Here is a 136,611-nt window from a genome sequence, read left to right as displayed (position 1 = left end):
ACTGTTCCAATTTCTCTTGATTTGGATGATGTTAGAACCTTAGTTTTTCCTTTGAATAGCCTGACATCAACCATATTTTGATCCCCTAGGAAAGGATTATCATCAACTTTCATCTTTTGAGGCATATCAAACTTGAGCCTCCCTTGGTGAATAGCTCTCTGTATATGTTGCCTAAAGATTCTGCATTCATTAGTGGAATGAGAAGTAGCGTTATGGAATTTGTAGAACTTCTTGTTCTTCAACTGATCAGGGGGCAACATGACATGACCATTGGGCAACTTGATCTACCCCTTCTCAAGCAAGAAATCGAAGAGCTTGTCCGATTTGATGACATCAAAGTCATAACTCTCCTCAACTCCTCTTCCCTAAGGATTTGGCACCATCACTGTCTTCTTGCCCTAATTCCATTCAGCTACAGCAACCTCTTATTCTTTATCTTCATAGCCATCATCGACTGAATATGGATCGTAAGCTTCGGCCACTGAAGTACTCTTCTAGAATCGGGTATCTCTGCGTATGCTCTGGAATTAGCTATTAAGTGCTATCACTCGTTGAGCCAGTTGACCCAAGTTATCAAATTCCTGTCCCAGCAGTTTCTCTTTCCACATCAGCAGCATTCCTTAGATGGCCAAAGCAGCTAACTAATCATCAACCAAGCTCAACAAGAAACACAGGTTCTTAGTCTCTCGAAATCTCTGAAGAAACTCAGTGCTCGATTTATTAGTCCTCTGTCTCATGGTTATCAAATCGGTTATCTTCTTTTCTCCAGTTCTAGTGTAAAAATATGTATGAAACTTCTTCTCCAGGTCAGCCCAATTGGCAATGGAGTTGACTAGTAGTGACGAGAACCAAGTAAAGGTTAGCCCTGACAAGGATATGGAGAAGAAACGAACTCGATGAGCATCCTCAACCGATGCTTTGCCCAATTGTGTAAGATACCGACTGACATGTTCTATTGTGCTTGTACCATCTTGACTAGTGAACTTGGCGAATTCTAGGAGCCTGTAATTTGTAGGAAGAGCGATCAAATCATACCACTCTGGATATGGGTGTTTGTACAAAAAGGTCAGCCCTTTTGGCTTTAGGCCAAACTGATTCTTCATCATCTCGGTCACCTTCAGCAGCAACTAGTCTGCTTGCGGATTTGGATTTCTCGGTACTTGCTGACCCATCTATGGATTAAAATCCCTCATGCCCTAATATCCTGGATTTTACATCATGTGGAGAGTGTTATAATCTATGCCATAGTGATATCCTTGTGGAATCTCAATCTGCTGGGTCTTCTACTGGCTTGCTGCTTGAAGTCTCTGATTATAGACATAAGGATCTATATCTCTACGGATCCTTTGAATCGATGGTGCTATTTTTTGAGCCAATGATGGTATGTGGCCTAATGTGCCAAAATTGATCATCTGGTTTTGACTTTTCCACGCCGGCTATTGCACATGTTGTATTAACGGTCTAGGGTTGTACTGTATTTGATTCATAGTAGTACTTGGAGTTTGTTCGGATGAACCTTGAAGTGCCTGGACTTCACCATTACCAGCTAGTGTTGCTTCTTGATGGCTGGTGCTGACTTGATTAGTCTCTTGGGTCAACGGATCTAGAATGTTGTAACAAGTCGATCCAACCTGACTAACTGGAATTCCATGAATTGCCTCTTTCATGGCGTTGTGAAATGCGTTAACGAAAGCTTCATTGCGGCTTGATAGGGCATCATGAACATATTTGTCTATGGCTTCCACAAAGAAATGCCTGTCTTCAGCTTCAACTATATCTGTCTATCCGTGTAGTAGAACTCTTGGTAGTGGAAATTTTTGAATAACTGTGCTGTCACGTGTTTTGGTGTAGGACAACAAACACTTCTTCTAAAATTCTTCCATAGCTTTGTTGATTGTATCCCTATCTTCATCAGGTAGGTCTTCATAATATACCATAAGGATGTTGTTGTTGTTGTGAACCGCCATGATGATTGTGGTGTCCCACCGAGCATGCTAGAAACATGTGTTGACATAGAATTTCATCCCATGCCGAGGACACACGTAGCAAGTCGGAAGGGTCCCCTCGATGGAGCAGATTCACCTAGCTTCAGTGCAGGAGTGGTCGATCCTGCGAAATCCTCCCGAGACATGCCAATCAATTTGACCCTGCAATTGATAAGGAGAGAAAGTTCATCAGTAATTAAGGGCAGAACTTGCCGGTGTTGCCAGACAGTTATGAAAGTATGGCTGTGAGAGCCGATATGGAAGGAAATTGGCTAAATAGCCGATCCTAGTATACTCATGAGAATAAGTCAGTTAGAGCTCATGGGGTCGTATGAAGAGAATCAGTTATCATTTAGAATAAACATCATTTAAGCAAACATCAATCCATGGCAATAAGATATCGATGATGGTCGGTTTACACTGAGCTAATGATTACAAGTAACCGAACTCCTATTTATGTAAAGAAACAATTCAACACCACTCAACCATCTAATAAAGATAAATTTAATGAACATGTTAGATCTCATCTATCACCATGACCAGTGGGGCATGAGGTAGAATCATGCAGGCCGTAGAAACAACAATAGACTCAATGACCCTAACTCATTACTAATATCAATGGGGCATGAGGCAGAATCATGCAGGCCATAATACAATAATAAGATCATGGGGCTAACACATCTTTTGACTTATCTCTACTTCAACGATCTCATGATATGAGCTATTCGTGAAAGCGCTCGATATCAGCTAAACAGCCGATTCAGGCATAGCGCATAGTTAAGGTCATGCCTTCTCAGGAATGGATCTATCAACTAACGATCCCCGCTCCACGGTGCTAATAGTAGGGTGAGAGGCAGAATCCCACAGGCTGTGATAACGGGCCATGAAATGGTTCTCGCTAACCGATAGATCTACTCAAGATCAAACATGCCTTAACCACATGCTATGCACGATTAAGATTGATATAAAACAGTCAATAAAAACATAACTCATCATTTAAGATGTAGATTAGATCAATTTAAGATTAGCGAACGATGGGTTAAATAAGATATAAGGCCGATCCAGATCAATCTCAATTGGGCAGAGTGATATTGCTATAATTAGATAAACAATAAAAGCAATAAGCAATATCGGTAACTTAATGAATCTACCAAAGACTGCCATTCAAAGGTAGAGCCAATAACTTGACCTTGATCTAGTTTAAGCAGTGGGGTGTGAGGCAGAATAACACATGCCATACTTGAACTAGGCAAGAGTCGATAACTAGCCTATACTAGAGTCATAGTGGGGGTCGATCGGATCGATGCAGCCATACAAACAGAGGTATAAACTATGACGGTACTTACAGACAAGCAGTGGAGGTCAATCGAATCGATGCAGCCGTACTCGCTGAAGAACTCACCGAGATCTACTCTACTCCTACTCCTAAGGGGTGGCCGGGGCCAAAAAAGTAAATTGACTTGTATTTGATTGATTCGTTGTTCTCTTACAATAGCCAGGGTTTGGTATTTATACCTGGAGCCTAAACATGAATCATACTCGAGCACAATTTGTTTACAGACTTTGGCATAAAAATGAAAACATTCCTAATTTAAGATAACTTAGACTCTAATCTTTTCCCTTTTTGTAGAGTCCAACACGTTTTCATCCTAGCGTCGAGCATAGCCTCTGTCATTATCTGCTGGCGCTGTCCGAAGAAAGCCGATTCCTAGATTTTGTATCTGAATCAGTTGTTTTTGATCCACCTGCAACCACTGTTCACCTAAATGGTCGTTTAGCCCATTTACACACCGTGTAAATGCTACACAGTGGTGCGTCGTTTCTGTTTAATCACCCATTTACTCTGTTTAATTGGCCATTTAGCCCGTTTAATGGGACATTTTGCCCGAATAATGGCTAAACGGTAGGTGATCGACTATTTATTATTTAGCGTTTAGGAAAACATTGCCTCCAACTGATCCCTTGATGATATGATCCTGGAAGCTTCTGGGTCTCTATGATTTTCCAAATTTTGGTGTAAACAGTTTTTGTAGAATATGTTCTTTGTTAAAAAGAAACGACAACTTGTAGTTACTTATTTCCTATGGCTTTGTACTAGCTTCTATTGTGCCATGGAGGACGGCGCGTCATGGCTGATGCGCCATGGGCTATGGTGTGGCAAGGCCGACACGCCACGACAGGCGGTGTGGCTAGTTGACGTGCCATTAGGCATGGTGCGGCATCACCTAGATGCCTTTTTGAGTAGAACCTGCCCGAGTAGCAACCTTGAACCGCTTTGTCGATACATAGTTGACGCAGTTGCGCCTGGCTCGACACTGTTTAAATAGATTTGGACTTGAGGCAACTTAGTGGACCAAGTTCATCGATGAATACATAAAGTCAATGGATTTGCACATGATAAGCTTCGTTTGACATAAGTTCGACATGATTCGTTCAACATGATTTGCATACATAAGTTCATCGATATATTAAGTTAACGACTTAATTAAGGTTACAAGTTGGTCCAAAGGTCTTGAACCACAAGTGCAACTAGTACATAATTTGGATTACTCCAAAATAAGGCAAAGTCATGAAGGATGAACGTCTTGCTGACATGATCCTTCAAGATCTTGAGCATCTGAAGGCCTTGTTGATGGTATACCTACATTATCATCACAAGGTTAAGTAAGGAGACAAGACAATAAGTTTTGCAATTCAGGAAACTTATAAAAAACATGGACTATGCTAACCTAGACCCTACGTCCTAGGAGTGAATGGCTACCTCAGACACCTCGGTCTCTTTGGATTTATAAGCAACACATTAGGAGTGTACCCAACATCCATGCGGCCGCATTGGCGGGGCTGTCGGTGGAACTATTGCGCGTCACTGGGACCTGCAAGTATAAGACAGGCAAGATTAGTTACAATGTTTAGCATTATTAGTTCATACACGCTAGGTATTAAAAAAATGTAGCTTTGTTAGTACCTGCTCGTCCCCTTGGGTACCAAGCGGGGCACCACCTAGCTAAGACATGCCAATCTCATCCGCGTGCAAAGGGTCCCACTGGTGGTGGTGTACGTGGAAGCCCGAGGCATAGTTGTCATCTTCATCATCATCTTATGCAGGGCCCTTCCCAGCACTATGGTGGGGTGGTGTATGCATAGTGGAAGTCGCACCTGTCATCGACTCAGAAGAACTAGCTGGTGTCCTCAGAGAAGCCAAAGCTGTGCCACCCGACCACACCAAGTAGTGGGGTTCCTCCATGGATTATCCATGCAGCTCAACTTTTAAGCTAACTTCCTATAGCTCTTCTTCACTTTCTACATCAACATAGGTTAGAGAAAAATTATTCACCAAGTGCGTAGAGATTAAATGAACATTTTCATAATGGACAACTTTCTGTGTACCTCCACAAAAGCCTATAGAACACCTAGCCCCTACCCTCTAGACTCGTGAAGTCAAAACGCTGCTTCGTTGGACAACCATGACAATTGTGTGGCCTGGGTACAGAAATGAGGTTGGACTGTTTTAGTACACTTAGTAAATGCCAAATGGATAACAATTTGTAGCATTTGAGTATCTTACCACGTATCTCTATAGCAGGACTCTCTATGGTTGTGTCTCCTCCCTAGTGGCAATGTCATACACATCTTCAATGACATCTTCCTCCGAGTCATCATCAATTTTATCCTCAGTGTAGGGGGGCTTGATATGTGTCCTCATAGACCTATGAAGCCACTAGAGGTACTCATCGAAGGTGTGCTGGTCGTGTGCCAGATCTGCATGGACTGGTATCCGCTGTCTGGTCTCCCACAGTTGGATGAACTCGTAGTGCTTCACGCGCCAATCCTTGTCCTTGTACCTCTTCCTACGGTCATACCTTCAACAAAATGATGGTTAGTTCTACCACACACATGGCTTGATATTGTAGCTATGTTATGAATCGATAATGCACCCGTGCAATTTTTGGTTGGTGTAGTAAAGAGGTGGTGGGTAGCCTGTAATTCTTCTAAACTACCTATAAACCCTAATGGGCAAGTGGATCTTGACCACATGGAAGAAATTATGAGGGATGTTGCAGCGATACTCATCGGACTCTTCCCTAGTGATAGGACTCAGGTACTGCTGGAGCTCCGGAGCATCCCAAGGACACTAAGTCACTTGAACATTTCATAATTGAGCTAGCTTCTGACAGAGTGCACATCCATAAAGACACATGTATTTTACCAAAGAGAGCATAACCTGGTGCTGTGTCAGAACATTGAGGCAGTCCATGTACTCCCTGTACTTGCGCCATGGATTCCCTCAAACTAACTCTGCTTCCTTCTAGATATACAAAGCAGTAGGTAGTGTATCCTAGCTGTTCCAATGCTGTATTGAACACGATAATGAATTAGCCAATCATAAATTCATGGTATGTAAGAACTTTGAATTAACTAGTGAATCAAAGTACTTATAGGTAAACCATTAAGAAGGGACCTCCCAACGGGCCATCTTTCCCAACACCAAACCTGGAGTAGGTAGGAGCAACCACCAAGGCTCACAAACCCTGAGGTGCGACGGTAGGCAATGCATAGCTGTCGATATGTCCATGCTAGGACCACACTGCCCCAGCTATACATCGCTATGTTCTCCCACGGCTGGCATAGTTTGTCAAGGAAAATCTAGCTGATGGTGTTGCTCGACTCGTCGGGGAATGGGAAAGCGCCAAGGAAGTGCCAGAGCCACAACCTCATTAGCTTGTGGGTGCAAGTTCTTGAAGCGCTCTGTGATCCACGATGATGAAACAATGGAAGTTTTTCAAAAATTCACCAAAGACAATGAGACGTGATGGATTCAGGAAAGCAACACAAGTACGAAATAGGGTTGAATTGCTTACTTATTTTTTTTTGAATCCTCATCGTTTGGTGGAAGAAAGCCACAGAACTGAGCCACCAGCTCTCTCCAATGATCGTTGTCAACTATACTTGTCACTAGAAGTCCCCCCAATTGAAGGCCAAAGATAGCCTTCACATCTTGCATGGTGATGGTCATCTCACCGCAAGGTAGGTGGAACATGTGGGTCTTAGGCCTCCACCTATGAGGTTGCATTATGAAAATAGAACGACTGTTAGTTACCTCAAATCCTCAATTTTGTTATAAGAATGTTTACGAAGAATGAAGGGACTCGCACCTATCTATAGTTGTAGTGAGAAGTGTAGGGTCAAGGGCCAAAAGACCATAGTTGACAACGTGGACAAGCTCAAGGAAGCCGGCACACCATATGTACAGCGTGTAACACTTGTCCCACTAGTGTGCCTTGTTGTGCGTGCATGGCCTCAACGAAGGCAAGGACACCTCTACGTCGGTGTCGGTCAAGATGTGAGCTCGGTGCTCATCATCGTACTCCACCTCAAAAAGGGGGTACAGCAGATGCTGCGTGGGATGGGCCATCCTGGTTGAAAATTGACAAACAAAGGGTTAGAACAAACATTATGAATAATACATTAAGTTCCATTACAAAATTTCAACTACATGCTATGCAACATGGAAAAAAATATGAAAGAAGATGTACATATGGAAAGTAACATTAACAAACATATGAATCAACTTTACTAGGGAAAAACAAGTTCTATGTATGCACCTACTGCCCTCATCTTCTATGCCTGCTAGCCTTGTGACCAGGTTCTTTGCAAACAGAGCAAAGATTCCTGCCATGAGTCTCATTGAAGTCTCCCCCTCCATACATGTCCTCATCGTATCCTCTCATAATGTCCATGTCCCCCTTGAGTCACTTCTTCTTCCTCCTTCCCTTCCCTACCTTCATTAGATCCAGATTTGGCACATACTCATAATCATGATAAGGTGTCCACTGTGTCAGGTCAAGGTACGGCTCGAAGCTCCTCTCCCAAATACTAAGGGTGTTCAAATAGAGGTACAAGGGTGACATATATGGCAGACCCTCGAAGTCATATCCACAAACCCTGCAGGCCATGATCATGCGACAGCAAGGGGCATGCATGATCTGAGGGACGTTGCAACCGCACTCTACTTTGTCAAGATCAACTTGGTAGTTCCGTCACAGCCCAAGCTTGTACCACCCTTCCCCCATACACTAAAGACATGCCGGCGAGGTCCATACGGCTTGGCGATATGCTGCTTGGCCAATTCCTCAGCCTCCTTTAAATGTTCTATTCTAGCCTTTCCAAATCGCCCATGCTCAGCTATATTCCTCTAGGCAAGTTCCCACCTCTTGACAAAATATTTGTTGCACTTGTGAAACGAGAACTGAACAATTCTAGACATAGGCAATGATCGAACTCCTCTGAATACATGGTTGAAAGACTCTAATGAGTTGGTGGTCATGATGCCATACATGAAATCACCCTCATCATATGCTAATGCCCACTTAGCCTTCTATTCCATCTGGGCCTCTAACCAGGCCTTGCCTGCTTCGTTGACCATCTTGTCTAGTTCTCTCTTTGTCTCCTTGAACTGGTGCTCTATACGTACACAACATAGAGCCTTTACCTTGTCACAAACCTCCTTCTTCCTCTGACGCCACCAGAAATTAGTGGCAAAGTATCGCATGTACCATCTATGCACTAGAGGCGGAACCCATCGATATGTTCATCTGCAGCATTAAGAATCCCTACGTGACGGTCCTAGATCAAACATATAGTGCGAGATGGGCCAAGTACTTATACACGTAGAAGCCGCATGATCCATGACCATGATTCATTGTTCTCTCCCTCTACCAAAGCAAAAGCCATGGGTACTATCTAGTCCTCCGGATCAACAGCAGCAGCCATCGTCAAGGTGCCCCTATACTTTCTAGTTAGGAAAGTGCCATCAACAAGTATGACTGGCTGACAAAACTAGAATGCATGTTGTGTCTGTGTGAATGACCAGAACACACAATGTTGGACATGCCTCAACGGGTCCTCGAAATACATCCCTCTGATGTCTACAAACCATTTCAAGCCAGGGTTGTAGTAATGCATTGCACATAATATTTGGGGTACCCTATTGTACGCTTCCTCCCAGCTACCCCAATGAATCGCTAGGGCAATTTTCTTAGCATGCCAAGCCTTTTTGTACTTCACATCATAATTAACGAATCTAGATATGGACTATTGTAATGAAGACACCAAAATGTCATTATTGTTATCAATGAGCCCCAATATACAACAGGCATGGTAACGTGCATTGAGCTACTAATGATTTTCCTTCCCCTTATTTGATAGGCAAATGTGGGGTTGGACCACTTTACTTATCCTCCACTTGCCATCACTTTGTCTCTTTTGTGCATTTAACCTCCTCATAAAACCATTTTTGCATATCACATGGTACCTCAACTCCTAGTCCGAATGAGTGATGGTGTACGACCTATGGTGATACACATCATAGTCCTGAAGGAACAGCTTCATCTCTGACATTATATTGAATATCATCCCCTTGCTAATGATTTCATTCTCATGGTCATACAATGATTTTCTACACATCTATAGACCAATGTTACAAACTACCATATCCATCATGCTAACATCCCTATAGTTCAGAATGCCATGGAAAGGTATATTCATCGACCTCAATTGCATAAGCTCTGTCATTGTGTAAGGTGGTGGTGGAACGTACTATTGTGCTTCGCTAATTCTACCCCATGAATCATAGGGGGTACCATCCTCTAGCAAATCTATGACTAGTCTACCCTGAGCTGGCATAGCATGAAGTACCTCAGTTGGTACTGGTAATGGCATAGTATGAACTGGTGCTGGCATGGCATGAACCAGTGTTGGCATAGCATCTGTACCTCCTTCGTCATTATCAGAATCATCTGAATTATTGCTAACTACATCACCAATCCTATCCTCCTCCTGCTCCTCCTCTTCTCATTTGAACTCGTTCACATCGAAGTCATTGCTTATACAGCCTAGTAGAGTTGAATAAAACTGCTCCTGTGTCCACTGACCGTCCAAATCTATGTTACCCAGAGTTACTTCCCCTTCAACCCCCAATTCTTATTCATTGCCTCCAACACCGTCAATAGATGACCTATTCTAGACACCCTGCATCCTGTACCCATTCTCCACCACCGCCTCAGTCATGGGCACATTATAACCTTGGAGCACCCTATTATAGCGGGATCAGTGAGTAGGGTCGTGCAAGGGCATCAGGACATAGTGTGCCCTAATCTTCCTAGTATCAAACCTCCCCTTCAGTGTGAAATCACCGCCAAACTTTGCATTCAAATGGACACAAAGGTCATTGAAGCTAGGAGGTTCATCAAACCATTCCAATTCTTCTTTCACATCCTCAAACATACCATCTTCTCTCATAACAATTTCTCCATAAAAAATTCTAACACAACAATCCATCTACAAAAGCATTTCAAGAAACTTACATCAAATCGTCGAAATCATCGTACGTACTGTCTATAGTAATATTAATACCTATACTAACTATAACTATACTAATTGATCTAATATTAACACCTATACAAGACTAACTACAATAACTAATTATACTAAATACAATAACTAACTAGACTCACTAACTGTACTAACTAAACTAACTAACTTTACTGACTATACTAACTTACTATACTACCTATACTAACTAAACTAACTAACTTTACTAACTATACTAACTATACTTTAATAACTATACTAACTATACTAACTATACTAACTTACTATACTAACTAATCATTCATACTAATTTTGCATCTTCACCCTAAGTAACAACAATTTTGATTCAATTAACAAATACACAAGGGGGGTACCTTGACAACGAGGGGAAGATTGGGGCTTAGCCAAATCCACCAATGGCGACGAGGTGGCCACCATTGGCCGGATTCTTTTGGGAGTAGGAGAGAGAAGGAGTAGGGTGCGGCACACTGCCGGTTGGGCAAGGAAGGGATAGGGGGCGCAAGTGAAGGAGACGATGGGGAGAGAGGCTGACCAACGGTGGGGAAGGGGCCGCTACGCCGACAATGAGCATGGCTCCTAGAGCGGCCTAGAGAGGGAGGAATGGGGAGAGAGGGAGGCGGGTGGTCATGGCGGGAAGGCATGCATGGTGGTCACGGTGGCACCGACGACGGCAGTGGGTGGATGTGGGCGATGGCGGATGCATCTCCCCCTCAATTCGTTTCACTGGAGTGAAAGAGAGACAGTGGGGAGAGTGAGGCCGGTCGTTTCACCGCTCTGTGGGCTATGGCGCGGTAGCGCCTGCCACGTCAGCGGCCAGGGCCTAGGGAAGTGCCATGTCATCGCCGCTGCCGCGCCGCCATGCATGGCACGGCTGCGTTGTTTGGCCATGCCGTGGCAATAGGTGCGGCCAAAAGTGTTAGATTGGAAAATAAAAAAAATCAATGTCAGATTTGGAAATAGTTTACAAAAAGTGTTAAAAATAAAAAAAAATACCTCACTTTCATGTGTGTTGGAGTAGATTGATGTGGAATTTAAACTAAATTCCATCCTAACCCACTCCAACACATATGGATTGAAGTTAATATATTTACCTCCAAACAAGCCCTTAGGGTTCTAGTGAGGCAATTACTCACCGAATCTAGGATGGTGACATCCACGCTGTCGAGCTACACCACGTCGTGTCGTGTGAGAGCAGATCTCTTTTGAAGGGCCATTTGAGTCTGTCAGAAAAGGAGGCGAGCTATGATTTTTTTCTATGTGGTGTATGCACATAACAGTAGCATCGCTGGAAAGAAATGAAGATGGACCAAGAGATTGCAATTATACAAACCCCTATATTCTAAATTGTAATAGTAGCATCGTTGGAATGAAATGAAGATGACCGAGACACTGTGATTACATAATCCCTTTGTTTTAAATTGTAAGTTATTTTGATTTTGTTAGACATATTTATTATATATCTAAACATAGTATATATCTATATATTATGCATATAAAAAATATAAAATAAAATAACTTATAATTTGGAATGAATGGAGTTGCATGTTAATCGACGTGTGTGAACATCATCATCCATAATTTTATATTGTTCTAGTTAATTACGACATGAAATAGAGGACAAATCTATAGGAAATTTTAGGCAAATCACCGCATATTTTGAATCTAGAGACGTATATTTGTGATAATTATGTGCATGTGTGATCTATTCACAATCATAAACATGACCATGCTAACCATCATATATGGACAAAGTAAAGAATAAGAGTATGGGGGTGTTTGGGACTAATCCACAAACTCTGTTCCACAAACTCAAACGTGGAGCAGCTCCACAAAAAACAAGAGTTTGTAGAGTACCTCTTTAGGTGCTCTCACAACTCCACCATTTTTCCTAGAACAGAGTGTGTGGAGTTGAAACCGTTTGGCTAGAAAACATGAAGCGGAGCTAAAAAACGTGGAGCGGAGGAGTCCCAAACACCCCCTCAAGAAGTGTGGGGCACTGGAAGATCGTTGGAGTGTTGTTGTTTAGCCACACAGGACCTTGTGCACATAGGATTTTGTGGTGCACTCAAACCGGGTGAAAGGTCCTAATGGCTAGAGGGGGTGAATAACCTATTGAAAATTTCTACAACAACACTTAGCAAATATGTTAGACAATTAAACAACGAAGCGAGTGTTTTTCTAGTCTACTAAAAGAGCAAGCCACCTACCACAATTTTAGTGACTATAATCACTAAGCACACAATTTGCTAAGTCACTACACTAAGTTAGTGAGCTCTCAAAGGCTAACTAAATAGCCTCAGTAACCACTAGACCCAACACAAGCTAGCTCTCAAAACTAATTACACTAAAGGGCTTAGCTACACTAAGAATGTAATACAAGAGAGGTGATGATATTTATACCGCCATGTCGAGGATAGAGACAATCATAATATGATGGAGCCAATCAATCACAATCAAATAAGAAATCCTCGGGACAAGATGACACAAGATTTTCACCGAGATTCACTTGCTTACCGGCAAGCTAGTCTTCGTTGTGGCGATTCACTCACTTGGATGTTCACTCACTAATTGGCATCACACGCCAAACCCTTAATAGGGTGCCACACAACCAACACAAGATGAGGATCACACAAGCCATGAGCAATCCACTAGAGTACCTTTTGGCTCTCTACCGGAGAAAGGTCAAGAACCCCTCACAATCACCACGATCGGAGTCGGAGACAAGCAACTTCCTCCGCTCAATGATCCTCGCTGCTCCAAGCGGTCTAGGTGGCGGCAACCACCAAGAGTAACATGTGAATCCCACAGCGAAATATGAACACCAAGTGCCTCTAGATACAAACACTCAAGCATTGCACTTGGATTCTCTCCCAATCTCACAAAGATGATGAATCAATGATGAAGATGAGTGGGAGGACTTTGGCTAAGCTCACAAAGTTGCTATGTCAATGCAAATGACCAAGAGAGTGAGCTTGAGCCAGCCATGGGGCTTAAATAGAGAGCCCCCACGAATAGAGCCATTGGGCTCCTCACTACATTGGTTTTGGGGTGACTAGACATGTGGCACCCCAGCGTCTAGTCGTGGATCAACGTCCATGTGTCCCCATTCAAACCATGGCTGCCCAATCTCCAACGGTCAAGAACTCTCATGCGATCACTTAAGTGGTGACCGGATGCACCAGAAGGGTGATTGGACGCACCACCACAGTGTCAGATCAACACATGCCCGCACGCCACCAAAGAACAACCGGACGCACCGATCAGAACTGCCTCTGTGTGTTAGTTCGACTCTAGAGAGCTTCCCGAGCGCCAAAACCAAGACCGAACACGTCAGGTGCACGCGACCGGACGCACCACTGTGTCAGGTCTCCACCATGCTCACTCAGCCGCTTACGTCACTGTACGTCATCATTGTCCGGACACACAAGCATCGCATCAGGTGATCACTTGTGGTAGCATCTGGTCAGAGACCAACAACGTGCCTCCTCAGCCTAACACTGATCGGACTCATAGGCCTACGTCTGGTCACACCGGGAGCAACGTTCGGTCACTGATTTTCAGTGAAAATCACCTCCTTCACTTCACCAACTTCTCCACCCTTGCTCAAATGTTCCAACCACCAAGTGTATCACCTTGTGCACGTGTGTTAGCATATTTTCACAAACATTTTTAAGGGTGTTAGTTCTCCACTAGATCTAAATGTATATGCAATGAGTTAGAGCATCTAGTGGCACTTTGATAACCGCATTTCGATACGAGTTTCACCTATCTTAATAGTATGGCTATCGATCCTAAATGTGATCACACTTGCTAAGTGTCTCGATCGATATCACCTTTGCCTTGAGCTTTTTTGTTTTTCTCTTTCTTCTTTTCCAAGTCCATGCACTTGATCATCACCATGGTCACACCATCATCATGATCATCACCATTTGCTTCACCACTTGGAATGTGCCACCTATCTCATAATCACTTAGATAAACTAGGTTAGCACTTAGGGTTTCATCAATTCACCAAAACCAAACTAGAGCCTTTAGTCTCCCCCTTTTTAGTAATTGATGACAACTCATTCACAAATATATGAATTTAAATTCATTTGAATGCATGTTGCTTGCCCAAGCATATTTACCTTGTGTAAAAGGATATGGACAAGTTTTATAAACCCCAAATGGTAGCATTAGCTCCCCCTACATATGTGCTAAGAGTTTGGATTGAAGCTTGCACATATGCATGAATTGAGAATGTGGGAGGACAATGTCTACCAATTGATGCTAATGTATAAGAGATGGACCTTTGAAGCGTGATACCAATCGGAGTGCACCATTATACCATCCTTAGCACCATTAGTAACTAGACATTCACAAAAATTAGAATACCCTGTGAGATCAACATTAGAAGCAAGGATCTAGTTTTCACAATATAAACACAAGTCTAGTTACTCAACCTATGCATGCTAGTTTTTCATTTCATCATTCAAACCTACAACTAGGATCCACCACACAAGCATGGAATTTTAATTTAAAACTTGTGCCATGCAAGCAAACATATGAAGTGCACATTCAAATGCATCAATCTAGTTTATGAGTTTGATCCCCCTATTTGTGTGCTCAAAATTTTAATTGATCCCCTTACTTTGTCATATTTCTCCCCCTATGTCAAAATTCTCCCCTTTGATATCTCTTCACTATCTTTGTGCACTATTTCTCCCCCTTTGTCATCAATGACCACAAAGGTTTAATTTTAGATAGGTTAAGATTATCAATGTCAATCAATGGGGTGAGGATTTTTCCCAATTTTGGTTCAATCTAGATCACTTGCCTAAGACATTTAACTTGGTTTGATCCAAAGACAAGCTTCTTCACACCTCCAAATAAGGGTTATCTTGTACCATGTTGAGTTAAACACGTATACTAGATCAAACACTAGGTTCATAAGCCCACAAACATGTCATATACTACCACTAGATCAAGTCAAGCATAGAAACAATAGTGGTACCATACAAGCATCAAATTTATTTAATTTTCATAAATAAGCCTATAAGACATAAGGAATGCCTAGATGCACTAAACAAGTCCTTAGCAAAGGATGTATGCATGCCAATCAACTTTTACCTTAGATTGCTCGAAGGATAGACATGTCATATTAGTGGAGGGTGCATCAACACATATTTAAGAAATCCAATATGTTCAACTCATTGCTTAGCTTGCAAAACCTTTTCTCATCCATTGGCTTGGTGAATATGTTGGCAAATTGATCTTCGGTGCCCACACTCTCAATGCAAATATCTCCTTTTTGTTGGCGATCTCTAATGAAATGGTGGCAGACATTAATGTGATTTGTTCTTGCATGTTGAACCAGATTATTGGTTAGCTTGATTGCACTCTTATTGTCACATAACAATGGTACTTTCTTGAACTTGATTCCAAAGTCATTCAAGGTGGCCTTCATCTAAAGAATTTGTGCACAACAACTACCGATGGATATGTATTTGGCTTCGGCGGTTGATAATACAATACTATTTTGCTTCTTTGATGACAATGAAACAAGTGATCTTCCTAATAGTTGGCATGTGTCCAAGGTGCTCTTCCTTTCAACCTTGCATCCCGTATAATCCGAGTCAAAGTAACCAACTAGCTCAAACTTTGCTCCTTTGGGATACCACAAACCAACATTTTGTGTATGCTTTAAGTACCTTAATATTCTCTTTGTAGCCTTCAAATGACTTTCTCTTGGTGAGGCTTAAAATCTTGCACACACGCACACACTAAACATGACATCTGGCCTTGATGCGGTCACATAGAGTAGGCTTCCAATCATAGACCGATACAACTTTTAATCCACCATGATGCCACTTACATCACTATCCAAATTACCATTTGTTCCCATTGGTGTACTTATGGCCTTTGCTTCACTCATGCCAAACTTCTAGAGCATGTCTTTGATGTACTTGCCTTGACTCATAAATGTACCATTCTTCAATTGCTTGATTTGAAGACCAAGGAAGTAACTCAACTCTCCAACAATGGACATCTCAAACTCATTAGCCATCATCTTTCTGAACTCTTTACAAAAGTTTTGATTGGTTGATCCAAATATGATGTTATCAACATAGATTTGCAACACAAACACATCCTTGCCAATCTTCTTGGTGAAAAGAGTGGTGTCAACCTTGACCATCATGAACCCTTTAGAGAGTAGGAAATCCCTCAACCTCTCATACCATGCTCTAGGTGCTTGCTTCATTCCATACAATGCCTTTGTCAACTCGTATACATGGTCAGGCTTCTTGTCATCTTTAGAACCGAGAGGTTTGCTCAACATATACTTCTTCATTGTTGTAGCTATTTAGAAATGCACTCTTGACATCCATTTGATAGAGCTTAATGTTGTGGGCACAAGCATAGGCTAGCAAGATTCTAATTGCTTCCAATCTAGCAACCGAGGCATATGTTTCTCCAAAGTCAAGACCTTCCACTTGAGTGTATCCTTGTGCTACCAATCTTGCTTTGTTACTTATTACTATCCCATCTTGATCTTGCTTGTTTCTATAGACCCATTGGTGCCAATCACATTGTGTCCCTTTGGTCTTTCCACTAACTCCCATACTTGATTTCTTGTGAAGTTGTTCAATTCTTCATGCATTGCATTCACCCAATCAATATCCTTCAATACTTCATCTATCTTATTTGGTTCAATGGATGACACAATAAGAAATGCTCATAAAATGAAGCTAATCTTGATCTTGTTTATACACCTCTAGAAATATCTCTAATTATAGTGTCCAATGGATGATCTCTTGCAATATTGGTTGGTTGGAGTATTGGAACTTGATTGCTTGCACTTGCATGATTATTTGATTGAGATGATGTACTAGCCACTTGTTGATCTTGCACATTGTCATGAGAGCCACTTGTACTTGCATGATTAGTGTCATCTTGCATATTTGAATTAGAGAGCACTTTCACTTGATCATCTTCATCATCAGTCACTTGTCTAGGCCTCAATTCACCAACATCCATGTTCTTTATGGCATTTGAAAGTTGAATGACTCTAACATCTTTCAAGTTCTCATTCTCATCTTGGGAACCCTTGGTTTCATCAAATTCCACATCATGAACTTCCTCAAGAGTACCGCTTGTCAAATTCCAAACTCTATATGCTTTGCTTGTAGTGGAGTATCCAAGTAAGAATCATTCATCACACTTCTTCTCAAACTTGCCCAATCTAGTGCCTTTCTTCAAGATATAGCATTTGCAACCAAATACCCAAAAATATGCAATGTTAGGCTTTCTACCATTCAAGAGCTCATATGGTGTCTTCTATTTCAATGGGTAACAATATAGGCAGTTGCTACAACTGCAAGCTGTGTTGATTGCTTTGGCCCAAAAGGATTGACTCACATTGTACTCATTAAGCATAGACCTTGCCATATCAATGAGTGTTCTATTCTTCCTCTCAACAAGGCCATTTGATTGTGGAGTGTACTTGGCCGAGAATTGATGTCTAATTCCAAATTCATCACACAACTCATTAATTCTAGTATTCTTGAACTCACTACCATTGTCACTTTTAACTCTCTTGATGGTTGTTTCAAACTCATTGTGTATGCCCTTGACAAATGATTTGAAAATTGCAAACACATAACTCTTGTCCATAAGAAAGAATACCCAAGTGTATCTTGTATAGTCATCCGCTATCACAAATCCATATTTGTTTCCATCGATGCTAGTGTATTGTGTTGGCCTAAACAAATCCATGTGCAACAACTCAAATGCTTTACTAGTGCTCATCATGCTTTTCTTAGGATGGGTGTTCCCAATTTGTTTGTTGGCTTGACAAGAGCTACAAAGCTTATCCTTCTCAAACACAACATCTTTCAGGCCTCTAACCAAGTCATGCTTAACTAATCTATTCAATTGTTTTATTTCAACATGACCAAGCCTTCTATGCCATAACCAACCCATACTAGACTTAGTGAACAAGCATGTTGACAATTGAGCTTCACTAGCATTGAAATCAACCAAGTATAGATTCTCATATCTAAAGCCTTTGAAGATCAAGTTAGAGCCATCTACACTTATGATCTCTACATCATCTACCCCAAATATGCATTTAAATCCAAGATCACACAATTGAACCACATATAGCAAATTGAATTTCAAGCTCTCTACTAGTAACGCATTGGATATGCTTGTTGGTATTTATTAACATGTCACTTATTTGAGTACTTAGCCACCTATTGCAAACCTATACCTCCTAACTTTACTAATTTGTCATCCCTAGTGATGAAGTAAGAGATATGTGTTGGTACTACATAGCATTACTACTAGATATAACACTAAGCAGTTCTTTATTAATTATGTGACTAGAGAGAATATATATAAATCTATAAATGAAAAGTCTCCGCAAGCGCACAGATAATATACCATTATAGAATTTTACTCGAGAGTATTCTATGTATCATTATTTATATTTTTACCACTAGGAAGGTCTAGCATAGACAAGTATTGATAACTTATACCATTGATGTAGAAATAAACCATAACAAATATTCTACTCATAACAGGGGTAAGTCATAGGTTAAGAGATATGAAAAGTATTGATCAATGATGATGATAAATCACTCAGAGTACTCCTTTCTATGGCATTAGCATAGTTAGGTAGAATATTAGAGAAATAAGTCCTAGGTCATTCTTAATTACAAGTCAAAGCATACATTTGATTAGTGCAATTACACCTAGTAATCATGGCTAAGATCATCATCATATATACACATAAGGGATATTACTAAGGAAGATTAAGGGCAGAGCTCGTTCTACCTTCGTAATTGGACCCTACGTGCACCTATATTTGGGGAGTGGACTTCAAAGGACTCAACTGGAGTGTCACATCCACGATCTACCACATGACCCGGAATATAGGGTGTGTCCACAAGTAAACAATGTATAAGCACCACACTTACACAATGTTGACCACCCACCCTATGTACTTTGGAGCGAGCGCTTTGTAAACTTATGCATAAACATAATGATAAACTAGCTATACTAAGTATATAATCAAAGTAGACTATGAACATCATAATGAAGAACATGAATAAGATGAACATTGAGATTGTCATAACAATTGTAACTAGCATATAAAAATAATGGAGAAATAAGACAGAGGGGTACAAAGTTTATACCGAACCACGCTCTTGTTAAGATCAGGAATCCAAGTGAAGTTCTACTTGCCTCCCTCTAGATCTATCCTAACTAGCTATGCTATGGAGGAGGAGCTCTAAGGAGATTAGGGTTTCTGTCTTCTCAAATGACTTGATGACTTCTCATTCCTGGGGGAGGCAGGGGCTGGATTATATAGTCCCGAGGGTCCAACATGAGCCCTTGGATCAAACTAACTTAAGCAATGGCCTAGATGCATCCTCAAAGGCGGTGGGAGACTGGCATACAAACCTAGCTGATAGGTGGGCCTAGGAGGGTCTAGGCGGCCCCACCTGTTAGGGGGTGGCCCTCCGCTTCGATGATGTGGCTTTTGGACCTTTTAGAGTCTTTCCACGTAGGTACCATGGCAGAACTCCATATTTTCCTTTGACGATTAGGTCCTCCTTAGCAGTTTTCTGATTAAACCCTGCTAGAAACACAGATTCACCAAAACTCATGGAATTTATTAGTTTAAACCCCTAAACATTCATTGGTGGTTATATTTATGCCCTTATACATGTTTAATTGATGGTTTATAATCGTTGTTAACTATCATCAACAAGCTCCGCCAAGCTTAACCTTTGGTAGTCCCTTAGCAAAATTAAACTTAGCAAAAATTGGATTAGGAGTTGCTTCAATGCTTTCACTCCTCAAAAGTACACATGTTAAAATAAGAATTGTCCTCCAAATTAGAATAAACTGATCTGACTTTCAAACTCACCCATATTACCTTCAACCATGGGGCTTCTTAGCCTTCACTTAGGTCTTGAGCAATTGAAAGACAGAACGATTAAGTCAAGCACTATATCTCAAGTTCTTTGTTCAATCGATATGTTAGAGTTTTTGTAAGTTTTCAAAATAAAACTCAGAGCTTCCATTGTATGATACTCTCAAGTCTCTCAATATATATTGTATTTGTGGATCCTTTCCAAGGCAATAGTGATGTTATGACTTTCTCTTCCTACAACTAGGCTTATGTGGAGCTCATAGGAGTGGAGAAAATATAAAGAGCATACTTGCAATACATATATTGTAAAGTCAAACCTCGGATCCAAAGAGAGTTAAGTCATACAATCAAATCAAGATGTGCATGTGTGTGGATGTGTGGTGGATATATATGGTGGCTAACCTAATTCTACTATGCTCCTTGAAAACATATCTCTCATTTGAAACTTGGAAACAACTTTGCAAGAAAACAGGGGCTATCTTATTTATCTTCTTTTTCTTCTTCTCAGGCGGGCATCTGAGTACCCATTGTTTTAGTAATTCAGACACTTGTCCATTTTTTTCTTATCTCTTTCTTTTTTTATGAATAACTTTTGCATAGCCACATGTTTCTTCTCTACAATAAAACTTTTGAGAGATAGCAACAAGAACTTAGAGCATTTATTTGATGGATATCCTATATTACATATTTTGGTGTTCACTCCCAGTATAGGAGCAAAACATTTTTGGATGGATCTAGATGCAATGGTTTGTTTTTGTGCCTACCCCCAGTGTAGGAGTAGTGCATATTTGGGTGGTGTGTACGTGATCTTGATTTCAAGAGCATGACAAACCTCTTATAAGGCATCAACAATGCTTGACTAAACTCAATGCAAAACAAGCAGCATATATGAGTGGAAGTTTTCCAAATCTAAATATCATATATGGCTCTGGTAGGAATTCAACCTTTGTCATACAAGAGCTCATCATGTAAGATTTTTATGTTTTTCAAAAGATAAATCTCCAGAACTTTAGTATCACTAGGAATAAGATAAACAGCAGCTCAGACCTTCTCATATCATATCCATCAATTATCTAGACTTAGATCAAGCATATGCTACCCTTGAGTTTCAAGTTCAGAGTAAATTCTTATATCAGAACAGTCGTGTCCAAAACTCGAGAGAATTCAAGGCTAAAAACTAGGTACTTGAAAGGAATTACGACAGAGCAGCTATTCAACATTTCCATTGCAAAAGATTATCCTCAAAGTTCTTTTATTTAACTCCTAAAAACTAAACTGGACACATACTTTTATTTTGTTTTCATTTTTAAGATCACACCCTACTATATATATATATAGCTAACATAAATTTTTATTTTGTTTTAACTTGTTATGCATCTTTTTATGACTCTAGCAAATATATAGAAAACTCAAAGATAGTAAAACTAAAAAAAGGAAAAGAAATACTTAGCTAGTGTTGGTGCAAAAACGTGTCGATGCACTGAGGCACACAGCAAGCTGGAAGGATCTGCTTAGGATGAGCCTGAAGATCCGCTTGGCTTCAACGCAGGGTTAACTGATCCTGCGAATTCCTTTCGAAGCATGCCAGTTAATTTGACCTGCAATTGATAAGGAGAGAAAATTTATCAGTAATTTAAGGTGGAACCTGCCGGTCTTTGCCTAGACAGTTCCAAGTGTGCCGCTTCGGTAGGAGCCAGACAGGAAAATCGACTAAATAGCCGATACACGAAGAAATCGGCTATTACGGACAGTGAAGCTCGTGGGTCGTGATTGATTTTATATTGATAGGTACAATGCACATGGATGTAAGCAAAATCATCAGCTAGGTGGATATTCCCAGTATAGATCATTGAGCCGATGAATCTTAACGAAAAAGGATATAGCATGCGAATAAATCGACTGTCTAGTACGAATGGATCTACAAAACGCTCTAAATCTAATCTGTTACCATCAACGAATAACAAACTAAAATCTTAGAATCCGTAAAACCATCTATACATCAATAGGCTTTCCAAAAGACACGCTATATGTGTGAAAACTCGAGAGAATCGGCTGAAATAGCCGATTCGGGCAAAAAGGGAGTACAACATGTGAACAATCGACTATTTAACATGGACAAACCTATGAACTCATCAGACTTAACCTGCTATCTCTAACAGTGGGGTTTGACTGGATCAATGCATCCATGATAAAGAAAACACATCAAACCTTTAAAGTAAACAGATCTATTCATGTTTAATAGAATCATGGAGACACACTGTAGGAGTTAGAGCATAGGCGATTGGCTATTTAGCCGATGTAGGCATAGCAAACAGTTAAGATCACATCTAATCGAGAACAAATTTACTAACTAGCATCCTCCAATCTATAGGGCCATCAGTGGGGTCGACCAGATCGATGCAGCCATGATAGTGAGCTATAGAACATATTCAACTAGCTAGTAAACCTCCTCAAGATCAGATATGCCCTGACCGCGTACTATGCATGATCAAGATCAAAGTAGAACATCCGATAAAATGTAACCCATCATCTAAAGTAAGGACCATTGCAATGTAACAAGATAAATGAGGGGTTAAAAGGATATGAGGCCGATCTAGATCAATCTCGACCGGGTAGATTGATGTTGCTGTAGACTAATGGCAATAAGAACATTAGCAAGATCGGTAACTTAATGAATCTACCCAAAGGATGCCATCCTTACATAGAGCCGATAACTTGACCTTAATCTAATTTGAGCAGTGGAGGTTGACCAGATCGATGCAACCGTACTTGAACTAGATAAGAATCGATAACTAGCTTATACTAGAGTTCGCAGTGGAGGTCAAACTTAACCGATGCAGCCGTACAAGCAGAAGTATAAGCCATGACGGTACTTACAGACAAGCTAGAGGTCGGCCGGACCGATGCAGCCTTGCTTGTTGAAGAACTCACCGGAATCTACTCTACTCCTACTCCTAAGGGTTGGCACGAAGCCAAAAAAAGTAACTTATATTGATTGATTGGATCTCTTTTATAATAGTCGGGGCCCAATATTTATATCCGGAACCTAAGCATGAATTCTACTTAAGTATGACTCATTACAATCTTTCTCATAAGAGAAAACATTCCTAATTTAAGATAACTTGGACCCTAATCTTTTCCTTTTGTAGAGTCCAACATGTTTTTCCTAACGCCAACCGTAGCTTTTTATCGTTATCTGCTGGCGTCATCTGAAGAGAGCTGATTCCAGTGTTGCATTTGAATCGGCTGATATCGACCTTTATGCAATCGGTTCCTTGATGACATGATCTTAGGAGCTTCGAGTTCCCACATTCTTCTTCCCAAATTTTGGTGTAAACACATGCCCCCCAATTTTAGGATAAAAGTAATTTTATTCCAAAATTACCACGCCTATGCCTTCGATAGGTCCGTAGTCACGGGTAGAGAATCTTGATCTATGGTCTACTATCTATCACTGTTTTTGCCAGCTTATGAGCCCATGCTTCAAAGCTTTACGAGAGCATCATTGCTTCATGGACGCTTGGATCCATCTTTCCAGACCGACTATAAATGTCTATCCGACTCCAGCGTGAGCAACTCAACAACTCAGTTATGTTTCTCTTCTGCTTGCTTCCTCAAGTGCCCTTGGCTCTACTAGACCCTCCATGGTCTAATTCCTTGCTATGAGGATCTTGAGTGGTTAGAAGAATTATTGTGCATAGGGTGATTGTGTCGCTCATTTCAGCGCCTTGTCGAGCAAGAGGATTAGCTACTGTGGTTAGAAGAATTCTTGTGACATCACCTGAGTTTTCTCACCATGATCGCAGAGCTGTTCTAGTGTTTGTAAGGGCTAAAATGTGTGGACACCTTCCCCTTGTTTGCTTCATCAAATGCCCATCGGGGAAACCATAGACTTCTTTCCCATGATTTCCCAGCCACCAAAAAATGGGCATCTTTTAGTAGGCGGCTTTCTTTCCCATTGTTTCCTGGTCACCGAGAAATCAGTTGGGTATATGGGCATCTTTTAAGTAGGCGGCCTTTCCTCTTCCCTTGATGCAATTTTATCAGCGGGCTGATATGACCTGGTCCATGATGACCTTCGGCCTTGTGGGGATCCAGACTCTCTTCAATCCAAAGAAGTCTTAGTGGGTTGATCGCCAGTTAATATAAACATTTTGTATCAAATCCATAATATTTTGTAATTATGGGAAGCAATAAGTCTAAATCTATTGTCTCTTCATGATCTGTCCCCTGAATTTCTAGAGTGTCGATCTGTTTCCATATCTGACTTTAGTTCCACAACCTCGGCGAAGCCTATCTTCTCACCTCCCAGGTTATTGAAGGGTCAAGATGACGACTAAAGGGGGTGAATAGTCGTTACTAAAACTTAATCGCGTCGGCTAACCGAAACAAGTGCGGAATTAAAACTATCGGTCTAGCCAAGACTATACCCCTTTATCTATGTTCTCTAGCACCTTGCAAAGATCCTAATTAAGCAACAAAGGTGCCGGGCTAACTAGAGCTCACCTAACCAATTCTAGGAGCAAAGTCACACAAACATATGCCACTAGTATTTCAAGCAATAAGGGAGCTCCTACACATGCTAGTAAGCAAAAGCACAAGGCCAACTAAGCTCACTAGCAATGCTCAATAACAAGGCAACCAATGCCAAATTAGAGAGCTCAAATACTTAGCTACACAACCTAAGCAAAGTGACTAACAAGGTTACACAAACCAAATTAGCCACGCAAGAGAGCTACTTCTATGCTACCCAAGCAAGAAGGTAACTAGTGAGCTACACAAGCTAACTAATCACAAGAGCAACTACACAAGCACAATGTATATAAAAGTAATCACAAGCTTGTGTAAGGGGATTGCAAACCAACGGGAAGAACAAGGTTGACATGGTGATTTTCTCCCGAGGTTCACGTGCTTGCCAACACGCTACGTCCCCGTTGTGTCGACCGCTCACTTGGTGGTTCGGTGGCTAATTGGCATCACCTGCCAAGCCCGCACGTCGAGCACCGTAAGAACCTACCCCGAAAGTGAGGGTAGCTCAATAACACGCTCAACTAGAGTTGCTCTTTGTGGCTCCCGCGGGGTGAGCACAATGCCCCTTACAAAGCTCTTCTCCGGAGCACCGCACAAGCTTCTTGTGGGCTTCGACGAAGACCACCACCAAGCCATCTAGGAGGTGGCAACCTCCAAGAGTAACAAGCACCACCGGCTTGCAACTTGATCATCTAGTGCCACTCGATGTAATCTCACAATGCAACGCACTAGAATCACACTTACTCGCAATCGATTCACACTCTTGCAAGCACAAGTGAGTTAGAGGGCATCCAAGCACTACTACACAAGCCACATAGGCGTGAGGGTGCTCAGCAACCAGCCCAAGGCTGGCCACACACTCCTTTTATAGCCCCAAGGGCTAAAATAGCTGTTACCCCTTCACTGGGCAAAGCGCGTACTGACCGGACGCGTAGGTCATAACGACCGGATGCTGAAACCCAGCATCCGATCACTTCAGAGAGATTCCAGCGACGTTTTTCAGCGACCGGATGCGTCCGGTCATCACTGACCAGACTCTCCCAGCATCCGGTCGCTTCTGGACATGCTAAAAACATTGATCGAATACTGTGACCAGATTCGCAGGTGCTGACCGGACGTTGGACCCTAGCGTCCGGTCGTTTTTCACGCCAGCGTCCGGTCACAAACCTTTTAACGCTAAAACGGCTATAACTCTTAGCTCCGCACTCCGATTTTGATGATCTTGGATATTTTGGAAAGCTTACTCAGAGGGCTACATATCCCACATGTATACTTGATCCAAATCACAATGGATCAAAACAGTATTTTAATCCAAGGACCATCCTATAGTTTAGAGTACACTGAAAAACCTTTTTTCTCTTCTCTAAGTTGATTCACGACAACTCTAACTTCTCCTTCGCAAATGTGCCAACACCACCAAGTGTGCACCACCATGTGTATGTGTGTTGGCTTTTCACAAACATTTTCCAAAGGATTAGCCACTCAACTTGCCATGCCACTCGATCCTAGCGATGATACAAAGTTAGATCACTCGAGTGGCACTAGATGACCGATATGCAAACAAGTTTGCCCCTCTTGATAGTATGGCCATCTATCCTAAACCCGGTCATCAACTTCTCTACACACCTATGACCGGTGAAATAAAATGCCCTAGGTTATACCTTTGCCTTACGCATTTCATTCCATCTCCTCCAATGTCGATGCAACACATGCACCAACATGATCAACAATGATATGGTCCACTTCATATCATCACATGATCATATTGGTTCATCGATCTTGACTTCACTTGCTTTTCACCGTTGCCTTCGTCCATCGACGCCAAGTCTTGCTCAAGCTTCACCGCCACACGGTCCTTTGCTCCAAAGCCTCTGACTTGCCCTTCACGCTTGCAACCAGTCCATCAAGCCAAGTCTTGTCTTGATCTTCTCCACCTTGATCACATAACTCAATGTCATGTCTCATGTGCAATAAGCTCCTTCATCATCACATGTGTGAGCTTTGCAACATCTCCAAACCATTTTCACCTTCACGGCATATGTTGCTCACACACATGTACTTGTGGACTAATCATCTGTGTATCTCACATAAACACAATTAGTCCACCTAGGGTTGTCACTCGATTACCAAAACCACACAAGGACCTTTCAATCTTCCCCTTTTTGGTAATTGATGACAACTCTACAAAGATATGGAAATTAAGCTCTTTTGGATTCATGTTGCTTGCCCAAGCAATTTTACCATGTGTAAATAATTTTGGACAAGTACCACAAACCCAAAATGGTAGTATTAGCTCCCCCTACAGATGTGCTAGAGTGTTTGTTTTGAAGCTCGTACATATGCATAGATTGAAATTGTGGGAGAGTAATTACTACTAAATGATGCTAAGGTGTATAGAGTAAACCTTTGAAGCATGATACCAATAGGAGTTGCACCTTTAAGTTCATCCTTAGCACCATGGTTAGCTAGATATCACTTGGAAATAAAATCATTAGATACCTCGTGAGATCAACATTAAAACCAAGGTACTAGCATTACTTGAAAAGCATACCAAGTGTCTAGCTATCATCCTATGCATGCTAGTTTTCATTTCATCAATCAAATTCTACAACTAGCATACTTCACACAAGCATGCATATTGAATTTAAGAACTTATGCAATGCAAGCAAGCACATGAATATGCACATATCAAATGCAATCAATCAAAGTTCATGAGCTTGCTCCCCCTATTTGTGTGCTTCTCTTGTCCAAGAATTTTGATCCATCTCTTTTCTTAAATGTTGCTCCCTCTTTGTCCATGTCCATGGCCAACCTCTACTTCTTTGTTTCAATTTCTCCCAAAGCTTTCATATCTACAATCTCAATCTTAAAGCTTTCATATCTTTGTACAATCTCTCCCCCTTTGTCATCAATTTCCATAAAAGGTGTGCTTCTCATTGATGCAAAGGTATGCATTTAGGGTAGATGGTTGAGGCTTGAATCTTGCATTTTTTATGGACATCACTTGATTGTTGGAATGACACCACTTGAAGATACCACTTTTAACTTGTACCACTTGTATCTTGTGTAGGGCTTCTTGAGATACCACACATAGGATATCACTTGTGAGTTGATCTAGACATCACTTGTAGATTCTTGATGAAATACTTGAGTCTAGATACCACTTGTAACAAACAAACTAGATATCCATTTGCATTGTTGTCTTGTGCTTGTACTCTTATCACTATCATGAGCTTCTATGGTTGACTTGAACTGAATTGATTTGCTTAAGCTTCCAAGTTTGGTTTGAACCAATGACAAGCTTCTTCACACCTCTTGCAAGGGTTATTTTGCCAATGTTGTACTTGTCACTTGTTAGCAATCCAAATTAAGTCAAGTAATTAGTTTTACTAGCTCATGAACAAATTCATATACTAACTACTAGATCAATTTATCATTCAGACAATAGTGATAGGCTATGAATTTAAACATTTCATTTGTTATGCAAGATCCTATGAAGCATGTACTATATACACTAACTGCATACTAGTAAGGGATGAAATGATCATGCATATTACAATGATACCTTTGCTATGTTGGAGTAGAGGATAGTCATATAGATTCTAATTCATTACTCCAATAGCAATGTGAAGTCCAATTATAAGCTTGGTGAAGACCAATAGACACCATCTTGAATTTCACTCTTCACCTATATGAAATGAATACCACTTATGATCAAGTGCATTTTCTTGTTGTGGTTGGCTTACTTCTTCTTTTCATCTTTACTTGCGTGAGAGCATCAACTTGAGAATACTACTTGAAATATCATGACTAACTCTCTTTTGGGTGTTACTTGCTTTTCTTGATCAACCCTTTTGATTGCTTCAACTAAGCATCTCAAATGTTCCTTGGATCACCACTTCCATGTTAGCCTTCCAAGTACCACACTTGGTTCACCTACACATAGGCGGCAAGCCCCTACACTAGGGAGAAGTGACCTCTCTCCAAGAACCATTCTTGACACTCACTTGAAATAACTTGATTGATTCATCCAAGTGATGGACTTAACTTGATGAGTAACCTTGATTCCTTCTTTAAGTCCTTTTCTTTCTACTTGTTTAAGTCCTTTTCTTTCTACCAAATGATCTCCAATCATCACTTGAACTTAAACTTTATCTTCAACTCGAGTTTGATCTTGATTTTTGTCTTGAGTACCAAAAGTGTGCAAAGTACAACCTGCTTTGTCCCAAACCTTTCGTATCTTTGGTGTGATTCTGCTTTCCCATAGGTTTGAAGGCATGGAGAATGGCAAGATGTCTGCTAAGGAGGCCTTCAACGGGTCTGTATCACCACGCCGATGTCTTCGTCATCAGAAGGGTGCAACCTGGGATGCTCCCATCGTCCCAGAGCATAGGGCCGACTCCGCTCAACTTCCAGGGTCGTCTTCATCAACAATTCACCGCCAGCTCCCCTACTACTCAAGGAAGTGGATAGACAACAATGACTTGATCGCCTCCATCGATTGGGCTAGCTAGAAGCTCGCTGACTGCATCTCCATCGTGGAATTGGCTCTAGCCATGGCTCAGCGCTGATCACCCTCTGAGTCCAACTAGGTGGAGGAGAGGTTGGCCAAGGCTAAAGCTAAAATCATGGGTGAGATGCCTACCACAATTTTCTATCTCTTCTTAATTTTTGTCTCCAAGATCTTGATCATCCCTTCCTCTAATCTTTTAAGATCTATCGGCTTAGCTAGAAAGCCTTCGATCAGCTACAGAGTACGTGGTAGGATTTGTCAACGCCAAGGGTGCCATGTTAGTGGTTCGCTTGCACGACATCCCAAACCATGTTAGAGAGGTTGCTCTTCATGGTGTTCGTCATGGTGTTGCCATGGCACTGGCTACTGTGCAAGCTCGCTCTGGCCATGAGCTTCGACTTCTTCCCCATGGTTTTCTAGCCACCAAACTCCCTAGGGATCACAAGCACATGGTTGAGGATTTCTTCGACGCCACCAACTCCATAGCCCTTGCTTCCCAAGCTGATGACATAGTGAACAAAGTGTCCCCCGGCCTTTAGCTTATAACAGGAGAAGCTAGCAAACAATTTCTTCATTTTAATTGGTTTCTTGTACTCATATTCCATGCACCAATTTGTGTTTGTTCTTGCTCTATAGGCGATACATATCGTACTGGCTTTTACCTCTTCGGGTTTATTTTTGAACTAGAGGCGATACCCTTCTGGTATCGGCTATTAGAGCCGATGACCGAACAAATCAGTTATCAAGTATTAATCCAAATGCTAGGATAATATTTCTTTAAATATTTTCCATTAATTGCTCTATCAAACTCTTCTTCTCCTCCTAGTGTTTCCAAAATATAAGCATTGCTAGGCGCACAATGTTTAATCTAATAAGGTCCTTCCCAATTAGGTGACCATTTGTCGAATTTGTTGTCCTTTGACCCGATCAATAATTTCACTTTCCAGACTAAGTCTCCTTCAGAAAATTGTTTGCTCTTGACCTTTTTATTATAATACTTTGCAATCCTCAGTTTATTGGCCTCAATATTCTCAAGAGCACGCAGCTGATGGCAACTCAAGTCCTCTAGGTCATCTATCATAAGATTCTTATAGACTTCGGCTGACAAATCATTTTGTAATGTGACACGCCTCGATCCAATTTGAATCTCCTAAGGAAGGACTGCATTATGACCATACACAAGCTCATAAGGTGATGTTTTAATCGATCCATGAAGGGCCATCCTATATGCCCATAGTGCCTCATTAAGCGTTGAATGCCACTTCCTTGGTTGCTCTTCAATCTTTTTCTTGATCAGCTTAATCATAATCTGATTGGAAGCCTCTGCCTGGCCATTATCCTGAGCATAGTAAGGAGAAGAATTTAACAACTTAATTCCCATATTGGCAGCAAAATCTCCAAAATCTTCTGATGTGAACATTGTCCCGTGATCGGTGGTGATAGTTTGAGGAATCCCAAAATGATACACGATATGCTCCTTGACAAAATCAACCATGTTCTTTTAGGTTACCATTTTCAAAGGAATTGCCTCAACCCACTTAGTGAAGTAATCCGTTGCTACCAATATGAACTTATGTCCGTTACTTGAAGGCAGAAAAATATGGCCAATTAAATCAATTCCCCAGCCTCAAAACGACCATGGTTTGATTATTAGATTCATTGTCGATGCGGGCGATTTCTGAATATTACCAAAACATTGACAATTTTGACACCTCTTATAATATTCAAAACAATCTTCTAGTATTGTTGGCCAAAAATATCCAGTCCTACGAATAATCCATTTCATCTTATAAGCTGATTGATGAGCTCCACATATCTCTTCATGCACTTCACCCATTAACACCTTAGCTTCTTGATTTAAGCATTTAAGCAACACCCCATCAATTGTTTTGTAATATAACTGATCATCCAGCAAAACATACTTAGTCGATTTATACCTTAGCCTCCTGGTAACCTTCTGTGATGGATTCTTAAGGTAATCGGCTATCTTAACTCTCCAATCACTATTCAAGGTCTTGCTACTTAAGATCTCTTGAAACACTCGATAACCTGACACATTTTGAGCTAAACGATTAGCCTCTTGATTCTGTGCTCTCAGAATGTGTTGAAGAGAGACATGAGGAAATTCCTTGAGCAACCTTTGGCACTCATCATAATATCCCCTCAGAGTATCTTCTTTGCACTCATATAGGCCGATCAACTGATTAATAATTAACTATGAATCTCCAAATACTTCAATTGCTTCGGCCTTTACTTCATGAAGAAGTTGAAGCCCCTTAAGAATTGCTTCATATTCTGCTTGGTTGTTGGTAATCAATGGCTCAGTTGGAAAAGCAAACTCAAAACTTGCCCCCCTGAGGTCAGATAATAATAGTACCAACGCCACCACCTTGCTTGCATGATGACCCATCAAAGAATAATGCCCAAGGTACTAGCTCTATGTAGCCAATACTTGGCTTATGATGCTGGGTGACAAAATCGGCTATTATTTGCCTTTTGACTGATTTAGCCGATTCGTATCTCAAGTCAAATTCCAACAATGCAAGAATCCACTTTCCTATTCTTCCATTTAATATTGGCATTGATAGCATGTGCTTGATCACATCAGCCTTGGAAATAACTGTACACTCAGCCGATAACAAGTAATGTCGCAACTTAGTGCAAGAGAAATATAAGCACAAGCATAATTTTTCGATGGGAGAATATCTTGTTTCTAGATCCAAAAGTCTTCTACTTAGATAGAAAACAACTCATTCTTTTCCTTCAAACTCTTGCATCAAGGCTGATCCAATTGTTTGGTCATCGGCCGATATGTACAACTTAAAAGGCCTACCTTGCTGAGGAGGGACCAGCATATGTGGACATTTCATATATTCTTTTATTTCCTCAAACGCCTTTTGTTGTACGTCACCCCACTTAAATTCTTGATCATTTTCAACTTCAACAAGGGAGAAAATGGTAGAATTCTTTTTGACAAATTTGAAATAAACCTCCTAATAAAATTAATCTTACCAAGCAAAGATTGTAACTCTGTTTTAGTAGTCGGGGGCACTGCCTTATCAATCGCTTTCATACTTTTTTGACCAATTTTGATTCCTCTCTCATGGACCATGAAACCCAAAAAATGTCTAGCTGATACTCTAAAGGCACACTTATTAGGATTCATCTTTAGACCATGTTTTCTTGTGCACTCCAAAGTCTCCCACAAATTAGCTAGATGTTCCTTGTACCCCTTAGATTTTATCATCACATTGTCAATGTAGATTTCAACAATCCTACCGATCAACTTATGAAAAATATAATTCATTGCCCTCTGATAAGTTGCATCGGCATTCTTCAAACCAAAGGTCATTACAACCCATTCAAATAAACCGATTGTGTCAGGGCATCTGAAAGCTGCTTTTGCTATGTCTTCCTCAGCCATAAAAATCTAGTTATATCCTGCATTGCCGTCCATGAAACTAATAACCTTGTGCTCAGCTGCTGCATCTACCAACATATCAGCTATCGGCATCGGATAACCATCCATGGGCATAGCTTTGTTTAGATCCCTGAAATCGATGCAAACTCTTAACTTCCCATTTTTCTTATACACAGGAACAACATTCGATATCCATTCTGCATATCGGCATGGTTAGATAAATTTTGCTTCTAGGAACCTTTCAGTCTCCTTTTTTATATCATCAAGTACGTTTGGGTTGAACCTCCTCAGAGTTTGTTTAAATGGCCAATATCTAGGTTTGATCGGCAACCAATGTTCAACAATCGATCGGTCTAGACTAGGCATCTCATAGTATTCCCAAGTAAAATAATCTTTAAATTCCTTTAATAAATCCACTAATTCTTGCTTATATTTAGGATCCAACTTGGCACTTACATACATCGGCCTAGGCCTATCTCCAGGACCAATATCTATCTCTTCTAATTCATCAGCCGACGTAAAACCATGTCCTAGTTTACCATCTGTACCATCTATTGGATTATCCATTAAAACAAATTCTCAAAGCCGACTGCTTGGATCAGCTATTGGCTTTCATCATTGACTTTAATGAAGCCTCCTTACCATAGCTTGCTAGAAAAACACTCGAAGTCTTCTAGCTCCCAATATACTAGATTAGCTATTGTGATACTCATAGATTCATTAGCGCGAACAAGCTCAACATCATCTCCATGACACTAAATCAAACATTGATGCATGGTTGATGGCACACAACAATTTGCATGAATCTAGTCATGACCAAGGAGTAGACTGTATGAACCTTTTTCATCAATGACGAAGAATGTGGTGAGCAAAGTCTTACTTCTGATTGTTAATTCGATGTTCATTACCCCCTAGTCTTAGATGCATTACCCCCCAAAATCCTTAAGCATCATGTCGGTCTTAATCAAATCTCCTGGTCCCTTGCCAAGTTTACAAAAAGTGGTATAAGGCATAAGATGGACAGAAGCACCTCCGTCCACCAACATCTTGCTCATCGGCTTCCCATCAACAAAACCTTTTACATATAAAGCCTTTAAGTGCCGATGCTTGACTGGCTTATCGAATATAGCCTGCTATATAATTGTCAACTTGGTAACTATTTCCTCATACTATGATTCATCAAAATCTAAATAGACCTCTTGATCTACTGGAGCCTTGAATTCTGATGGCAACAGAAAAGCCATTTGAATATTAGCCGATGGTTGCCCCCTATCGGTTGTTTGTTTAGCATGCCACACCTGAGGTTTACCAGATGTCTGAGCTTGTTCTCTATTCCTTAGGCATTGTACTCTTCTTTTCTGGCTTCTTGTCAGACCTCCTGGACACCATTGGCCTTCCTGCCAAATATATTCTTCCTCATTACTTTCTTCTTCAAAATCAACCCAGTTTTGATCAACAACTCGCTTTCCAAGCTGATCATGAACACTTCTATTTTTTAAGCGCTGATCCATGTTATTATGATGATACTCATCTTGAGCATAGATAGACCGGCGGTTGGCTTGAGATTGCCTAAACTCCCAATATTGCTCGCTGCACTCCAGATAGTTATTTCTGGTAGACAATTTCAAACCATAGTTCTAGCAATGTCTAAAGAAAGGACAATTCCAATGTGGTTCAACTTGCTTTCTTTTATGCCTCTCTTTTTCCTATTAACACTGGTATTCTTGCTCTTCTAACCAATGCTGATAATCATTTTCCTTCTATCGCTGCCATTTATTCAACAAAATTTGAGATGTAACATGTGGCCTTGTCGCCTATCGATGCGAGACCCACGGGATACACCACAAGGAAGAGAGGAGATATAGTTTGATTAGGATTCCTCCCATGTAATCCTAGTAGTAATACTACCCTATAATCCTACTAGGACTCTACATTGTAAACCGACTAGGACTCTAGCCTCTTGACTATATAAAGGAGGGCAAGGCTCCTTAGATAAGATCAAACCAAGGAGAAAAAGATAACGCAACACTTTACAATCAATCCAACACAAAGGCTAACACCGACTGGACATAGGGCTATTAATCGATCATGGTCGAGGGCCCGAACTAGGATAAATCGACTGTCTCTTGCGTTTACCGTCGAGTTCTACATACGCTGAAGCCCGAACAAACTGCCCCGGGTACCCCCATGGTAGGCTATCGGTGATGAAACATCGATAGCTAGCATGCTAGGTAGGGGCTTTTGGTGAAACTGCATCCGAGAGCTCGATGGACCTCGACAACATGATCTTCTCGACAAGATCAACCTTCATCTTCGGTTCATGGATCTGTGAGGCAGGCGATGATGGCAAGCTCCAAAGCCGTCTCCTCAAAGATTCGGATCACCATGAAGACCTTTCTATTTCAGTTACTACGACAGATCAACTCGCCAGAAGATTCGCGCAGCTCGTGATGTCCGATCCAACTCAGATTTCGCGGCTTTGCGCATCCAACTCAAACTCAAGCTCTGCATCCGAGATGGAGTCTTACCTGAGTTTTTTTGAGAAACCAAGTTCTTTCCTGGAAGGGTTCTAGAACGAGGCTTTGGCCTATCAAGTATACAACTTGGAGTACACTCAGAATCCTTTCAAGAAGTTGGGTCCTTTTCCGTTCGGACTCTAGAACATGGCAAAATCTTATCAGGCATGGCCCGAAGCATCCCTCGATCCGATGCTTAGAATGCCACTAAAGGGAGCTCAGGAAGGTCTCGTATTAACTATAACATCTCAAGACTGCATCGTCCACTGGCCAAGTTCTGCTCCTGAGGATAGCAAAACCCGACTAGTCGACACGATGACGATAGCAATTCTACCCTACCAAGGAGACTCGATCTATGACCTTGAAGCCTCTACAAAAGTTATCAATGACTCCAACAGCATGGAAACCAACGCCGATAACAGAACAATTCACGCACGAGAAGTATTCATGGTTCGCCGTCCTCGATCACCATTGGTCCCCCTAGAAGCACCTAACATCAAGTCATCGGATGAATCTGAGTCCAACATATCACCTTTTATCTAGGGACACGATGGTGAGACCGAGAATCAAAAGCAAGCCAGAGAAAGAAAAAACAAATTGAAACAAGGACACCAACACCGTGCTAGGCAGCGCAAGAAAGCTTGGATCAAATATGAGTCAGATCTGGCCGAGTACAATAGAAGAAAATCAGAACAAGAGGTTGAAGAAAGACGTGCGGCGAATACACCCTACAACAGGATCTAAGAAGCACAAGAAGAACTCAGAGCAACTTCACTTCCCGGTGAAAAGCGGGAACAGCTCTAGGACCTTCTCCGGTCAATAGCCCTAAGGGTGCACGATGGAGAGACCCACTCAAGACTACTTACCAGGTCAACGTCTCAAAGACAGGAAGATCAAAATCAAAGGAAGTATGCTTTCAAGAGACTCGGACCAAGTGGAAGTCACAACAGAGAAAGTAGAAGGGACCATAGTCAAAACTACCGAGTCAAACAACCAAGAAAGACCAAAAGCAAAGCACCAATTCAAATAGTCCCACAGAACTACTCTCACCAAGACAATAGTTGGCTAGAAGGAGGTGCTGAATCAGAATACACAGAAGCCAGAACACACGATAGATTCCCCTATTTTGCGAACAGACTTGCTTCAATACGACTACCTCACAAGTTCAAGCCATCCAACCACTCTAAATATGATGGCAAGACTGAACCAAGGTAGTGGCTCAGGATTTACTTGTAGTCGATTGAACTAGCTAGAGGAGACGATGATATCAAGACCTTATTTTTTCCCATGGCACTGGAAACCATGCCCCTCTAATGGTTCGACAAATTAAATCCAGGGTCAATCAGAAATTGGGAGGACTTGCAAAGAGTCTTCTATGAAAACTTTGCGGGTATCATTATGCACCCCATTACTCATGCAGAATTAAAAGGACTCAAGCAGAAAGAAGGCAAAACTCTCAGAAATTACTATCAATGATTTAGTGAACTACGTGCTCAAGTACATGACATCACCGAACAAGAAGTAATCAAAGCTTTCTCTCATGGAATTATGGCTAGGTGGCAATTTTAGGACTTCTACAAAGAAAACCTGAGAAACAATGAAGAATTTAGATGCACAGTAGAAAAGATGATTACTACAGAGGAGAAGACATGAGAAAGGTTTCCGGATAGAAACAACCAAGACAACCTAGACAGGTGAAATCATCAAAACATCAGACATCAGGAAAGAAAACATGGACCAGATAACACCGTAGCGGTGGCTGATAAATCAAGAAAGTTTTCCAAACCCAGAGGGTATGACAACATTGAAAATATGCATTGCATCTTGCATCCTACAGGAAATCACACCACTAGAAATTGCTACACCTTCAATGAGCGATACACAAGAAAAGATAATAAGGTAAACAATACAGAAGACAATCAGAAAAAAGATGAAGACAACCGTGAAGACAAGGGATTCCAAAAATCCAGAGGGACAGTAGTAGTGATCTTTGCTGGGGCCTTAGATTCTAGAAGCAAACATCAAGAAAAGCTAGCTCTATGAACTATCATGGCAGCGGAGCCGGCTACTCCAAGATATCTCAATTGGTCACAGTATTCAATCCAGTTTTCAAGAGAAGACCAATGGACTAGCATAGGAAACGTAGGCCATTACCCACTGGTTCTAGATCCAACTATCGCCGGTATGACTGTCACAAAAGTACTAATCGATGGAGGAGCCAGACTCAACATCATTTTTTTAGAAACGCTAAGGAAGATGGGACTACAACTCACCGGGATGATTACACCAACGAGCACCCCTTTCTATGGGATAGTACCTGACAAGACAGCCATGCCACTTGGACAAATCACTCTACCAGTTACTTTTGGAACTCCCTCAAACTACCGAAATAGAATTCATCAAGTTTGAAGTTGCAGACTTTGATTCATCATACCACGTAATCCTTGGGCGCCCAGCACTAGCAAAATTCATGGTGATACCGCATTACCATACCTATTGCTTAAGATGCCAGGGCCTAATGGAGTCCTTTCCCTTCGAAATGATTTGAAGCGCACTTTTGACTATGATGTTCAGGCAATTCAAATTGTAGCAAAAGCACAAACCAACAATGGTAGAAAAGAAATAGCCACTATTGCCGCAGAAATGAGCCCAGAAGAACTAGAGATACCGGCTAAAAAGTCAAGCATCCTCGCACCACCAAAAGAAGCCGACGTCAAGCAAATCGACCTGGGCACCAGGGATCCTTCCAAGACAGCAACCATCAGCGCCCACCTCTCGACAAAATAGGAACTCACGCTCACCAGCTTTCTTTGGGACAACAAAGATATCTTCGCTTAGAAGCCTACCGACATGCCAGGTGTCCCAAGAAAGTTGGCTGAGCACAGAATTGATATCAATGAAGGCTCCAAGCCTATGAAGCAACGGCTATGATGATTCTCACCTGACAAGAAGGCAGTAATTAAAAAAGAAATCACAAAGTTAATGGCAGCCGAATTCATCAGAGAAATCCTTCATCCAGATTGGCTAGCAAATCTAGTTCTAGTATAAAAAAAAGAATACGGACGAGTGGCGCATGTGCGTCGACTACACAGATCTCAATAAACACTACCCAAAAGATCCGTTTGGGCTACCACACATTGATCAAATAGTTGATTCAACAGCAAGATCTGCCCTATTATCCTTTCTTGATTGCTATTTAGGATATCACCAGATCGCATTAAAGGAACAAGACCAGATCAAGACATCTTTCATCACTCCGTTCGACGCCTATTGCTACAAGACCATGTTGTTTGGACTCAAGAATGCTGGAGCCACATACCAAAGAGCTATCCAAACGTGCCTTGGTGATTAGATCAACAAAAATGTAGAGGCATACATGGATGATGTAGTAGTAAAAACAAAGAACTCGGACACACTAATTGAAGACTTAAAGCAAACCTTCAAAAACTTGAAAAGGTGGAGGTAGAAATTGAACCCAAATAAGTGCGTATTCGGAGTTCCTTCAGGACAACTACTCAGATTCTTGGTCAGTCATCGTGGAATCCAAGCCAGCGCCAAGCAAATTCGAGCCATAACAGAAATGGGCCCTCCTCGAAGTATCAAAGATGTATAGAAACTAACAGGCTGCATGGTGGCCCTCAATCATTTCATATCAAGACTCGATGAAAAATGGTTACCTTTCTTTAAACTACTAAAGAAGACAGACAAGTTCGAGTGGACAGAAGAAGCCAATGAAGCTTTCAAAAGACTTAAGGCATACCTCACCTCCTCGCTCATTCTCACACCTCCAAAGAAAAATAAAGACATGATGCTGTACATTGCGGCAACTTCTACTATGATTAGCACAACAATAGTCATAGAAAGAGAAGAAGAAGGGCGCGTATATAAAGTACAATGCCCTATATACTACATCAGCGAAGTACTGTCAGAATAAAAAATCCAGTACCCGCATGTGCAAAAACTACTCTACGCCCTCCTGATCACTTCATGCAAGCTTCGCCACTATTTTGAAAGCCACAAGATTACCGTGGTGATACATTTCCCACTCGAAGATATCCTACACAATAGAGATGCAATAGGGCGCATATCTAAGTGGGCAGTTGAACTTGGTGCTCTCAATATCGATTTCACCCCACGGAAGGCAATGAAATCTCAAGCCCTTACCGATTTTGTTGCCAAGTGGATAGAAATTCAACAACCTATGTCAAATATCATCCTTGACCATTGGAAGATGTACTTTGATGGATCACTCAAGTTAGGCGGAGCCGGTGCAGGCGTTCTCTTCATCTCTCTAGACGGAAAGAAACTCAAGTATGTCCTTCAGATATTATGGCAAGCTACAAACAATGAAGTAGAATACGAAGCCCTCATCCACGGACTTCAAGTGGTAATTACCCTTGGAATCAAGCGATTGCTCGTATATGGCGATTCGGCGGTAGTCGTCAACCAAGTCAACAAAGATTGGGACTGCACCAAAGAAAACATGGGCGCTTACTGTGCTGAAATACGAAAACTCAAAAAACATTTTCAAGGATTGGAAATTCTACATGTCATGCGCGACTCTAATATTGCGGCAGACGTCCTCGCCAAGCTCAGGTCGGACAGGGTGAAGGTACCACCCGACGAATTCATAGAAGAGTTATCAGCTCCCTCCATTAAACAACCTGGTGAGATAACCCCTGAACTCCCAGATAAAGGCACCCAGATTTTGGCAATCACCACCTCATGGACCCAGGTTTTTATCGATTACATCAAAGAGAACAAGTTGCCAGCAGATAAAGTGGAGGCTACCAGAGTTGTTCGCAGAAGCAAGAACTATGTCCTAGTAGGGGACAAGCTGTACAAAAGAGCCACATCATCAGGAGTACTCCTAAAATGTGTCTCATTTGAAAAAGACAAAGGGATCTTAGACGAAATACACTCAGGTTGTTGTGGAAATCATGCCGCTTCAAGAACACTAGTTGGCAAAGCATTCCGCATCGGATTCACTGGCCAACCGCTTTAAAAGACATAGAAGAACTCATCAGAAAATGCAAAGGTTGTCAAATGTTCACAAGACAAGCTCATATACCAGCTCACAATCTCATCTGCATCCCTCCTGCTTGGCCTTTCTCCTGCTGGGGGCTGGATCAAGTAGGACCTCTCAAGAAAGCAAAGGGCGGTTTTGAGTACATCTTTGTAGCAATTGACAAGTTCACCAAGTGGATTGAATACAAACCACTCATAAAATACAGCGCAGCCAAAGCAGTCGAGTTCATCCAAGACATTATGCACCGCTTTGGCATGCCCAATCGAATCATCATAGATTTGGGTTCCCCCTTCACAGCTATAGAATTCCAAAGTTGGGCATAGGATTGTGGCTTCGGCATAGATTATGCATCAGTCGCACATCCAGAAGCCAACGGACAGGTAGAAAGGGCTAATGACTCATACTAGCTAGATTAAAACCAAGATTGTATGAAGAACTAGTTGACTATGGATCCAAATGGATTGAAGAATTACCCAAAGTAGTATGGGGGCTACGAACTCAAATAAGCAGAGCCATCGGATACTCACCTTTCTTCCTAGTTAAGGATCAGAAGCCGTACTACCTGCCGACTTGATCTGGACGTCAACAAGGATAGAACAATATGATGAAGGAGAAGCAGAACACACCAGAAGATTAGAACTCGACAGTACAGAAGAAGTCAGAGTAAACGCTACCCTTCAATCAGCCAAATACCTCCAAGGTTTAAGACGCCGCTACAACAAGAATACCCAGCCTCGATCACTCCAAATCAAAGACGTAGTACTAAGAAGAATACAAAAAACTAATGGACGCCATAAACTACTTAGTCCATAGGAAGGTTCTTTTATTGTCACAAAAGTCACCGGACCAGACACGTTCATGATCAATAAAGATGGTGTTCCTCGACAACATATGTCTTATTATGGCTTTCCTCTAGTTGTTTTCACTGAGCATACCGGCCAAGAGCAAAAGAGCTGAAAAGATGCTTGAGCTCGCCGATGAGGGTAGCTAATAAGCTAACACCCGAACCAAAAAGCAAAATGGCTGAAATTATGCCTGAGCATACCGGCCGAGAGCAAAAGAGCTGAAAAGATGCTTCAGCCCGCTGATGAGGGTAGCTAATAAGCTAACACCCAAACCAAAAAGCAAAATGGCTGAAATTATGCCTAAGCATACTGGCCGAGAGCAAAAGAGCTGAAAAGATGCTTGAGCCCGCCGATGAGGGTAGCTAATAAGCTAACACCCGAACCAAAAAGCAAAATGGTTGAAATTATGCCTGAGCCTACCGACCGAGAGCAAAAACACTGAAAAGATGCTTGAGCCCGCCAATGAGGGTAGCTGATAAGCTAACACCCGAACCAAAGAGCAAAATGGCTAAAATTATACCTGAGCCTACCGGCCAAGAGCAAAAAAGCTAAAAAGATGCTTGAGCCCGCCGATAAGGGTAGCTGATAAGCTAACACCCGAACTGATCATGAGTTGTTTTCACAACCAGGGAAAGAGCCAGATGCTAGCCACAACCCGAGTTAAGCAAAAAGCTAAAAACATGCTTGAGCTCACCGGACAAAAGCAAAGAAACTAAAGATGCTTGAGATCGCCGGTTCTAAGTCTTTTCAATAGTGACAAGAACAAAAAGGCAAAGATCTACATACCTCGAGTTGTTTACATGGCGCAGATGAAAGCCAGACAAGCACTCGACAAATCAAGAAACTTTGTCAAGCCAACGATCTACATACCCCGAGTTGTTTACATGGCACAGATGAAAGCCAGACAAACACTCGACAAATCAAGGGACTCTGACAATACAACAATCTACATACCCCAAGTTGTTTACACGGCACAGATAAAAGCCAAATAAGCACTCGACAAGTCAAGGCTCAGATAAAAGTCATACAAATGCTCGACCTATCAAGGAATTATCCAACAACGGATGAAAGAACACGACCACTCTAAACTACGGATGCACACCACACCCAAGAAACGACTACTCAAAAAAATTTTGATCACTTGGACAACTCATTTGAAGAATAAACAAGGCGAAGACATCCATGCAAAGAAGACATCAACGAAAAATAAAGAATCTTCATTCAAAAAGGAGTATAATATCCTATTATAGAGGCTGGCGTACAAAGGTCAATTACATCAAGCATCGTCATCAGGAGAAGAAATATCAATATTAAGATTATCCACAATCCTCCTGGCTAAATCTTCAACCTCAGGCTCCACCTTTTCAATGGCATCCAGGTATTCTTGACTCTTGGCTTCCTCCGCAATCTTGGACAAAGGGACCTCCGGAGCAAGAACCTAGACCTAGGCAAGAACATTTCTGGTACATTCAAGATATACAAGAACTACAAAATACGCCTTGGGGCTGCTCTACTTCAGAAACTATCATATTCACGACTACGGAGATTTCAGACCACATAACAAAATGCTCGATGAATCAAAACAACACACCAGGAGGGTATTTATAGACCAAAGAAGTGGTGCACATACCAGGAGGGTATTTATAGACCAAATAAGTGGTGTACATGGACTAGGAGCACCAATGGAATAAACCTAACAAAGGACACAGTGAAAAGACATAATTCAATGAAAGAGGACTCAAGCGTGAAGGAACAGTACTCAAGAACAAGCATATTTGGAAGAATATACCAACATTGTACAACTCGTGAACAAACAGCGTTTACACTCAACCACCACCATACAACCACATCTAACAACAGCGGACTACCAGAGAATATGCCAAGATCCAGTTCTTTTTGAATAAAAGAACCCAAATATATGCTCGGGGGCTGCAACAGGAGAGGTTTTTAGTTCTTCAAAAAACATAAGATTCAAGACCCTCCAACTTTTTGTTCCAAATAGCAAGAGGCTCGGGGGCTACACTCAGTGAGTGCACTTTTTTCTTTGAAAAAGCACACGTCACCAAGAAGACTTCTTCAAGACAAACCACTTCAAGGCCTCAAGACAAAAAGAACCTGGACCGATCTATATCCGAGTTCTTTTTGACAAAGAACCCGAGTATATGCTCGGGAGCCCTTCGACGAGGAATCAGAGCAATTTCAAGACAAGACCCTCCAGCTCCTTGTTCCAAATAGCAAGAGGCTCAGGGGCTACACCAAGATGGGAGTACTTTTTTCTGCTGATGTCCTGGTTGTTTGTGAGATTCCTAAGTTCTTTCTATAAGAACCAAGTTCTTGTGTTCCTTGTGAGGCAACCCTTCGTTGCTTCATTGTTGATGAGTTCTTTTCATAGCAATATGTTAACTCTGCCTTGGTACTAGATGGATAAGTCTGAAATCTGCCCGTTGAACTGTACCATTGTGTAGAAGTGTGTCGTTTGTCATTTCAGCTTCGTCAGTTGTGTTGGGAAACGAACCATTGCGTTCTCATGAAGCACACACCACTTGATGATCCCAAGAAGTGCTACATGGTTTCACTCAAGAAAGCATTCAGGCGACGCTTGTTCCTGCTCGGCAAGACCTAGAGGAACAAGACAAGGCTTCTAGAGTTCAACCATGAAGTGCTCAGGGGCTTGTCGATGCGGGACTCATGGGATACACCGTAAGGAAGAGAGGAGATTTAGTTTGATTAGGATTCCTCCCATGTAATCCTAGTAGTAATACTACTCTGTAATCCTACTAAGACTCTACATTGTAAACCGACTAGGACTCTGGTCTCCTCACTATATAAAGGAGGGTAGGGCTCCTTAGATAAGGTCGAACCAAGGAGAAAAAGATAATGCAACACTTTACAATCAATCCAACGCAAAGGCTAACACCGACTGGACGTAGGGCTATTACTCAATCACGGTTGAGGGCCCAAACCATGATAAATCGACTGTCTCTTGCATTTACCATCGAGTTCTGCATACGCTGAAGCCCGAACAAACTACCCTGGGTACCCCCATGGCAGGCTATCAGTGGTGAAACATCGACATCACCCCATCCTTCGATGTCTCTCCCTGCCCATATTGGCTCTTTTGTTGGTCATGATGCCTTCTAACATCTCTATATTCATCAGACGATATTTGCATCTCGGGATCGACTGTTCTAGTTTCTTTTGATCTAATTGATGTTAGGATTTTAGTCTTCCCTTTGAGCAGCCTAGCATCAACCATGTTCTGATCTCTTGGGAAAGAATTATCATCAACTTTCATCTTTCGAGGCATATCAAATTTGAGCCTTCCTTGCTGAATAGCCCTCTGTATATATTGCCAGAAAACTCTGCACTCATTAGTAGAATGAGAAGTGGCATTGTGAAATTTGTAGAACTTCTTATTCTTCAATTGATTAGGAGGCAACATAACATGATTATCAGGCAACTTGATCTGTCCTTTTTCAAGCAAGAAATCAAAGAGCTTGTCTAATTTTGTGACATCGAAGTCATAGCTCTCTTTGACTCCTCTTCCCCAAGGATTTGGCACCATTACTGTCTTCTTACCCCAATTCCATTTAGCCATGGCAACCTCTTCTTCTTCATCATCTTCATAGCCATCATCAACCGAATATGAATTATAGGTTTTGGCAATTGCGGCATTCTTCTAGAATCAGGTATCTTTGCGCATGTTCTAAAATTGGCTATTGAGCGCTGCCACTCATTGAGCCAACTGACCTAAATTGTCAAACTCTTGTCCCAGCAGCTTCTCTCTCCATGTTGGCAACATTCCTTGAACGGCCAAAGCAGCAAGCTGATCATCGGTTAAGTTCAATGAGAAGCACAAATTCCTGGTCTCTCGGAACCTCTGAAGAAACTCGGTGCCCGATTCATTAGTTCTCTGCCTTATAGTTATCAAATTGGCAATTTTCTTTTATCCTGTCCTAGTGTAAAAATATGTATGAAACTTCTTTTCTAGGTCAGCCCAATTGGCAATGGAGTTAACTGGTAGCGATGAAAACCATGTAAAGGCTGGCCCTGATAGAGACAAGGAGAAAAAACGAACTCGATGGGCCTCTTTAATGGATGCTTCACCCAACTGTATAAGATACTGACTGACATGTTCTATTGTGCTTGTGCTATCTTGGCCAGTGAATTTAGCAAACTCTGGGAGCCTATAATTTGTAGGAAGAGCGACCAAGTCATACCATTCTGGATATGGGTGTTTGTATGAGAAGGTCTACCCTTTCGGTTTCAAACCAAACTAATTCTTCATCATCACGGTCACTCTAAGCAACAACTCATCAGCATTTGAATTTGAATTTCTCTACAATTGCTGACCCATCTGTGGATTAAAATTTCAGGTACCTTGATATCCCAGATTTGGAATCATGTGAAGGGTGTTGTAATTTGTGCCATAATGATACCCATATGGAATCTCTATCTACTAGGTCCTTTGCTAGTTGGCTGCTTGAAGTCTCTAGTTATAGATATTAGGATCAATATCTCTACGAATCCTTTGAACTGATGGTGCTATTTTTTTGGCCGATGAGGGTATTTGGCCTGATGTGCCAAAATTAACCATCTGGTTCTGACCTTGCCCCATCGGCTATTGCACATACTGCACTGATGATTCAGGATTATACTATATCTGATTGGTGGGGGTACCTTGAATCTGCTTAGATGAACTCTGAACTACCTGGACATCATCATTACCAGCTGGTGTTGCTTCTTGATGGCTAGTACCGGCTTGATTAGTCCCCTGAGTCAAGGATGTGGAATGTTGTAATAAGTCAGTCCAACCTGATCAATTGGATATCTATGAACCACCTCTTTCATTGTGTTGTGGAACATGTTCAAGAAAACTTCATTATGGTTCAATATGGCATCATGAACATATTTGTTTATAGCCTCTATGAAGAAACACCTATCTTCAGCTTCATCTGCATCTATCTGCCCATGCAACAGAACTCTTGGAAGTGGATATTTCTGAACAACTTTATTATCGCTTGTCTTGGTGTAGGACAACAAACATTTATTCTAAAATTCTTCTATAGCTTTGCTGACGATATCTTTATCTTCATTAGGTAGGTCTTCATAAGGCACCATAAGGATGTCATTGTTGTTGTAAGTCACCATGAGATTGTGGTATCCCACCGAGCATGCCACATCGTGTGTCAGCGCAAAAATATGTCAATGCGCCAAGGCACACAGCAAGCCAGAAGGATGTGTTTAGGATGAGCCTGGAGATCCGCTTGGCTTCAATGTAGGGTTAACCGATCCTATGAATTCCTCCCTAAGCATGCCAGTCAATTTGACCTGCAATTGACAAGAAGAAAAGTTTATCAGTAATTTAAGGTGGAACCTGACGGTCTTTGCCTAGACAGTTCCAAGTGTGCCGCTTCGATAGCAGCTAGATGGGAAAATCGACTAAATAGCCGATACGTGAAGAAATCGGCTATTATGGATAGTGAAGCTCATGGGTCGCGATTAATTTTATGTTGATAGGTATAATGTGCGTGGATGTAAGCAAAATCATCAGCTAGGTGGATATTATTAGTGTGGATCATTGAGCCGATGAATCTTAATGAGAAAGGATATAGCATGTGAACAAATCGACTGTATAGTACGAATGGATCTACAAAATGCTCTGAATCTAATCTATTACCATCAACAGTAAGGTTGGACTGGATCGATGGCAGCTATGATGATAATAACAAAATAAAATCTTAGAATCCGTAAAACCATCTATACATCGATAGGCTTTCCGAAAGACACGCTATATGTGTGAAAACTAGAGCGAACCGGCTAAAATAGCCGATTCGGGCGAAAAGAGACTACAACATGTGAACAATCGACTATTTAACATGGACAAACCTATGAACTCATCAGACTTAACCTGCTATCTCTAATAGTGGGGTTCGACCGGATCGATGCAACCGTGATAAAGAAAACACATCAAACCTTTAAAGTAAACAGATCTATTCACGTTTCATAGAATCATGGAGACACACTGTAGGCGTTAGAGCATAGGCAATCGGCTATTTAGCCAATGCAGGCATAGCAAATAGTTAAGGTCATGTCTAATCGAGAACAAATCTACTAACTAGCATCCTTCAATCTATAGGACCATTAGTGGGGGTCGACCGGATCGATGCAACCATGATAGTGAGCTATAGACCAGATTCAACTAGCTAGTAAATCTCCTCAAGATCAAATATGCCCTGACCGTGTACTATGCACGATCAAGATTGAAGTAGAACAGCCGATAGAACATAACCTATCGTCTAAAGTAAGGACCATTGCAATGTAACAAGATAAATGAGAGATTAAAAGGATATGAGGCCGATCTAGATCGATCTCGACAGGGCAGATTGATGTTGTTGTAGACTAATAGCAATAAGAACATCAGCAAGATCGATAACTTAATGAATCTACCCAAAGGACGCCATCCTTAGATAGAGCCGATAACTTGACCTTAATCTAATTCGAGCAGTGGAGGTCGACCGGATCGATGTAGCCGTACTTGAACTAGATAAGAATCGATAACTAGCTTATACTAGAGTTCGCAGTGGAGGTCAAACTTAACCGATGCAGCCATACAAACAGAAGTATAAGCCATGACGGTACTTATAGACAAGCCGAAGGTCGGCTGGACCGATGCAGCCCTGCTTGTTGAAGAACTCGCCGGATCTACTCTACTCCTAAGGGTTAGCACGGAGCCAAAAAAAGTAACTTGTATTGATTAATTAGATCTCTTTTATAATAGCTGGGGTCCAATATTTATACCCAGAACCTAAGCATGAATCCTATTTAAGTACGACTCATTACAATCTTTGGCATAAGAGAAAACATTCCTAATTTAAGATAACTTGGACCCTAATCTTTCCCTTTTGTAGAATCCGACATGTTTTTCCTGACGCCAACCGTAGCTTTTTGTCATTATCTGCTGGCATCATCTGAAGAGAGCTGATTCTAGTGTTGCATTTGAATTAGTTGATATCAACCTTTATACAATCGATTCCTTGATGACACAATCTTGGGAGCTTCGAGTTTCTAAATTCTTCTTCCCAAATTTTGGTGTAAATAGCTAGATATATGGGGGATGCTCCTCCTCCTAGCTAGATGTTGTCGTGGTCTTTCTTAAAATCTCTCTCATCCTTTTAGAAGTTGTTTTCCTCATGTAGCAGGTGTAGCAATGGCTCAGGAATATGTTCTTCGGATGGATGGCTTTACTCTTGATCATCCTGCAAAATATTCCAACAAGAACACAAAAACTCGTGGCACAGATTAAGATAAGGGGTTAGCGGTCAGCCATTTAGAGATTTGTTATCCTTTGGGGGTTTAGATAGATTTTCTAATTGCCAAAGTTCTAGCAAGATATCTAATTAAAATATTTTTGGATTTTCTTATTTATATAATGCGGAAAGGAAATATGATGCATGTTTATTTTTATTTTTATGCCATCGTGGTAAATATTCCTACAGGCTTTTACACACTGTAGATTTATTCACATGGGCTTTAGGCTTTATGATGCAATGATATAATGCAATAATGAAACTTTTTATTTTTTTTCCTTTTCTAAATGCAAAGCTAATGCAGAAAAGTAAATATGCTAAAGTGAAAAATAATTCATGCAATGCTAAAAGTAAATATGGATAACTACCGATGTTACCTCATGGCCATGGTTTGGATTTTTAAGTCCTCCGAATAGGACTTGGCTGGACAAGAGCCCTTTACTTTTCGGGTGCATCTTCTGGTCCCGAGGATGGAGACTCTGATGATTGCGCCTCTTGTAACTCTGGTAATGATGTTACCTTTTCCTTCTACGCCTACTTGGTCTGTGGACTTGACTTTAGCGGAGTGGGTTCATCTTTTACAACTCCTTCAGGTTCCTTATATTCCTCCCATTCATTCTTTGGAGATTGATTCTTCTGGTTTCTGGATGATCAACGTCTCCTCCTAGAGCGGGACTTCTTGGGCTGCTCATAAGTAGTATAACTATTAAAATAACAATGTACCTTTTCTCCAGGGAATTGGAAGTGGACTTGTCTAGATATGACGTAGATGATCGCGTTGGTGGTGTTGAGGAATGGTCTTCCAAGGATGATGAGTGTATCATCTTCTTCTTCACCCATGTTTAGACCAAGAAGTCAGTAGGGGCATAGTGAACATGTATTCTTACCATAATATTTTTTGCTATCCCCTCTAGGAATCGGATTGATTGGTCCGTCATCTACAATTGCATATATGTAGGGAACAAAGGTTCATCACCAAATAAATATTCATACGTTACCTTGGACATTACATTGACTCCCGATCCAATATCGCAGAAGGTCTTATAGTAAATTCTTTGTCCAATGGTACACTCGATCATTGGTACGCCTGGATCATCATTCTTAGCAAGGAATTGTGAAGCGAAGAGGTGGTCATACTCAGATCAAAGTGTATTGATCAAGTTGACTGTCTCTTCTTATGGCTGCCTAGCTCTATTCTTCCTTCTTCTCCTATTGTTCTTCTTGGTCACTATTGTCTCTTTGGGCAGGTACAATGTCTGTGGATGTCCGGGAGATTGCAAGATATGATTCTTGAAAGAAAACTTCTCTTTTCTATCCATGATTGTGAAGCAGATCTTGGACTGTCCACATAGACGATGGCTTTAGCGATGCTTAGGAAAGGTCAGCCCAAAATAATAGGTGCCCTTACATCTCCACCTGTTTCCAAAACCACAAAGTCTATGGGAATATATGATTGTCCCACTCGAATAATGGCATCTTCAAGAACTCCCTTGGGGTAACAGAGTGGCTGATCTGCAAGCTGCAAACACATATTTGTGTACAACAAAGCATCTCCATTAATTTGATCATAGATTACCTTGACATGATGTTGACACTTGCTCCTAAGTCATAGACAGCTTCCTGGAAGATGTGAGGTCTAATGATGATGGGGCTGATAGGTCTTCCTGGATTGCTCTTCTTCTTAGGCAAGGTATAATTTATCCACCTTCCCATCGATGGCTCCGTGTAGTAGTAAGCTGCATTGTGAATATCGACACGATTTGTAGTTTCTAGATCTTCCGGTTGCCCTAGAATCTTACCTTTGTTGGACGGAGGAATAACAGCTGCCAGTTGAGCTATTTGTGATCCTATCATTTTATTAAAGCTATGCTAGTTCTTAATGGCAGAAGCAAAGCTATCCATTCTAGTACATATATTTTCTAGCATTTTATCATTGGTAGCTACCTTCTTAGATAATCCTTCCATGAGTCTAGATTAGCTAGCAATTAATTCTCTCAAGGGTGGTTGATTGAAGTTATTATAATTATTACCTTGAGGGTTACCTTGGTAGTTCGACCTCTATTGCTGGTTCCATCCTTGATTTTGTTGAGGACGATAGTAGTTGTTATTGATGAAGTTCACATCCTCATGGGTTTTAGGATAGTTGTTCTCTGAATGCCTAATGCTTCCACACACTTCACATGTCATGTTATAATCATGAATGTGCATGACTTCTTGCTTTTCACTGGCTCGATCTTCAAGCTTCTTCATCAGCAGGTCCATCTTGGCAGACAACATGTCTACTTCCTTGAGTTGATGTATACCTCCACCTCTTTAGTGGGTCTTACCACGTTCTTCATTCCAACCTTGGTTGGAGGCCATCTTCTCTATAAGAGCTGTTGTAGCTAGAAGTGTGAGTGATAAGAATGCACCTCCAGCAGCAGCATCCATGGTCTCACGGGTACTGTTGGTCAACCCATGGTAGAACGTCTGCATGAGTAGCCAATTCTCCATCCCATGATGAGGACATTTTGATATATAGTCTTAAAAGCATTCCCATGCCTCAGGGATAGATTCATCATGTTTTTTCTAAAAACTTGAAATTCTCCCATGCAGAGCATTGGTCTTGCCTGTGGGAAAGAACTTTGCTAGGAAGGTAGTGGAGTAGTTATCCCATGTAGTATTTCTATCTTTGTTAGCATAGAACCACTGCTTCACCTTCTCCAAAAGTGAAAATGGAAAGAGGCAAAGTAGTATGGCGTCCTTGGTTACTCCCTTGATGGTGAAAGTGTTGTAGATCTCCAGAAAGTATTGGAGATGTGCACTCGCATCTTCATGTGCCTTTCCACAAAATTGGCTCGCTTGCACCATATTGATGAGAGCCAGCTTGAGCTTGAATCCATTGTCTCCAACATTGACATTAGGTTCGGTACGAATGTTGGCAGTGGTTGGAGCAGAAAATTTGCGGAGAGTCCTATCAGCCATGGCTTCAAATTCTGGTGTTAAGCTTCGCCTTATATGGTTGTCTTCCGACTCTAAAGCTAAAACTTTTTTGAGTTTAGCCTTAGTTCTCTTATGTAGTTCTTCTAGATTGTCAACGTAGTTTGTTAGAAGATCAAAACTGGTCATACATTACCCTACATAAGATACACAAGTAGACAACACAAGGGTAAGCCTATTTGAGCAGAGGTTAGCAGTTTATCTCTATCACATCAATAAGCATAAGTTTATCAATACTTCCTTTGTCTAGCTACCTTCTTCAGCAACGGCTCCATAAATGCTTGTTGGCATTTATTACGTGTCACTTGTTTGAGTACTTAGCCACCTATTGCAAACCTATACCTCCTAACTTTACTAGTTTGTCATCCCTAGTGATGATGTCAGAGATATGTGTTGGTACTACATAGCATTACTACTAGAATAATACTAAGCAGTTCTTTATTAATTATGTGACTAGAGAGAATATATATAAATCTATAAATGAAAAGTATCTGCAAGCGCACATATAATATACCATTGTAGCATTTTACCCGAGAGTATTTCAGGTATCATTTTTTATATTTTTACCACTGGGAAGGTCTAGCATGGACAAGTATTGATAACTTATACCATTGATAGAGAAATAAACCATAACAAATATTCTACTCATAATAGGGGTAAGTCATAGGATAAGAAATATGAAAAGTATTGATCAATGATGATGATAAATCACTCAGAGTACTCCTTTCTATGGCATTAGCATGGTAAGGTAGAACATTAGAGGAATAATTCCTAAGTCATTCTTAATTACAAGTCAAAGCATACATTTGATTAGTGCAATTACACCTAGTAATCATGGCTAAGATCATCATCATATCTATACATAAGGGATATTACAAGGAAGATTGAGGGCAGAGCTTGTTCTACCTTTGTGATCGGACCCTATATGCACCTATATTCGGGGAGTGGACTACAAAGGACTCAACAGGAGTGTCACATCCATGATCTACCACATGACCCGAAATATAGGGTGTGTCCACAGGTAAACAATGTATAAGCACCACACTTACACAATGTCGACCACCCACCCTGTGTACTTTGGAGCGAGCGCTTTACGAACTTATGCATAAACATAAAGATAAACTAGCTATACTAAGTATATAATCAAAGTAGACGATGAACATCATAACGAAGAACATGAATAAGATGAACACTGAGATTGTCATAATAATTATAACTAGCATATAAAAATAATGGAGAAACAAGAGAGAGGGCTACAAAGTTTATACCGAACCACGCTCTTGACAAGATCGGGAATCCAAGTGAAGTCCTGCTTGCCTCCCTCTAGATCTATCCTAACTAGCTATGCTATGGAGGAGGAGCTCTGAGGAGATTAGGGTTTCTGTCTTCTCAAATGACTTGATGGCTTCTCATTCTTGGGGGAGGTAGGGGCTAGATTATATAGCCCTGAGGGTCCAACGTGAGTCCTTGGATCAAACTGACTTAAGCAACAGCCTAGATGCATCCTCAAAGGCGGTAGGAGACTACCATATGAACCTGGTTGACAGGTGGGCCTAAGAGGGGCTAGGCAGCCCCACCTACAGGCCGGGTGGCCCCACCTATCAGGGGGTGGCCCTCCGCTTCGATGATGTGGCTTTTGGACCCTTCTAGAGTCTTTCCACATAGGTACCACGGTGGAACTCTGTATTTTCCTTTGATGATTAGGTCCTCCTTGGCAGTTTTCTAATTAAACCCTGCTAGAAACACAGATTCACCAAAACTCATGGAATTGATTAGTTTAAACCGCTAAACCTTCATTGGTGGTTATATTTATGCCCTTATACATGTTTAATTGATGGTTTATAATGGTTGTTAACTACCGTTAACAGTGCTCATGTCATTGGATATTGCAATCTTACAAAGCCCTTTGACCTTGCTTTTGCCATTGTCACCAAATGTGATACTATCATAACCATCATTGCCATTGGTGTTGATTGTGTTGAATATTCTTGCATCGCCAGTCATATGTTGAGTGCACCCACTATGAAGAACCCAATATCTTCCTCTAGCTTTATAATTGACCTACAAAAGAAGATCAATTCTTTTTAGGTACCCAAACTTGCTTTCTTCTTTGAGCCCATCCATGGTGCACCAATGAACTTAGCCTTTACACCATTTGCACCCTTAGTAAGCATATAGAAAGAATCAAGCTTAATGGAGGATACATTAGCTTGTGACTTCTTGTTCATACACTTTTGCTCTACATGACCAACTTGCTTACAACTAGTGCAAAACCGACCATTGTTCTTCACAAAACTAGTCTTGTGAGAAACAAAGGCCGCCTTGTCTTTCTTAGGGTATAGCCCAATCCCTCTTTGTAAAGAGAAGCTCTTTGGCTACCCAAGCACATAAGCAAGCGGTCCTCACCACCATAGGTTTTGCCTAAGGTGTGAGTGAGCTCATTGACCTTCTTGAGGGTCTCATTCTCAACCATAAGTGAGGCATCATAAGTAAAACCATCACGACTAGATAAGGTAGAAGTAGATGTGCTACAAGAAGGGTTAGTGGGAGCAACAATGATAGGATTATAGAATGATTCATCAATTATATCACAAGTTAAGCCTTTGTCACATGTTATAACATGCTCCTTCTCATTTTGCTCATTAAGTAAAGAGGAATGAGCTTTCTCAAGCTTCTTGTGGGCCTTGCCAAGCTTCTCATGGGCTTCCTCTAGCCTCTTATGAGATGCATTGAGCTCATCAAAGGCTTGCTTAAGGGCTTTTATTTCCTTTCGCAAGTCTTTGCATTCCCTTCTCTTAATGTCAAAATGTTCTTTAGCATCTTCTAACATGCCAATTAGTTTATCTTTAGTGGGTTCATCATCATTGTCACTTTCACTTTCATTATCATGTTCCTCATCACATCCATTATCACAAGTTTGTACCTTAGTGGCCTTAGCCATGAAACATGATGGAGTGCCAAAGAGAGAAGGCTTCTCATTGATAGCAATGCTTGCAAGAGCCTTCTTCTTGGTCGTCTTGTCATCATCACTATCTTCATCATCACATGTGGAAGCATCACTATCCCAAGTAACCACATATGAACCACCCTTTTTCTTCTTCTTGATGGCCATCTTGTCCTTCTTCTCTTTCTTTTCCTTCTTATCCTTCTTCTTGCTCTTCTTGTCATCATCATCATTGTTGCTATTATATGGGCATTGAGCAACAAGATGATCCTTGCTTCCACACTTGAAGCACCTCCTTGACTCTTCCTTATTCTTGGATAAAGACTTCTTTCTTCTAGCACGATAGCCCTTCTTTACCATGAACTTGCCAAATCTCTTGACAAAGAGAGCCATCTTCTCATCATCCATCTCATCAAAGCTCAAGTCTTCATCTTCACTTGATGATTCTTGCTTTGCCTTGCCCTTAGATTATGTGGCCTTGAATGCCACACTCTTCTTCTTGTCATACTTCTTCTCATCTTTCTTCTTCCTCTTTTCTTCCTTCTCATCATCATCTCTATAAGCATTATCGGTCATGATATCTCCCAAGATTTGGTTTGGTGTCATTGTGTCCAAACTGGTCCTCACTAACAAGGTGACCAACATGCCAAATCTTATGGGTAAGCATCTCAAGAACTTATGAGAGAAGTCCTTGTCCTCCATCTTCTCACCAAGTGCTTTGAGATCATTGACAAGCACTTCCATCCGATGGAACATGTCCGGCACACTCTCATCTTCCTTTATCTTGAAGCTAGCAAATTTCTCCTTCAGAATGTATGCCTTTACACCCTTTATTGCCTTGGTGCCCTCGAATGATTCTTCCAACTTCTTCCAAGCCTCATGAGCCATCTCAATGTTCTTGATTTGCTCAAATGTTCTCTCATCAATTACATCATGAATGGCGACACTTAGAGCAATGTCATTGTTTTGGAGAAGCACTTCTTCGGCCGCGGTGGGATTCTCCAGATCAGCAATCTCAATTTTGGTTTCTACCACCTTCCACACCCTTCTATTGATTGACTTGATATGTGTGGTCATGTTTGACTTCCAATATGGATAATTTGTGCCATTAAATTGGGGTGGCTTCTTGGTGTTGTTGTTTTGAGCCATTTTGACACCAAAGGTTGTTAAGCCTCAAATCACGGTGACCACGGCTCCAATACCACTTGAAAGGTCCTAATGGCTGGAGGGGGGTGAATAGCCTATTGAAAATTTTTACAATAACACTTAGCAAATATGTTAGACAATTAAACGGTGAAGCGAGTGTCGCGCTAGCCTACTAAAAGAGCAAGCCACCTACCACAATTCTAGTGACTATGATCACTAAGCACACAATTTGCTAAGTCACTACACTAAGTTAGTGAGCTCTCAAAGGCTAACTAAAGAGCCTCACTAACCACTAGACCCGACACAATCTAGCTCTCAAAACTAATTACACTAAAGAGCTTAGCTACACTAAGAATGTAATACAAGAGAGGTGATGATGTTTATACCGCCGTATGGAGGATAGAGCCAATCACAATATGATGGAGCCAATCGATCACAATCAAACAAGAAATCCTCGGGACAATATGACACAAGATTTTTTACCGAGGTTCACTTGCTTGCCGGCAAGCTAGTCCTTGTTATTGCGATTCACTCACTTGGAGGTTCACGCGCTAATTGGCTTCACATGCTGTTGACGGTAGTTACCGATAATTATAAAAATCAATATAACCTGAGATAATGCATGAAAATGATCACCAACATAAACTTAGGGGTTTAAACTGACAATTTCCATGAGTTTTGGTGAATCTGTGTTTTCAGCAGGGTTTAATTAGAAAACCAACAAGGGGGACTTAAATGTCAAAGGAAAAAAATGGAATTCCACCATGAAACCAACTCCAGAAGCCACATCATCAAAGCGGAGGTCGAGAGGCTACCAAGTGGGGCCACCTTGCCCCACTTGTAGGCCACCCGACCCATCAGGGGCCCACTTGTCAGCCTCGTCGCTATGTTGATTTCCCACCGCCTCCTAGGATGCATCTAAGCTATTTCTTAAGTCAGTTTGATCTAAGGGCTCATGTTGTATCCTCAGGGCTATATAATCTAGCCCTCCTCCCTCCAAAGAGAATCAAGTCATCAGATCATAAGTCAGGGCTAGACAGAAAACTAGGGTTTCTAGAGATTAGAGATTAGAGCTCTAGTTCTTCAAGTTTCTAGTATAGATTAGCTAGTAAGGTTCAAGAAGAGTGTGGGCTTTTGCTCAGGATTCCGAATCTGTCGTCTGGAGACTGGTATAGCCATTGTATCTCTATATTTATGACTTTTTACTACTTTAATATTATTATGTTGCTATTCATTATGTTCTTAGTTTGCTCTAGTTGCATGCTTGATATAGTTATGATTAATGATGAGTTTATGCACATGTTCGCAAAGCGCTTAGCTCATTATGCGCATGAGTTAAGTGGTCAACACTATGTAAGCATGGTGCTTAGATATTGTTTGCCTGCAGATGCCCTTTGCACTCTAGGTCATCTGGTAGATCGTGGATGTGACACTCCTGTTGAGTCCTTTGTAGTCCACTCCCTGTTTGTAGAGCACGTAGAACGTGATTGCGAAGATAGACAAGCTCTATTCTTGATCTTCCTTAGTAATATTCCTTATGCATAGATCTAGAGTTAGTTATACTATAGATAAGAGTGTATATATTGGGGTGCACAAAAGACTTAGTAGATAAATAATAACTTAGGTATCTTTTGCTCTTAACGAATCTCCTGCTTAGCTGTACTACATTTTATGAGTCTCTAATTCTATCTCTGGAATACCACTATTACCTTACACTTATTATTTATTTACCCTTTGACTTACCCCTGCAATAACATGAGAGTGATTATTATCATAAGTATACACATTTATCAATATCTCTATGCCAACACCACTCCATAAGCTCCTCCCTATGGTAAAAATATAAATAACGATATATGGTATACTTCCGGGTGAAATGCTACAATGGTATATTATCTGTGCGCTTACGGATACTTTAATATATATATTTTTCTCTGAAGTTTACAAGTGTCATTAATAATTACCAACCATGCATTTTTGGCATTATGCTAGGGAAGACAACCTAGTAACAAGTGATGCTAAGAAATACCAACAAGCATTTCTGGTGCCGTTGCCGAGGAGGGGCACATGGCTAAAGAGAATTGACCAAATAAATACTTATTGATAAAATCATAACCTCTGCTTTAGTAGGCTTATCCTTGTTTGTCTTTGTTCATATCTTATACAGGGTATTGTAGACTTGGTTGTGATTCACCAACAATTTCCAATCAAAATCAACCGAATCAAGAAGAAGCTAAACACCAGTTCCTGAAGTCATGGCTGAGAAGACTCTACATGAATTCTCTGCTCCAAGCACTGAGAACATCCACACTAGACCAACACTCAAAACCAACAATCTCAAGTTTGAGCTCAAGCCAAGCCTCATCAACATGGTGCAAGCTACTCCATTCAGCGGAAAGGCACATGACGATGCTAGTGCTCACCTTCAGAATTTTCTAGAGATTAGCAGCACAGTCGTCATCAAGGACGTTGCTCAAGACATCATACTACTTCACCTATTTCCATTCTCACTAGTGGGAAGAGCGAAGCAGTGGTTCTACATCAACACTTGGGCAAGATGTTCAAAGGCCTTTCTAGAAAAGTTCTTCCCTGTAGGCAAGACCAATGCCTTAAGAGGAAAGATTTCAAACTTCCAACAGTAGAAAGGAGAAACCATTCTAGAAGCATGGGAACATTTTCAAGAATACATTTCAAATTGTCCACATCATGAGATGAAAGATTGGTTGCTCATGCAAAGTTTCTACCATGGATTAACTCAAAAAGCTCATGAACAACTCGATGCCACTGTTGGGGGATCATTTATGTCACTCACCCTTGGAAAAGATAGACTCTAATCAAGGTTGGTCATCATGCAACATTCAATTATGCAATAAGAGTGAAGAAGTACCAGAAGAGGTGTGTGCATTGTCAACCAAGATGGACATACTGTTGAATTGGCTTGAACAGCGAGCCAATTACAAGAAAGATCGTCAAGCTATTCAAGATGCATTCAATGCTCAGAATGTATGTGGAGAATATTTGGGGTTGAATTCCCTGAATATTAGGAGGATGCAAACATCATCATCAACAACAACAGAGACAAGGGTGGAAACAACAACAACGATCGACTTACCAAGTTAAGTACCTAGGTAATAGCTATAATACTCCTAAGCAATCATCCTTGAGAGACCTAATCTTAGAACAATCTAGGATTAATGAGAATATTTCTAAGAAGCTTTCTTTTAATGATAAGGTCCTAGAAAGCATAAATACTAAAATGGATAATTTTTCTTCTACTATAAAAGACCAACTTAGCTATAATAAAAAGATAGAATCCCAATTAGCCAAGTTGGCTGCTGCTCTGCCATTTGCCACTAACCTTGAGAAGGTAAATGCTATAACTACAAGAGGTGGTAAGTCTACTCGTGATCCACCATATCCGACAAGGACAGGCAAGACACCAGTGGCAGTGTAGGAAGAGGAGAAAACAACCAATGAAGTTGAAGAATTTGGGCCACAAGAGTGAGATTACAACAAGATTTCCATGACACGACTCTCCTACCGTTTCCACGCAGAAATCAAAAAACCAAAATGGATGATGAGCGGTTTGGTAAGTTTGTAGAGGTAATTCAAAAGCTATATATCAAAATTCCATTGCTAGATGCCATACAGGTACCTACCTATGCGAAGTATCTTAGAGACACCTCAACAACAAAAGACCACTGCCTTCCACTAAGGTAATTAAGTTAATAGAGGAGTGTAGTTCAGCCATCCTAAATACTTCACCTGTTAAGAAGAAGGATCTAGGGTGTCCCACTATCGATTGCTCAATCGGGAGCCAGAACTTTGAGAATGTGTTATGCGATCTTGGAGCAAGTGTTAGTGTCATGCCCAAAAAGGTCTTCGACAAGCTCAACTATTCAACACTCATGCCAACATCAATGTGATTGCAACTAGCTGACCAATCGGTCCACTACCCTACGGGAATGGTCAAAAATATTCTGGTAAAAATACAAAACTTTTTTGTTCCCATAGATTTTATAGTACTTGATATGCAGGAAGACATGAAGACACCCCTGATTCTTGGGAGACCCTTCCTGAGCACTACAAATGCTCACATTGATGTCGGAGCTAAAGAAATCAAATTCCATATCAATGGAAAGGATGAGCGATTCACCTTCAAGCCAAGACCAGAACAATGCTCTAATTTGGAGTGGCGTGAAAAGCAAGTGAAGCCATTAAGGTCTCCATCTCTGGGACCAACAGATGCACCTAAAGAATAAACTCGAACAGAGAAGTCCGGTTCAGAGGACTCAAAATCCTGAACCCTCGCCAGGAGGTAACCCGATAGTTATCCATATTTACTTTTTTGTATTGCATTAATCATTTTATCTTAGCATATTTACTTTTCAACATTTGCATCATAAAATATAAATTCTCATCATGGCATTATAAAAATCTAAACCCATGTACTACATTTTATGAGTCTCTAATTCTATCTCTAGAATACCACAAATACCTTACACTTATTATTTATTTACCCTTTGACTTACCCCTACAATAGCATGAGAGTGATTATTATCATAAGTATACAATTTGTCAACATCTGTATGCCAACACCACTCCATAAGCTCCTCCTTGTGGTAAAAATATAAATAATGATACCTGGTGTTGGGTTCATAAACCTGAGGTCCCTCACGGACTGACTTCCCCGCAAAGGCTTGGCCCAAGCAGACAGCACGCAACTCATGGGCCAGCCCAAGAGTCTAAACAATAGGCCAGAAGGGTGGTCCAGTCACCGACCAGAAGGTCTAGCCGAGGAGGAACAACGCTCGCTTGTCGACTCCAACCCACCTCTCTGACCCGAGCGCCCACTTCGGTCTCCAGCCGCCTCCAGACGGTCTCTCCGACCAGGAGGCCTAGCAAAGCACTACCTCCAACTCCGACCCCACGTCTCTGACCGGGGTATGCAAAGACCCTACTCACTGCTCTTTTTCGACTGGCACAACTAGAGCCGACTAGGACCAACCGACTAGGGACGCCTACCCAGAAAGGACCAGGGAACGAATGGAGAAAGTAAGGCAAAGAGCTCAAGTCAAACCACGATACTAGGGACCGTACCCTATACACCTACAGGAACAGTATTCTACAACCACCCTGACACAAATAGTGTTGTAGGCATTGACATTTTCCTCTATAGTATTGTGGGCGCCAACTAAACTCCCATACGATAAGGCCCCCCACATGCCCCTGGGCATCGACAGTGTTGTGGGCGCTGGGATTTACCGTACCGAGCGAACATGGTAAAACTCCTCACATGCCTCTAGGCATCAATAGTATTTGCAGGTACCGACATCCGCCATACTCGAACAAAAACAACATAATCTCCCACATGCATCTGACATCCAACAGTGTTGTGGGCGCCTACCATCATCCTATACCCACCGGCGTGGGCAACAAGACTTAGAAGCATACATACTCTCTCCCTCTCACCTGTAAGGCCATCCCCTTCATCTATAAAAGGGGATGCGCTCTCTCCCAAGAGACTCAGTTGATTCAAGTTCATATAAGCTAATCCAGATCGATCAAGTTCACTAGCTCACAACCACAGAACCACCAAGTTAGGACCTCAAGCACACGCTTGAACACTTAGCTCATAGAGGAGCTCCTGTCGCTCTCGACCCTTCTGACCAAAGCTGACTGGACCACTCGCACACCCCATCTTTCTCCTTCTCATTTGTAACCCCACTGCAAACTTCGAGCACCTAGGCTCAGGAATAAAGTCACCGACCGACTCAAACTGGACGTAGGGTATGTTGCCTAAACCAGTATAAACCCTGTGTCATTGAGTGCTAGGCCACCTCCGATCACAATGTGCAGCAAAACTACAAATATTTACTTGTTGGTCACTTTCTGCACCGACACCTGGTATACTCCCGGGTGAAATACTACAATGGTATATTATTTGTACGCTTGTGGGTACTTTAATATATATTTTTCTCTAAAGTTTACAAGTGTCATTAATAATTACCAACCCTGTATTTCTAGCATTATGCTAGGGATGACAACCTAGTAACAAGTGATGCCAAGAAATGCCAACACATGCCAAACCCTCATTAGGGTGCCGCACAACCAACACAAGATGAGGATCACACAAGCCACGAGCAATTCACTAGAGTACCTTTTGGCTCTCCACCGGGAAAAGGTCAAGAACCCCTCACAATCACCATGATCCGAGCCAGAGACAAGCACCTTCCTTCGCTCAATGATCCTCGATGCACCAAGCCATCTAGGTGGCGGCAACCATCGAGAGTAACAAGCGAATCTCATAACAAAACACGAACACCAAGTGCCTCTAGATGCAAACACTCAAGCAATGCACTTGGATTGTCTCCTAATCTCACAAAGATGATGAATCAATGATGGAGATAAGTGGGAGGACTCTGGCTAAGCTCACAAGGTTGCTATGTCAATGAAAGTGGACAAGAGAGTGAGCTTGAGCCAGCCATGGGGCTTAAATAGAGAGCCCCCACGAATAGAGCCGTTGGGCTCCTCACTGCACTGGTTTTGGGGTGAACGAACATGCCGATCTAAGTGACCAAACGCACAGTACCCTAGCGTCCAGTTGTGGATCAATGTCCATGTGTCCCCATTCAAACCACGGTCACCCGATCTCCAATGGTCAAGAACTCCCATGCGATCGCTTAAGTGGGGACTAGATGCACCAGAAGGGCGACCGGACACACCGCCATAGCATTAGATCAACACACGCCCACGTGCCACCAAAGAACAACTAGACATGCCAATAAGAACCACCTCCGCACATCAGGTCGACTCCAAAGAGCTCCCAAAGCCCCAAAACCATGATCAGACGCGTCAGGTACACGCGATCGGACGTGCCACCACATCAGGTCTCCACCGTGCTCACTCAGCCACTTACATCACTATACATCATCATTGACCGGATGCACAAGTGTTGTGTCAGGTGACCACTTGCGCCAGCATCTGGTCAGAGACCAATAATGCGATTCCTCTGCCCAACACTGACCAAACTCATAGGCCTACGTCCGGTCACACCAGGAGCAGCGTTTGATCACTGATTTTTAGTGAAAATCACCTCCTTCACTTCACCAACTTCTCCACCCTTGCTCAAATGTGCCAACCACCAAGTGTATCACCTTGTGCATGTGTGTTAGCATATTTTCACAAACATTTTCAAGGGTGTTAGTTCTCCACTAGATCTAAATGCATATGCAATGAGTTAGAGCATCTAGTGGCACTTTGATAACTGCATTTTGATACGAGTTTCACCCCTCTTAATAGTATGGCTATCGATACTAAATGTGATCACACTCGCTAAGTGTCTCGATCACCAAACCAAAAAGCTCCTATGGATATCACCTTTGCCTTGAGCTTTTTATTTTTCTCTTTCTTCTTTTCCAAGTCCAAGCACTTGATCGTCACCATGGTCACACCATCATCATGATCATCACCATTTGCTTCACCACTTGGAATGTGCCACCTATCTCATAATCACTTAGATAAACTAGGTTAGCACTTAGGATTTCATCAATTCACCAAAACCAAACTTGAGCCTTCACTAGGGTGGAGTCTCCATAGAACATGGGCTGCGTGCAATGTGAATGTAATCTAACCTTATTAAGCATGGGGCCCAATCAAGTTGACATTATCTATGTTAGAGCAACTCCAACAGAAGAGCCATCCATGTCGTGTAATCTATATTTGACTATTTTGGGAAGAAAAGAGAGTGCAACAGCTATTGTATCTGGCTTTCTAAAATAGCAAGCCATCTATCCTAGAATTCTCGCATGGTAAATATATCTTGCATGTGCCACTAGCCATCTGCCTCACCATACTAGAAAGGTTGTTGGAGTTTCTATTTTTTGTGGGGATTTCTATTTTAGAGATTGGCTAAATTATGGATTTAGCCATCTATTTTTACCAACCCTCTTGGAGTTGCTCTTACATCGCATAATGGTGAGAGAAATAAAGATTGGGCCCACTCTACAAAAGAAATTAGTTTTTTCTAACCCCCTATCAAGTGTCAACTCCATCCTTCATGCAAGAGTGGGCAATCAGAGAGAAGAGAGATTCATTGATTGTTTTTACGATATAATGATATATAGTGGGCGTCTGGATGGGGACGGATGCACCCGAACTGCATCAAACCCGATCCACCCATCCCGCACACTGTCTCTGCACTCATTGTTACCTTTCCTCTCTCACTCCCACAGTGCTCCTCCCATTCTACTGCGCCGCCCAGCCCGCCAGCCGGGACATACACCAGCGGCCAACTTGCTGCCGTCCTATGCTAGGGCATGCCATGGGAAAGGCCCCACCTACGGCAGAGATGGATCCTCATCCTCGCCACCCAGCTCATCCCATTGGATGAGCGACCCAAAACTATTGCCTTCTTATCGTCTCATAATCTACTTCCTCTTCTTCTTCCTCCTCTTCCTCATCCGAACCCTGTCGCCGCTATCCTCGGTTTAGCCTCGCCCGCTACTTCACCCACCACCTTGCCTTCTTATCATCCTTCTCCTTCTTCCTCTTCTCATCTGTGGCATGGTTCACCACCCTCACAGCCACGTGCTCTGGCAGCGGTGCGATGGAGGCCCAAAATCCTAACCCCACCGGTAGCTCGATGAAGCCCACGTCTAGCCACATCGCAAGATGTCCTAGGATTAGGAACATGGCGTTGGACTCTTCTATCACCTCCTTGATGCACTGTGCGACCTCGCTATGGTGGAGTGGACCCTAGGCGAGCACCGTCTCGTCGAGCTACGTGCCAGGCATCATCCCGTACAGCAGGAGGGCGCGCACCTTCAGCAATGCCACCCTCCTCGCATGATATGCCCTGATGACACCAACCCTATGAAGGCCATGGCTCTTCAGGAACACGATGGCATCAAGGATATCGCGCATCCTCTTCTTTGCCTTCTTGGGAGGTCCCCACAACAACACCTGCAGCGCCTCTTTGATGAGGTGTCCGGTGAAGTCTGGCAAGGGGGCGGCGGCATCGTTCTTCATGTAGAACCATTGTGCATGCCACCCCTTGTTGGACCTCATTAGCTAGCAGGGCATGTACTCGATGGACCGCTACCCCTAGAGGTGGATGCCCATGCAGCCCATCAGCACTGGGAGGTCCCCAGCTCTATCCATCTTCTTAAGTAGGGAAACAAAGAAGAAATACCTCCATAGTTCGAAGTGGGGTTCGATCCCTAGGTACCCCTCACACAACGCGATGAAGGCCACGATGTGTTGGATCCCGTTTGGGTTTAGATGCTACAGCTTAATCTGGTAGTGGTGCAACAGTACCCGGAAGAATGGATGGGGAGGAATCATGAGCCCGCGCTAGTGGAAGGGCGCGAAGGACACAACGTAGCCATCGGGCGATGCTAGGGCCTCCTTGTGACTAGGCACGAGCCACTCTACCACATCAGTCCTCCCATGGAGAAGACCGTGCTTGACAAGAACCGAGAGCTACGCTAGCGGAGGAAGAGCGAAGGCAATAGGTCCGAACGCTGGTGGTAGAGAAGCAGAGAAGGCGAGGTTGTGGTTAGGCGTATCACATGATGAAGGGAAAGGCCGCTATTTATAAGGAAAGGTGAAGCAAGAGGTGAACCGTCCACCTAGATCTATGTGCCCGCCACGCCTCGTCACATCGCTTCTCCAAGAAACATGCGCACACAACCTTCAGCCGCTCCCTCGAAGGACACGCCGGATGATGGTTGACCCATTCGATGGGCCGAGAACTACCACAGGTAAGGAGGGATATGGAGCTGAAAACCCTCCCATGGCCTATTTAGGCCTAGGAGTTCGAAGGTTGGCCCATCGATGGGTTCACAACCGCTCCAAGGCGCCTTTAGATTGAGGGGTGGAAAGGGATGGACCCGCTAGTGGCCAGTACCTAGGCACACAAGCGCCATAGGCATCCTAGCCCACATTCGAGTCTTAGTCGGTTCACAGTCCATGGTTTTTCCTCAAAGAAAGGCAGCGAGCCCTTGGGACCGGTCGAACAGACCCAAGAACTATATGGATTGGCCACCAAGAATCTAGAGTCGGTCACCAGCTAACCCATGTCGGATGCATGCGAATGGGAAGATAGGGCCCCACTCGGACTAGCCCATTAGCAGCTCACCGAGCATCATGATTTGTCCATCGAGGAAAACATGGCACGGCTCAGCCCCTCTGTTTTATCAAAAAAACTCTTGAGGGAGGACGATCACAAGATGAGTTGACCCCTCGACCGGACCCCTGCTACGGGCAGGGGCTCGAGGGAAATTGGACTCGTAAGAAGATTGAATACACAGTCACATGACGATGGCGGATCGATCGGATCCTAGGGAGGGATCGGAATTATGGGAAATCTTTTTTGGCCCCCCAAATCCCACAGCTACATGTTCCCAAGGAGTCCAATCATGATAGAAAGGAATCGCAACCCTACCAAGACACCATGTGGTCTATGCAGGGAGACCGAGGCCCTAGAGTCCTCCCGCCTGAAAAAAGCCTCCAAAAGAGTATTCTACTCCTTCGTAGGCTCAGGGGCTACTGTCAGGCTACGAACGTTAATTCACCCAGATGGTCCAAGATGTATTTAAGGTCTCGCCCAACCCTGAGGGCATAGGCTCAGTCTTGCCCGACCCCAAGGGCACGGGCCCTGTCTCACCAGACCCCTCAGGCGCGGGCTCCGTCTCACCCGACCCATCGGGCATGGGTCCCATCTCACCAGACCCATCGGGCATGGGCCATGTCTTGCTAGACCCCTCGAGCATAGGCCCCATCTTGCCCGACCCTGAGGGTGCAGGCTCTGTCTCGCTTGACCCCTCGGGCGCGGTGAAAGGTCCTAATGGCTAGAGGGGGGGTGAATAGCCTAATAAAAATTTCTACAACAACACTTAACAAACCGGTTAGACAATTATGAGGCGAAGCAAGTGTTGCGCTAGCCTACTAAAAATGCAAGCCACCTACCACAATTCTAGTTTATATAGTTTCTATCCACACAATAGCTATGTCACTACACTAAGTTAGTGTGCTCTCAAAGACTAACTAAAGAGCCACACTAACCAAACTAACAAGCTCTCACAACTAGCTATACTAAAGACCTTGACAACTAGTTTACAGTAATGTAAAGAGAGTGAGCAATTTATTTATACCGTCATGTTGAGGAAGGAGCCAATTAATCACAAGAATGAATACCAACAAAGACCAATCACCTCGGAATCAAATGATGAACACAATAATTTTTACCGAGGTTCACTTGCTTACTGGTAGCCTACTCCTCGTTGTGGTGATTCACTCACTTAGAGGTTCACACGCTAATTGGCATCACACGCTAAACCCTCAATAGGGTGCCACACAACTAACACAAGATGAGGATCATAAAAGCCACGAGCAATCCACTAGAGTACCTTTTGGATCTCTACCGGGGAAAGGTCAAGAACCCCTCACAATCACCACGATCAGAGCTGGAGACAATCACCAACCTTCGCTCGACGATCCTCGCTGCTCCAAGCCATCTAGGTGGCGGCAACCACCAAGAGTAACAAGCAACCACATGTCCCCTATCTTCAAATGTTGAGCGCCTGATCCCAATGGTCAAGTGATGACCGGACGCACTGCTGCAAAGTGATCGGACACTAGACCTCAACGTCTGGTTGTTTCTAGTAATCATCCAGAAATAATTTTTCACTACCGGACGCGTCCGGTCATGCTCAACCGAACTCACCCAGCGTCTGGTCACACGGTGACTCTTCTGTGCACTGCCACATCAGCCGGACTAGACGCACCCTGTCAGCGTCCGGCCACCAAGTGACCCAGCGTCCGATCGAAGACCGACGCCAACGTCTTTGTTGTATCATTGATCGGACGCACCGGTCCCACTAAGACCAGTGTCTGGTCATGGTATGACCAGCGTGACTAACTCCTTTTCAACTCTATCTTCTTCACCCCTACTCAAATGTGCCAACCACCAAGTGTATCTCTTTGTGCAAATGTGTTAGCTTATTTTCACAAACATTTTCAAGGGTGTTAGCACTCCACTAGATCCTAAATGCATATGCAATGAGTTAGAGCATCTAGTGGCACTTTGACAACCGCATTTCGATACGAGTTTCACCCCTTTTAATAGTACGGCTATCGATCCTAAATATGATCACACTCACTAAGTGTCTTGATCACCAAAACAAAATGGCTCCTACCATTTATACCTTTGCCTTGAGCCTTTTGTTTTTCTATTTCTTCTTTTCAAGTACAAGCACTTGATCATCACAATGGCATCATCATCATCATGATCTTCACAATTTCTTCATCACTTGGAGTAGTGCCACATATCTCATAATCACTTTGATAAATTAGGTTAGCACTTAGGGTTTCATCAATTCACCAAAACCAAACTAGAGCTTTCCCGCGGGCTTCGTCTCACCCGATGGGGATCCATACCGCCTCCAACCACTACAGGTCTAAGAATATGACCCTAGGGTCAAACTTCTAACACTGGGTGGGAAGCGAGCACGTCTCGACATGACCCGTGGCCACGATGGACCATACCTGGGGGCTCACATCACCAACAGTGTCGGGCGTGCAGGCGCTGTGCTGCTGAATCCTTGTAAGGCTTCTGATAGGAGTACCTGTTGACCACGCTACCCATCGGAACGGAGTGGAGCGCCGCGGCCGGCTGACAACGCCTGCGTATAGCGCCAGTGACGAATAGGGCTGCAACGTGGAGTTGTCCCCATCATCATCTATAGGACCGACGGGACCCGTATAAAGGAGATGAAGGACGCCGCGACCTGGAGGCCTTCTTCTCCCTCGCTTTTCTTCTTTTCTCTCTCTGTAACCTGCACCTTCCCCTTCACCTATAAAAGAGGAAGCAGGACGCCCTATGGAGGGAGAGGGGCACGAGCACACGGCTGAACGAGCTCAACAAGACTCCACTCTGTTCGATCTTTTCACCAGAGACTTAGGACCTTCTCCCTCTCTCGCCCGTTTGTAACCCCTACTATAAACTAGTGCCGGTAACATGAGCAGCAGCAGACTGGATGTAGGGACATTCCGCCTGAACCAGTATAAATCCTTGTGTCCTCCGAGCACACCATCCAGGCTAGACGCGCAGATATAAATTTACTAGCTGGTGGTTCAAAACACCGACACCAGGAGGCTGGAAGGACCGGTCACAGACTCGAGTTGCAAGTGTCATATATATGTGGCGGAAGGCGGCCAAGGTCATAGGTGTAGTAGGGCTTGGCGTCTGTGTGGTTGTTGTTTGGGCGACGAGTGTCCACAAAGTTGGCAAGGAAGCCGGCGCGGGAGAGGTGGGCCAACAGAAGTGCTTTGCCATGGTGTCCGACGTGGTGTCTGATGGCAGCTAGAGGTGACGCTTGGTATTCTGCTATCTTGATGAGGTGGCTTGGTTGGTAGGAGCTGCAATGTGAGCAGATCTTGGTGGTGGCGGTGGGCCTGGCCAACCAGAGACAGTTGCTCATGTATCGCCTTGACATCTTGTAGTGGACTGCGGTGGCTAGCCTTGCATGGCAAGGGTTAGTCTGGTGTGGGGCAGCGTTGATAGGCAGTGCAAACGTAGGCGATGGCGAGATGACTACATGATTTGCAGGGGTCGCGACGGTTAGCCCTACATGGCATCGGTTGGCTCAGTGTGAGACATCATCGACAGTGATGGCGTAGGCGGTGACGATGGTGTGTTGACTTGCTACATTGATGTCCAATGATGTTCCTGCATGGGGCTTCCGTGAGGAAGTTGCTTGTGGAGCGTTTGTCTTTGCTCGTGTGGAGTAGTCAATGCGTTGGTGTTTTGCGGTGCATGTTGAGGTTCTAGTACAACCGACCGTTGTCGTTGATAGTTAAGATAGTTGTGTTCAATCGTTAGTGTAGATGTGTTGTCTTTAGTTGCCGTTGTTATATACCACCCTTTAGAGTCAACGTTGGTGTTTACCCAGTTTAGGTTCTTTTTCTTTTTATAATATATATATATAATCGGCCAAAGAGCTAACTGGTTCTTAAAAAAAAAAGAAAAGAGAATAATATTCTAACTTAAAAAAAAGTACGGTTTTTTATTTAAAGTGTTCCCGGCAGCGGAATGATTTGGAACACCGTTGGAGCAATCTCAATCCAGGTGCACAGTGAGATGCAGTTCGAGTTGTTGGGACCGAACACGGGGAAGTTGGAGAACTCATTAACATCCCTTTCGTTTGCACAGTGAGATGCAGTTCGATTTGTTGGAACCGAACACGGGCAAGTTGGAGAACTCATTAACATCCCTTTCGTTTCCATGCGCAAGTTGGATAACTCATTAACATCCTTTCGTTTACATCATGGCATGCAGACAATCATAACACATTTACATGCCATAAAAGGAGTATACCAACGACAACGAAGCGAGGTCGTAAGACACAAATGGATTTATCGATGGACACCGAAACTCAAGGTTGTTGCTTATTTGTAAGTCGTCATCCGCATCCTGCTATGATATATGGTACAAACCAAACACGCTCAGTTCTTGTGCTGCATTCGACCGCTCTCTGCGCCGGCATAAGGATCAATGATAACATTAATCACTGCTGGTTTCCTGGCACGGAACGATTCTGAAAGGGCAGATTTGAGCTCGTCTGGTGTCTCCACAAGATAACCTTTCCCTCCAAAAGCTTCCATCATTTTATGGTAGCCAGCTGCTGGAACAAAAGAAGTTGGGGCAGGGTCATCTTTGTAGGGTCCGGTTATCTCATCAGGGCTTCTCCGGTCACCGCCATAGACACCATTGTTGTTGAAAACAATTACAACAACAGGCAGCTGGTACCTAACTAATGTCTGTAAAATGGAAAAGCAACTAATTAGGTATCTCTATCTGGTACAATGTGGCAAAATGAAATGATAAACATATGGTACAACCAGTTTAGGGAAAGTTAGTTTAAGGGGCCCAATTACTAGAAAAGCAAGAAAAGCAAGGAAAATAAAAACAGATCATGTAATCCAAGTTGATAGGGAAATAACTAGAAGTTACAAGAAATGAAAATGACATACAAAAATTAACTAGTAAAGTTGACCTAATTAAACAGAGGATTGGTACTTCCTAGTCAATCAGGCATAGACTTTCAAACAGTCTATGGAGTTTTACCACTTATCCCATATATCAACCACAGTGAAATCCTAAATCTGGGCTAATTAGATGGCTAGTTATGGCATAACTGTGTGCAGCTAGTCCATCAAGGGTTAATTAAGCAAGCAAATGATAAGATTCAAATACAGTACTTTACACACTTCCATCAAATTGTTTGATCCAAACATCTGCAGTTCGCATATCCTACTATTTTGATTAGTACACCACCATACACATATTGTAAAACTGAAATAGAATACTCCTGCCTCCTAGTATAAGAATTGAGACTAACAAGTAACACCTACAACTCAGAGTGGCATCACCAATAACCCTTATAATGAGTAAAAATGTAAAATAATAAGTATAATAAGTAAGGGTATAGACATATTCCGGTTCATTGAGAAGATAACAGATAAAGTCAAAAGATGCCCCAGGGCGAGGAATGGTTTGGCTAGCATTCATCAGATCATATAGAAAAATAATGTGCAGTAATCTAAAAAACAACACCATAAAAGCGAAATGATTCCATCATTTAGTTGGCAATACAGATGGATAACTGTCACATAAAACAATGAAATTTTAGGCTTGCTGGAAAATGTATAATCTATGAGTAATGGTCTCCTCTGTGATTCCATATGAAATGCTCATGTTGTGAAGCACCACTGAGATTACAGGTGTACAAATACTACAAAATTAAATATTCATATAGGGTGAACTGTATGGAGCTGGGAGACGTGGTATGCGAAAACAATGAAGTATATATATTGACATATTTATATTGCTGAATGTATGTACAACAACAACGACGACGACGACAACATAGCCTTTCAGTCCCAAACAAATTAGGGTAGGCTAGAGTTGAAACCCACCAAGAGCCCCAAGTCACGGTCCAGGCACTTCAATAGCTGTTTTCTAAGTACTTCTATTCAAACATAGATCTCTAGTTATCCCAAGCTTTCAAATCCCTTTTTATTGCCTCCCCCATGTCAATTTCGGTCTTCCTCTACCTCTCATCATATTATTAGCTTGGCTTAGGACTCCACAATGCACTGGTGCCTCTAGAAGTCTCCTTTGGACATGGCCAAACCACCTCAACCGATGTTGGACAAGCTTTTCTTCAATTTGTGCTACCTCTAGGCGATCACATATATCATCGTTCTGAACTCAGTCCATTCTTGTGTAACCGTAAATTCATCACAACATACGCATTTCTGCTGCTTAATGTATGTACACTATAAGAATATATCCTGACGAGGCTGAACCACTAGGAAAATTCGATTGCTCCTGGATCAGCCAAAACAGACGACTGGGCCCATTTGAGGACAACAATCGAACAGTAATCCATTTCTTTTGATAAAAGCATTTGCTACCTTGAATACTTGTAGTAATAGTATGAACCAGCACAATTGCAAAAGATGACTCATACACAGTCCTAGGGTAATTATCCAGGGACCATGCAATCTATGCACATCCATTAGATTAATTTTCTATTTGTCATTGTTGGTCCCTCGGCTGATATTGAGAACAGCTCACACACACAGCATAAGCCCAGCGCTGGCTGAAAGCTCTGCTTCTAGATGTGGCAAACTGAATGGCTCTTTTGTATTGCCTTAGGTGTGATATATATGCAAGTGCTAGTACCTCTACCATGTGCATAGTTGTTGGTGAGTACACCAACTACCACTCCTAAGGTACACCAACTACTCCTAGTACTAGCGGTACAAAGCTTAGATTAGTCCACTACCAAGACATGGCTAATGTAATAGTAACCAACTAATGTACTAGAAGTAGGCTATTGTCATACTGCTACAACAGTAGAGACTGAACAGCCGAGCTAACCAAATGCCAACTCTACTGCAGCAAGAGAGAGATCAGCAGCAGATTATGTCTTACAGTCATGTTATTATGTGTCATATTAACATCTAGAACATGGCAGCCGCAGCATAGTTCATATAAATAGATGACGGCCTCTGCCAGTATGTTAGTATTATTGACATCAACATAACATGACCCTGGCCTTTTTTTTCCAACCTGAAGAGTGTTAATTTCAGCTCACAGCAACATGACAATAGCAAAAAAGCAGAAGAAAATAACATGTTTACACAACTAAACCAAATAAGTACTGAGATTTAAGTAATTAGTCTTTCAAAGTGAAGCTGGCATGTTTGAATTCATACCTCAACCTCCATTGCACTGAATCCAAATCCAGAGCCGCCCTCGACAGCAACCACAAGTCTTTCGGGTTCAGCTACTGCAGCTGCAATACAGTACCCCAATCCAACACCCATCGTCCCCATATCCCTGCATCCAGTCTTGTCCTTGGTTCATTCTGCACAAGCACAGCCCTGCCAACATCCATGGTGTTCGCCCCTTCTGAGACCACTACCGGAGCAGGACTCCCCTCAGCAAGGATCGCATCCCGGATTATCCGCAATGGTGTCATGAAATTGAACGGCACAACATCCTTCGCTAGCTGCGCCTCCATCTTAAGAACATTGTCCTTGGCCTCCTTCGTGATCGCTTCAACCCATGGGTGCGACCTTGCCAAGCAGAATGGATTATCCTTGATCTCCCGGTTGATCAGCTCAATTACTCTCTTCGCATCCCCAACAATCCCCACATGTGGCTTCCGGAGCTCAATCTCCCTCCTCCTCGGAGACGTCCACAAGGATGAGCTTGACATCCTTGGACCACTTGGGTGGCTCGCCAAAGTGAAGCAACCAATCAAGCCTTGCACCGACGACCAGAGCCACATCGCACTGCCCGATGGCGAGTGAGCGTGCCGCCGTGGCGGAGAGTGGATGCGAGTCAGGCACGACCCCCTTCCCCATCGGCGTCGGGAGGAAGGGGATGCTCGTGGTGTCCACCAGCTTCCGAATCGCCTCCTCCGCGCGCGCGTACGCCGTGTTATAAACCTTGAATCATCTAGCAGTCGGTCTAGAGGGTAGAGATAAAGTGCAGTAGACAACGGTAACGATGTAGACCTAGGAGGCTATGTAGAGGAAGGAGAATGTGTCGAACCTGAGATCCTAGAGGGAGTGGATCCAGAGGCCTCCATCAGCTTCGTCGGTGAAGTCTGCTCACGGGCAGCGATGGTTGGAGTAGAGGTTGTACGGACGTCGATGCAGAGTAGACGGGGCGTAGCAGTGCAGTGACGATGGGATGACGGTGATGACGGTGGCGGCTTCCCGTCGCTGGCTGTGCGCCCTCTTTGAGATCGGAATTAGGGTTTGTCGGTGGGGTTTGCGGCTCACGGCGAACCTCGTACTTTGAGCCGCCGGCCCCCACCTCTTTATATAGCGCAGTGCGACGGGGGCCCACCAACCATGTAGGGTTGGGCGCCCCCGATCAGGGCGCGAGACCAAGGCCCAATAGGCCGTTGGGCTTATTGGTCAGGAGATCAATCTAACATTCTCCCCCTTGATCTCACTATTACTTTTATCTTTAAACTTTAAACTTCAATCCTTTAAACCTTACTCATTTCTTCACAGATGATGCATAGAGCATGTTTCATCATCTCGGTCAATCGCCGATAGATTTGACAGCTACAATGCACGTCTCTGATCTGAAATAGTTACTTTAACTTTTGGGCCCTTTATAGTCCAGGAATCATAGGCTTTCCCTTAAACCCATGCCGGCTACATGTTCTCTGAACACGTTGGGTGGTAAGCCTTTTGTAAGCGGATCCGCGAGCATCTTTTTGGTACTTATATGCTCAAGACTTATCATTTGATCTCGGACTTTATCCTTCACAACATAATACTTTATGTCAACGTGTTTGGCAGCACAACTTGACCTATTGTTGTGAGCATACTGTACTGCTGGATTATTATCGCAGTATAACTTCAGTGGTCTATTGATGTCGTCAACCACCTTCAAACCGGGTATGAACTTCTTTAGCCAGTTCACCTGCCCCGTTGCCTCATAACATGCTACAAACTCGGCATACATTGTGGACGATGTAGTGATGGTTTGCTTTGAGCTTTTCCATGAAATAGCTCCCCCTGCGAGAGTAAACACATATCCAGACGTGGATTTTCTATTATCTCCCGCATAATCAGAATCTGAATATCCCACTATATGGAGTGAATCAGATCTTCTATACGTCATCATGAGGCCTTTCGTTCCTTGCAAATAACGCAAGACTTTCTTTACCAATTTCCAGTGTTCTATTCCAGGATTGCTCTGGAATCTGCCAAGTAACCCGGTAACAAATGCCAAGTCAGGGCGCGTACACATTTGAGCATATTGCAAGCTTCCGACAGCTGAAGCATATGGAACCACTTTCATTTGATCGATCTCATATTGGTTCCTGGGGCATTGAAAATCCCCATATCTGTCGCCCTTGACTATAGGAGCAGGTGAGGGACTACATTTGTGCATACTGAATTTCTTTAAGACTTTTTCTATGTATGCCTTTTGTGACAGTCCTAATACCCCTTTACTTCTATCTCGGTGAATCTCGATCCCTAGAATGAACGAAGCTTCACCAAGATCTTTCATATCGAATTTTGAGGACAAAAACTTCTTTGTTTCTAGTAGTAGACTGACATCACTACTAGCAAGTAAGATATCATCCACATACAGGATAAGAAAGATAAACTTCCCATTCTTAAACTTTGCGTAGACACAATTGTCCTCAACATTATCTTTAAACCCAAAATTCGTTATTGTCTAATCAAACTTCAAGTACCACTGTCTTGAAGCTTGTTTTAATCCATAAATAGATTTCTTTAGGCGGCATCCCAAACGTTCTTTTCCTTCCATGACAAAACCTTTCGGTTGTGCCATGTAAACATTTTCCTCTAAGTCTCCGTTGAGAAATGCCGTCTTTACATCCATCTGATGTAATTCCAAATCGTAATGTGCCACTAATGCCATTATGATTCTGAAGGAATCCTTACATGAGACTGGAGAAAAGGTCTCATTGTAATCAATCCCTTCTCTTTGTGTAAAGCCTTTTGCCACAAGTCGGGCTTTATATCTCTCTATATTCCCTTGAGAGTCAAGTTTTGTTTTGTAGACCCATTTACAGTCTACTGTTTTGGCTCCTTTAGGAATTATCTCCAAATCCCAAACTTTATTTGCATTCATTGATCTCATCTCATCTTCCATGGCCTCAAGCCACTTTGATGAATGATCACTTTTCATGGCTTCTTCAAATGAGGTGGGATCATCCTCCATTTGAAATTCTTCAGTGTTGTACACTTCATAATCAGCAGGAATAGCTGATTTTCTAACTCTTTGAGACCTTCTAGGGGCCTCCTCAATTGGCACATTTTTTGTTTGAGGCTGTTGTTGCTCCCCCTCATGTGTGGCAATAGGTTCTATAGGATCCTGAGGCACAGGTTCCTCATCATCATTCATAGTTGCCACAGGCGGGATAACAACAGGTGCTGGCGTCACAGTGTCTTGTACTGTTGGTGCAGCAACAGCAGGTAGTGAGAAAAATGGCTCATGAATAATCGGAGTGGGTGCATACACCCGCTTCTCTTCAAGGTCAATTTCTCGAGCTACCATGCTCCCCCTAATCATTTCATCCTCTAGGAAGACAGCGTGTCTCGTTTCCACAAACTTTGTATGTCTATTAGGACAGTAGAAACGAAAACCTTTTGACTTTTCTGGGTAGCCAATGAAATGGCAACTCACTGTTTTGGGATCTAGCTTCCCAATGTTTGGGTTAAAAACTTTAGCCTCAGCAGGGCTCCCCCACACACGCAAGTGGTTAAGTGAGGGTACTCTTCCTGTCCACAACTCATACGGTGTTTTGGGCACCGACTTACTTGGTACTCTATTGAGAATATGAATGGCGGTTTTTAACGCCTCCATCCACAGACTCGTGGGTAAAGTGGAGTAACTTATCATACTACGCACCATGTCCATTAGGGTACGGTTACGCCTTTCAGCTACTCTATTCTGCTGAGGTTCGCCCGGTGTTGAATACTGGGCGACTATACCATTCTCCTGTAAGAACCTTGCAAAAGGTCCAGGAACTTGTCCATATGGGGTATGCCGACCGTAGTACTCTCCTCCACGGTCAGACCTGACTATCTTAATCTTTAAATCATGCTGATTTTCAACTTCTGCTTTAAATATTTTAAATTTATCCAACACTTCTGTTCTTTCTTTAATTGGATAAATGTAGCCAAACCGAGAGTAATCATCTGTGAATGTTATGAATGAATCATAACCATCCACACTTTTCACAGGAAAAGGACCACATATGTCTGTGTGAATAATCTGTAGAATTCCTGCGCTTCGTTTGGCATCTTTCTTAATTTTCTTTACATACTTTCCTTTTATGCAATCTCTATATTGTTCTAACTCTGAGAGCTCTAATGGAGGAAGAATATCATTCTTAACTAGTCTTTCTATTCTCCCCCTCGAAATATGGCCTAAACGATAGTGCCATAATTTCGACAACGCATCTTGAGCTCTCTTTCATTTTCTGTTTCCATTGTTCGATGAGGATACATTTTCATTCACATCACATATGGAATTAACATTTTCACGAAGTGATAACAAATAAAGCTCGTCTTGTCGAAAGGCAAGACCAATACATTTATTATTAAACAATATCTGACATTTGCCATTTCCAAAATGGCAATCATAACCATCATGATCCAACTTTGATACACTAATCAAATTTCTTTGCAAAGAAGGTACATAAAGAACATCTCTAAGAATAATTATGAAGCCATCAGCAAGCTCTAACGGAAGATCACCAACGGCCTCAACATCTGCTTGTTCTCCATTTGCGACTTTAATGAAACTTTTGCTTCTTTGCAAAGTTCTCATCGAACGGAATCCCTGTAATGAATTAGCAACATGAATAGTTGCACCTGAATCAATCCACCAAGTAGATTTTGAAAACTTTACATACAAGGATTCATTTACGAACGTAATAATGTTCTCACCTTTATTCTTCATTATCATCTTTAAGAAATCAGGACAATTCTTTTTATAATGTCCCGTCTTCTTGCAGTGGAGACACTGGTCTTTAGCCACTGGGAATTGCTGGTTCTGAGACTGTTGCATGGGACCTTTTCCAGATGATTTGGAGGAAGAGCTGTTATTATAGTTCTTTTTCTTATCTTTTAGGTAGTTGACAGAACCACCTTGTGAAACTTTTATTCTTTCCTCCTCCTGCACACACATGGCAATGAGCTTTTCTAAATCCCATTTTTCAGGCTGTATGTTGTAATTAACAACAAATGTGTCAAATTCTTTGGGTAAAGAAGCAAAAATCAAATGAATAAGGAACTTATCCTTGAGTGCCAAATCCATTGGTTTGAGCTTAGATGCCAGATTGCTCATTCTCAATATGTGCTCTCTAATGCCACTGCCGCCACCAGAGTACCTTTCTGTAACCAGCTGCTTGATCAGCTGGGTTGCATGTCTTTGAAGAGCCAGTGAACTGACTCTTTATTCTATCTAGGTACTCTGTGACCGTGTCACAGTCTGGAATTGAGCCCACAATGGCAGGCTCAATCGTGTTCTTTATCACTGTCAAACACTTCTTGTTGGCAGTGACCCATTTTCTATGCTCAAGGTCATAGGACATCTTTACGGGAGCAAAATCCCGCTCTCTGTTCTGCAATGCAGTATCAATCTCATCTGTCTCCCTCACCGGTGCCACAGGTTCTTTGGGGCACGGTGTGGTGACAACCCAGTCCACCTCAGCGAGGATAAAGGCCAGGTCTATCTTTTTCTTCCACTCAATATAGTTATCACCTTTTAGAGTGGGGATCTCTTTGATACAACTCATCAAGTTGTATCCTCCTGAAAACATAATTCAAATAGGGTGAGAACAGAAATAACAACAATAATTGCATGCCTTAGTTTAACGTTGGTCAAAATTAAAACATACAATTATTTTCTACACTAATTCTACATCACCGTTGGGCAGAAATAGAATTAATGTATAACAAAAATATTATAATATTGCCATTAATCAATGTTGGTCAGAATAACAACAATATTATAATCAATTTAAAACATATCCATTTTTCAAAATTAAATTCTCCCGTTGGTTCGAATTTAATAATGAAAATTACATCTTTAAATACGCAGCGGAAACTTTAACATTTAATAATCTTTTTCCTATTTTCCAGAAGCAAATTTACTATTTACTGAACAAAAATATCGTTGGATAAATTTTGTACAGAAAATTATCATAAAAAATCAATTCAAATTGATCAAACTGTTTTCTGGAAAATAAGAAAAACAAAAACTGTGACTTTTCTATTCATTTGACCATTTCGGCCCAGCCAGCACACGCGCGGCCCACGGCCTGCCCATGCGCGCGCGCGCGCCAGCGAAACCGGCCCAGCTGCCGCGGCCCATCCGCGCGCTCCAGCGCACCCGGCGCCCAGCCGCGCGGCGCTCTCTCCCCCGCGCCCAGGCCGCAACCTGGGCCTGGGCCGGGAATTCGGCCTCGCGCCCTTTCCCACCTGGGCTGCGGTGCTGGCCCAATTGATCTTAGCCGCTCGCGCCGATCGGACGGTTGGCCTTCAATGTCGCTGGATCAAAACCAGCGAATGCCGTCGCTCCCTGAACCCTAGCCCTCAGTCTTTCTCTTTCTCTTCGCCTCACAACTCTGCCCCTCTCTCCTCAGTCAAACGCCGAGCGAGACAACAGTGGAGCAGCGAGGTCCCGGCGCCGTCGTCGGCCCCCTCGCCGGCGTGCGCGCTCCCCAGCGGGTGAGCGTGCCGCCGTCGAGCGGCCTGGCCGCGACGCCCCTGTGGCCAGATCCCGGCGAGCCGTGCCCCCCTTCGGCCGGCCTTTCTTTTCCCCGCACGCTGGCGTGACTACAGTGCCACGCAGACGCCGAGGTAGGCCATCCTCTTCTTTCCCCTTTCGGTTTCTTTGATACGGATTTTGTTCGGATTTGGCCCGATTTTCCGATTAGGGTTAGGGTTTGCTTTTCCGATTTGAAATCGGTTCTTTTCTTGAGCCACGGCCGAGCCGGGCCTCTGTCTGCGCGCCAACCATGGCGGCGGTGATAGCTTTCCGCGCGACGGTGGTGTCGGGAGGAACGGGTAGGTTCCCCTCTTCATCCTTTTCCTTCCCCAAAACCCGATCTAGGGTTAGGGTTTTATTTTCTAGGGTTAGCGTTCTTTCATGTCCGATCTGAGATCTTGACCTCATTCTTTCTCTACCTCTATCTAGATCTACGTGCTAGTAGGCTTTGATACCATTGTTATAAACCTTGAATCATCTAGCAGTCGGTCTAGAGGGTAGAGATAAAGTGCAGTAGACAACGGTAACGATGTAGACCTAGGAGGCTATGTAGAGGAAGGAGAATGTGTCGAACCTGAGATCCCAGAGGGAGTGGATCCAGAGGCCTCCATCAGCTTCGTCGGTGAAGTCTGCTCATGGGCAGCGATGGTTGGAGTAGAGGTTGCACGGACGTCGATGCAGAGTAGACGGGGCGTAGCAGTGCAGTGACGATGGGATGACGATGATGACGGTGGCGGCTTCCCGTCGCTGGCTGTGCACCCTCTTCGAGATCGGAATTAGGGTTTGTCGGTAGGGTTTGCGGCTCACGGCAAACCTCGTACTTTGAGCCGCCGGCCCCCACCTCTTTATATAGCGCAGTGCGACGGGGGCCCACCAACCATGTAGGGTTGGGCGCCCTCGATCAGGGTGCTAGACCAAGGCCCAATAGGCCGTTGGGCTTATTGGTCAGGAGATCAATCTGACACGCCGCACCCTTCCCAAACACAACCAGAGGCCGCTCCGCACGCTGGAGCAGGTCCGCAGCTTTCTCGATTCCCTCGTCTAGGGACTTGTGTTTCGACGGGGAAGGATTGGATGCGGCCGAATTGGCGGCTGCTGTTGCTATGAGAGCCGCGGCCTTGGATTCAGGGAGGGTTTGGTGGAGGACGTCGGACGGGATATCGAGGTAGCACCCTCCGGGGCGACCGGAGACGGTGGCGGTGAGGACCTGGAAGACGAGGCGCGGGATGTTGGCGATGGTTGTGGCCTTGACGGCGAGCTTGGCGAAGGGCTTGGTGGCAGCGATCTGGTCGAGCTCCTGGAAATCGCCCCTGCCGGCGTCGGCCTGGTCGCAGGATCCGAAGACCATGAGGAGCGGCGAGGCATTGGCGGTGGCATGGGAGAGGCCCGCGAGGCCGTGGACGCATCCCGGGCCGGAGACGGTGAGGAGGACGCCCGGGGAGCCCGTGAGGAAGCCGTAGGCGGCGGCGTACCCCGCGGACTACTCGCTGCTGAAGGCGAGTAAGCAGATGCCGGCCGCAGCGGCGCGGGACGCAAGAGAGGTGACGGGGATGCCCACCACCCCAAACATGTGCCGCGTGCCCGCCGCAACCAGCGCGCGCCTCGCGAGTGCGCTGCCGTCCACCGTCGCGGCGCCCGCAGAGTCAGAGGCCATCCTTTGCTCTGATGCCGCTCTGGGGTGCGGTTCAGTGGTTGGTGAGTTGAGCTTCTCGACTTCTGGTGTTTGTTGCTTCGGGAGTGCGGTGCCCTGAGCACGGAGTGTGCGATGGTTATAAGGGCGTGCGGTGGCATGAGCACAGAGGAAGGAGGCGTGCGGCCGGACGGCGGCGGGGCAGATGACACCTGCGCGCGGGCAGAGGTGTATGTGGGGTGAAGGCGTGAGGCCCTGCCCAAGCGACGGAATGGTCTTCGTTGTGGCTTTGCTCGACGCACCGCACAGGCACAGGCACAGGCGCAGGCGCAAGCACAACGGGGCAGCGGGCACACCGCACACCACGCCAGGGCCGGGTGCCCTTTGTTTGGCCACATGCTTCTTCAGTCAAAACGGGTCAACGTCTCAATTATTCACGGGTACGCTGTCTTTTTTTTCACACCTATCACCGTTACTAATACGACCATTCAAATACGACTTGAGCAAAGTACTTAAGATTTAATTTAATAATTAAAAATACTTAATGAAAATGTCATCAATACATTGAACGGTTAAAATGTGCTCGTACAACTATAGAACCATTATATCTTGTTTAGAATTTGTGTGTAAATGTGGTATTTGAAATATTCCCTTTGGTCATCAACCTCAATAATCTAGGAATCCAAACTCTCTTTGTTATTATAATTCATAATCCAGAATCCAGCTGCCCAAACAGTCCCTAAGTTCAATGGCATAGTACTGAGAATTTTGTCTAATTAATTTTGTAGTTGATCATCACATAAACACAATTATGCAACTTAAAATAGAAACAAACACAAGGTAGGCCAAGTATAGCATTGTGCTGGCTCTCATAAACCTCATCTTCATTTCCGCGAGGGAAGACACATGGTCCATTGTTGGCCTATTGCGCAAAGTGGCGGCCGCTTCAATAGCCGCCCTCTTCTTGCACCGGCGCCTCCACTTGCGAAGGCCTTCCCGTCGAGCTTGAGCGCCACCCCGAACACGCCAGGGGCAAAGGATCCAGAACCCGAGCGAGTTGGGCTTAGGCCGGAAGTGGAACAGGCCACGCTCAACGCGGCGTGCCTTGTGCATCTCAAGGGCCTTGGTGATGGCGGCCATGTGCACCTTGATGGCGGGTAGGTGTTGCTTGTATGCGTCCCACTCGTATATTTCTGGGATTTTGGAGTATATGTTGTTGATGATCTGGAGTTTCATGCGGAGCAACAACTCGAGGCCCAACGGGGTGAGCCTCACCATGTCACTACCTCCGCGGTGAGTCCTTGTGCCAAACACATCGCGGCGATAGAACCTAAACCTCTTACGGATCTTGCGTCCTCTCATCGTCTTTCTGATGATGGTGTGCTGCGGGCCTACAACAGGAATCCAATTATTAATTAATTAGTAGATTACTGACATAAATATATGATGTTGGATGTTGTTGATATGTTGATGAAGACATTAAATACCTAGGTTTTGTTTTCTAATACGTTAAGAATGCTTGTGTTTTGGTCGACGAAACCCTAGATTCTATTATTAGCAAGAAGATCATGGCAAATGTAACTAGCATTTCGTAATTAATAAAGTTGTCATGACGATTTCTCCTCCAGAGGAACTGGGTGAAGTTCCTCAATAATTTCCTTGGGACTATGACTATATTCTAACATGGATTCTCCATTTTTGTGGCTAGGCATGTCGATTAGGGAGTCTTACGCCTCCCCTCTAGACTAGCAATCACTTTTTTTTGTTAATATACTTCTTGTTGCAATAAACTAAAATGGATTATGTTTGAGTTGTTCATCAACCACAAAAAGATTTGAATCTTTAGTGAAGCATATTTATATTTCTGTGTTTTTATTTAGGAAAAAATGTGCGGACCAAAATCCAACTTTATGCCAAACAATTCTAAAAAGTGATTCAGATTCACCATATAAAACTTTACAAAAAGAATCTAGATTTGAAATATTTCTATAATAATCTAGAACCCAACCAAACCCACTGTAAAGTCAAAAAAAATCAACTTTAGCAATATTTTTTAAAAAAATATTAGCATCTACAGCTACAGGTTTAAATAATTGCAAAATACAGAAACATTCCATAGGAAAATGATGAAACTAATTTAATATCATAGATATTGGTGTATTTTCTCATGTAAAGTTAGTTAGAATAAGAGGTCTTTGATTTTATAACTAAGCTAAAATTTGGAACCTATAAGTTAGTAAAAAAACAACTCTGGAAATTATCATGCAATGCACGTGAGCATGAGCATGTATATGTCCTACACAGATTTTTTTTTTAGTTTGTTTTCGAGTATGTTTTTGGTGTATGACGCCAGCGAGACATAAGTATTTCAAAATTGTTTATTGGAGTATAACGTCTATATATGTACTGTCTCTTCGTTGGAAAGAAAAAGAAAAGAGCAAGGTACACCGAAAACAAACTCGAGAGGAAGACAAATAGATAATGCAAACCTGAAGCTGGAGCAGGAGCAGCAGTACTTCTCCATCGGTACTTCGTGGCGTTGATGTGATATTCTATAATATACTCCATATCTGTTGATTGAATCCGAAGGAATACGGAGTAATGTTTCAGGCTATGTTTAGTCCAAAAAATTTCCCAAAGAATACTACACACATCGAATCTTACGATACGTGCATGGAGCATTAAATATAGACGAAAAAAACGAATTGCACAGTTTAATTAGAAATCACGAGACGAACATTTTAAGATTAATTAGTCTATAATTAAATATTAATTATCAAATAAAAACAAAATACTACCGTGATTAAATTCTCAAATTTCACGAACTGCCATGCATGCCGAGTCCGGTCCGATAACCGGACTCGAATACAACAGGGCTAAAGCGACAAGCAGAAACTCTAGACCCCGCCTCCTCAATGGGCCCTCTCTCGTTGACGGCCTGGCAAACCGCGGGGGCCGGGCTGAGACACAAGCAGGCCTCAAACTGCACGAGTTCTTTTTCGGGACCCAAAAAAAAAAAAAACTGATTGGGGGGCTAGGGGCTTGGGGCTCAAGGCCTTGCCAGCGCCTGCTTCCTCCTCCTCCTGGCTTGAGAGGTACGAAAAGGAAATGTGCGTGGGCCTTCACTTTTTATCTCTACATTTTGGTTTATTTTAAGTAGTTATATACTTCTGCATATTATTAAGGGATATGGATCCTGTTTGGCTAAGACGTCAATTTGCTGCATGACATCGCTCAACAAAGGAGAATGGATAACAAGAAGAATCCATCCCTGAATTATCCCTGTCAATTTGCCACTGTCAGACTTGTGTGTGGTATCAGTGGTAGATCAAAATTCATCTATGGCCAAATCAAACACTATTAACCTGTCACCTGTCATGCTACAATAACACTTTCTTTTATTTACCTCGCTGTACAACAGACTCACACTGTCACTGCACCCAAGCATCGACAACAACTCTTAGGGCCAGTTTGGTTGCCAAATTTTTTGACAAAACGCTACTGTAGCGTTTTCGTTGTTATTTGGCAATTAGTGTCCAATCATAGTCTAATTAGGCTTAAAAGATTCGTCTCGTGGATTTCGTCTAAACTATATAATTAGTTTTATTTTTTATTTATATTTAATGCTTCATGCATGCGTCCAAAGATTCGATGTGACTGGGAATCTTGAAAAATTTGGCGTTTTGGAGGGAAACTAAACAGGCCCTTAGGCGTGGGACTGTAGTTAGCCGTCGCGTCGGCCAACACAGAACACACATAGCTGTGAGGCATCCATCACACTATCAATCATTAATCGTGGTGATGGTGAATGCAAGCTGCCTTTGGCAATTAGCCAATTACCAAACAGTGACTAAACTCACAAAAGGACACGGCTAATGCAAGGCCGGCCATGCGATTAGCATGTGAAATGCACACCTTCCTCCTCCTCGCGCACCCACCCCCGCCTTCCTCGCCCACCGCTCCCGCCCAGCAGCTGCCTTGCCGCTGGCCGCGCCGCCCACCTCTCGGCCCCGCCCCTCGACCCCTCCCTCATCGTCGTCCTTGCCCCTGCCGCTACGCCACCGCCCCTGGTGACCTCCTCCTTCCCCTCCCCCCTCCCGCCGCCGCCATGGCCATGGGCGCTCCCGCCCCTAACCTGGCTCGATCGCCTCTATGCCACCCTCCCGCCGTCCTCACCGCCTAGTTGCCCTGCCTACCCCGAGCCCCTTCTAAGCCCGCCGGAGTTAGGAAATAAGAGAGAGAGAGAGAGAGAGAGAGAGAGAGAGAGAGAGAAAGGAGAAGATGACGTACCACCAGAACGATTTGGAGATGGGGAGAGCGTGCTTGGTCACTGAGGAGAGCACGAGCGGCCGTCGAGGAGGCTACTACAGCTGCTGGAGAGCGCCTGCGCAGCAGCCGGGAGGTGGGAGGCCTGCGCAAGAGAGGGAGAGAGGAGAAATGGATGGGGAATGAAAGGAGGAAGGCGATGGGGATAAAAACGGTGGGACCCATCACGTGCTACGCTACGTGCAGTAGTGTGCGGGCCGAGTCGCATGAGCCCGCGGCCATAAAGAGGCTTTTGCCCATAAATAAAAAATGTGACTATTTTCCTTTTTTTGTTTTAGAAGCAATTTTTTTAGAAACGTTTTAGAAGCAACTGTGACTATTTTCCTGGTCACCTGAGCTATCTTTTTTTACCAAGAAACCAACGGCTTTGCTTGGTGGGCTGGGAATGCCAGCCCATTTTAGGCCCAGGAACACCACTGCCACAACAGTTAGCAGCCCATGAAGTGAGGTCCAACCGTCGAGGCATTATCTTGTTCATTCGTCTTGAACCTGGAGACAATTTCGGCAGCCGGCAGGCACTAGCGTCCGGTGAAGAAAAAGAAAAAGAAAAAGTCTGTGTGGGGAGGGAAGGGATCCTCGCCAGCGGCGAGGTCTAGCGGCCGCCAGTCCGCCTCTGTGCAGCACCAAGTACTAGCCGCCACCAGCAGCAGGAGGAGGCCACCATGCATATTATCACATTGTATGTTTGACATATGTATAGAGTATTAAATATATATTAAAAAATAACTAATTGTACGGATTACGACTACTTTGCGAGACGAATTTTTTAAGACTAATTAGTTCATGATTTAACAATATTGTGCTACAGTACCATGTGCTAATGATAAATTAATTAGGCTTAATAAATTCGTCTCATGGATTTCCGAGAACTTTTGCACTCCCATATGACACACAACATGATATATCTAAACTTTAGCGATTTAAACACCACCTATACTGTCTGACCTAGCCTGATCCAAGCAGTGGTCTGCAGTCGTAGCTCTCCTCTCCCAGTGGGCGATTGGCAGTATCCCTTTCCAAGATTTGGATCAAACTCTCGGCTCGCTACTAGCCGGAGCGAAGCCTTTTGCAGGGCACTTTACTTGACCACCCAGCCCCAAAGGCCAAAGCCCCTTTGAAAGCAGCAGCTTGTGCTTGTGTCTGCAACTCTGCATGGACGGACGGGGCGTGGACGGACCGGACGGATTCCTTCCTCCAAGATGTCCCTTTTCTTTTCTGTCGCTTTATCCCTCGTCGTCTTTGATACCCGTAAGCACCTTCCCTTGGCCCCGCCTTAAACCCCACTTTAAAGCCCAAGAGCATAGATCCCCTCTCCAAAATCGCTCACGCACGCGCCCTAACCTTATCCCCCATGTGTTATGCTTATCGCCCATACACACCATTCTCTTCTCTTGATCTCTTCTTGTTTGCAATTTGCATCGCTCTCGCTCTCGCTCTCGCTCTCGGAGAACGTGGCAACTGTATTCAGGTCAGGAGTGGAGCGCGCTAGCTTCTGCTGCCAGAACCAGATGTTGGCTGCACCTAAAGACAAGAGTTTGCAGCAAAGCTGGGGAGGGAGAAAGTGCCGAGCTGCACAGGTCAATATGTATGCAGTACACTCAGCTCGTCGTGGAAAACTGCAGGGGCAGCAGGTGGAAAGGATTTCAGTCAGAGTTCAGCAAATGGCTCTGACTCGCCTACTAGCTGAGCCTGAGCAGACTACTCCTGTTCCTATCACTGTAAGGGCGTAAAGCGAGCTAACGAAAGACCTGCAAAGCTAGGCCACTACAGTACGTGCCATGCTAAAATAGACATCTCGCTTATCATTAGCTCGTGGAAGTAAACTGCAGGGGAATTCTGCAGCAAACATTACCTTAGATCGTATCAGTTATGATATAGTATTTTTCTCTCACAGCCATCAAGGAGAATTCTGCAGCAAACATTACCCTTGATCGTATCAGTTATGATATAATATTTTTCTCTCACAACCATCAACTTATAAACCTCAAAATCGATCACACGAACAGAAAAATAACCGGAGATAAAAAGTTGAGAGATAGAGAGAGATTAAAGGTTTTTCTTTCTCATCAGGAGAATATCTGAGGTGACTAGACATGTCACTGTTCTTCTGCCTTTGCTATGGTTCTTCTGACTAGACATGTCGCTTATTATTGGCTTGTTATGGTTCGGTTTTTTTTTTCTGAAAAGAAAAAACATCTCACGGTTCTTCTGTGCCCGCTTTGCATAATTGCATCTGCTGACTCCTGTTACCTGCATGCACCCACAAGTTTGTTCGGGTTCTTTTTTCAACGAGAACATGGTTTTTCTCACAACAATTCAGCTGGAATAGTGTTTTTCAACCAGTTTCAGCTAAATTTCAGCCGGAACAGTATTTTTTTCTCACAACAATTCAACCGGAATAGTGTTTTTCAGCTAGTTTCAGCCAAGTTTCAAACCAGCGAACATGTTCATCTCATGCAGTCCAGTCTGCAATGGCAACGCATCAGGCAGCACAGTAGAAAACAATGCAGCTACCAGGTGCAGCGTCTAGCTCATCATATCTATGCAGAACGAGTGAACGAGGATTGGCTTTTTTCAGTTCAGAAGCAAACAAGGAATCGTGTCACTGAGGTGCCATTTCAGGGTCTGATTAGTTCCGAGAGAGAAAGGAGATGGAATCACTCATCTCCATGTCGGTGAAAAAGATGAACCGCTAATGAAAGGATTAGACGCAAAATTTAACTGTCAGGGAAGAGAGGGACAGTCGTTGGAGCTTTAGTTCGACACATGTGGCCTACTTCTGGAAGGAGACGAAGACTGGCCGTGATGTTAGTATTAGAGAAACTTAAAGGCTTATGTACGCAGAGGAAGAAAAGGGAAAGCCGGATCCGACCACTTTAGGAATGTTACACTGTTAATGAATCATTATTGTCTTCCTGAAAGCCGCGAAATTTCAAATGGCTCCCTCGTTCTGTCGGTTGGGTTAAAAAAACACAGAGCGATTATGCCAAAGCCGCGAAAGTATTATTTTCTTTTAATAAAAAATGTTCTTCAAGTTCTGCAAGTGCAACATGTTAATTACTAAAAAGAACCAGAAACACGAACATTTGACGGCACATGAACAGGACAAACTGCAGCGCGTTCGCTGGTCTGGTCTGGCTGACCAGCCGGCTGCTCCTTCTTATAACAACCAGTCAGTTTCAGTCGTTATAGTGTTTCTCTCTCATAACAATCAGCCAGTTTCAGCCAAGTTTTAGACCAGCGAACGGGGCTGCCTGAAACTCAACTTTATGGACAGATGGCTGTGGATTTCATCTCTCATGCTCTGAACTGAACTGCAGAGAAAACATGTCTCGATGCATGCATAGCAGTCAGATTAACAGCAGCTCAATACAAGACCACCGGAGAGCTCGATCGAATCTCTGGCTGCACCTAATTTCATGGCCATCCAGCTGATGAGGTTGAGCTCCATTTCTTTAAGCCAGCCACCATCCGATCCAGTGGGCAGTGGAATGTCAATGGAGCTGGCGGATAGGAGGAACATTCACCGCGCAAATCCGGATCGCGGCAAGGAGATATCTATCTATCTATCTATAAAGACGTTTGTTTCTGGTGACCGTTCCTGTAGATCAATAGTACCAACCCGCACGCAAGACTCAGAACCCTGTAGCTCTACAGTTCTCCAATCCGGTCCGTCCGCTCCTCGCCTGTACACGCGCCTCCACCGGATGTCAGCCACGCAAGCGAGTTTCTGGAAACAGCCGATGCACTCCTGCCCAGACCGGGTCACGACGTCACCCTCGTCCAGCCCACCTCCCTCGGACAGAATAGCAAAGAGAAAAGAGAAAAAAATCCCCCACCACGCGTCCTCGGCGGACTCCCGCTCCTCGCCGGGTCGCCTCGCGCCCTCACGCCGCCGCTTTTCACCACCGAGCCTCTCGCGCCGCTGCCAGCACCTCCAGCGTGCGTGCCGTCCCACCCAGTCCTGGGCGAGCGCAGGCCACCCTGCGTCGCCCCCCCTGCCTGCGCGCCGCCCCGTGTGCCAGCGACCGCCGGCTGTCCGCGTTCGCGTGAGCCCGCCCCTAGCCCCCTTCGCCCCGCAGCCATCTCCCTTCTCTTCTTCGTTGCAAGTTCACAAGTTTTCTGACCCTAACTTTCTCTGATCTGATTTCATACATGTACCCATGTTGCCACATGTACGTAGTCGAACTGTGCAAATTAGCCTCGATTTCTCTGATCAAAAGAACGTATAGGAATACAGCTTATTTCTAATTTGATATAGATGTAGCCCAAAGTAGATGTGGCCACATCGAATTTGAGAGCCCATTACAAAGCATAGGTAAAAATAAAGGTAGCAGATGATGTAATCTAAGACTTATCATGATATTAAATATATCTATACCAAATTGTGGCAATTTTTATGGCACTTTACCGAGTTGCTAAATGGTTTCTACCGGTTTGGATATAAAAATTTTGGTCCACCATACCCTGTACAAAAAAACCTAGATCCACCACTGTGCCTCGCTGGCTCGCTGCATAGGATTGGGCTCCAGCTTGGACCGACCCCACCAACCCAGTTTCGTAGTAATCTTAAAACCAGCAGTTCCTTTAATTCATTTAGAGTAATTTGCCTTCTCTGGTTGCAATTGCATTTTTCAGGTACGACAGACGAGGTCAACTGAATGATGGATTCCCATTTGTTTGAAACTGAATCATTAAAATATGCTACCTTTGTTGAGTTGCATGATGTTAATATGATGCACCTCTCCGATGAAGCAAGAAAGAGATCATGCGGTACAGCTTCGCCGGCAGCCCGGTCTCTGCCCCTCTGCTCTCCACGTTCCTGCCACCGTGTACTAAGTCATCTTATTTATATTTTTGCAGACTCATTTCGTTCGTATATACTGACATGTAAATATGGTTGTTCAAATGGATTTTTTTCGCTATAGTTCTGGGCTCATGCTTAGATTTATCAACAGGCATATTCACCTGCTTACATAATGTTGGCCTAAGGATGATAGCAAAATGAACAGCTTCTTTCATGGTCCTGTTGCAGTCTCGGATTACTCTCCATGCCAACAAGGTACATCGTTCCAGTTTGATTTTGTGTGTGTGGTCAGATTTAAGCACCAATGTTTTCCTGTCTCATAAAAAAAATTGCCATTTTTATTACCCAGATTTGTTATTCTTTGCAAGATCACATATTGGGATTCTCTAGATGTTGGTCCCCAAATTATGTTTCACACTCCTTCCTAATTTATTCGCAGTTCATTGCATTTTCCTGACCGACATCCTCCGTAAGTTTATATATGATGTTCCAGTTAACTTTTTGACTCTCTCTACGTGCAGCTGCAGTGAAATACTGTATTGGCCAGCCTTACTTCAAAAGAAGAAAATGCAGTTGAGTTATTGTTCTTGCCTGCATTTAGCCATAGATTCAAAATCCTATATGCATATAGCGCTATAATCATCCATCAATTGTCCCGTTGATGGTCAATAGATTTTTTATACATGCCACATAGGTGTACCACACTTTACTACTGTGAATCCTAGACTACTCTTATTGATAAATTCCTACCTGTAACAGGAAAGCAGTTTACCCATCTTCAGCACAGGGAAGTGTTACTTTGCTGTTGTCGTGGCCCTGCTACTCCAAACGGCACCAACAACTTGCATCTTGGCTCTTCACAGATGCTTAGTCCTCATTGTCAAATACATATTTTAGATTCCTATGCATCTTCAGTAATGCCTCAGCACACATCATGAAGTGGAAATCATAGTGCCGTTTGGTTAATAGTTTGTTTGCATGCTGAATAGAACCATATTTGTGCATCCTTCAGTTTCAGATGCCCTGTAATTTTGGTGTTACAACCAAACTCGAAATATAACTATGCAAACCGTCTTCATCATTCTCATTGTGTGTCGTCATTTCCTTTTCATTATTTCCTATCCTGAAAGCTTTGATTTCCGTGTCTCCATCTTTGTTACACTTGCATAGTATCTACCCGCACGGGGTTCTGGCTAGTAGATATGGTTTTCTGTGTGAATTCCCTTCCTTCCTCCGGATCCGTCCACTAGACGAAAGGCTGGATGCAAGGATGGTCCTTCACTCCAGGAACCTTAACGCAGGGGGAGACAATTAGCATCCCATTAGATTCCTGATGAGCTCTGGCCGTTCTTTTTTACGCCTGCGTCCTAATCCCTGCTGCTTTTTTTCTTCTGCTCTCGCATTGGCTTCAGAGAATCATCCCCCCACACCCCACCACTCTGAGTGCACATCATGGCGAGCTATTAGCCCATGACACCCTGATTATTCTCTATCTCTCGGCAGCCATGACATCGAATAAGTGGACAGGCCCACACATTGCACTGTTTTTTCCTCGTGGATTTTCTCTCTTTTTTTTTCATTGCTGAAGCCAGGCCTTTGTATTGTCCTTCAGTTGTTCATGGGTTTCAGTAGAGGAATGCAGTGAACACAGTGTGCATCTCTGAAGATGAAAAGGAAGGGCCGAAGGAGGAAACTATACTATACTGTATATTGTCTGAAAAGGGCTGAAAAAACTCCATTCAGGATCAGTTCAGAGCAGTCCTAGCTTGTTTGTAGTAGCAAGGCATGTGTTGGCTTTAGCTCGGAGATCGAAACTGAGTGAATGGCAACAAAGCAGAGATAGGGGGAGGGGGGAAGGAATATTCGCGTGCCACGTGGCGGCAGACAAAAAGGTGAACAGTGAATCTTAGATGGTTCAATAGTATTTTGGGAGGGATTGAAACCAGCCGAACGGGGGACGATTTGGCCAGGCCACCACTGACTCGTGTCACGAGGAGAAAAGTACGTAAAGCCCCCCTGCGGCTCTGCCCAGTCCACCAACGGTCATAGGCCATGTACATCTTCTCCTTGACCACGAATATCATCAGCCAAACATACAGGGACAACTCTTCATCAATCTACTGCTAGTACTCTTCATCAAACACACAGAAGAAAAGTTTTCTTGAATTCCGAAAAAAGTTTTCTTTTTTTAATTTCGAAAGCCAGCACTGCACATTCTAGAACGGGTGAACGACAAATAAAGACAAACGCAGCAGACATTATTTTGAACATATTCGGAGGTGCCACGTTCTTTTGTGTTGCAACTGGAATTGTTTTATATGCTTTTGATGGAAAATGAACTCCCAATAATCTAAACCTAATTTTGAACCATGATTTACGAACAAAATCGTCCCTCTATATTAGTAGGTACTATAATATATTTCGGTAGTCAAGTGAGGATGCATACACGTTGGCCCTCACGAGACACGTTAGGAAGAGAATAACTAGAAATTCTCACAACAAGGATATCTAAGTGTTAATTTGGTACTATATTCGTCCTAAAATATTATTGTCGGGTTCATAAACCCGGGGTTCCCAATAGACCCGCTTTCCTCTAAAACCCGGCCCAGCAGGCGGCGCAGCAACAACGCGCGCCTGGGCCGGCCCAGGTACATAATGACAGGCCGGGACAACGATTCGGTCCTCGACCGGAAGGCCTGGCCAAGGTGGGACCGCAGTCCGGCTCCGACCTCCTTCTCCGACAAAGGATACGCCAGACCTCTGCTCGCTGCTCTTTTCTGACCGACACGTTCGGGACTGACTGGAAAACGACTGACCGGAGACGCCCGCTCGGTGAGGGCCCAGGGATCAGACGGAGCATATAAGGTAATGCGCTCAAGTCAACCGCAATACCGAGGACCGTACCCTGCCATGCCCTGTGCACCTGCAGGACGGTGCCACCAGGCCATGCCAGATGGGCACTATACAACCTTCCAAACGCATCAGAGCACAAACAATATTGTAGGCGCCGACGTTTGCCGTACTAGGCGAACAAGGTAGAGCCTGCCAAATGTGTCCGAACATAAACAGTATTATGGGCGTCGACGACCGTCTCATACCCGACAGCGTGGGCAACAAGACTAGGTAGCACACGTACTCTCTCTCTCTGACTTGTAAGGTCATCCCTTCAAACTATAAAAGAGGATGAGCTCTCTCCTAAAAGCTCTCTCGAGAAAAAAGAAAGGGCTAGACAACTCGAGGACTCGACGACCTGAGGATTCGAACAACTCAATAGCTTTAGAACTTGACAGCTACTCAGAGCATACACTCTAATACTTAGCGTACGTTAGAGCATCCGTCACTCTCGGCCACTCGGTTCAGAGTCCGACCGGGCCTCTAACACCCCATTCTCATTCCTACTCGTTTGTAACCCCACAGCAAACTTCGAACACCTGAGCTTAGGAATAAAGTCACCGACCGACTGAAACTGGATATAGGACACGTTGCCTGAACCAGTATAAATCCTATGTCATTGAGTGCTAGGCCACATTCGATCACAACGCATGGTAAAACTACAAATTTTACTTGTTGGTCACTTTCACACCGACAATTATGAACTTTGAATTCTCCTAACTCAAGCTATCCTAAGGTTCACCAAGTCTATAGGGGAAAACAATAATAATATTATACTACCAAATGAACATTATTTAGATAGGTTTTGAAATATATTTTTGTACTACTTTACTTATTTGATGTATTAAATGTTAATACTCATTTATATAAACTTAATGTGTTTGACTTAGGGGAGAAGTCTATTTTGGCCATCTAACAATTGCCTGAGTTTGTTTTTAGCCATACAACTCTAGGATTGAAACTTTTATCACAATGAACTATTACTACCGGACATATTTGGTCATCTAGCTGGTTTCAAAGTAGGCTTTGTATCTTTCTTAAAGTAATAAAAATTGGTTTGTTTTTCTAAAAAATCACAATTATCGAACAAATTTGGTCATCTAGCTGGTTTCAAAGTTGGCTTTGTATCTTTCTTGAAATAATAAAAACTGGTTTGTTTTTCTAAAAAACACAATTACATCATTGTAAATTAATAAGAAAATATGAAACCAGTATTTGTATCTTATTTATAATTATTCCTAGAGTTTTATCCCTTGCAGTCATGAATGTTATTTATTTCAGTCATCATTACGTGATGTAATAAACCTAGAGATTGACTAAGAGAATTCATACTCAAAAGAGGGTACTAAATATGTTGGTTAAATTAACCAAATTATTTTTTTGTGGGGCTAGCAATACTATCACACTAGTTGCAATGGTTGAATATGATCTATATATGGTGGAGCATGGCACTTTGCGGGGTTGGTGTTATCATCAAGATCTCTTCTATTTACTCGTAGTCAGCTATGGATTCTGTTGATCAACTGGGGTATAATTTAGTGCAGAATGACGATTTAAATAAATAAAAAAACATGACTATGAGCAACCACTAGAAACAGTATAAATAAGTATCAATAACTTCAAGTAGAGCACCATATATAGATTATATTTCCATGAATATTTTTATATTGGTTTCATGTTTTTTATATTAATTACTTGTGGATTTTAAAAAATGAACTGGAAAATATTGAACTACCTTTGAAGTTCACAGGATGGCCAAAATTTGTCTAGTATTACTGGTTTAGTAGTAAAAAAGTTGATTCTAGAGTTCTACGGCAAAAAATGAACTCAAACAATAGTTAGATGGCCAAAAATAAACTTCTCCTTTTAACTTACGAGAAACTTAGTTACAAGGCGGAGGTAGTAGACTCAGTCATCATCGCCAATAATAATCATTATATTGGATCTATTTTGGATTATAAAAACTTGCCCACCTTTGCATTTAAAACACATAAAATGTATAACATCCTATGATGAGTCTAAATTATCCAATGCTACAATTATGAAAGATAATTTAAAGTAGACCCCTAAGTTTGCATGTAAATTATTTACCTTGTCATTACAAAAAATAATATAAAGTAACCTCTAAATGTACTTTTAAGTCACCCGCATTTATCATTATGAAATAATCACTTTAATTTGCATCTAAATTACCCCACTCTATGGTTATAAAAATTAACTTAAATATTTTTCAAATCTGCATCTAAATTATCAGTGTAAACCATATATTACGGTAAATAAATAAATAATCATAAAGTACATCATATATGTTTTGAAATTCAATATAAACATATACACATATATTGTATATGTGGACCAAGCTAAGTATACATGCATACTTTAGTGATATATATACGTTATACGTACATGCACATGTAGAGCATCAAAGTACGTACGTACGTAGTATCAAACTGACTGTTCGCGTAGGGAGGGGAGAGAAAGGAGAGAATCCAGAGGAAAGGTAGGGATTGGAGTCTTGTACCTGAAGACTGCCCCAAGAAAGCGACCAACCCAAATTATTGCACAGGGAATTCGATGCACCAATACACACATACACACCTTTCTCCATGGCCTTCTCTCTCTACCCCTGTATAGCAACACCCATACATGCATTCTCTCTCTCTTCTCTGTAGTTTCTCTCTACATCTGTGTGTAGTGGTAGTGTATAAAGAGACTTAGAGAGAGAATCTTCTTAGCTTTGTCTCCAATGGATGACCCATATGGAGACACAAACCCAAAATAGGTCGTGGATGTTACTGTATCAGCCTCCAACAGAATACCAATATGCGAGACCTATTTTGGGTTACAGCAGAGGCACAACCCAAATATGAGTATCATCTCTCCTGGAGACTTATTTACAGAAATGATTCTTTTTTTGAGTCATGTTGTTGGAAAAGACCAAAAATGAGTATTTAACCATTTGCCTGTAGCACTACCCAAACGTGGAATAAGTCTTACCCAAACGTGGAATAAGTCTTGTATTTTTTGTGATGCTGTTGGAGATAGTAATTACCACTTCCTAAAAAGCCAAGAGTAGCGGCAGTAGGGGAGATTCTCACATTCTCTCTCTCTCTCTCTCTCTCTCTCTCTCTCTCTCTCTCTCTCTCTCTCTATAGCACACCATGTTTTCCTTTGTGTCCTCCTTTGTGCGTGCTTGATAAATTGATATCCCCCAAAGCCTAAGATATTCCTTGCTTGAGTCATGCTAATGTATTCCTTGTGAATGCAAAGTGAGCCGGTACTTCTTCTTGCACGCAGGGATAGGAGTAAGGAGACACAGGCATGCATACATGTGTGTTATTCCCACAGCTAGCGAAGAAGAGCTTGTGTGTGAAGGGATGCACCGCCCTTTTCAAAGCAAAGATGGAGGAATCCTTTCATATCTTTGGAGGCTTGAATTATGTGTGGTATATGCTGCTTTACTGCTTTACCATGTCCTTTGATTAATCCTGCAGGAATCATCCATTAGAACCCCAAAAAACAAAAGTTGACAACGTTTGAGCATCTATGATATATATGTATTTAACTATTGCCGGTTTTATAGCATTAGTTAAATTTCTACATTTCTTTTGGTTTTTGTAATGCAAGTTGGGAGATGGAGGAGGAGGTGATGTGATTCTCAGGTAGGTATATCTGGTGATTATCCCCGTGTTTTGAGATCAAAATTAGGTAAAAGGTAAATATTCTCCAAGACACCTAGTTGGTTCTCCCTTAGACTTGCAAGGTTCTCTTTGGACTACTTTGGGCTCATCTTTAATTCCTTTGAATCAAACGCACGCAGCTTGCTAAGCTTTCTCCCATGGGTGGATACAATGCAAGCACGGGTAGATTCTGGTTGTAAAAACCTTTGCAAAGTAAACTGACCACAAAATAAATGAGCATCCATGTAAAAGATTTGGCATCCTAGCTAGCTAGGATAAAAATGCATATATACATGTGCAAATGCCCATTGCGACGAGAAGATCTGGCCATATGTAAAAGTTCCAATTTTTCATGCATGCATGCTCAGATGAATGCACGTAGAACTTTGAATGGCAGAGTGCTGAGTTTGATTTGAATGGAGTTACCTACAAGAAGTACACACGACTGACACACAGGTGATCATCAGGGAAGACTGAACTAGACAAGCTAGAGGAGAGAGAGAGAGAGAGAGAGAGAGAAATAAATAAAACCGCATGGCCCCATCCATCCCCATCTGTGGTCGTTGTGTTGTGCTCATCAGAGGACAACGGACGGGGATAAGTTTTTTTGATTCCCTTGGTATGTACAGGATGCATGAAACCTCCTGCATATGCAGAAGCTTTTGCATGCAGATGCCTTTGATCTTTGCAAGAAGTTACCATGCCTTTACTTTTTCCCTCGTCTCCCCTGTGCCTGTGCTGCTCCTGCTGCGGCTACTCCTGGCTTGCAAGATCAGACACAATGGCTTTTCCTTTCGTCCACCTCTAAATCCACCTTTATTCTCCCTCCCATCCCAGAACTCACCCTTAAAAAGAAGCCGAATCCCCCTCTGATCCCTCATCAAACACACACTCTCACATCCACATTCCCTACACACCTCTCTCTCTAACACGCAGTAGTACGCTTGATCATATTATCTGAGAAGTAGAAGTAATATACTACTAGAAGCTTGCAGTTGTAGCAGCTACAGCCAAATGAGCCAATAGTGTAAGCTACAATAACGCAGACAAATATAGTTGCACCAGTAAGTGATCCTAGTACAACCTCGGATCTTGGAAGTATGGCTTCTTCGCCGTCCGACCTAACCCTAGACTACAAGCCCAACGGCAACGGCGCCGCGTACGCAGTGACGATCCCGAAGCCGCCGCAGGAGCCGCTCGTGGACGGCCACCACCACCACCACCACCATCTGACGACGGCGGAGCAGGCGACGCAGAAGCTCCGGGAGTTCCTCGCCTGCCTGGAGGAGGAACGGCTCAAGATCGACGCCTTCAAGCGCGAGCTCCCGCTCTGCATGCAGCTCCTCAACCACGGTGCGTAGCGTAACGTCGTCGTCGTGTGCGCATCGCATGCATCGATCGATGCATGGCCGTAGTGTCGTGGCAATGTGTTATTAAAATGGGTGGCGCATATGCATGCAGCCATGGAGTCGTACAGGCAGCAGCTGGAGGCGTACCAGATGGGGAGCCTGCAGGGCGCGCCGGCGAGGCCGCTGGTGCTCGAGGAGTTCATGCCGCTCAACAACATCCGGATCGACGCCGACGCCGCCGACAAGATGGGGAACCCGCCGTCGGAGAAGGCGAGCTGGATGGAGTCGGCGCAGCTCTGGAACGGGCCCGCGGCGGCGGCGGACGTGGCGGCCAAGGGGCCGCAGACGCCCAAGGAGAGCTCGGAGCACCCGCTCCCGATCGACACGCTCTGCGCGCACGACGCCGCGGCCGGGCAGCGTAACGGCGGCGCGTTCCTCCCGTTCGCCAAGGACAAGACCACGTCCGCAGCGGAAGGCGCGGCGCTGCCGGAGCTCGCCCTCGCGCCCGCGGACAAAGACGCTGCCGACGCTGACAGGAAGCCGTACCTCGACGCCGGCAGCAACAACGGCGTCCTGGGCGCACGGAGAGACGTCGTGCAGAACGGGGTCAAGTCGGCGCCGAACGCGCCCGAAGGGCAGCAGGCGGCGCCACCGCCGCAGACGCACCGCAAGGCGCGCCGGTGCTGGTCGCCGGAGCTGCACCGCCGCTTCGTCAATGCCCTCCAGATCCTCGGCGGCGCTCAAGGTACAAGCACTTGTACTAGTACTATCTGCTGCACAAAATGCCAAACGCATCCATGCGTGAGCTCAAAGACGAATGATACTTGTTTCTTGTTTGCAAAAGTGGCGACACCGAAGCAGATCCGCGAGCTGATGAAGGTGGATGGATTGACCAATGATGAGGTGAAAAGCCATCTCCAGGTAATTATAATCTCCATGCACCGATGCACGATACAGTAATAGTAGAATACCCAGCAATTCATCATTGGTCATTATGAATTTATGATTCGATGAGTACAGACAACAGTGTATGCATCTAAACTAAACCGATGATGATTCATAATTCCATTCTTCGTTTGTGGCCGTGCAGAAGTACAGGCTGCACACGCGGAGGCCGATGCCGGCGCCGCCCGCGCCGGCGACCGCGGCGCCGCAGCTGGTGGTCCTGGGCGGCATCTGGGTCCCACCGGAGTACGCGACGCAGGCGGCGGGCCAGGCCATCTACAGCGCGCACCCGGCGACGCAGCCGCACTACACGGCGGCGGTGGCGGCGGCGCAGGAGTACTACCCGTCCCCCGCCGCGGTGCACCACCACCTGCAGCACCACCCGGCGGCCGCCGCCGCCATGGTGCACCGTGCGGCCGCGGCAGCGCCGCCGCAGCAGCAGGCCGCGTACAAGGCGGAGGCGGCAATGGCGGGCTCGCCGCCGGGATCGGAGGGGCGGGGCAGCGCCGGAGGAGGCAGTGTCGGCGGCGGCGGAGGCGGGAGGGAGAGGTCGGAGAGCATCGAGGAGGAAGGCGAGGGCGAGGAGCGGGAGGAGGAGGAGGAGGACGACGACGACGACATGGCGGCCGCCAAGGCCGCCGCCGAGGAGGCCGCCGCCGGTGCAGGAGTCGTCGCCAAGTACTAATTAATAATCAACAAATTAATTAGCGCGCGCTGCTACTCTATCACCATTAGCTAGCTTGTTAATCGCCATTAGCTCCGGGATTGTTAAGCAGCGCATGTGCTGTAGCATCATCGGGAAAGTGAATTTTTGTTCGCGCCCGCGCAGAGAACGGAAGCCGATCGGCCTGAGCTCGCTCCACTCAGGCATGTGGTGGAGTGGAGGTGGTGGCCGGTGGGGAGAGTGTCCGAGATTGTCTCATTCGTGATGTGATACATGTGACCAGTGGCGGATGCACGATGAAAACCGAGGTGGCTAAATAATAAAGATTTAGAGTTAGGGGTTAGAGATTAATAGTGATTTAAGGTTAAGTAATCGTGATCTAATGAAAAAAAATCAGACTCACTGGAAGGCTGTAGCCCCTGGCAACCGCCTTTGGATCCGCCCCTGCATGTGAGCGAGGGCCAACCTTTGCTTTTAGGCTTGGCGTATTGGTCTCTGTGTTTTTTCGCCTTTTGTTTTTGTTTTGAACTAGTACTAGTAAATATATTTGTGGTGGATCAGTATTCAGTAATGTAAACTTGGTTGGATCTTCTTGGATCTAGAGATAATTGCATTGGGGACTTTACATTTGGGGTTCTAACTTGTTTGCTTCGAGTAAAGCTTATTTATGTCTTACAGGAACAAGGCAAGTTCACTTGGCATATAAGTGGTTGTGGAATTCTTTTTCTGGCTTTAACTCAAAGATAGGCTCACCACCCGTGGCCTTCTCAAACGAAGAAACATGGAATTGGATAATTATAACTGTGTGCTTTGCCACTTTGACATTGAAGAAACCCTGCTGCATCTTTTCTTCCATTGTCCTTTTGTTGTGTGCTGTTGGAGCCCTCTGGGCTTTAGCTGCCCTCATTCAAGATGACCTACTGAATACACTTTCAGCCTTCAGGTCTCACCTGCAACAGCCTTTCTTCATGGAGATTATTATATGTATGTGTTGGGCTATCTGGATTGCTCGAAATGACAGTATCTTCATAGGCTTACAACATTCACTGACCTCCTGCAAGTTCACCTTCAGAAAAGAACTAGTTCTAGTTAATCTAAGAGCTAAAAGCAAATATCAACCCAAGTTAGATCAATGGCTAGAAGGCTGTGTAATTCTTATGATTTTCTTTTTTACATTCTTTGTATCATGAGTCTCATACTCAGCCTCTGTACCTATGCTTTTGAGTTCATTATAATAAAAGTTCAGTAGGGGGCAACCCCTCCTGTTTAATCAAAATAAAAATGCGGACTCAAGTTTAATGTGTGATTTTTTGTGGTTATGCTGTTGTATCCTATCATGGCAGTAAGCACTTTGAGGACCTCTGAAATCTGAATAATGCAGTTCAATTCTAGTTGTCTTGCCTCATTGCATGATGTGCTTTTGTGACGACAACGATGGTTATTACTCCTTTTATCCTGGAAAGAAAACACAATTCTATAACATTATCAAGTCAAACCATTTAAATTTTGCCAATTTTACAAAAAAAAAGATATTTATGATACCAAATACTAAGTGTTATTATACTTATCATGGAATATATTTTCGTCTATACCCATTTGTTGTATTGTAAATGTTTATACTTTTTAAAATAAATTTGGTTCAGTTTTAGGTAGTTTGACTAGGATCAAAACTAAAATTGTATCGTTTTTAGGATGGGGTAGTATTCTTGATTAAAATTTGAGGAGTAATGTTTCCTGATTCTTAATTTAAACTTGGAGAAGTGAAGAAGAAGAAGAAGAAGAAGAAAATACTTTTAGAAAATGAAAACGTTCCAGGTATACGATACCTATACATATTTCCGTCTTGCAATTGCAGAGAGCGAGCCTGCGCAGGTGATTTTTTTTTTAATTTTAACACTTTTTGAAAACTAATTTTAAATCTAACATGGTCGGTTTTAAAAAAAACTAACACTTTTGGCCGCGCCTATTGCCCTGGCGCGGCCAAATGCTTGTGCCGCGCCATGCATGGTGGCGCGGCAGCGGGCTGACGTGGCGGCGACCGGAATCGCTAACCGGTGACATGGCAGGGCTCTGCCACGCCACCGATCTTGGCGCAGCAGAGCCGAATAAAACCTCCGCCGTGTCCCGCGTCTGCCAGTGGCCGAGCAGCCACCGTTGCCCGAGCAGCGCAGCAAGGACGCCTGGCCGCCGCGCCCGCATCCGGCCACGCCAGCCCGCCGCCGAGCACGGCGTCCGCCGCGCCCGCGTCCGCCCACGCCAGCCAGCCCACCGCTGCGCCCGCACTCTGGCGCGCCACCTCCTCCGCCCACGCACGGCGGCTGCCCACCGAGGCCTACGCCCGCACCTCCCGGCCCGGTCTAGCGCGCTGCAACGAGATACTCCCCTAATATAGTTAGTATAGTTAATAAAGTTAGTAAAATTATTAAAGTATAGTTAGTAAAGATAGTTAGTTTAGTTAGTATAGGTAATATAGTAAGTTAGTATAGGTAGTAAAGTTAGGTAGTTTAGTTAGTACAGTTATTGAGTCTAGTTATACATTGGATTTAGTCTAATTAGTTGTTGTAGTTAGCCTTGTATAGATGTTAATATTAGATTAGTTAGTATAGTTATAGTTAGAATATGTATTAATATTACTATGGACATTACGTACGACGATTTCGACGACTTGATAAAGTTTCTTAAAATGCTTTTGCAGATGGATTGTTGTGTTAGAATTTTGTATGGAGGAAGTGTTAGGAGAGAAGATGGTATGTTTGAGGATATGAAAGAAGAATTGGAATGGTTTGATGAACCTCCTAGCTTCAATGACCTTTGTGTCCGTTTGAATGCAAAGTTTGGCGGTGATTTCACACTGAAGGGGAGGTTTGATACTGGGATGACTAGGGCACACTATGTTCTCATGCCCTTGTGCAACCCTGCTCACTGGTCCTGCTACACTAGGGTTCTCCAAGGTTCCAATGCGCCCATGGCTGAGGTGGTAGTGGAGAATGGGTACAGGATGCAGGGTGTTCAGGACGGCCCGTCCATTGATGGTTTTAGAGGCAATGACCAAGAATTAGGGGTTGAAGGGAAAGCAACTCAGGATAACATGAATTTAGACGGCCCGTTGATGCAGGAGCAGTTTCATTCAACTGCAGTAGGTTGTATAAGCAATGACTTTGATGTGAATGATTTTGAACGGGAAGAGGAGGAGGAGGACAGGATCGGTGATGTAGTTAGCAGTGATTTAGACAATTCTGATGATGACCAAGGAGGTATAGATGCTATGCCAACACCGGCTGATGCCATGCCAGTACCAGTTCATACTATGCCATTACCAGTACCAACTGAGGTTTTGCATGGTGTCTAGGCTCAGGGTAGACTAGTCACAGATTTAGCTGCAGATGATACACCTAATGATTCATGGGCCAAAATTAGCGAAGCGCAGCAGTATGTTCCACCACCACCTTACACAGCCACTGAGCTTGAGCAACTAAGGTCCAAGAACGTACCTTTCAGGGGCGTTCCGAACTATAGGGATGTCAGCATGACGGATATGACAGTTTGTGACACCGGTCTCCAGATGTGTAGGAATTCATTATACAACCATGAGAAAGAAACCCTTAGGAAGGGGATGATATTCAACATAATGTCAGAGATGAAACTCTTCTTTTAGGACTATGTTGTGTACCACCATAGGCCGTACATCGTCACTCATTCGGACCAGGAGTTGAGGTACCACGTGATATGCAAAAATGGTTGCATGTGGAGGTTAAATGCACGAAAGAGACAGAGTGATGGCAAGTGGAGGATAACTAAAGTTGTCGAACCCCACACTTGCCTAGACAATAGGGGGAAGAAAAATCATCAGCAGCTCACTACACGTTACCTTGCCCGTCGTATATTGGGGCTCGTTGATGACAATAATGACATCTCAGTGTCTTCTTTACAACAGTCCATATCTAGATTCGTTAAGTACGATGTGATGTATGGAAAGGCTTGGCATGCTAAGCAAATTGCTTTGGCGATTCGATGGAGTACTTAGGAGGAAGCGTACAACAGGGTGCCTCGCATCTTATGTGCAATGCATTAATACAACCCTGGCTTGAAATGGTTTGTGGACACTGGAGGGATGTTTTTTCAGGGCCCATTGAGGCATGTCTTCTATCGTGTGTTCTAGTCGTTCGTGCAAACAGAACATGCATTTTAGTTTTATCGGCCAGTCGTACTTGTTGATGGCACTTTCCTGATAGGAAAGTACAGGAGCACCTTGATGATGGCTGTTGCTATTGACCCCAAAGACCAGATAGTACCCATGGCTTTTGCTTTGATAGAGGTGAAAGCTCTAGTTTGGTTTTGGTGAATTGATGAAACCCTAAGTGCTAACCTAGTTTATCAAGTGATCATGAGACAGGTAGCACATTCTAAGTGGTGAAGCAAATGAAGATCATGACATGATGATGGTGATGCCATGGTGATGATCAAGTGCTTAGACTTGAAAAGAAGAAAGAGAAAAACAAAAGGCTCAAGGCAAAGGTATAAATAGTAGAAGCTATTTTGTTTTAGTGATCAAGACACTTAGAGAGTGTGATCACATTTATGTTCGATAGCCGTACTATTAAGATGGGTGAAACTCATATCGGAATGCGGTTATCAAAGTGCCACTAGATGCTCTAACTCATTGCATATGCATTTAGGATCTAGTGGAGTGCTAACACCCTTGAAAATGTTTGTGAAAATATGCTAACACATGTGTACAAGGTGATACACTTGGTGGTTGGCACATTTGAGCAAGGGTTAGAAACTTCACCGGTGGAATGTCCGCCCGTAGAGTGTGGACAGTCTGACGGTGCCACCGGCATCCTAAACTCAGGTGAACGTGGTCACTGTAAGTGACCGAACGCTGGTCTCTGAAGGACCGACGCGTCCGGTCAGTAGCAGCAGAAGAAGCGCAGCGTCGGTCATCGACCGGACGCTAGCGCTGAAACGACCGGACGCTGGCTGGCTGCGTCCAGTCACACTGACATGGTCATGCACAGGGGAGTCGCCGTGTGATCCGATGCTAGGTGAGTCCGGTCGAGCACGTGAAAATTCATTTATGGATGCTTACTGGAAACGACCGGACGCTGAGGTCCAGTGGCCGGTCACTTCACAGCAGCGTGTCTGGTCATCACTTGACCATTGAGATCGAGCACCCAGTATTTGAAAAGAGGAGACATGTGGCACGCATCGCGTGATCGGACGCTGAGGTCCAACGTCCGGTCAATATGACCGGAGCGTCTGGTCAATATGATCGGAGCGTCCGGTCACCCCGTGTTGTGCCTAGTGAAGGAGTACAACGGCTCTATTTCGTGGGAGCTTCTATTTAAGCCCCATGGCCAGCTCAAGCTCACCCTCTTGGCCATTTGCATTGACATAGCAACCTTATGAGCTTAGCCAAAGCCCTCCCACTCATCTCCATCATTGATTCATCATCTTTGTGAGATTGGGAGAGAATCCAAGTGCATTGCTTGAGTGTTTGCATCTAGAGGCACTTGGTGTTCGTGTTTTGCTGTGGGATTCACTTGTTACTCTTGGTGGTTGCCACCACCTAGATGGCTTGGAGTAGCGAGGATCATCGAGCGGAGGGTGGTGATTGTCTCCGGCTCCGATCATGGTGATTGTGAGGGGTTTTTTATCTTTCCCCGACGGAGAGCCAAAAGGTACTCTAGTGAATTGCTCGTGGCTTGTGTGATCCTCATCTTGTGTTGGTTGTGTGGCACCCTATTAAGGGTTTGGTGTGTGATGCCAATTAGCTCATGAACCTCCAAGTGAGTGAATCACCACAACGAGGAGTAGCTTGCCGACAAGCAAGTGAACCTCAGTAAAAATCATTGTGTTCGTTATTTAATTTCGAGGTGATTGGTCTTTATTGGTATTCATTCTTGTGATTGATTGGCTCCTTCCTCGACATGGCGGTATAAACAAATTGCTCACTCTCATTACTTTACCGCAAACTAGTTGTCAAGCTCTTTAGTGTAGCTAGTTATGAGAGTGTCGGGTACCATAAAAAGGGGTCCCCTAAGCAAGAACCGAAAAAATCGCTTAGACCTTGTAAAAATCGAAGCCAAGAGACAACCACCGGCAAACCCCCACCTTATCCGAGGCTCGGTTGGACCACCTGGCCCACCTCAAACAATATCTGGGCTCACCCAAAGCAGGCTTGGCCTAGAATGAAGGCCCCACCCATAAGGCCTCGGATGAGGTACCGATTCTCTGCCTCGCCTGAGGCCCCACCCTTAAGGCCTCAGACGAGGTACCGATTCTCTGCCTCGCCCGAGGCCCCGCCCGTAAGGCCTCGGACGAGGTACCAATTCTCCACCTCGCCCGAGGCCCCACGCCACGAGGCCTCAGATGAGGTACCGATTCTCCGACTCGCTTGAGGCAGGCTCGGCATCAACCCCGTCACCTCTGCCTTGACCGACTTCTCTGATAGGATGTCACATCCAACCAACGTGTCCAACCACTCCCGCGACGTCAGCCGAATGATGGCTCGATACAATGGAGTGGCCGACGAGATGGGAGTCACATCGACACCATGCCGTCCGGGATAGGACAGGGCAGGGGTTACCGGCCGCTGTGCTCGGCACTGTGCCCATGGCTGATGCCCGTGCTGCACTGTGCTGCCTAACCCCTACTCCAAGGATAGCATGGCATGGAGAGTCACGTCCGGGTCCCTGTAGCCTTGAGATCGACGTACAAGACCAACTGCTCCCTTCGAGCCTCGGCTATCCGCTTCTGGGCTCCTGTAGCCTCGAGACTCGCGCCCATCGAGCCCCCCATAATGGTTCAGCCTCGGCACTGGCTGGGCCTCGGCTCCCTATGTTGTCAGCACTCTGGGACCGGCATGTCGTCCGCAGTATGCACCATACCCTGCAACAAGCTGTAGGAGCACCCACGTCATGCACAGGGCCAAGCTCCTGTATCCTCGGAGTCTATACACCTGCGTCGTCGCATCTACCCGGCCTCAGCTCTCCGCGCCGGTCAAACATACAGTGACCAGCACGCCTCCAACAGAAGAAGGCGCGCATGCCACCACAGGAGCTCCCACATCGCATAGGATCAGGCGTGACCGGCGCATCGTTCCAGTGCACCGAGGACAAGGCCGCTCCACCGACCATACTGCCACAGTGATGAGCTATAGGGCTCGGACATGCCGCCTCTGCTCACAAAACACCATGTAGCAAATCCATGTACTGCCCCATGCCTCCCTTCGACTATAAAAGGGAGTGACCGGGGCCCCTTCTAGGTAAGGGACTCACACGGGCAAGCAACGCACAACGCTCTGTAACACACACACGCTCCCTCACTACAAGAGATCAACATCTCAAGCGACCCACGCCACTCCACACAGAGACCTAGGACTAGCTCCCTCTCTCGCTCAGCTTGTAAGCCCCTACTACAAGCACCTCGGTGCAAGGAATACAAGATCGCTCTCTCAGACTGGACGTAGGGCACCTATTGCCTGAACCAGTATAAACCTTGTGTCTCTTTGCATCACCATCCGGGATTAGGGGCATGTAGTACACTTTCACTAGTTGGTTGAGGATCCACCAGACCCAAAACACTGACAGTTTGCACACCAGGTAGGGGAGCTACTACGTGTCAGCTTAGTCATCCCAATAAGTTTCGGATGGCAGACCCCATGCGACCACTGTGTCACGACATGGTGATCTGGTTTGAGAGCCTAGAGTTGATGTCTCAAGGATATGAGTACGATATGGTACTCCTCCAACCTAGAGCCCCATCAACCGACAACGACATTATGCACCAGCAGCCTAGGCGCAGGCGGTGCCCAGGCCGCCGCTCTCGTCGCGCTCGCCAGGCACAACACAGGCGGGACCACCCCGACACCATGCGAGCTCAGGGTGACACACCACGCTCCGCCGATATCCCATGCCCGGCCGTTGGTACAGAGTCCCTGGCTGGGGACCTGTCTAGCTTAAGCCTAGGTAAGGGAAAGACACCGGTGGTGCGCGGCGACGCCCCATCATCAAGCTCTGCCCCGCTACCTCCTGAGGAGTTGGCTCTGGTGGAGCGGAGCCCAGCGACGACATCGTCCCCATACCCCTTCGGGTTGGGCAATGCCACCGCCACCTACCAACGTTTTGCCCTCGACCTCATCGCCACAACTCCAACCCACACCCACGCCGACTCCTCGGAGGAGGACAAGGCATGGGCCGAAGTGGACTTCTCTGGGCTTCGCACCCCTGAATTCATGTGCCGCTTCATGACCGCGAGTGACTACTGCTTTGGCTACTCTGACTCCGAGGATGAAGGCACTTACGATCCCACTCATAAGTGCTTCAACGTCGAGTTTGGGATGCCAAGCGCGAGCGATGAGGATGAAGGGGTAGGCAATCACTCCCCACCCCATGAGGGGACAGACGACGCCGCACCTCCATGCATCGAGCCCCGAGCTACGCGGAACGAGAACCTTGCCCCCAAGGAACTTCGACGACTAGACCTAGAGCAGCTTCGTGAGCTTCAAGCCAAGGTCGAACAAGACCGACTCCTTCTGTAGCAGCTCTGAGACACTCTCGAGCAAGAGCAGCGAGGTCGGGGTGATGGCAGAGCAGCCCGGTGGAGGGCTCGTGACATCAACCACCGCATCAACAACAACGAAGGTGGCGAGCAACCCCCTATCTTCAATTGCGCTAGCCAAAACATCACGGCAACAGCGATGCTACTCCGAACGATGCCCGAGCCCTCTACCTTGGAGGGGTGATGGGTCCACGGTGAGCTCTGAGACCTCCTCGAGACCACCACGGTACAGCAGGCTGAAAGTTCCACCTCTCGATGGCATGGAGGCGCCTTGGAACTACCCACGGCACCGCCTTGGCAGGATAGAGAGGCCTTGGTTCGTCTCAAGCCTGCTCGGGCACCGACAGCCAATGAGGCCCCCTCGGTGCACGATCGCCTTGACGACTAACGCGAGGCACAAGGTGACCACAATGTGGTCAGCAGGCAACGGTGCCATGACAACGATGGGCCCGCCCGAGGCTATCACATGCACCGAGGCGGTCGCTATGACAATGGGGAGGACTGTAGTCCTTCTCCTGGGCCACCTGGCCCTCGAGTCTTCAGCAAGGCCATCCGCGGCGCTCACTTCCCGGCCCGGTTTTGGCAACCGACCAACCTCTCGAAGTACAGCGGCAAGACCAACCCTGAGCTGTGGCTGGCTGATTACCGCCTGGCTTATCAGCTAGGCAGCGTGGTCGATGACCTGCTCATCATCCACAACCTCCCCTTGTTCCTGTCAGACTCAGCGTGAGCCTGGCTCAAACACCTCCCTCCCTCGTAGATCAACAACTGGCGCAACTTGGTAAAGGTCTTCGTTGGGAATTTCTAGGGCACATACGTGTGCCCCGAGAACTCTTGGGACCTCAAGAGTTATCGCTAGAGGCTGGACGAGTCTCTCTAAGACTTCATCCGATGCTTCTCCAAGCAATGCACTAAGTTGCCCCGCGTCGGCGACTCGGAAATTGTCTAGGCGTTCCTCTCCGTCACCTCCTGCTGAGACCTGGTCCGAGAGTTAGGCCGAAACATACCGACCACGATGGTCGCGCTCCTCAACATTGCCACCAACTTTGCCTCGGGTGAAGAGGCTATCGGGGCCATCTTCCCCGACAACGACGCCAAGGGGAAGCAGAGGGATGAGGCCCTCGAGGCCTCGGCCCCCCACCTCCCCAAGAAAAAGAAAAAGGGTCGCTAGGGGAAGCAGGTGGTCCTCGAGGCCGATCTAGTCATGGCCGCAGATCGTAAGAATCCCCGAGGCTCCACCAGAGGCCCTAGGCTCTTCGATGACATGCTTAAGAAGCCCTGCCCTTACCACTAGGGCCCGGTGAAGCACACCCTCGAAGAGTGCACCATGCTCCGGTGTTACTACGCCAAGCTTGGGCTCCCCAACGACGATGCCAAGAAGAAGGGCACCGGCAATAGGGACGACGACAAGGACGACGGGTTCCCCGAGGTGCACAATGCCTTCATGATCTTTGGCGGACCTTCAGTGTGCCTCACGGTGCGCCAGCGAAAGAAGGAGCGCTGGGAGGTCTTCTCGGTTAAGGTGGCCACTCGCTGGTACCTTGACTGGTCTCGGGAGGCAATCACCTTTGATGGGGATGACCACCCTGATTATGTCCCAAACCTCGGGCAGTACCCACTTGTCATCGACCTGATCATCGGCAACACCCGGCTCACCAAGGTGTTGATGGACGGAGGTAGTGGTCTCAATATCCTCTATGCCAACACCCTGGAGCTCTTGGAGCTCGACCAGTCATGGCTCCAAGGTGATGCCGCACCCTTCCACGGCATCGTGCCAGGGAAACGCACGTGACCCCTTAGGTGCATCGACTTGCCCGTCTGCTTCGGCACTCCCTCCAACTACCGCAAGGAGGTACTCACCTTTGAGGTGGTTGGGTTCAAGGGGACCTATCACGCCATCCTGGGGCACCCGTGCTATGCCAAGTTCATGGCAATCCCCAACTACACCTACCTCAAGCTCAAGATGCCAGGCCCCAATGGCGTCATCACTGTCGAGTCCATGTACAAGCATGCATACGACTGCGACGTCGAATGCATTGAGTACGCCGAGGCTCTCGTGGAGGCTGAGACCCTCATCATCAACCTCAACCGACTTGGTAGCGAGGCGCCTGACTCCAAGCATCGTGCCAGGACTTTCGAGCCCACAGAGGCCATCAAACTCGCCCTGGTCGACCCCACCTGCTCCAATGACCAGGCGCTGAGGATCAGCGCCACCCTCGACAGCAAATAGGAAGCCGTGCTCGTCGACTTTCTCCGCACGAATGCCGATGTATTCGTGTGGAGCCCCTCAGACATGCCAGGCATACCGAGGGAGGTTGCTGAGCACACCTTGGACATCTGGGCCGGCTCTAGACCGGTGAAGCAGCGCCTACGCTGATTCGACGAGGAAAAGCGTAGAGCCATCGGTGAGGAGGTGCAGAAGCTTTTGATGGCCAGATTCATCAAGGAAGCATCCCATCCAGAGTGGTTAGCTAATCCTATATTAGTTAAGAAGAAAAATGGGAAGTGGAGGATGTGTGTAGACTACACCGGTTTGAATAAAGCATGTCCAAAAGTTCCATTCCCATTACCTCGAATTGACCAAATCATCGACTCCACTGCGGGATGCGAAACCCTATCTTTCCTTGATGCGTATTCCGGTTACCATCAAATCAAGATGAAAGAATCCAACCAGCTCATGACTTCTTTCATCACCCCATTTGGCATGTACTGCTATGTGACTATGCCATTCGGCCTTAGAAACGCAGGGGCCACATACCAGCGGTGCATGACCTAGGTCTTTGGTGAGCACATCGGGCGAACCGTCGAGGCCTACGTGGATGACATCGTGGTCAAGTCCAGAAAGGCTAGCGATCTCATTGGTGATTTGGAAATAGCCTTCAAATGCCTTAGAGAGAAGGGCATCAAGCTCAACCCCGAGAAGTGTGTCTTTAGGGTCCCCCGAGGCATGCTCTTGGGATTCATAGTCTTAGAGCATGGCATCAAGGCCAACCTAGAGAAGGTCTCGGCCATGACCAACATGGGACCAATCCGAGACCTCAAGGGAGTGCAGAGGGTTATGGGATGCCTTGCGGCCCTAAGCCGCTTCATCTCGTGCCTTGGCGAAAAAGGCTTGCCTATGTACCGCCTCTTGAGAAAATCTAAATGCTTTTCTTGGACCCTCGAGGCCGAAGAAGCCCTCGCTAAGCTCAAGGCACTGCTCACCAATCCTCCCGTCCTAATGCCACCAACCAAGGGCAAGGCCCTCTTACTCTACATCGCCGCAATGACCCAAGTGGTCAGCGTGGCCGTAGTGGCCGAGAGGCAGGAAGAGGGGCATGCTCTACCCGTCCAATGACCTGTTTACTTCATCAGCGAGGTGCTTTCTGAGACTAAGACGCGCTACCCCCACATCCAGAAGCTGATCTACGCCATAGTCTTGGCTCGACGCAAACTGCGTCACTACTTCGAGTCCCACCCGGTGACTGTGGTATCGTTTTTCCCTCTAGGAGAGATAATCCAGAACTAGGAGGCCTCGGGTAGGATAGCCAAGTGTGCCGTCAAGCTCATGGGGGAAGCACTATCTTTTGCGCCTTGGAAAGTAATCAAATCCTAGGTCTTGGCCGATTTTGTGGCTGAGTGGACCAACACCCAACTGCCACCTGCTCCAGTCCAGGCGAAATGCTGGACCATGTACTTTGACGGGTCCCTGATGAAGACTAGGGCAGGTGCGGGTCTGCTCTTCGTCTCACCCCTCGGAGTGCACATGCGCTACATGATTCGGCTCTACTTTGCCGCCTCCAACAACACAGCCGAGTACGAAGCCCTCATCAACAGCTTGCAGATCGCCATTGAACTTGGAGTACAGCGTCTCGACATACGGGGTGATTCGCAGCTCATCGTTGATCAAGTGATGAAGGAGTCGAACTACCATGACCCCAAAATGGAGGCATACTACAAGTTGGCACGTCGCCTAGAAGACAAGTTCGATGGTCTCGAACTCAACCACATTGCGCGAAAATTCAACGAGGCCATGGATGAACTTGCAAAGATGGTGTTGGCATGAGCCCCGGTCCCCCCGAACATCTTCACCAGAGACCTCCACAAGCCTTCCATCGACTATGCCACGGCGGTGGAAGAGGGCCCATCGGTCGAGCCCACCGCAGGGCCTGAGGCCCCCTCTGTCACCGAGACTCCTGCGGTCGAACAAGAGGCCATGGAAATCAACACGGAGCCTCCCGAGGTCGACCAGGGCATGGATTAGCGAGTCCTGTTCCTTGATTACCTCGTTCGAGGAGAGCTTCCTATAGACAGGAAGAAGCCCGACGGCTTGCGCGACGAGCCAAAACTTACGTCCTCAGCAACGGCGAGTTGTACAGGCGAAGCCCATCTAGCGTCCTTCAACGGTGCATCACCACCGAGGCAGGCCAGGCCCTACTTTGGGACTTGCATGCGGGAGCCTACAGGCACCATGCGGCGCCTTAGACGCTCGTCGGAAACGCCTTTCGCTAAGGGTTCTACTGGCCAACGGCGGTTGTTGACGCCACCAAGCTGGTACACTCCTGTGAGGGATGCCAGTACTATGTGCGGCAGACGCACTTCCCAGCCCAAGCCCTCCAAACCATCTCCATTACATGGCCATTCGCCGTGTGGGGGCTGGACATGGTTGGGCCTCTACAGAAGGCCCCCGGGGGCTATACCCATTTGTTGGTAGCGATCGACAAGTTCTCCAAGTGGATCGAGGCTCGTCCAATCACTCGAATCAAATTCGAGCAAGCAGTGCTGTTCTTCACTGATATCATCCATAGGTTCAGGGTTCCAAACACCATCATCACTGACAATGGGACTCAATTCACCGGCCACAAGTTCCTGACGTTCTACGATGACCACCACATCCATGTGGCCTGGTCAGCCGTAGGACACCTTAGGACAAATGGCCAAGTAGAACGTGCCAACAGCATGATCCTACAAGGCCTCAAGCCAAGAATATACAACCGGTTGAAGAAATTTAGCAAGAAATGGCTTGCCGAACTCACGTCGGTCATCTGGAGCCTGAGGAACACTCCAAGCCGAGCCACGGGGTTCACACCGTTCTTCCTAGTCTATGGAGCCGAGGCCATACTCCCCACTGACTTGGAGTACGGTTCCCCGAGGCTACAGGCCTACAACGAGCAGAGCAACTGCACTGCCCACGAGGATGCCCTTGACCAACTGGAGGAAGCCCGAGACGTTGCGCTGCTACACTCGGCCAAGTACAAGCAAGCCCTACGACGCTATCAAGCCTGGCGCATTCGAAGCCAAGACCTAAAAGTGGGTGACCTGGTGCTGAGACTAAGGCAGAGCAATAAGGGATGCCACAAGCTGCCCCCGCCATGGGAAGGACTGTACATCGTCGCCCAAGTGCTAAAGCCCGGGACCTACAAGCTAGCCAACGAGAAGGGCGAAATCCTCACCAACGCTTAGAACATAGAACAACTATGTTGCTTCTACCCTTAAGTTTCCAAGCATTGTATACATTGTTTCTCAAAATACAATAAAGAAGCGTTCTTTAGTTGTTCTAATTTTTCGAGAAAACCCCCCGAGCCCATCGCGGGGCTCAGCGTTACGATAACGCTATAAGGGAGACTCGGCTCTACCTCTTCAGAGGTGCCCACCGCGGGGCTCAAACAAGACTCAGCTCTGCCTCTACAGAACTGAGCCTCCCTCGGGGGCTAGAAGGGGGGACCCCCCCTAAGTCCCAGACACCATTTTTAGTCATTTTTTGAAAAAAAAATCTACGCCAAACTCTCTCACGTACTCTGACAAATTGATTGTAAAAAACCCAAGGACCAAAAGTTTGTCTCAGGGCCAAAAGGCCAGCCGAGCCGCGAGACGGCCTATGCCTCTGGGCTATGGCAACTCCCTCACCACCTTTTGCCCAAAGGGCAACTTAGGCTCCGAGGAAGTTTTTTGCAAGAGATATGTTCAAAGACGAGACAGAGGGCAGAGGCTCGGAAACACAATAAAAAACAATTAAAAAGCGTATACACATAAGTACTTTAAAAAGGCCTCGACGGCCACAAGCATCATGGTACACTGATGAAACTCCTAATCTATTTACATGGCCCCTTTGGCCCAGGTCAAAACTCAGGGTCGCCAGCGTCGGTGGTCGGCGTGGGAGGAACCACCTCCTCTTCAAACAACCTGGCCAGTGCCGTGCCAGGGGCCTCAGCCACCTCCACCAGCTTCATGACCTCCTCCTCGGCCTTCTCATCATCATCAGCCATGACGTAACCATCACTGATAGCCTCGAGGTCGATGCCAACGTAGTGCAAGGAGACGACGGCCAGGGCACGCTTGACGCCCGTATGCAGCGCCCCTCGAAGCCGCTCCTGGACTCGGCCGCTCAACGCGATCAAGCGGCTCCCGAGGGAGCTACCCAACTCGACCCCTCTGACCTCTAGGGCCTTGTAGGCAGTACGGGCAATGCTCTACAGTGCGTTGTGCTCCTAGATCTCGGCCTCGAGCACTGCCTGAACTACGACAAAGGCCTCGGCTGCCCGGGTGACCTCCTTCTCCAACCCTACGCCAAGACAGGCGGGATGGGGTTAAGCATGAAAGAAAACAAGCCAAACAGGGGCGCAAGCCTATGAGACTCACCCTCGGCTTTCTCCCTCCAGTTTTGGACCTCAACCCGAGAAGCCTCGGCCACCCTAGAAGCCTCCCTCTCCAGCTCTGCGTCACATCGGGGAGTTAGGGGTCGAACGCAAGAAGAACAAATAAAACAAGGGGCACGGCTCAACAGGACTCACCCATGGCCTTTTCCTTCTAGGCTAAGGCCTCGACCGGGGAGGCCTTGGCCACCTTGACAGCCTCTGCTAGGGCACCTTTCATCAGTAGGTGCACGCCCTGCTCCGCCCCTAGCTGCCCAGCGACGACCTTGGCAGAGGCCGCCACTTGTTTGGCCCGGGACCTAAAGGTGTCCCGCTTGTCGGCCACCCAGGTCAGCTCCTCCTCTAGCTCCTTGATCCGCGCCGCCAAAGGGATGGCCTGCTCCTGAGCCGTGGCCGCCTCGGCCTTCATATCAGCACAGCGAAGGTGGAGGTCCTCCACCTCTGCGCTCTGTGCCGACAGAAGCTCATTGGCATTGGTGAGCAAGTCCTTCTGCTACTAGAGCTGGTCCCAAACATCCCTCTCCCGCCAGAGGAACATTGACTTCCTGAGGGACCGGGCCTCAAGCTCCTGGATAGGTAGAATAAACGTCAAGCACTGCGAGAAAACCCGAGAAAAAATGACATAGCATGAGGAAAGAAAGTGCGTACCTAGGCAACGCTGGGTAGGTCGTCAGCCATGATGGACATCGCTGTCCACAGTGACCGCTCCGCTAGACAGTGGAATTGCTTGAAGGAGCCCAAGCGCCCCCCCTCGGCTGTGTCCTCAAGGGCGAATAGAGGCTCCCCCTTAGGGTCATCCTGGCTCCGCCACAAGACACGCAGGCGATCCCACCCACGGGGCTCAGGTTGTACTCGGACGAGGGCCGAGCTTCCCTCGCCAGAAGTTGGAGCTGGCTGCTCCATGGTGCTGTCCGCCCCTGGGAAGTATCGTCGGAGGAGATTGAATGAACCTCCACCTCCTGGGCGTTCTCTTGTGACAGTGGTGGGTCTTGGACCGAGGGCGGTATCGAAGCTTACCCTACCTCCATCTCCGCATCCTGGGCCACTGGCTCCGCCGTGCCCAAGTCGGCCTCCACCACCTCGGCCTCGGTGGTCCTGGGAACTCCAGCCTCCACCACCTCAGCCTCAGTGGTCCTCGAAGCCCCGGTGTCTGCCACCTCGGCTTCAGAAGTCCTCGAAGCCTCGGCCTCCGCCACCTCGGCCTCGGAGGTCCTAGAGGCCTCGACCTCGCCCTTGGTGGCCTCAGCGATTGAAGGCGCCTCGACTTCACCTGGCTCGAGGGCCCCGGCCTTGTAGGGCGTAGGCGCCTCCTCCCCCACTTGCTTCGTGGCCGCCTCGGTAGCCTCTCCTTAGGCGATTGGCTCCTTCAGGTCGGCCCTAGCCGACGCCGTGCCACGCTGTATGGCAGCCTGTGCCTCCACCACCCATCGGGCGGTGGAGCTGGTGCTCACCTTGAGCACCTTACGTGGCGCCAGGGCGGGCGCTTCCGCCTGATGCTTCTGGCTGAAGACAAAACACTTACTTGGTTAGCATATGACCAAAGAACGAGTGGAAGATGCTGCAAACTCTACTAACAAAACACTTACCTCGAACGGGGACACAATTGCTTCCGCACCGCATCCCTCATCCTCTACAATAGCGGTGGCGGTAGCGGTGGCGTGGCCCCCATGTCCGTTGGTACCGGCCGGCCCTCGCTGAACCCCAGTGCCTCCTCAGCCCTCTGCGAAGACGGTTGGGCCACCCCCACCATCGCTCGCTCCACCTCCGTCGTCGAGCCCATCGGGCGGACGACGCGCTTCCCCAACGCTCGTGTCTCAGGTGTGTTGGCCTCGGCCTCGAGGCGAGCGATCACCAGCCCCGAGGTAGCCCCGAGGCACCCTCTCCTCCTCCTCCTAGAGACGCCGGGCCGCTCGTCGATGCCCCAGGTGCTATCTCCCTGACATCAGGGAGATGGTCCAGAGGACCTCGCCCTGCCTCGCTCTCATCGTCATCGCTCGAAGAACCCCTCGATGACGATGACGGAGATGGCTCCTCCAGGAGACCATCGTGCCTCTGTTGCCGACGATGTTTCTCCAACTTGTCACGCTCGAGGCTCTTCCTCTTGCGCCTTGCCTCCTCGGTGTCCTTCCGCTCCTTGTACGCCTCGGCATGCACCCTATTCTCCGCTCGCCACCCTGCGTCCTCAGGAACGGGCGGTGGGGAGGCTTGCACATCCCTCATCCCCTACAGGAATGGCAAGCGCAAATAAGGGAACAAATTGAAAACATAAGGAGCAAGGAGGCCTCGGGGGCTGCAGCGATGTGTGACTCACCAGAGAGATGTACCCCCGCAACGGGCGCATCGGGAATAGGGTTAGATCACTGCTCCTCTGCCGCCCCTCCACCATCTCTCTCACCCAACATAGAACCTCCTCGTCGGAAAGGGCGATGGCGGACAACCAAATGCCGTCGATCGGCTCACCCGGTGTCATCTCGAACAGGCGTTGCCGCTGAGCCATCAGCGGCAGCACCCTCCGGCAGTAGAAGGCCGCCATGACCATGGCCATCGTAAGGCTACGGCTGCGCAGCCTCTCTAGCACCTTCAGGAGTGGCTATAGCTTGGGCTGATCAGCCAACGGCACGCCATACCTCCACCTCTCCGGCTAGCTCTCCACAACCCGCTCGGTATAGGGGGGAAGCCCGCCGTCGTCATTGTGGAGGTAGAACCAGCTGTTGTACCAGCGGCGGTTGGACGACGCGAGCTGGGCTAGGATATAGAAGGGCTGCCTATCTTGGTGCACTTGGAGAGTGCAGCCGCCGGCCCTCAACGCCTTCTGCGTGCCCATCGTGCCCGCCAGCTTGGTGTTGAGCCCCGCCCGAAAGAAGTGGAGCCGCAGCTCCCAGTGGGGGGCGATGCCTAGGTACCCCTTGCAGACAGCGATGAAGATGGCTGCCTGTGCAATGGAGTTAGGGTTGAAGTTATGGAGCTCCACGCTGTAGTAATGCGGAAGCGCCTGTATGCACCGGTCCGTCGGTAAGCCAAGACCACGCTCGTGAAAGGCCACGAAGCTCACGATATAGCCATCGTGTGGCCTTGGCTCCGACTCGCCCCTCGGAGCAATCCACTCCGCTCTGTTGGGGTCGATAACCGGGCAGAGGAGACCGTCATCGACAAGCGACTGCAGCGTCATCGCGGACATGTTGGACGGACCCCAAGGATCCGCCTGGACGACAACAGCGCTGCTGGCCATGGGTGCGGTGGAGAATGTAGCTATGGCGGTAAGGCGTGCTCTCGCTATCCCTCTCTCTCCCTCTCTCCTTTCCTCCCCCTTCTCCCTTCTTCTCCCCGGCGCTCTCTTCCTCTGTTCTTAGCAACCGCTCGAGGGTAGAAAGGGTGAGCGCAGGCAGGCAAGGTAAGGAGGGGTGGGGCACGACTCATCATGTATTTATGAGGGAGGGAAGAGGGCGAAACGGACGGGCGACAAAACCGGGGAAGTTTCCCTTAGATCTAGCGCAGTTAATCCGGATTCGACTAAACCACCCACGCATCCATGTTTTCCTTATTAATCGTGCGCACTGTAACATCCCATACGTAGATGTCGCGTCGCATTCAACCGCAGCGACGGCAGGCGCCATTCCGTCTCCCCAAGGAACCGCCTCAAAAGGCGCACCTACCGTCGCCAGCCGATGGGAAGGGAATATCCCCCACCCAATTCCTTTCAGACTAAGGAACTGGGCACCGAGCCCGTTACGGTCTAGGGGTTTGAAGGCTAGGCCCCCGAGGGTCTCGATAGCTGCCCAGGACAAATAGAGTCAGGGATGACTATGGGCAAGCCTGTACATGGCCAAGGCCCAAGCAAGCAATTGCTTGGGATGCCCTAAGTCGTGTCCGAGACCGACAAGGAGGTCTCTGAATGGGATCCCACCGTAGGGAGGCACCGAGCCCCTAGGGCCAATCGAACGGCCCTGGGACCCACTAGAGAAGCCCTCTGGTACTTTTGAAGTGCGTCTCTAGACTACTAGCTGACCCCTATCGAATGGGGCACGGGCCTCCACTCGGACTTACCTGGTAATAGCTCACCGGAGGTGTCACTGCTCACGCCCACCGAGGGTAGTCTAGCATACCCACCCCTCCTTCCGAACAAAAAGGATGCGCGAGGGCCGCACAAAAAAGATAGGGAAACTCCTGATCGCCCTCTTGCTTCGAGCAGAGGCTCGGGGGCTCTCCCTGCAACCAAGCCGAGACCCAGCGACCCGAACTCACACTCGGGGGCTCAGCAAACGCGATAAGCGACCCTCCTTCCGAACAAAAAGGATGTGCGAGGGCCGCACAAAAAAGATAAGGAAAGTCCTGATCGCCCTCTTGCTCCGAGCAGAGGCTCGGGGGCTCTTCCTGCAACCAAGCCGAGACCCAGCGACCCGAGCTCACACTCGGGGGCTCAGCAAACGCGATAAGCGACCCTCCTTCCGAATGAAAAGGATACGCGAGGACCGCACAAAAAAGACAAGGAAACTCCTGATCGCCCTCTTGCTCCGAGAAGAGGCTCGGGGGCTCTCCCTGCAACCAAGCCGAGACCCAGTGACCTGAACTCGCACTCGAGGGCTCGGTAAACGCAATAAAACCCCTCACTCAACATGAAAAAAGCCCCTGGAGGAATAAATCCACTCCTCCAGGGCCTCAGGGGCTACACCTAGTGGGTGCGCTCGCGCACACCCATCGAAGCCTCGAGTATGAAACACCACCCCGCCGAGAGCTGCCGTGAGCCAAGTCTCGTCAAAACCTCAGGGAGAGCGCTCACACTCTCCCCGAGGCTCGGGGGCTACTTTAGGGTACCATAAAAAGGGGTCCCCTAAGCAAGAACTAAAAAAATCGCTTAGACCTTGTAAAAATCGAAGCCAAGAGACAACCACCGGCAAATCCCCACCTTATCCGAGGCTCGGTTGGACCGCCCGGCCCACCTCGAACAATATCCAGGCTCACCCGAAGCGGGCTCGACCCAGAACGAAGGCCCTGCCCGTAAGGCCTCGGACGAGGTACTGATTCTCCGCCTCACCCGAGGCCCCACCCGTAAGGCCTCGGACAAGGTACCAATTCTCCGCCTCGCCCGAGGCCCCGCCCGTAAGGCCTCGGATGAGATATCGATTCTTCGCCTCGCCCGAGCCCCCACGCCACGATGCCTCGGACGAGGTACCGATTCTCCGACTCGCTCGAGGCAGGCTCGGCATCAACCCCGTCACCTCCGCCTTGACCGACTTCTCTAACAGGACGTCACATCCAACCAATGCATCCAACCACTCCCGCGATGTCAGCCGAACGACGGCTCGATACAGCGGAGTGGCCGATGAGATGGGAGTCACATCGACGCCATGCCGTCCGAGATAGGATGGGGCAGGGGTTATCGGCCGCTGTGCTCGACACTGTGCCCACGGCTGACGCCCATGCTGCACTGTGCTGCCTAACCCCTGCTCCAAGGACAACGCGGCATGGAGAGTCAAGTCTGGGTCCTTGTAGCCTCAAGATCGACGTACAAGACCAACTGCTCCCTCTGAGCCTCGGCTATCTGCTTCTGGGCTCCTATAGCCTCAGGACTTGCGCCCATCGAGCCCCCCACAATGGTTCAGCCTCGGCACCGGCTAGGCCTCGGTTCCCTACGTTGTCAGCACTACGGGATCGACACGTCGTCTGCAGTACGCGTCATACCCTGCGACAAGCTGCAGGAGCACCCACGTCGTGCGCAGGGTCAAGCTCCTGTATCCTCGAAGTCTGTACACCCGCGCCATCGCATCTACCCAGCCTCGGCTCTCCGCGCCGGTCAAACATACAGTGACCAGCACACCACCAACAGAAGAAGGCGCGCATGCCACCACAGGAGCTCCCACGTCGCATAGGATCAGGCATGACCGGCACGTTGCTCTAGTACACCGAGGACAAGGCCGCTCCACCAACCATACCGCCACAGTGATGAGCTACAGGGCTCGGACATGCTGCCTCTGCTCACAAAACGCCACGTAGCAAATCCATGTACCACCTCTGTGCCTCCCTTCAACTATAAAAGGGAGTGACCGGGGCCGCTTCTAGGCAAGGGACTCACACGGGCAAGCAACGCACAACGCTCTGTAACACACACATGCTCCCTCACTACAAGAGATCAATATCTCAAGCGACCCACACCACTCCACGCAGAGACCTGGGACTAGCTCCCTCTCTCGCTCAGCTTGTAAGCCCCTACTACAAGTACCTCGGTGCAAGGAATACAAGATCGCTCTCTCAGACTGGACGTAGGGCACCTATTGCCTGAACCAGTATAAACCTTATGTCTCTTTGCATCACCATCCGGGATTAGGGGCACGCAGTACACTTTTACTAGTCGGTTGAGGATCCGCCAGACCCAAAACACCGACAGAGAGCTTGTTAGTTTGGTTAGTGTGGTTCTTTAGTTAGCTTTTGAGAGCACACTAACTTAGTGTAGTGTCATAGCTATTGTATGGATAGAAACTATATAAATTATAATTGTGGTAGGTGGCTTGCTTTTTAGTAGGCTAGCGCAACACTTGCTTCGTCTTATAATTATCTAACCGGTTTGTTAAGTGTTGTTGTAGAAATTTTTAATAGGCTATTCACCCCTCTAGCCATTAGGACCTTTCAAGAGGGAGAGAACAATGAATCATGGTCATGGTTCATGCGGTTTCTACGTGTGCAAGTGCTTGACCCAACTCGCACTATATGTTTGATCTCGGACCGTCACGTAGGGCTTCTTAATGCTGCAGCTGAGCATATAGATGGGTTCCCGCCTCTAGTACATAGATGGTACATGAGACACTTTGTCGCTAATTTCTGACGGCGTCAGCGGAAGCAAGAGGTACGTGACAAGGTAAAGGCTCTATGTTGTGTACGTACAGAGCACCAGTTCAAGAAGACAAAGAGAGAACTAGACAAGATGGTAAATGCAGCGGAAAAGACCTAGTTAGAGGCGCAGATGGAACAGAAGGCTCAGTGGGCGTTAGCATATGACGAGGGGGGTTTCAGGTATGGCATCATGACCACTAACTCCTCGGAGTCCTTCAACCGTGTATTCACCGGAGTTCGATCGTTGCCTGTGTCTGGAATTATTGAGTTCTCCTCTCATAAGTGCAACAAATATTTTGTGAAGAGGTGGGAACTTGCGCAGAGGAATATAGCTGAGCAGGGGCGTTTTAAAAAGGCCGGAGCTGAACATTTGAAGGAGGCCGATGAATTAGCCAAGCAGCACACCGCGTATAGACCCCGTCGCCATATCTTTAGTGTACGAGGCAAGGGTGGCACAAGATTGGGTAACGAACGTTATAGTGGATGAAATTACCGAGTTGATCTTGAAAAGGTAGAGTGTAGTTGCAACGTCCCTCAGATCATGCATGCCCCTTGCTCTCATATGATCACGGCCTGCAGGATTCGCGGGTACAACTATGAGGATCTGCTATATATGTTATCCTTGTATCTCCGTTCGAACACCGTTAGTATTTAGGAGATCAGCTTCGAGCCATACCTTGACCTGACACAGTGGCCACCTTATAATGGTTATGACTACGTGTCGCATCCGGATCTAATGAAGTGGAGCTGTAGATTTTTTTTTAGGAAATGGAGCTGTAGATTAGTAGCACTAATAAGATAGGAAAAAGGATCCAGCCTATCTCTGTCGTTATAATGGGCTACCAAATCCACCAAAACTGGCAGAATATGGGACGTTCAGCAGTAGTAATAGTACGAAATCTGGGTTATCCGGCCATGAGCCTCAAAGGCAAAACCTGTACAGTATGCTCCTCCTCGTTCACGTGGGAGGACACATGCCGCCGTCCTCGCCGGCGTGACATGCCATGCTTGGACTGCCGCGCAACGGCCGCGATGCCCGCCGCGGCGGCCGCGGGCACCACCTGCGCAGCGTCGTCAACTCTCTCGATCTCTCGCTGTCGCTGGCCCAGGTTGTTGCGCGCCAATACCCGAACTGCCCCTCTCCACTCTTCTCCAATCTCCACACGGCTGCTTCTGCTCTGGGCCGGGGCGTTCTTGGGAGTCTGCACGCTTGCCCTCTGTTTCTGGGTCACTTCCCTCGGAAGTCAAACTGAACTCTATATGCGCAGCCTCCAAGAACCTCCGATTCTGAGAGGTGAGAGGCCCAAGGGATTAGCAGGTCGATAAACAATGCGGCGCAGGCATCCAAGGGGTGGTTATAAGATTGGATTCCGAGTGATCCCATCTGGTCCAGAATTGTTCTAGATCTGACACATTCTGCCCAGAAACCTAATGCACTGTAGCAGGGCAGAGGATCTTCTTGTGCCGTCCTGCCCTCTTCGGTGCCACTTCTTGGACGCGGAAGGGGATTGAACGAAGATATTTCCATGTTGAGGTCAGCAACAAAGCTTACTCCTTGATCTTGTTTTGCTGCAGCTTTGCAATTTTTCGCATATGTTGATGTCGAAGTAGCCAAGAAGTGTGCACGTTTTACTATCAGCTTTGGTAGGTACTCTCTGCCGTAGCAAGAATTTCGTGTCAAAACTTGCAAATAAATGCAGTGTGTGTGTTCTTGTGTTTTCCAAATGCAGGTTGCCAAATCTCTGAATAAGGAGTAGAGTACCCCCATCAAAATCCGAGATACGTATCAGTTTGTTCTCTCGCAGCAATGATGTCGACAATACTGCGGCTCATAGTCGCGTTCTTGCTGCCGTTCCTTGCCATCGCCTCCGCATTTGATCCCTTCCACCAGAACATGCCGCAAATGGATCCAAAGATGGCGATGGGAGGTGGTCAGCCTCCCTTCATCCCGCACGAGTACGTCCGCTCCGCCGACGTCAAGCGGCAATGCCGGCCGGTGCTCTCCTCCGCCACCGAGCTCACGTTCGACGCCAACCGCGCCAACGCGCTCATGCCGGAGCTGACGTTCGTCAAGGGGGACTGGAAGCAGGACGACGGCGGCGTGCCGCTGCTGCCGTTCGACGGCACCGACGTGTCGGGCGACAACGCGGCGCCGGACCCGCTGCAGCTGGCCTCGTTCATGCTCACGCACGTCGACGTGGGGCGCCGAGGGAAGACGGTCCTCAACGTCAGCGGCGTGCTCGGCGTCGCCGTCTCCCGCAACGGCACCGGCCCGGTGATGGGGCCCTACGTGTCGCCCGAGCTCAAGGTGTGGCCCGGGAGCACCGAGCTTAAGATCCTCTTCGAGGGCGTGTACACCGAGAACGGCGACGGCGAGAGCGTGCTCTGCATGGTCGGCAACGCCCTGCTCCCGAGGCGCGGCAGCGACGCCGGCAACCCGTGGGACTGGGCCAAGAACACCGGCCGCGACAGCTTCCAGCCGCCGGTCACCAAGGACGAAAACATACTGCTCGTGCTCCGGTACCCGACGACGCTGACGCTGACGACGCGCGCCGTGCGCGGCGAGCTGACGAGCACGAACGCCAAGTCGGACGTCGCGTACTTCGACGCCGTGCACCTGCTGTCGCAGCTGGGCGCCTACTCCAACTACAAGTTCGGCTCCGAGAAGCTCGTGGACAAAGCGTGCAGCGCGCACCCTTACCGCGACGACATCCTCGGCGGCGGCCGGGGCCTGTACAAGGGCAACTCCTTCTGCGGCATCCTCGACCGGTTCACGTCGGAGGACGTGCTCGCCGTCGTCCCGAACTGGCGGTGCAACTCCACGGACGCGGTCTGCCGAAGGCTCGGGCCGTTGGAGACGGACAAGGCGATCAACGCGACGGATGGTGCCTTCACGGACGTGAGCATCGTGATGCAGGACGTCCGGTGCGAGCCGAGGAACGCCCCGAGCGGCGAGAGCTCGGCGAGGGTGTCGGCCGTGTTCCGCGCCGTGCCCCCGTGGGAGCACAAGTACTCGGCGGGCAAGCGGAGCGGGCTCAGCGGCATGACCCTCTCGGCCGAGGGAGTGTGGCGCGCGTCCACGGGGCAGCTCTGCATGGTGGGCTGCCTCGGCGTCGGCGCCAAGGCGTGCCACTCCCGCGTGTGCCTGTACGTGCAGTCCACCTTCACGGCCACGCGCCGCAGCCTCACGGTGGGGCAGATCACCCGCGTCGACGGCAGCGGCGGCGTCGCCCACTTCCCGCTCACGATCAAACGCACCGTGCACCCGATGGAGCTCTGGAACCGGTTCGGAGTCTCCGGCGGCGCGCCACTGAGCATGGCGTACAACTACACGAAGGTGAGGCAGGCCAGCGAGTTCCTCAGGCGCAGCGAGCCGTTCCAATTAGGGGCCGCCCTCGCCAAGTCGCTACTGAGCTACCCGAAGAAAGACGACAGCCTCACCGACGACGCGATGGGCCTGTCCAACCTCGCTGGCGACCTCACCCTCCATGTCCCGGCCGTGCCGGACCCGTTCCCTCGTGAACGGTTCGAGCGGCCGTTCTTTCAGCTGGAGGTGCTCTCGCTCGGATCACTCGTCGGCCGTACATCGCTGGCGGCGAAGGCTGTGGACTTTCCCTGAATGCCCGGCGAGCTCGGAGGGGGTAAAGCATCTTCTTGGACGTCGTCGCAGCCAGAGTCCACGTCGACGACGTCGCCGCAGCTAGCAGAGTCCTCTCTCCTCAACGTGTCCGCGGAGCTCTCGCTTTCCGGGAGCCCTTATGCGAACGTGTCGAGAGTATTCTTGGAAGGCGTGTACAATCCGGTGAATGGCCGGATGTACCTGATCGGCTGCCGAAGCATTCAGGCGACTCGGCAAGCCTTCCCGACGCTGAAAGAGGTCGAGGACGGCATGGACTGCTCGATCGAGATGAGGGTGGATTACCCGCCGACGACGGCGCGGTGGCTGATCAACCCCACGGTGAAGGTGCACATCGCCAGCACGCGCGACCCCGGCGACCCGCTGCACTTCAACGCGACGAAGCTCCAGACGCTGCCGATCATGTACCGGGAGCAGCGGCAGGACATCCTGTCCCGGCGCAGCGTCGAGGGGATCCTCCGCATCGCGACGCTGGCGGCGGCCATCGCCGTGGAGCTGAGCCAACTGATGTACATCAAGGCGAACACGGAGGTGATGCCGTACGTGTCGCTGGTGATGCTGGGCGTTCAGGCGGTCGGATACAGCGTGCCCCTGATCACCGGCGCCGAGGCCCTGTTCGCCCGCATCGCCGCGGGCTCCGACGACGTCGCCGTGCCGCCGTGGTACGAGGTGGACAAGAGCAGCCTGTACTGGACCATCGACTGCATCGTCAAGATCCTCATCCTCGCCGCGTTCCTGCTGACGCTCCGGCTGGCGCAGAAGGTAGCGCGGTCGCGCATCCGGCTGCTCACGCGGTCGCCGCTGGAGCCCGGCCGCGTGCCGAGCGACCGGAAGGTGCTCGTCTACAGCCTCGGAGCGCACCTGGTGGGCTTCGCGGTGGTCCTGGCGGCGCACTACGTGAACGTGTACAGCCGGCCGGTGCGGGACGACGGATCGTACATGGACGCGCGCGGGAAGACGCACGCGCTGCGGGAGTGGGCGGTGACGCTGGAGGAGTACATTGGCATGGCGCAGGACTTCTTCCTGCTCCCGCAGGTGATTGGCAACGTGGTGTGGCGGATCAACTGCAGGCCGCTGAAGAAGAGCTACTACGTCGGCGTGACGGCGGTGCGGCTGCTGCCGCACCTGTACGACTACATCAAGGCGCCGGCCATCAACCCCTACTTCGCCGAGGAGTACGAGTTCGTGAACACGAACCTGGACTTCTACTCCCGGTTCGGCGACGTGGCGATCCCGCTCGTGGCCGTCGCTCTGGGCGCCGCCGTGTACGTGCAGCAGCGGTGGAACTACAAAATCATCAGCAAGACCGTGAAGACGCAGCAGAAGAAGCTGCAGCACCTCGGGTCCAGGGTGTACGAGCGGCTGCCGTCCATGTCGTCGGGGAACTTCGAGGCCGAGCTTGTCTCCGGCGTCAACGAGGGCGTGGGCTTGCGGAGGGACACCGGCTTGAGCTGAACCATCGTCCGTTGATCAGCTAGCTAGCTCGTTTGCTTTACCCTTTTTTGTGTGTGTGATGCTCTTTGTTTTTGTTTTCCGTTTCCTCCTTGTCTTCACAACAGAAAATGTGTGTACTAATATTAGTAGCTCAATAAAATCTCTCTTTTAATACTTATATAAAATTTTATTTGTTTATGTAGAAAGTTTTGGTCCACTGGCTATGCAGTGAACATGTAGTCATGCTCATACGAACTGCATGCCAAATCGGCATGGCATGTCTTATAGATTGTGAAGGACGCTGAGGTGATTTACAACGTCCTTTCAATATTCTTTGACAGTACAGCACGCTGGCTGGCTCACTAGTTAGTTAGAGACTTAAAGCAGGGGATGACAACTTTGGCACCGTGGTAGCTAGCTACATGTAGGCGAAGGAAAGAGTGAGCTCAAGTGACATTTCCACTGCCTCCTCCCGCTGGCTGCAGCAGCAGGAGGGTCGCCGGCTCCGTCGTTCCGCTGATGGAAGGAGACTTCTGGTGATCAGAGCTGCAGCTTGGGCCCGCCGCGCCATCGTCGACACCCTGCAAATTCAAATTCAAACATCAGATCAGTGATTCAATAGTGGTCTCATCAGATGCTTCCATGAACTGGAGCCTGGAACTGGACGCCGTCAAGACCGCCGACGTCAAGGGGCAGGAGGCCGCGGAGTGCTAGGAATCCAACAACGAGAACGAGAAGGAGCAGCTGACCCCCCTCTACGTCCTGGAAACACCCGTTCGGGAGCTCTCCCATCCATGACAAGCTGTCCCCGTGCAAGGACGCCATGGACATCTTCTGGGACCTCCTGGACGCAGCGTACAGCCCTGCGCTGCTCGCCAAGTCCGAGGACCTCCTCAAGGACACCGCGGCGGCCACCGAGGACGACTATATTACGGCAGCTACCGCACGAACCCCATGAACTGTCGAGGTGTCCAAGCTGGTCGCGTACTCGCATCCGAGGTCCTGAGACTCCTGACCTCGAAGCTAAACGCCGCCGCCGCCATGTCCGAATCCTGCCCTGCGCGGACGTCGTGGTGCCGAGAACGACGCGATGCAATGCATTGGGGGAAGGGGGAACGAAGCAAATGAGGATGGGCGGCACTGACCTGGTGACGCGTGACGTTGCCGTCGTCGTCGACGACGGTAGCCGGCCTCGGCACAGAGCGCACGGAGCACGTCGTTCTGGTCGGCGTGCTTCGGCAGCGCGTACCCAGCGTTGGCGCGCAGGCCAGCGTAGATCCTGGCGGCGACCTGGCGCCGCCTCCACTCGCGCTGCCGGTTGTTCTCCCGCTCCCGGGGCGTCGGGTGCCGCAGAGACGTCGTCAGCCTGCCGCCCCGGCCGCGGCGCCGCACCGTCCACGGCCCCTGCGTCGAGCGGATGCAGCCCTTCCGCTGGGCCACTGGCGCCACCGCCATTGCCGCCGCCTCGCCCTCCTCTCTCCCAGCTCCGGCCTGCCGCTCCATGGTCTCCGTCGTCTCCGATCGATCACACACACTGACACAAACCTACACTAGCACCAGTGGCAGCACGCTCGCTCTCGCCCGGCCGCTCACTCAACTCACGACTGATCGGTCTAGGAGGTTCATGCATGTGTGCCTGTGGACTAAAAAACTGCTGCTTCTTTCACATTGCGAAAAAACAAGTGCTCCTAGTTCATGAAGGAATGCTCTTGTTTCTCTGTGCATGTAAGTTTCTTGGCATCTCTCTCTCACTCACAATGTGTGTGTGGGTGAGTGTCTGAGTGAGAGAACGCCAGAACGGAGAAGGAATAATGTAGTTGGGAGCATGTAACATCTGTGCTGAGCACTGGGGCTGTTCCTGTACTCTACAGGAGGATGCCGGAGATGCTGCAGGCTATTTCCAGAAGAAGAGGAATATTTTCGCCGCAGTACATACAACCAATGGTTTCAAGTCCCTTTCTGCATCCTGCCTGCCTTTTCAGTCTTCAGCCATGAATGCCTTTGCGTCTCTTTTACTGACCGCCTCTATGTCTATGCACGCAGATGCTGGTGTACTGCCTAGGCTGCTTCAGAGTAGTGCCTAGAGATCAGAAGTCTATCCAGCAGTTGGAGAAAGTTAGTACAATGTTTTATGCATGGTAACGCATCAAATTGTGCATGCAGGCTCTAGCTTTCGGCGATCAAAACATAATGTTTTTTTCGTTCTCTGATGAGGAGATCAGAAAACTTGAATCAGTTCCTGATGGTTTTTTCCGATTTCTGTAATTTCTTGGTTGTTCAGTATCCGTGCATTTGTTTCGAACGCTTCTGTTTTCCTGTTAGTTTTTACTCGCTTCGACTGAGTAAAATTGGATGGTCAAAACTCAAAACGGGAGCAATGCAAGGACCAATTAAGGAGCATCATATTTTGATGAGTCATGAGATATCTGCCTTAGAATCCCAAAATTCTCGTGTAGGCGTACATGCGTTTGGGGTCAAGGTTCAGTCAGGTGTGCCACACCACGCTGCTCCTGCAGCCACTGGTCCTCTTTTGACTAGGGTATTCATGCTCATCGGCTCATCGGTTGTGTATGTGCATGCAGGATTAATAACACCACATACCACATGTTAACCATGCCGTGCTTCAGAGTTCAGAGATGCGTGCAGCTGCATTTTTACTGAAGGAAGAGAGGCCCGTACGTAAAGAATTTTTGAAAGCTGCGTATGTACAGGTAGGTACAAACAAATGAGCAAATCAAAAAGGGAAATGAAAGTAAGTTACCATGGCATGCTTGAGAATTCAGAGATATGCGGCTGCATTTTTACTGGGAACAAAAACTTTCTGAGCTTCCTGTATTAGGAATTTAGGACACGATTTACTGTTTGGACAGGCAGTAAGTTTTGTGATACCGCTCTGCATGCGAAGTTCACCGGAAATAAACTTTTCTTCATGTCATGATAGATCATAGCATATGCTAAAATACCATGGGCATCTTTATCCAGCTGCCATTTGCAGAAAACATCCCTTAACTCCTCAGAGCCTCTTATAAGTGCATAAATAATGCAGGTAATCTCGGGGCTCTCTATACCAACTAACTAATTAAGCTTGCTCAGACTTCTAAATGAAAGATTAATGTGCTGCACTTTACATGCTCAAACCAATATGTCTCTAATGCAATGCAAGAGATTGCATATAAATAGTAGAAACGAAACCACCTTCTGTTCACCCAAAAAATCACATCATTTCATATCAGAATTTAGAACCATCCTGGTATGGGAGAAGCAAGGCACTTGTGACTGTGAGTAGCAACTAAACGAGCAGGTGGAGACAAAAAGGTCCAGCACTCAAGGAAGAAAAAGATGGTGAAAAGTGAAACAAAAAAGGCACAGAAGAAGAGACTAGAAGAGCTCATGCTGCGCCATCATGTTCATCTCAAACGTTCAGTTCAGAGACACACAAAGGCAGCCCTGATTCCTGGGATGAGACACGGGAATATTGACGCGCTGTGCCAGGTGAATGGAATTGTTACTGTACTTCTGCACACACACAACAGACAAGGATTGGCTCCTCCCATTCTCTGCAGGAGTCCTCATGGATGTTCCATCCGTCATATCGGTGAACGAGAATACTGGCCGGGCTGCTGACTGCTGTGGAGTTGTGTGGTGCCAGTGTGCCACTCTCTCCGCCAGTGTCGCCCGCCAATCTTTCCGGTCTGTGATGATTGCATGCGCGCGGGATATGTGCTGTGCGGCAGTGGAAAGAACTGACGCCCACAGCAGAGAGCCTTTCCGGCGCTCTGCTGCTCTCCCTTGGAATGGCGCGAAAGGCACCAACCTTGGTGTCGTCTTCCAGTTCCACCGGGAAAAGGGGCCGGCGGCGGGCGTCGTGCGTCGTCTGAGCTGCGTTGCAGGATTTGAAATGACTCCGCCGCTTCCTTGTCAGGGAGACACTGCATTGCCCCAGGGACGCTGCCGTGCACGTGGCGGAAGACCGTAGACGTTGCAAGGAGCTTCGTTGCCGATGACGCAGCTCAGTTGTCATCAAACTGTACAAGCAAGAGGCGTCGATCAGCCCGGTGAATCGAGCCATCGAGGTAGGAAAGAGTGTCGTCAAGCTCTTCGTTCCTCGGTCCGCTCGAACGAAGTGTAGTCGCCTCGTGCTTGCCGGCGGCGAAACCACATTCCGACACCCGTGGCTGTGGCCTGGACTGTGGTATGTGCCTGATCGAGCATGAGCGTGGAGAAGGTGGTGTGTGTTCGAGGCCGCCGTGATGATCGAGCGAGCCCGTGGATGTCGATGGACCATGGCGAAGGCCGACTGAATCCATCGGTTTCGCCATCGCTACAGCAGCCGTCGACACCGTCGTGTTTCTGACGACGTTTTTTTTTCAACTAGACGAATGGATTGGGAATTCTGGGAGCCCTTTTTTCATATCGGGAATTATAGCTTCCATTAACACCACCCAGGTCCCAGGACACTGGAGACTAGTTCAGCTACAAAATTCGGTGCTTGGCCCATGAACGCATGAGAGCCAGAAGTAAGAACACACGTACCATAAGGCATAAGCAGATATGCGATCGGCCACCTTGTTACAGGTCTTAGAAGTTAGAGTAGAACATACAGAAATGGTACCATAAGTTATCGGATTAAACAAAGCCCCATACCACATGGCAATGCAGGGCTAGTGGCTACAATCCACCATTCCACCACCTCTGTTGATTTGGACGCGCCGACCAGCAGAAATGCGTCCATTTCCAAAATGATCGTCGTCATTGAAGTGCAGGGGAGGGGACAGGCGACTCGGGGAATGAATACTCCTGCACAGCAGTACAGCACCTCCCTTCAAGAAATTCACCTGCACTGTTTCGAACAATGAAGCCCAGCCTTCATATTGGCCCATCCCGACACCGAGACTACGAGAGGCCGTGAGCTGATGATATAGACCGGGTCGTGCGGTCCATTGGGCTGAATGGAGGAACAATTGGGCTACGTACTGGCGTCGCGGCGGGTCTATCTTCATGGGCTGTTGCTGGGCCGTGCTGCCCGTGACCCGCGACACCAGGCAGATGAGAGCGAGTACATCCACTCATTAAAAAAAAAGATGAGGGCCAGTACAACTCTGCCTGCTGTTCTGTTTTGGGCAGCAGGAATGCAGGACGGCGAAGCATGATGAGAAAGAAACTCGTGACGTCGTACTGTTTCCGGCTCGGGCCTCACCCCGGTCCACGGTCCTCGTCGTCTCTGGTGAGCACAGTACATGCCGGCATCCCCCATCCTGCATGATACGGTGAGGTCCAACGAGCGAGCAGCCGGGCACCCATGACCCATCGTGCTCATGCTCGTGCAGTCGTGTTCAACCGAGCCAAACCAAACGCCCCACCTCCTAAACGCTGACACGTGCACATGCTTCTTCCTCTTCACTGTGGGCTTGGCCCGGGCTGTGCTCTAGCGCGGGCAACGCGGACCCTGGCCAGTGAATGGATTCTCACACGTGACTGTCTCCGACAAAAGAATTACATGAGCACGTAAACACAAATCGATACCACCAGATCTAAAATCAGCCTTCAACACAATATCTATACAGGAGATTCATTTTGAGTTGTCAAGCATAACCCAAATATAAATATCCTCTCTCTTAGAAACTCATTTATATAAAAAAAATCTTTTTTAAATCTTATTGTTGGAGAAGATACTAAATAAATATTAAACTCTTTACCTATATAGATAACTAAAAGTTAAATAGATCTTATATTTTATATGTTATCGTTGGAGATAGCATGACCCGTCTCTACTTACCAAGCACCTTTGCAATTAATGCTGTTGTACTAGTGCTCCTTTCTTCCTTTGTCCCGAGCGGAGCCTGGGCAGCACGCAGCCTGTCACAATGCAGTCTCTCTTATTCCATGGTGTTTTTTTTTTCCTTAGGGGATATTTGATCTGGCTACTAAAATTTAGGAGGTGTACGAAATAATATTATATTGGATGTTTGGATATTAATAAAAAAACAAATTACATAATCTGTCAGTACTTCATGAGATAAAATTTTAAGCCTAATTAATCCATCATTATCATATGTTTACTGTAGCAAAACATTATCAAATCATGGATTAATTAGGCTCAAAAGATTTGTCTCGCAAATTAGTCGTAAATTATGTAATTAGTTTCATAATTAGTCTATATTTAATACTACATGCATGTGTCCAAACATCCGATGGGACAGCGACTAAAATTTAGGAAGGGCAACCAAACACCACCTTATCTCTGTGACTCTTCCGTGGTGCAGAGACAGAAGTGTTTCCTTGCGCAAGTCTCCCTCGTAGTCTCGCTTGGGATTTTTTTTATTTTTAACACTTCTTTAAAACTATTTCTAGATTTGACACTATTTATTTTTTATTTTTAAATTTAACGCTTTAGGACGTGCCAACTGCCATGGCTCGGCCAAACTATGCTACCGCGTCATGCATGGCGGCGCGGCGAGGCTGTCACCGTGGCAGCGACCTAGACGCCGACCGATGACGTGACCCAGCTCTGCCGCACCACAGATCTTGACGCGGCATCGACGCGCCATCGCGCACGGCGCGGCAGGGCCCAGTAGAGGCCCGCGACGCGGCCTCCTCTTCCCTCTATCTCTCTCCATTCCTTTCTTTCCCTTTCACGCGCCCGCCACCGCTAGACGCTCGAGCTCGGCGCCCACGCCTGTCGCCGGTAGCCGCTGGTCGCACCCTCCCTTGGGTCCTCCACCTCCGCCAGCCGCTCCGAGGGTGGGGATCAGCCCCTTGGCCGGCCACGCCCTCCCTTGGTGGCCGGCCGCACGGGCACCGCCACTACTGCTGAGGACGCCAGCGGTCCTCTTTGTCGTCGAGGTTGACCCCCAGAAGGTCTTCCCATTGTTGCTAAGGTATCCCCCTCCAAGACCCTTATTTTGGTGATTAATTTTTGAATCAATTGATTAGGGTTAGTGATTTGGTATAGTTTGGTATTTAGGTTTTAGGGTATGGTTAGGTAGTTAGGCTTTAGGTTTTTGTTAGTTAGGATTTTGGGTTTAGGGTTTGGTTAGGAATTTAGGGTTTAGGTTTTTGTTAGTTAGGATTTGGGGTTCAGGGTTTAGGTTATTGTTAGTTAGGACTTTGGCTTTAGGGATTGGTTAGGTAGTTAGGGTTTAGTTAGTTTCTAGTAGTAATGGTAGTTAGTATAGATACTAGTTTTGAAGTGTTGGTATTTAGTAGTGCGTGATACAACGATTTAGATGACTTGATGAAGTTTCCTCAAATGCTTTTGTAGATAGATTGTTATGTCCGAGTTTTTACGGAGGAAGTGTTAGGAAAGAAGATGGTATGTTTCAGGATATGGAAGAAGAATTGTAATGGTTTGATGAACCTCCTAGCTTCAACGACCTTTGTGTCCGTTTGAATGCAAAGCTTGACGGTGAATTCACAATGCAGGGAAGATTTAATAGTGGGAAGACTATGGCACACTATGTCCCGTGGTAGGAATCTTTGCTCTGTTTGTAAAGAACCTGGTCACAAGGCTAGCAGACATAGAAGACAAGGGCAGCAGGTGCATATAACATATATTTTATTATATTAATGTTAATTATTTGCTATGCTATTTATAACTACTATGTTAGTATCAATTATGATATATGTTTATTCTCTTATTTTGCATAATAGTTTATTCCTTTTACATTTACTTTATTTTTATGCACTAATGTTTCATCATCTTAAAGTACTCTTAATGTTTGTTCTAACACATTCATTTGAAATTTGAACCAGAATTGGGGATCATCATCCGCAGTACACCATTCTTGAGGTGCACTACGACAAGGACCATCGAGCCAAGCACCTGTCGGAGCTTCAGGAGGACTTGCTACCTCTTAGACTACGCACACACCAGCCGCACCGCTGGGACGAGCGATACCGACTATACATACAGTGTGCCGGCTTACTTGAGATCATCCAGGTCTTCAACACTAGGCTATCAATCCTCGACCCTACACTTCTCACTGCTACTGTCGATAGGTATGATTTGATACACGTTTGGTTAAGTACAAAGCATTGATTTCTCTCATTGTTTGAATTAAAAACCTTCTTGTATTGAATTAAAAACCCACAGGTGGAGGCCAGAGACCCACACCTTCCACCTTCCTTGCAACGAGATGACTATCACGATGCAGGACATAAAGATGATTCTATGTCTGCGATTGGGGGTCTTCCAGTGACTAAGATCCTTGATAACAATCATTGGATGGACTTGGTGGAGCAGTTCTGTGGCAGAAGACCATTCGAGGACGAGAATGCTAAGAGAGCAAAGTAAGAATTTCTATGTTCCAAACATTTACCATTTTGACACCAGCACATGTAAGTCTTTGGTTGGTCTCTTATATCAAAAAATATATGTTATGGTCTAAGTTTGTCGTTGATCTACATATTATGCAAATTATTTTGCTATTTAAATGGAGGGGTAGTACATAGCTTTTATGATGTGTATTGTCTTTGTCTAATTTAATGTTTATTTTTGTTCCTTCAGCTCTCATGTAATTGTCCTTCAAAAGTTTTAGGAAGACATCCGGTGTCAGTTTGGTCTGGATAACAGAAAACTTTGGGTCATCGCTGCACCCATACGCTATAGAGCAGGAGATCGAGAGGTATGCTAGGGTGTGGCTGTGGCACTTCTTAGGCGCCTTCCTATTTTTCGACGTGCCGAGTAACACCATCAGCTAGGCCTTCCTCAACATACTAAGCCAGCCATGGCAGAATATAGGAGCATACAGCTGGGTCAGCGCGGTCCTATCATGGATCTATCGTCAGCTCTGCGTTGCCTGCCGATGCAGTATAGGAGGTGCCATCCTAGGAGGTTGCTCCCACCTACTACAGGTTTGGTGTTGGGAGCGATGGCCAATTGGGAGGCTCGTTGTTCATGATTTTACCTATAAGTGCATCGATTTTTTTTATTTTCCTCAAACTCGATGCCGCACTTGTGACTGACTATTATATTCAATGTAGGCATGGAATCACATGGACGTAGGACCGACTGCTTTGTATGTCTAGCAAGAAGCGAAGGTAGTTAGAGGGAACCTGAAGCGGCGGTACAGGCAATACTCGGACACGCTAGACGTCCTAACACAACAGCAGTTAATGACCACTTTGATACTGCTAGTCGGTGTTGTAAGAGTAGTGAGCGAATGACATTATTGATGGAGTGAATAATACGTTCGGCTTTACCATTTTAAGGTGAGGTATAGGGGCAGGACATATGAAGATGGTTGCCCTATGTGAGGAAGAAGTGACGGGTGCTAGAGTTGTCAAACTCTTTAGTGATGGGTGCTAGAGTTGTCAAACTCTTTCCCATTTTCGCACTGGACAGCCTTGACGTGGGTGCCAAATTGGGTGGAGGCGTGGGCGATGAAGTGGGCAAGCGTGTTGTAAGTGTCAGATTTGAGTCACAAAGGAAAAGTCCGCAAGTAGTGAGTGCAATCATCAAGTATGACCAAATAGTATTTGTAACCAGAAACACTAACAACTGGCGATGTCCACAAGTCACAATGAATAAGATCAAACTTGCTAGACGCACGAGAGGTGGACGAATGAAAGGGCAGACAAACATGATGCCCTAACTGACAAGCGTGACATAGATCTGAACAGTCCTGAATATGACAAGAAATAGTAGACGCAAGCTTCGACAACGCCTCATGACCGGGGTGACCGAGATGCCGATGCCACAGTGGGAGGGAGCCTTGGCGACAAAGGAGTGTGCTAGAGGTAGGCATAGTGGATATAGCAGGCGCAGCAGCAACAGGCCCTCCTCGCCCAGCAGCAGCAGGCACTCATCACCCAGTAGCAGCCTGCCGTCATCGCTGCCCCTAAT

General features: G+C 46.1%; 1 protein-coding gene, 1 long non-coding RNA gene, 2 other non-coding genes and 3 pseudogenes across 6 annotated transcripts; 4 read left to right on the top strand and 3 right to left on the bottom strand.

Moving 5' to 3' along the window:
• The first annotated feature begins 50,952 nt into the window (after positions 1-50,952).
• Positions 50,953-51,061, top strand: LOC136462163 (small nucleolar RNA R71). Its single transcript, XR_010760681.1, has one exon. It is a non-coding gene; the product is annotated as a small nucleolar RNA R71 (small nucleolar RNA).
• A 7,075-nt stretch (positions 51,062-58,136) lies between these two features.
• On the bottom strand, positions 58,137-58,243 carry LOC136462081 (small nucleolar RNA R71). The gene has a single exon (XR_010760602.1). It is a non-coding gene; the product is annotated as a small nucleolar RNA R71 (small nucleolar RNA).
• Positions 58,244-70,007: 11,764 nt separating this feature from the next.
• Positions 70,008-81,038, bottom strand: LOC136457641 (2-hydroxyacyl-CoA lyase-like; annotated as a pseudogene).
• An 8,099-nt stretch (positions 81,039-89,137) lies between these two features.
• On the top strand, positions 89,138-91,231 carry LOC136457640 (uncharacterized). Of its 3 annotated transcripts, none has more exons than XR_010759778.1 (5): positions 89,138-89,389; positions 89,979-90,172; positions 90,299-90,402; positions 90,669-90,719; positions 90,907-91,231. It is a non-coding gene; the product is annotated as an uncharacterized lncRNA (long non-coding RNA). The 3 variants fall into 3 exon arrangements; XR_010759777.1 differs by having other exon boundaries at positions 89,138-89,515; XR_010759776.1 differs by having other exon boundaries at positions 89,138-90,172.
• Positions 91,232-97,618: 6,387 nt separating this feature from the next.
• On the top strand, positions 97,619-100,304 carry LOC136457639 (transcription factor NIGTH1-like). The gene is made up of 4 exons (XM_066457667.1): positions 97,619-98,072; positions 98,181-98,813; positions 98,913-98,989; positions 99,159-100,304. The coding sequence occupies exons 1-4, from the start codon at positions 97,820-97,822 to the stop codon at positions 99,696-99,698; spliced, it is 1,503 nt and encodes a 500-aa protein (XP_066313764.1). The 5' UTR covers positions 97,619-97,819; the 3' UTR covers positions 99,699-100,304.
• Positions 100,305-123,170: 22,866 nt separating this feature from the next.
• Positions 123,171-126,788, top strand: LOC136457638 (uncharacterized; annotated as a pseudogene).
• Positions 126,789-127,185: 397 nt separating this feature from the next.
• Positions 127,186-128,270, bottom strand: LOC136457637 (protein BZR1 homolog 3-like; annotated as a pseudogene).
• Between the last annotated feature and the right edge of the window lie 8,341 nt (positions 128,271-136,611).

This window comes from Miscanthus floridulus, chromosome 6 (assembly GCF_019320115.1).
Source record: "Miscanthus floridulus cultivar M001 chromosome 6, ASM1932011v1, whole genome shotgun sequence".
NCBI lineage: Eukaryota > Viridiplantae > Streptophyta > Magnoliopsida > Poales > Poaceae > Miscanthus > Miscanthus floridulus.
Note: the sequence above shows the minus strand (reverse complement) of the source record. Positions and strands in the feature narration are given on the sequence as shown.

Excerpts from the sequence above, each read along its gene's own strand:
- LOC136457639 (XM_066457667.1), top strand. The coding sequence starts at position 97,820 with ATGGCTTCTTCGCCGTCCGACCTAACCCTAGACTACAAGCCCAACGGC. Across the intron at positions 98,073-98,180 it reads CATGCAGCTCCTCAACCACG|CCATGGAGTCGTACAGGCAG; the intron begins GTGCGTAGCGTA and ends ATATGCATGCAG. Across the intron at positions 98,814-98,912 it reads GATCCTCGGCGGCGCTCAAG|TGGCGACACCGAAGCAGATC; the intron begins GTACAAGCACTT and ends TGTTTGCAAAAG.